The 144,179-nt window shown below is 45.3% G+C and overlaps 2 protein-coding genes across 2 annotated transcripts; both read left to right on the forward strand.

Annotated features, from left to right (window-relative positions):
• Window positions 1–8,298: 8,298 nt before the first annotated feature.
• DRC11 (dynein regulatory complex subunit 11) lies at window positions 8,299–113,619 on the forward strand (the record flags this gene model as incomplete). The annotated part of the gene is made up of 19 exons (XM_082001586.1): window positions 8,299–8,444; window positions 13,142–13,466; window positions 17,080–17,193; window positions 19,393–19,581; window positions 20,306–20,377; window positions 32,119–32,303; window positions 55,986–56,070; window positions 63,691–63,816; window positions 68,502–68,577; window positions 74,700–74,806; window positions 75,020–75,115; window positions 82,098–82,159; window positions 84,965–85,047; window positions 87,980–88,087; window positions 91,380–91,579; window positions 100,248–100,331; window positions 104,365–104,542; window positions 107,836–108,074; window positions 112,483–113,619. The coding sequence occupies 19 exons, from the start codon at window positions 8,299–8,301 to the stop codon at window positions 112,594–112,596; spliced, it is 2,589 nt and encodes an 862-aa protein (XP_081857712.1). The 3' UTR covers window positions 112,597–113,619.
• Window positions 113,620–126,286: 12,667 nt separating this feature from the next.
• Window positions 126,287–138,942, forward strand: ASB18 (ankyrin repeat and SOCS box containing 18). Its single transcript, XM_082001748.1, has 5 exons — window positions 126,287–127,434; window positions 128,206–128,473; window positions 136,061–136,559; window positions 136,932–137,045; window positions 137,425–138,942. Exons 1-5 carry the CDS (start codon window positions 127,194–127,196, stop codon window positions 137,608–137,610), a joined length of 1,308 nt encoding a protein of 435 aa, XP_081857874.1. The 5' UTR covers window positions 126,287–127,193; the 3' UTR covers window positions 137,611–138,942.
• Window positions 138,943–144,179: the final 5,237 nt, after the last annotated feature.

Genomic DNA, 144,179 nt, shown 5'->3' on the forward strand with positions numbered 1-144,179 from the left:
GTTTGGCAAAAAAAGCGATGTACAAATGCCCACGTTAACAGGAATGAAAATGTGAGGTTCCCATCCAGGCTGTGAAGACAAAGTTAATGTATCAGATAAGAACAAAACACAAGTTACTTACTGCTTTGGAGACCCCCTTGACTTGCAGATGGATGAGAATCGGGCACTGAAAGGAAGTACACAAATTTCTGGTGTAAGCCACGCCAGCGTGAAGAACCACTTTCATATTAATGTGGTTAGTTACAAGCTAATTTTACGCAGTTTTCTGACAAACACCCCTCCCCAAAGAAAAAGCAACAGGCACTCAAGCTCGCTTACTCCTAAAAAAACCCCACCGACCCAATACACCAGAGGAAATCATGCAGTGGGCATAGCCATCGTATAGCTCAAAAAAAAAATACGCCTTCGATGTTTTTTATTATGGTCTTGATCCTTAAGGGTTCACATTTTTAAGCTTTTCCTCCAAAACCACGGGGGCTAGGAACTTTATTTTGTAAACTTGATAGCCAAGAGTCTCACCTAATTACACGAGCTGGGGCTTCAAGGATGGTGGGGGGGAGGAGGAAACAAAGGAACGCAGACATCCAGAGAATTATGGCAAAAAAATACGATTGCTGGCAAAACCCTCATTGTCCCAAACTTCTTGATTTTTCCCTTCCCTACCCGCTCTGCAGAGGAGTGTGTTTTTCCCCACCCTCCCAAAATATGATGTGCTGTAACCCTGTCTCACTAGCCTTGAATTTTCCCCTTTTAAAAAAGAAGCCTTTTAACGTTCCGCAACGGGTGCTTCTCACTCTGTACACAGGCCATAAATTAAAACAATTCTTTTTAAAAACTCCAGCTTCGCTGCCAGCTAGACATCATTTACAAGGAAGCAAAACAGCTGTATCGCCCTCAAAACCAACCTTCTACCAAACCAGAGCTCAGAAATTACGGGTGTGATTTTACAGGCTGCATCACAACGTGCTGCATTTCCCTTGTTGCCGATTATTTAGGTGTGGGTTTTTTTTTTAATGTATTAAATAAGAACAAAACACAAGTTACTTACTGCTTTGGAGTAAAGCAAGTCTCCCTTGACTTGCAGATGGATGAGAATCGGGCACTGAAAGGAAGCACACAAATTTCTGGGGTAAGCCACGCCAGTGTGAAGAACCACTTTCATATTAACACGGTTAGTTATAAGCTAATTTCACACCATTTTCTGACACACACACCCCCAAAGACATGCACCCCTTCTCTCTTTTTTCTTTTTCCTTTTTTTTTAAAGCAAAAAAAAGAGAAATCCTGCTGGGAGTCATGAATAGGTGGGATGGAGAGCGATGTCCCCAGCCTTGGCGTACATACGTTGCTCGGGTTTGGGGATGCAACTGATGGAGGAAACAACGCACGAGGCCGGTTTACCAGCTGTCATGAGGGGAAAAAAAAAAAACCAAACTGTTTTTTAAGCGGTAGGGGAATGCAAAAACCACTAAAAAGATGCTTTGAGAGGTACTTGGGGAAAGGAATTTAAAAAAGAAAAAAAAATAAGGAGACATGTGAATGCAACTGGGACAAGCCCTTGGGAAGATAAGGGAGAAAAAGGGAGAAAAGGGGAAAATAAGGAGAAATCGAGAAATAAAGGGAGATAAAGGGAAATAACTCACTCTTCCCAGCACCGCTCCTGCAGCAGTGCCGGGGAGGGGCTCGCCCCCCCGCCCCGTCTCCGCGGTAACGGCGGGGCCCGCGCAGGCCTCCCGGTTGCCCGGGCCGCGGCCGAGCCGCCGCCAGCCGGGTGAGGGCAGGCCGGGCCGGGGAGGCTCCGCGGCGGCCTGCGGGGACCACTGCCGGGTGGCCGCGGCGGGCGGGTCGGCCCCGCGGCGGAGGAGCGGCCCAGCGGCGCCTCAGCATGGCTCAGGCGTGAGTAGCGCGGGGCACGGGGGCGGCGAAAACCCCCTTTAAGAGAATAAAAAACCCCCCCACAGTCCACCACCCCTCCACGTACCCGCAGAGGAAACCGTACGAAGGAGGTAGGAGCGGTTCCGCCGGTGCGAGGCCCGGGCGCCCCTTCCCGCCGGGCCAGGCCGCGCCGTCGGCCCCGCGCTCCCCGAGGGGTCGGGCCCACGGGGGTCCGCCGAGGAGGGAGGGCTGCAGCCCCACAAAGGCATCAGCTCGCCTCAGCGGCCCTTAGGCCAATATTAACATTATTCCTCCTCAGACACCAGGCCCTTTTCTGCTTGCAAAAACTACTTTTTCCTCTCTACAGACCCGCAATGAGGAAAAGGCCTCAAGTTGCGTCAGGGGAGGTTTAGACTGGATATTAGGAAAAATTTCTTTACTGAGAGAGTGGTCAAGCATTGGAACAGGCTGCCCAGGGAGGTGGTGGAGTCACCATCACTGGAAGTGTTCAAAAAACGTGTGGATGTGGCACTTCAGGACATGGTTTAGTGGGCATGGTGGTGTTGGGTTGACGATTGGACCTGATGATCTTGAAGGTCTTTTCCAACCTTAATGATACTATGAACACTTGCACATACTGTTCGTTGGGGTCTTTTTCTGTAATGAACGCCTCATGCTTTCAGCGCAACACAAAGCTTTAAGAGCTCATTTGCAATAACAAGACAGTGATGATGGCACTGGATCAAAGTGCCTGCAAGGAGCTGTACTCGTTTCTCCAGAAATATTACTTAGATACCAAGCCCCTATATTAAGAAAGCATTATTACTGCTGCACTACAACGTTGGGAACCTAACCGCGAGCATCTTTCATGACATTATCCCTCTGTAGTTGGCTGCTTGCTGCCTCCAGGTCCAGCAGAATGAAACCCTGAGCACAGCCAACCCAGTTTGGGGCAGCTCTTGTTCTGAGCTGGCTGGGGCTTGCTTAAGTTCAATAAATAATAGTACATTGAGGAAGAAAGAAAAAGAAACCACCCTCGGGCAGTATTTGCTGCCTGCGGCTGCTTCTCTCTTGCAGGTTCAAGCTCTGACCCGGTCAAACCTGACCGTACCCAAACTGCTGCCCCAGCAGACTGTGAGCACAGCCTCTGCTGGCTTCTTACCTGTGGTCTTCTCTTCCTCTGGCATCAGTGGTAGCAGCCTCAAAGCCTCTGTTTCTTTTGCTCAGTGCCATCTTTCGGAACTCCAACTCTTTGCCAGATCAAACCCCTCAGACTCTAAAACACAGAATCATCAAAAAAGAGTTTGGGTTGGAAGGGACCTTTCGAGGCCATCTAGTCCAACCCCCCTGCCATAAGCAGGGACATCTTCAACTAGAGCAGGTTGCTCAGAGCCCTGTCCAACCTGACCTGGAATGTTTCCAGGGATGGGGCATCTACCACCTCTCTGGGCAACCTGGGCCAGGGTTTCACCACGCTCCTTGGGAAAAATATCCTCCTTACATCCTTCCAGCCTCAGAACTAGAGCAGCTCTCCTTGTCACCTCCATGTTGGGCTTCCCCTAGCCCAGCCTCCTGCCTCAACGCATTTTGCAGTTCCAGCGAGACACCACCACCAACTCTACTGCTTGACAGCCAGGCAGCTTCTTTTTCCTTGCTCCTTGGCTCCAGAGAGAAGGGTGAGCTGAGAGGAATAAAGAAAAACATCACCAAGGGCACAGCAGAGACTGTCTGGGGGGTCTGTCCAACGACATGGACCCAGCACAGCCTCCAGCAGCCATAAGTTGGAGGAAGGCTTGATTAGGTCCCTGGCTATTCCGGTGCAGGGCCTGGCTTGTAACAGCAAGCCTCGTGCTGGGTATGGTGACTCAGTTAAGGGAAGTGCACAAAGTAGTGGATAGTTATCTAAATTGCATTCTTTAAATGAAAAAAACAAAACATAAAACCCAAAAATCACAAAAGTAGCATTTGACCTCTTCTCAAGAGAGTTATCTCAGAATCTGTCATTCCTACTGAGTGTCTGAATCATGGCTTCTCTTATGTAAGGTAGTTTAACACAAAAGGAGTTGAGTATAGTTGGAAAATACTTGCGCTTCAACTGTTTGGCTTAACTCAGTTTAATTTTAATAGAGACAGGATTCTTTAGCATTTCCTATAGCGTTGCCAGCATTGAACACCAAATCCCTGTAAACATGATACACATCTCCACACCACATGACAAAAATATTTAAGTTCTGTTTCCAGACGTAGTGATGCTGGTAAGGGACTCCAATTTGATGCTGATGCTACTTGGCTCACTTAAATATAATCCCTCTATAGCTGTGCGCAGCATGGCATTTATAGCTAGGCTAATCCAGTCCTTTGTAAACACAAGTCTGAACATACACCAGTTCATCACCCACTGCATCTATAGAGCTTCTGTTAAGCAACAGGCTGAGTAGTTTTGTTTACTGTATTCTACACCACAGTCAGCGTAGCACGTTTTTTGGACAGTTTGTGCTTTTCTTTATTGCCTCAGCAACTGGATTCAGGTTATCACCCGAGAATCTCTGCATTCCTTTTTAAAAATAAGTAATTTTTTTAAAACACAGAAAAAATACATATCAAAAATGTTTCCAAACCATCAGGAAAATAAAAAGTACTAAATTCTTACCTAAATATACATGGCCATAAAGGTTTAATTTCACGATGACCTTAAAAGGTCCCTTCCAACGCAAAGATTCTATGGTTTTTAAACGGTTGGGACTAACTGTGCTGGCAAATCCATAAAAATTTTATCTTAATGTTTACTGTTCACAGTAAACCTTATGCATTCCTCCCCAGCACACAGCTGAGTTGTAATCAATGCCAGTAGCTACAAAACAGGAGCATGCTTTCCTTTTGGCCTAGGCTATCTTGTTTTGCAAGGTACAGCTCAGTTGGTTCCTGAGCCTGAAGTTACTGAGGCTAGCGTTACCTGATTGTACGCAGTGTGGTTCTCCTGGCTGCATACCATAGATCATGCCAACTTAAAAGTATTTTAAAAGCCATGTGACAAAAATGGCTTACAACAGACTGACCTGAAGGCTGTGAAGTCAAGAGCTAATAATGCATGGGGTTTATGAGAAAGAGCTTTGGGCAAAAATATTTTAGGGGGCACAACCTTACTTGGCTGGGAAAGCAGATGGCTGCCTATCTTGCCAAATCGCATGGAAGGCAGACTCCAGCCTACAAAGAGGTAGGCGCATCAGTAAGTCACAGCCGAGCCTGTAATACCAATTTTTCAATACTGTACAGTCACATCCTGTGTACTGTATAGAAATGCTACATGGCACATAGCTTTTTTTTTTTTTTTTTTTTGAGCTTGAAGTAAACAGCTGCTTTTTAGACATCTGGAAGAACAGCTGCTACACACAGAGAGAGAAATCGCATGCTTCTCATGCGGCCAGTCGGACGTGCTGGGCATACAGAGCATGTGCGCAGGGCAGTTGTCTTGCACGCACCGCAAGTCAGAGCGCTCAGACTGGCAACTTCTGCAGCACGGGGTCACACCGCACTCAATTTATGTGGTTGGTATTTCAGTACTTCCAGTCAGTTTATGAGGTGTGTTTCACCATCCTCAAGGCCCTGTGATTTTAACGGAGGTGTGGTCTAAAGCTCACGGAAGCGTCTTATTCCACTGCTTTAATAAGCCTTTGATTGGGATAGAGACAGGACACTCAGCACTCAGCTCTATTCTCTTAGGGTTAGTAAGTTCCAGCAGCCAGCCAAAAGAAAAGTCAGCATGTTCAGGCATGCTTGACACTTTCTAAGGACAGTGGTGGTGCCCACGAGAGAGCGTACTCATTACGTTTACTGTAGGGTTGATTAGGAAGCGCTGGACGTATTGCACTTCCTAAAGTACTCAAACCCCAGCATTTGCATACAGATGTACATTTTGTTCCAGACATTGAACAGGAGATTTACATAGATGTTTTTGCATTTATGTTTTCCTGCTGCGTTTCCTCCTCTTTTATGAATTTGTTTACCATTTACTTGACCTGTAGGATCTTGACCAGTAATTCCTTAACTTCCCCTAACAGCCCTAGTCCAGACACGTTCAAAGCAGAGTCGGTGCGCTGCTACCATTTGTACCAGGTTTTAATCAGCTACAAGACATTTGCCACTGCCACCAAGGAGCTTTCAACAATCAAAAAGCCTTAAAATTTAATTGTACGTCACAAATAGAACTTCTGTTAAGTCAGCGGTTAAGTATTACTCTCAGACAAAATCTTTAGCATCTCACCTTCTGCTTCTGACAGAAACAACCGAAGGCGAGCTATGTATTTCATATTGCAACCCCAAAGCTCAGTTAAAGAACATTTTGGTTTTGCAACCCTAATTTAAGAAAACATCAGTGCAACTTTTAATCCCCGCTTCTCTCCCCTGCTTTACGTGGCTGCATTACGATGCAGTTTCTTATGTTGTAATCACATCCTATTTTCTTCCCACGGGGCCCCAGCCTCATTCAGCGATTGGGCTGTTGTTGAACATTTACTTTTTATCCCCTCATTCAGCATGTGGCCCCAGGCCATATTCTTCAAATTCCATCCAAACGCCACAATTATTAGCTTCCTCCTGGGCATTCCTAGCATGTTCTCTCTTATACATCTCCCAAGCATTCACAGATTCATCTTTACCCCTCTTTCCACCCCTGGTGAGCATTAGCATGTCATCCTGCTTATGTTAAAGCAGGAAAACAGAGACAGAATTAAAATGACCACAACTAAGACTCAAAGCTGCAACTCCCTCCCATGTCTCCCTTGAGCAGGGGATCTTGCACGTTACTCACGTGTTGTCTCCTTTGGGAAAAAGCATCGTCCGTGGAAATATCCCAGCAGCATCTGTGCCAGAAAACAGTGAAAAAGAGGCTACAGTTTTCAAGAAACTGGGTAGACTGTTAACTTTTTGCTTAAAGCCTCCTGATCCTAGCAGAAGCAGAGCTGCACTCAGACACAGCATTTGCCCTTTACACATGCAACTGTAGGCAGCTGGACAGGCGATTGCTCTTCCCTTTTCTGAGGAAGAAAACAAACAAAAAAAAAAAAGGAGAAAAGAAAGTTATGCACATAGGACGGTTAATGCTGCAATAAACTTTATTCTCACACCCAGTAAAGTGTGGTATAGGCAAACACTGCTTGGAGCTTGAGGAGGTAGGGTCTTCTCCGCTCTGGCCTGTATCTAGCTACCTGTGCCTCACCAAAGAGCTTGCTACAGTTTCTTGCTGCAGCAGTACTACAAAGTTAATGGATATAAGTTACCAAAGCTCTCCTTCCCCGTCCTTTCACGCTTCCTTGGCCAGGAGGAATACCGCTTGCAGAAAGGAGGCTGCTGTTCTCCTCCCAGCCTCAGAGCAAAGGGCAGCTTCCAGCCCAGGCACTAGCTGCAGCCTGACAGATAAAAAGATGGCCCCTGAGGCATGCTATAGCAAAGTTCAGCCTAGAATAACGTCTCCCCCACTTTAATTGCTTTGCAATGTCATCCTGTAAGAAAACTGCCATTTTTCCGATCAGCCTTTGTGAATTTGGCTAGAGCAGGTGCTCAGACCTGCTGAGGTACAGTGTTGCCACCTCTGCTTATGGAAGCAGGCTGCTTCCTCACCTTCCCTGCAGTGTCCCGTTACATTTATGCCACAAAAATCTTTTACTTCCTATTCACTTTCTGTCATAGTACCAAAGAGTGCAGCTGGAGATAACAGAAGCATAGAGCTGTTCACATTAACAGTGCCAGCAAGGCTGTGTGTTTTCTTCCCCAGTCACAACCAAAGCCTACCAAGGTTTATCCTTTATTTTCCCCATCTGCTTCAAACTCTGTAAAACATCACAGCTAGAGCAAGCATGCTTAAGGGAAGTCAGCTGGCAGCATTACATTTACCACCTGAGCTGAGAAGTTCAACATAATTGTAAGGTTAATCTTATTTTAGGAGCAAGACAGACCTGACCAAGCTCAGAACCACAAGTCAGCCCTGCTCCAGACTGCAGGCTAAAGGCTTTTAAAACAGGAATCGATTCAGATGACCTTTCAGTCAATTTGGTTGTCATAACGCCACACGGATCCCCGTTTCTGTCTGTACCTCTCCACCCCAAAAATGTTTTGTCTCTAGCAAGGCAAAAGAAAAGAGGGGGCTGTTCATATAATACATTTAGCCCAGCAATCTCCATGCAATACCTGAGCAGGTTGTAGCGAGGGAACAGGTAAACTGCTGACCCAAATAAGCCAGCAATCATTTCAAGTTTGGCAATTTTTAGAAAGACAGAAGGAAAAAAAGAAAAGCAGCAGCTTTTGTGCAAGCCCCTTATCCTCTCGGGGCCTCACTTTCCCCTCCCAACCTTTGTCTCTTGTTTCTTTATTTTACAGAGGCTGCAGGGCAGGGTTTCCCTCCCCTGTGTTTGCCCAGGGCTTAGCACAATGGCTGACCTGTCAAGCCCCAAGTATCTAGAGGAGACCCTGAGGACTGGGCCCTGCACGCACTTCCTCGTGTCGCTAGACCTCTGCTTCAGTCACCTCTCGTTTGCTCCCGGGACTGTTGGTTTGTTCTGCGTGGTGGTGAATGCGTGCTGGGCTCCATGTGCTCGCAGGAGCCCTGCTCCAGCGCACCGATGCCCGCTGCAGCCCAGCTCCACACCCCATTGCTCTCACAAGCCCCGACGGTGCTTTCACCGTTCCCTGTTACATGGCCCAAGATAGCCTCATCTTCTGAGAGAGAAGAAATGCAGGTAGCTTGCAGTGGCAGCATAGATGCTTCAGAAATGTTTTAAAACGCACACAATTCAGGACTCGTTTAATCAAATAAGTGCTTCCGTATTAGGTGAAGAGAGCTGGGCCAAGTCAGAGTCAAATATTTTCATTTCCATCTCTTTACATGTGCCCATCCACCAGAAAAAAAACCAGTAGAGTCCATGGAGTACTACGCTCTGCATTTACACAGTTGGCATATGAAAGTGTGAGGTATTCCTGTCCGCAGAGAACAGCGCAGAAAAAACAGACATCAAAGAAGCCTGGGTTCAGCCCATATACAAATCCAGAGACAGACACAGCTTGGACTGCAAACTGTGCCATGTCCTGCAATAACAGAAAGTGTTCCCTTTGGCAGCTAAGTAAAAACACCAAGACACTTCGGTGGGGGGGGGGGGAAGAAAAGAACAACCACACAAAGGTAACCTCACTGATGCCAGATTCCACTCCTGGCTCAAGAGTGGTCTGAGGGACAGTTTGTATGCTCAGCACAAATCTTTCCAAGAAGGGCACGCTTAAGTCTCCAAACCCGTTCAACGCAAGTAAGCAAGCTAACCTCAGCTGTACTCAAAACCAACACATTTTTCTAAGCGTAAAATGACATGGGTCAAGCAAACATGCAGAATTAGAGGGCCCTGGAATATTAAAATGAGGCAATGCATAATTTGTCAGGATTTTAAACATCTCCTTATAACTTGAGCAGAAAAACATATTTCTAAGCTTCACTCCAAATAATCAAATCAGGCTTGTTTTGAGCAATAAGTGAGCTTCAAACTAGAAGTCACACTATGGCAAAAGAGTCATCTTAAGCACTTGTTTTAGACTCTGTTTCTACTTTGTGGGAGAGAAGAGAAGGGAGGGAAAGCCTTGACCTTCCCTACAAGCTGGAAGCTGCCAGAAAGCACTCTGGGTGTTTTGGAGTTAAGTCACATTATGTGGTTTTTAGCTCATCCCATTACAGCATTGCTTATTTTTACCATAACACTCCTATTTTGTAGTTGCTATGACAATTTGCAGCATTATTTATACTGCTATACACATGAAGAGATCAAGAGACAGACTTCTTTTCTGGGATTTAATAATCTTATACCTTTGAGTAGGAAAATTATGCCGAGTCCTGCCAGTTACCTGTGCTAGTAGGTTAGTTAGATGCTGTAAATCCAATCTAATTCTGATGCAATATTGTCCTCAGGCATAGATCCAGCTCACAGCCTACCCATTACAGAATGGGAACAAGTCTACAAGATGAACCAGTAACAGTAAAAAAAAAGCCAGCATGCTCAAGGCTGTGTTCTACTCCCCCTTCAGCGCGTGGAAGCAATTTTGAGAGAATTTACACCTTAATGCAGAGAGAGACTGAGCAAATAGGCAAAAATTCAAATAGGGCTTTAAGAGGCGCACGCTATCTGATTAAGAGGCAAGGAGAGTCAGTCCTGTCCTTTGCTTTTAACACACAATCTTGAGGATGTGTTACACCTTCTGCCTGCTCTTGAACACGTTTGTCACCAAAGCTGAAGGGCTCCTCGGGGATACAGCAGCTCTGCAAAGTCCCCCAGAAAGGGCTATAAACACCAAGCGTATCTGATCTTTCAAACTAGTCCAGAAGTGCTCCCATTTGGATGCTGGTAAAACCCAAAATAATTATTTTAATCCCGTTTTGGGGAGGGGAAACAAAGGGCTGTGCATGTGTCCTCTTAGGGTTTTAGCTGGTTGGTTTTTGTTTGGTTCCCACCCCACCCCCCCCGCCCTCAGAGTGAACCAAAAAACCATTCAAATCTCATTTCTGCTGGCACTGTCCAATTATCAAGTATCTGCTGTTCCCCATCACGTGCCTAACGAACTGAAGCACTAGGCCCAGGTCCCCCAAGGTGTCAGTCGCCCTGACCGCAACAGGTACACAGGAGCTATCAGCTTATCACAGCTGAAAATTTAGCAGTTCCTCATCAGTCTTTACCTTCAATATTTCATTCCCCAGTAGGCCTGTCCCTTCTTTTGCCCTCATTTACATAGAACATCACTGCTGCAAAAGCTACAAACATACCATAACATCCATAGTCTTTAACGTCTGAGCCACAGTGACATGCCGGCAATCATCTTAACGCTTATCTGATAAACTAATGCTTCATAGATGCAATTATGTTCCCTCTATATTGCCTTACGTTAACGTACTCTGAAAGGCTAAAGCACTCTGTCCCACTCCTCCCTCAAAAAGTCATTCAAAATATTAAAAGAAACGCGATATTAGCTGGCTCAGCAGGAGGAACCACTTGGCATTCCTCAGTCAGAGGAAGGAGAAAGGGAGGTTTTATTGTAAATTGAGTTGGTTTGCATTGCGGTACAATCTGTTGTCTCCATGCAACAGCCCGCATTTGAAACGCTCTAGCCCGAGGATACCCACTGTTCATAAATCAGCAGTATGGTTGTGGGGACAACCTACAGGGCTAGGCTTCCTCTAAGATTTATAACCTCCCCGCTATCAAATGGTCTGTGAGTAGGCACAGCTGAGTACAATACTGCGTTGTTTCCTCCTGTGCTGGAAAACCCCGTGAACCTCACACCAGTGTACGTTCTTCCATGTCCCAACTTCAGAGGAAGCGTACAAAACTGCCATCAATCAACCAGCAGAGCTCTTGGGTCAAAGCTAATGCCGGTCTTGTTTGTGCCAATCTTCTCTACTCTGCTGGTTTTATTTTGTTTATCTCCTGCACCTGGGTTAATTGCTGCAACGGAGTGATTTGGGTGGTGCAATGGGATGTCAATGAAGTTGGAAAAAAGGAAGGGGAAAGACCTAGGTGGGCTGCAGAGACATTAGGAAAAGCAAGACCAGCTGCATCCTGCAGAAACCCAGGTCAGCTGAAAAGTAGAATATGCACTTTCAAAAGTTAACGGTACAAATTCAATAGCAGGGTTCAGATTGTTGGTGGTTTTGCTGACTTCTGCAAGGGAGTCCCAGCAGCCCCGTCAGCATCCTGGACACGCAGCACACACCCCACTCTCAGGGCACTTGTGGGCTGGAGTTCGTCCTGTCCACCCCCCTGGTTCCTCTTGCAGCACAAGCCTCGGGTCATTCTGTACTCCAAGATTGGGAATGATAAGATCATCTGACAGAGCTCCAATTTAGACATTTATTATCAAGCACAAGCAACATTAGCAGCTGCCCAGCTTTCTTGTCAGAATTAATAAACAAGCACTCCCTCAATGCTGCTCAGAACAGCAAGAGGGCTGCTCTGAAAGCTCATCTAGTGGTGAGTGGCCTTTTACTGTCTTCATGCTTCTTTGAGAGGCTCTAGGAAGAGCAAGCAATAGCAAGGTTAAGCACATGGATGGGTCTAGACTGCACTACTGAGGCCAATGGCCTTTTTTTCTCAGGCTAAGAAACAGAAGTCGGCTTTCCCCGTTACCTTAGCCCACTGTTTTCCCCTGCTCCTGCAAACCTGACAATGTGAACCAAGAAACTGTTTTTCTCCCAGCATAACGGAGTCTCAGTGCAAAAGAAGTTTCATAGGTCTGCTGGTAGAGAAGCATTTTTTCGAAGTCGTAAGATTTTTTTTGACACCTATCGCTCTCAAGAGAAAGTCTCCACCTGGCAAAGAGAAGTTACAAAATAGAAAAGGACGTAAAAGGGTCTTTCACTACCACAGATGTTAGCACCTCGCAGTGACTAACTTGCTGTTTGAGCTCTTCTCTGATTAAAAGCCTCATTGCCCAGAGACCATTTCTTGCTCCTTTAGGATGATTTCCCATGACATTCTGCACTTTTACGATGAAAAGCCACTGACAGCCAGTCCATGCTCACATCAGAGCTCCACCTATTTCTACCAAAACTACCAAAGTAAACAGCATTATCACTTCTGGAAATGAAACTGGCCTTAGGTAACATCTTCCACACCACAGAGTCCTCTAGCTACTGGACCAGACGTTTAGCAATTGCTTCGAGAGCAACAGTTGCTAACATAGAAATAATTTAATTTATTTTCCTCACCTCACATTTAAAATAGCGCCCACAGCTACGCTCTCGCACCAATGTAGTCCTACAATTAGCTCCGAGCAGCCACTTCAGAAAGGCAGAAAAGGAACACACGCTTTAGAAACATCAATCAGACTTCATCCCAAACACAGAGAGACCTTCACCCATCATAAGGGCTTTGGGGGGAGACACCTTTCCTATTAAACCATCTTTGCAATTAGCACAACTGAATTAAACTTGTAGCACTATTGGGGGTCATAGCTTCAAGCATTTAAAGGATACTTTGAGCATGTTAAGGATGAAATTGAAAAGTTTTTAACTTTTAAGCTTTCATTATAATAGAACAGCATTTTAAGATTCCTATTTTTAAAATAAAAAGAGAAACATTTGCTAATGGTTTTTAAAATAGTTAGAATCTCTTTATAAATATACTGGCTCACATTTCCAGGCTTGCTTTTTTGAGAAATCCACACTCATAGAGCCCTGGCATCATTGTGTGCTAACTCTTGCTTTCATGTCAGGTTAACATAGTCTTCTCTTTTCAATCAGCACTTACAATAAGATGTGGACAGATGCCCAGAAAGACCTCGACATACAGCTCCAGAGAGAAAGAGAGGAGTTCCTCCAGCCAGAGAAGGACAGAGTGAAAGTATTCAAGATGTTAGCCGCTTCCTACATCAAATACATGCAAATCTTCCGTAACTTGGAGACGGCCCACGACCAACTCATTCACCAGCAGAAACGGACAGTGATTCGGCAAGTGCTGGATGGCGTGACTGGCCGGATCCTGGAGATGAAAAAAGAGATGGTGGGGCTGGAGAACTCGGAGTTTCAGTACATTGATAATATCCTGGAAGATCTAAAGCTTCTCCCGGTAGGTTTACCTCTCTTACGAGCACGTTCACAGGAACTTTGCCCACCCTGTAGTTTAAGGACAGTCAGATTTACTTGCAGTCTGTCAAGTTCTGTGAAGTGATTTGGCTTCCTGGATGTTCACTGGTATACCGGGTCATCAGTAATTACGGCATTTCTATTAAAGATCAGAGTATATTTAATCTATGATAAGCATCGTATATTGGAACAAGATTTTAAAAGCCGATCTACTTGATCGGTGTGTTGCATTTCCACTTCTCCATAGCAGCACAGGCTCTGTGGTTCTTTCACTCGCACATGTCCTAACATGAAGTCATACTCGCTTAGACAGCTTCACTGTTCATGGCAGGAGTTCAACTCTGCATGACTTTAATGTGGGATTAGCTAGAAGATGGGCAACTGGTAAGCAAGGTACAGTCCACTTCAGTGTGCCCTTTGCATCACTGTGAATCAGCCTGGCCTCAGGCCTCTTCCAGAGATCACAGGTAATGATAAAAGTTGCATAGTCCAGTCTACTAGTTTGTAGTACAACAGTCTACTAAAGTGAGGAATCTGAGGCAAGTCTCATATTGTAAAGGAGGCAGGAGCTGGGAGCATATTCAACATCCAGGGTTCAGGATTTGCCGATGTAACAGCAGCCACCTAAACCAGATGAATGTGACCATAAGACAAAGTCTTGAAGCTGTGCTCTAAAAGCAGTCTGAAAAATTAGCTGCAAAAAGCCAGTTACTTCTCTCGCAGACAGCTCCACCTGTTGTCAAATTCAGGTACCGCTGCTTTTCTAAAGAAAAAGTTTGCGCTTGAATTACTGCTGTTTTCAGGGTCCTAGTTAGAACGTCAGATAAATTGCCTAATAACATTATAGTATTATTTGGACATTTGCAAATATGTTTCTGTTTGCAGTCGCTTGTGTATTTCACTCTGCAAATTTAGGATAGTCATTACCATGAATTTTCACCAGCTCTTTACCTTCTACGTTAGTCATAGCAGAGCACTATTTCAAACTATGAGGAGCCATACTGGAGAGTATAAACACACCTCCAGGGCAACTGATCCTTCAAATCATGTTGTGAAATCATTAAGCGCTGCTATTCTTATCACTTCTCAGTAAATCCACTTGCAGCAACAAGTTGGCAAGTCTGAAAAGTCATGTTTGACATGAATAAAAACAAACAAGTATAAATTCAAATTCCGCACCACGCCTTCATTTTAAGAAGGCACAACATACGTACCCACTACCAAGAAAAAGCACCGAAGAGGTTTCAGGCTTTTTCCAAAGCAAACTTTACTTTCCATAATAGACAGGAATACGTATTTATATTTGGGGTGGTGGTTTGTGTTTGGTTTTGGGGTTGGTTTTTGGGGGTTTGGGGGAGGTGTTTGGTTGATTTTTTTAATAAAATAATCACACATTCTTGGTTCCAAAACAAAACTACTGGCCAGTACTTGGCAAGTAACTTCTGTTGCTTAAAGAATCTGCCCACAAAGAATATGTCTAGTCCTTCTTTTCACCGTATTATCATGAGCTAAAATCCAGCATGATTGTAGGCAGAGAACACAACAGAGCAGTCTCATTTTATATCTTATACAATGATATTGCCTACTTTTTACTATGTTGCTGCAAGGCCAAGCTTCCTCCTTCTTTAGTTCCGGGCCTCATCTTCTTGTACAGTTCCCTTCCAACACTCAATCACTCCATTTCCTGGGGTAATTGTAAAGCTATTTGGATACAAAAATCCCATGTGGAGCCGGGAGTGGCTAAAAAGCTGCAAATTTGACTTGAGGATAAATATCACAAACCTAACTTTTCAATACTGGGCCCCAAAAAGAGATTATGAAGAGAAGTATTCTTCCTACTCCCCACCCCTCCCAGCCTCAATATTATGGCTTTCATTTCATCTTTGCCATCAGTCACAGTCCAGAATCACTTGTAATTAAAGCCCAGGTTAATCATCAGAGATACTCGTCACCCCTACACCGACTCACACTGCTACCTGACTGTGTAAAAGCCCTCTCATTCTATGCAAGAGTGTCCAGACAAACCACTTGATTTCTTATACCTAAAGACAACCAGATTTGTAATGCATCCTAGTGCGATTTGCACTCTTAAAGTACAACATATAATCATTTCCATCAACAGTCAAGGATGTTAGAAGGTCCAAACAAGGAGCTTAACAAGACAAATATTTGGAAACTTTAGCAGACCAGACCTCTGCTTGATAAAACCGCTAGGGATAAACACAGCCTTACTTGGAAGCTTTCTTATGCTGCCGTAATAGAGATGTCCCAGTCTGCATGATGTTTGAGTGAGGGAAAAAGTAATGAAATTTGTAATTTGGTGGTTCACAGGGGCTGTTTTCATTGGCCACAGCCTTCCCTGCAAATTCTTGCTCTAAGGATTGGAAAGTCTTAGAGCTCACAAGCAGCACATTTACCACACCCCTGTATCAGCGCAGGAGTGGTCCTTGTTCTTTCCAGCCAGTACTTTTCTCCTCCGTGTCAGTCCATACCAGAGGTGGCACTGAGGCTGCAAAGGATCAAGTCAAAGGTCTCTGTGAGCAGGTCAAAGCCCACCAGTTTCCATACCAGCCAGAAAAGAAAGCACCGATAGTACAGCATCGAGTCTTGTGCCTATCTTAGGCTCCTTGGGCAAAAGGACCAAGTGTCCACACATACCTGGGGACAAATTATTGCAAAACTTGACTACGCAACTCCTCATGAATAGCACGACAGGGTAACTACTGCCTGTCTCCCCCACATCTTCTTCTATCCTTCTGGGTAAATAGTTTGCTTGAGGAGATATTCTCAGTGTTCCCGATATAGTAGATAGGGAACATGGCACCAGTATGAACCAAACCTATGAAGACACATTCCCGCCGCCAGAAAAATATACTTGCCAGTAATTATTCTTGAAGAATTATCTTCAGTCTTCAATATGACCCAAAGAACAGGTTACGTCACTCCACAGCATCTTAATTTTGGGGGAGTTTTTTTGTTTGCATATGTCTTTTTATTTCTCAACAAGAGTAAAATTCTACAGGAGAATTGGTAGAAATGTGACTCAGTTCCATCTCTTTAATGATGGAAACAAGTAAAGACAGCCACTTCTAACCACGCCTGATTTTGAGAATTGACTGAGATATCACAGTCACGGACAGTGACAGTTTGTCTGCAGGTGGAAGTGCCTGTAGACAAACAGAATTGTGCTCTGGTTCCTTGTAATGGTTAAAAAAAAATGCAAGAGAACAGATCTATTTTTCATGTTGATTAAAAAAAGAGGTGGGATGATCATACAACCAGAGGTATTTAATTTAGTGGATATCATGTTTAAATTTCCGGTAACCCTGCCAAATATTTTAACAGTTTGATAATATAATTGAGCCATCATAAAAAGAAAGATTTCTAGGCTCCCCTGGTTCAGAAACTGGGTTGATTTATTTGTTTTTCTTGAATTAGGCCTTAAGTAATTGCAAAGTAATAGCTCAGCAGCTGTTACAGAGGTCAAATTCCCCAATCTCAGTCCAATTTAATTGCTTTGTAAAGGTGTTCAGTGAATACATAATGTCATCTTAATGCAGTTCTAAAAAGCATCTCATGAGTATTTCTTCCTCTAGGAAGACATAGAAGTACCTATCCCAAGGTATTTCATTAAAGAAAAGCTGGAAGTCCTGCAGCAGAGGGAGAAAATGCTTGATCAGATTTTGCTTAATGCTGGATTGCAAACACTGGTAAGTGTACCACATACCTACACAATAACACGCTTAACTTTTTTAGTTTATAGCCACACGTGTCTGAACACACGAGCCACTGAAGTGAAAAGTACTTTTATAGCAGTTAGGAAGTAAAAGTCTGCTTACAGATAAGGCACAAAGAGAAAGTAACATTAAATTTTCCTGTCTAACAATATCCAGCCACATCTTGGGTCTGGTGAAGACTGAAATGAATCGACTCTGCTTTATGCGTATGAGAGAGTCACAGAAAGGGCAGTGCTTCATCCAAGTTTAGTAGGTGCTTTTTTTGTCTAGCTACCTCTCATCACATAATTAGTCCTACTGAAATCAAGCTGGGCTTAAGTTTTACTGAATCAGGATTCCTGACTGGAATGGGCAAAACTCGGAGTTCAGGTCAGCACAACTGTTAGCCTTCAGTTGTTTACAACCTCTGAACAATGACTGCAGTCTCTTCTGTGCAGATACAGAGCTGCAGCTGCTAGGAGGAGTAGAAAATTGAGTTTTGGCAGAGCAAAAGTCATTATGGAGAAGTACATGAGTGCTCCAGTGAAGACTGTTCTGTATTTGATATACTTTTGACCTTTTGTAAATGGCACTTTGCCTACAAACAGTTGTTGCTAACCCCTTGAAATAAACAACTGTGCCTACATGTCTGGATGACTTAGATTCATAGATGTTTTAGCCATAAGAGACAGTCCTGATCAGTCCACTTAGTCAAACTGCTGCACTGCCCCAGCCATTGAATTCTCCACCAGTAATTGTGCTGTTGGGTGAAGTCCGCGTGTTGATCCCATAAAGCAACGGAGGGACGGTTCCCAGGGAAAGAAGCAGCGCCAGTCAGACAGAGGCAGTCCGCAGAGACTGAGCGCAGGCTCCTCGCTAGATTACTTTAATGGGCAGCTGCAGTCCTCTTGGCCTCCACAGTAAATCTCTGGGTAAATTCTCTGCTCTTCTAGTCGTCTGGTGTTGGTCTGTGGAGATCCTCTGCTTTGGCACATTACATCTTGAAGCCTTTTTGATTCCCACAGTTCTGCTCTCACCCCTTTTCAGTGTGGTATCTGTAACAGATGAACCTATCTGGTGTGCAGCCAGCTCACCTGGGAGCACCAGGCTCTCGCATGTTGGACACTGGCAGGGCCCAGGTCTCCCTTTGCCAGGATGCCACAAGAGAGGCGCCAGCATTCAATAAACATGAATAAAATAATCTCACACATGATGAGTCCAGTGCCCTGTGTTGCACTTCCAGTTCAATCACTGCTGGCATTCCTAGAGGCTTGTCAGCACTTCTGTGTGCATCATAGCAAGCCATGTGCACTCAGGAAATCCTGAATGCTGTGTAACAGACCTTTAGTATTCTTCAGTATCCATGGCAGTGCTGTTACAAACAGTCTAATACATTGAAAAGAGTGGAGGGAGTCTGTTCTGCAGATCATTTGTCCTCTGCAATTCTGTTATAGAAAACCCTGCTGAAAATGTAGTATAGCAAGCTCCACACAATATATAGAGGAGCATCAAATGTGAACTGTCTCCAATAGGGGGATTAACATCAAGAAAGGACAGGAATTCAGTTTTTCCATGGGGAGCATGAGGGATTAGCAATAGTTCTGAGGAGCGAGAAGAGAGAGTCCCTCTCCAGCTGCACTGTTCTGTCACGTTTTTCCCCAAGCCTCTTCTCTTTGGGCTGGGCTGACCAGGCCTGGGCTGGCCCAGAACAGCCTGTCCTTCCATTCAGCAAGAGAGCTGGAGTCCCAGCAGCACATACAGAAACCCATCCCTACAGGAAAGTAAAAGGAAGGCATTCGATAGCCTAAGAAATTCTCCTTTTAATAGGACAAAGCCCTATGGTTCTTCCTGTCTTTTTTTCTCAAATGGATAAAGTTCAGCAGGATGCATAAGCCACAAGAGCCATTCGTGCTTCCCCCCTATAGCATCAGGCTTTCCTTGTCACGCATCAACACATCAGGTTCACTGTTCTCCTAAAGGTCCTCAGAAAACCACATCTCTCAAGATATCAAACTCCCACAATATTGCAAGATGGCACTGAGACCGGAGTCCCTGCTGCTTATGACAGGGATTTTTTTGGTCTTAAGTTTCCACAAGAAGTTCATTGGTTGTTTTGTTTGCCAACAAAATTAACAAGACACATAACTCTTAATACCCTGCTTTGTCTGTTCTTTTTTGGCTGTGCTGTTGAAGAAACCTGTCAAGGCCTTGACTTTTGAAGAAGCCATTAAAATGATCCAGGTTGCGGAACGGGCTCGCCAAGGCCGTTGTCGAGCAGCATTCATGAAGCAAATTTACCTTGAAGAGAAGAGAGAAAGACAAGCTAAACTTCAGGTCCAGATGGGTCCAAATCCAGATGATGCTGCCACTTGCATTCAAAAAGTAAGATTTCCAATTTAACAACAGTTCTGGCAGAACCAAATGACAGTGTGTTGTTCAGAAGAACAGCGGTAGACAGAAATACAGCTCATGGGATGGGAAGCATTCCGAAACGATCGCTTTCAGGGTGCCTAGCAAGGTGAAATACATCATTTAAACCACTTGACAAAATGAGACAGGATCCTAGATGTGAGATCAGTGGAAACAGTCCTGCACTAGCAATACACGATGACTTTATAACCTACATGTTGTTTTTCCATTCTTGGTTTTTATGACCCCGGTTGCTCTTTCTGGCATCCCCTCAGAATCCAGTGCATCTCAGGGAATTCATGCCTTTTCCTGTGATCTCCAGGGGAAGAATTCATTCCACATCTTGAAAAGATGAGAAAGGGAGATCACTGCTAAATTCCAGAAAAAGTCCTTACACATGAATAATTCAGACAATTCAGTCTGATAAGACCAGGAGCTCAGTCTAAATCTTAAGTCCGAACAGTTTTTGAAACCCTGATGTTGTTGTGTTTAGAAGCTAGCGTAAGTGTAAGGGATAACAAACCTCAGAATTTGTTTTAAAAAAAAAAAAAAAGCAGATGGCAACCTGTTAAAGAGTAATAGTTTCAATTGTATATTGTGCCTTTCCTTCCTCTATTTGTTTTTTCCTGTGTCTGCCACAGTAAAGGAAGCTGTAACAAGGCCCATTTATCTCATTAGAGTTTTGTTTACAATTCAGGTTTGGCATGGATATATCCAGCGCAAGAAAACAGAGAAAATGAGAGAAGAGGAAATGATATTTCTGGGGATGGTGAGTAGTGCTGCCTAGAGAATATAAAATGCCACACTCTGTCTGTTCTTCAGACTTTTGTAATTTAGCAGAAGATGAGAAATTAATTTCTAAGATTCTTCCTATTTTAAAAGGAGTCTCTAAGGAATACAGAACTAAACTGAAATGATAAATGACACAGAAATAGCACAATTTGTCTTATGCTGCATGCTTTCGTGCTATACATACATAGTCCAATGTATGTGGCAGATGTGGAAACAAGCGGTGTAGAATTTGCCCGAGGTTCTAGGGAACTTGACCCAGGCATGACAGAACAAGGAAATTTTATTAGTCAATTCTTCATTCATAGTTCCAAGATGCTTGAGCTGCCTTATTCCTGAACTAAAGATAAAGCAGCAGAGTTGTCTTCTCCCACCCCTTTGCAAGCCAGTATATATCTATGTCAAGAGTAGGGAAAAGGGACAGTAAAACTGCCATATTAACACATCAATATTTCCATAAGTCCATACAGAAATCAGAAAAATATGCCTCACCTCTACCACAAAAGTACAGGGAAATGAACAGCTGTCCATGGTCAGTTATTTTGTGTGGGATGAAAGAAAAAAATGAAAGCACCCCTTCCAAAAGAAGGAACCTTTTCCTCCCACTATCAGGGAAGGTACATCTCTTCCCACCAAGATCTTCCTAGCAAGTACCTGAGAAGGAGGAGAAACTCTTTACAGAGAACATTTTCTTTGGCCACTACCAATCCTTTGGGTGCTTTCACTAGGCACTAACGGGTGTCAAGTCTCACTGCTTTCCAACTCCAGCTACAGTAGCGCAGCCCTTGTACCAAGTTCTAGTAAAGCTCCTTCACAGCACCACATTACAGAAACGTTCATCGCTGCTCCGTGTTTGGTAGGTTTATTTATACCTTTGCGTTCTACAGTTCTTAAATGATTAATTTAGAATCATAGAATCACTAACATTGGAAAAGACCTCTAAGATCATCAAGTCCAACCGTCAACCCAACACCACCATGCCCACTAAACCATGTCCCGGAGTGCCACGTCTACACAACGCCTCCAGGGATGATGACTCCACCACCTCCCTGGGCAGCCTGTTCCAACGCTTGACCACTCTTTCAGTAAAGAAATTTATCCTAATATCCAATCTAAACTTCTCCTGGCACAACTTGAGGCCATTTCCAATTTAGAAACTAATAATTTAATTTTGAATTAAAACATGCTTTCTGCTTCTTAGAGATGATTTGGATGATTTTCCTACCCAGCGATGGAATTGCCCTTAGCTACATTATACGTTTATGAAAACTAGTTGTGCCTATAGCATACATTTGACAAATATGTATCATCAGTTAAGAATGACCTTAAAATCTTACCATTAAGTAACACGTACATGTACTTAAGTTTTGCTATGTTAAATACAGATATCACCTTATGGGATGTTGCCTTTAATATCTGCTGATCATTAACAGCAAATGTAGCCAGCATCGCTAAACAGAGCTTTGGGTGCCAACTCTGCCTCCGTTTAAGACAAAGAAAATTGCCAGAGATTTTAGCTACTGCAGACTTAAAATGGTGAATGTTTGGGATGTACTGCAAATAAATTAGAAATTATACCTTTTGCAAAACAAGGGTTCATTTGCTATCAAGTCTTAAAACTAGAGTCTTAGGAAGGAAATTTAAGTCTAGCATCAGTTATTGGAAGGTTCACAGCCAAGCACTCTTGTCATGGTGGCCAATAGTAGGAGTAACTGATAACTAGGATCTAAATAGCGTAGTTTATGGGGAGGAAATCTATATGATCATAGGGATGAAGGGAATTAAAACCAAACACATACAGTGTATTTGTTTCCTGACCTACATTTAGGAGCAAGAGAATTGATGTTTGCAACTCTGCACTCAGATTCATTACTCTTTACCAAGCATATAATCAAAGGATGTGGGGAAAAAATGGATACCTCCAAATAAAATAATAAAAAAAAAATCTGTTCATCTTTCTCATGTTTTTATATTCCCCATTTGTGTTTCCCTTTTACTTTTTATGCCGCATTCCCTTCCACAGTCTCCAAAGGAAGTGAGTGGCAAGCAGGCATTGGTTCACACTGATAGATAGGCAGTGAGCTCCAAAGGTCAAGTCCCTTTGATGTATGATCACGTCAGCCCTCTAAAAAATGACCACAGATCTTCATGTGTAAATATGTTGAATTTGCTTTTCTAATGCTGCACGACTTAGATAAATTAGAAGACCTAGCCATCCGTTACTCCAAGTCCATCCCCAAGGAGACTTCACTTTTACTGCAGTAAATATCATTTCTCTTACAATTATAGCTATTTTTAAAATGTCTATGTTATTTTCACATATAAAGACCGCGTTACAAAGAGAGCTAGTCCCTTTGAAGTTCTGAATAATGATTTTTTTGGAAAAATTTAGTGGTCTTGGCCTAAAAAAATACATGCAAAGACCAGGAATTGTCCAGTCTTCTAGTTAGTTCAGTGTTATTTTCTTTACTCTCTACTTACTTCAGAAAAATTTATGTATCTTTTCTGGAATTTGATTCTGTTTCATCTTTTGCTTGATGACAGAGTAGAAGCCTATGTTCCAGAGATTTTTCTTGGCTCAAAAGTAAAGCCTCATTATTATTATTATTTGTTAAAGCCTAATTGCAGAAACAGCATGATTCCCTCAGCACATGTTTTTCTAAATCTCCGATAAATCACAATTTGCAATACTGGTTTAATTTGTAAAGAGAAGCAAGCCTCACTAAGAGCACATACATCTTGATAACTGTATCCTGACCCATTTCCTGATCTTCCTCACATTGCTGCCACAATGCTGTTTACTACCAGCTCCAGCATGACCACCACAACCAATGTTCCAGGCATAGGTCTGTGCTTAAGCCACACTGACATTGCAAAAAAACCCACATTAAATTGTCTTGAACACATGTGCATGCTGTCCAGACAAACCTGTATTTCCTTGCTCTGACTATTTTACTGTTACAGCCCCATTCTAACGTGCTATTTTTCCAGCTTTTAAACTGGTGCGTAATTCCACTTGTCTGTTTCTGGCATTTATAAGTTCCCTGTCATTAAACACCACAGTTAGAGGTTGCTGGGATTGTTTCATTTAGCTACGGTGCACACTAGCTATCAGCCTAGTGTAGCTGGATGTGTGAACTGGTTTTTGGCAACTGCTTTGTCTCAGGGTGGTGCAAAACAGCCCAAGCCTAATAATGGATCTACACTCAGCGCTCTCGCTAACAGACTCTTCTAACAGGGTAAGCCCTGCAGGAAGTTATACTTATAATCTCAGAACACAGGCTACTGGAAAGAGGAAAAGCTGTTTTTAACATGTAAAGTTAGAATAAACAGTTTGCAATCAGGCTGATTTATGGAAAGGTAGAAGGAGCCCGGGAACATGGAATACAAAGAGACAAGACAAAATCCATCGCGATTTAGGGGCTCAGCCTACTGTTGCAACTTTGAGGCAGGAATACTCCGAAAGCCTGGACATCCCCGTGCTCATGTTTTCACTCAGCGAGCACAAGGAATCAATCCCATTGGAGCCAAGTGCTCTGCACGCTTAAACAATTCATGGGACTGAGCCCTGCATGCTTTGGACATGCATACACATAGACACCTTCTTGTCTCAGATAAATCTCACACCGCTCTATTCTGTAATTTCAGCCCTTACCAAAGCGTTAGTGGCACAACACGTGCTGATGTACGATTTTTCTCACACAGTGTTTCCACCATTCTTCCTCCTTCTGTATTCTTTTTGCATGAAAGGATCTATGTGGTCTCAAATAAAAACACTGTTCTCTCCTTCTTACCTCTTTTAAACATACCCTAATTTAGGCATGTTGTCTTAGATAACGCTTTTATTTATATCTGAGAAAACATTCTGCCAAACATTCCTTGTTCTTTGAATTCCTGATAAATATAATTCATTTCATCCAGTCAGGGAAAAAAATTAGCATTTCCCAGAATAGCCTTCTGTGTAAACATTAGACTATGACTAAATAAATATAATACGGGATTTAACAAATTGAAAACTCCGTAAGTAAGTGAAATTCAAAATATTTCTTCAGTCTTGAAAGTGAGTGGTCCAGTAGTGGTACACACCAGGTCTGTTTTTATCAAGCGTAAGATTAAAATTACTTTTGTTTTACTTGCAACCCAGGTGACGTTTAGATGTCAGCACAAAGTTATATGTCATTTCACCAGGCATACATACACATTTAAAACTGATAACTAATCTGTCTTGTTTTCAATAGACATTTTAAACCTGCTTATTTTTGAAATGGAAAGATGCTGGGAAGCAAGAAGCCCGCTAAATAATTTGGCTTTCCTTGGCTGGAGTCACACTAACAATGAAATCACTGCCTTTCAGAGTCCAAAACACATTTAGCATTTTCAGTAGAAGTTTGACAGCATGCCCAGGTATAATATCAGAAATAAACATAACCAAAATTAGATAAACTTACATGGTCATGAATAGAAATGTTTTCTCCACTTTCTAGTAAGATGAAAGAAAATTTTAAGTGCTGCATGTCAATATTCTTTTATATACATATATAATATACATCTATAAAACAGCCATTTTCAATATTTTTCTAACAAGGCCTCTTACTACAAGTGCTTTGTTTGAATGCATATGACAATTACTTTAATTGGCAAAGCCATTGAAGTGAATCATATAGTAGGGAAGCTTTAATGAATGCAATATATTTTGCTTAGTTGTTCCTTTTTTGGTGCCTAGTTTAGGAATTCAACCATATGATTGATGTGGCTATCACCATTTGTGTACTGTGGAACCTATACAAATACAATCTTCATAAGACCAGAGAGGTCTTTAAAATACATTCTTCCTGCAGCCAGACAAAATATACTGAGGAAATTAGAAAGCAAGACCATAGCTAACTCCAATATCAAACTTACAAAGATAATTTGGATCACCATTTAAAATTCAGTAGCATAACAGTCACGATTAAAGAAGGGGAGCTCAGTTGCTTAGGTGGGGATTTCCTTTAGTCTATTAGCAAGGAGTTACTTGTCTGTGTAGTCCAAATGTAAAAAAAAAAAATAAACTCACTTTCACTATTCATGAAAATAAGTTACTATTAAAAATACTTTACTTAGGAAATAACGCCCTTCAGAGAAACAAACCATACTACTTCTGAAAATGAGCAACCTACAGCAAAATGCTACACAACTACTACATCTGTCAAAAGATTACAATTACGGACAATACTCTCTGTAGCAGAACATTTACTGAGGAAGTCCCATAAAACCATTCAGTGTGTGTTTCAGCTGTGCTGTTTCAGGTCTAAGAAAAGAAGCTGTCCTAAATTAAGTACCCAGCAATAAAAGCCGCAGTAAATCTACCTTTCAGGCATAATATGAATGTTAGCCTTAAAACGTGAAGTAAAATGAAAAGTATTTATTTCAATGAAATGAAGACTGTCTTTCCTTGTAAGTGTAGTCGTAATGGAACAATCGAAGAGCAGTTAGTTCCACAGCATGGGGCCTCCTATATGTAGAACTGTAGCCTTAAGCATGTTCAGTCAGCCTGCACACCTCTAAGTGTTTTATAATGAACAATAAAGCAGTCTGTGTTGGAAGGAGCTGTTGAGCTGACTAAGCAGAAAGGCAGGCTTTTCAAGCTAGGGAAGAGGGATCTATGCAGTTGGGTTCCTAAGTCGAAAAGGGAAATCGTACAGAGGCTTTCATCACATCAGCTCACCTGGGAGGTGCGGGGAACTTCTTCCTTCCTTCCTTCCACTGGTGGGTTGTCCACTTTCATAAAACCTAAATTCTCTTTGGGAAAGCTAGAGGAAGGAGGCGTAAAGAACAGAAGAATGAAACAGCACTCTCTCATCAGCATACTTGTGACTGATGAGTTGGAATAAAATTTTCTTTTAGACAAATGTCCATTTTGCCTTATTAATTTAAACTAGGATTTTAAAGACAAAGCCCATCAAACATTAGATAAGCATTTTAAGTTAATGGACCGTGTAGTCCTATTTCCCCCACAAACTCAGGACTCTTCATATTATGTCCTATTTTTACAGCAACATCAATTATTAATATGTATACTTTTGCTGACAGAGGACCACACTAAAAATGTGAGTTTCGTTATCCAGTTCTGGGTCATTAACCATGAAAAGCTTGTAAATATAATGGTTTATTCACATGGGAAGCCTTCATTAAGATGCATTATTCTACAACTGATGTGGCAGCATTGCATTATTAAGTTCACTGTCTCCATCTAATATTTGTAATTTGTTTCTAAATGAGTTGCTGTTTGTAGGGCAAGTTAACAAATTTGAATTTCACATGGCCAAAGAAATTTCTTAAAGATGGGAAAATGCTTCTTCCCCCAAGGAAAAGCTATTTATTAGTGTCTTCCTGTAGAATGCCTCCCTTTGATTCAGAAGCAGAAACATTAGAGGAGCTGAGAGAAGTGAGGTTAGAAATAAATTGGCTTTTGTCTTCCTTAACATGCACATTAAGTAGAGAGGACTATCAAAGCACTCATCATATTGTCTCAGTATAAATCTTTAGAGCTCCAGAACAAGCATGTGGACACATGAAAAGTTGACCTGCAAATACTGCAAGACACAGGTCAGCAGGAAGACATTCCTGCTGGAGCTGTTTGAAACCAACCTCTCACACCGACCATCTGTCTTGGTACTCCTGCCATTACACTACCTATTTTCTCTTGCATCCTCAGATGGCCAAAGCCTTTTTAGACATACTTTCTTCTGAAGTCTGCTCCTTAACAAGGGAACACAAACTCCACCAGGGTTGTTATACAGACTCTGTCTCCATTTGAAGACCCAAGAGTGCTTGAAGATGAATTTAAGTTCCCAGGTTTTGCAGTTGCCTCCTCACTACTGCAGCAGGGTTAGGAACAGGTTGAACTCTGAAGCTGGTGAGGTTTAAGATGACACATACTTTTGTAATTAGGATAAGAACACTGTGGTCAAAAGAAAGCGAGCTTAACATAGAGGCTTTCTTCAATTGCAAAGCAAGAAGGTGGAAGCAGTGTTCCCCAATTCATATCACCTATGCTATTCATAGCCTTTTAAGGTGCTGTAGTAGTCTAAAACATTCCATACCATCCATTAAGTGCCCGAGGACTCAGTTTTCTTTCCTCAGTTTGTCTTTTACTTGACAAAAGAAAAGCATTTTCTGTGAAAACGCATCATAAACACACAACAAATGATAGGGAACTGGCAGCTAAAACAATAGTACAATTGCATTATCTGGACATTTTGCTATACCTCTTCGGCTCCTCCTGCTGCTGAAGTATCTATCTTTAGGGTAAGTTGCTAAATTCCGCACTCAACTTTTATCTAGTTCATCTTCTTTTTCCCTACCCATACTCTACCAACTGATTGCTTTCCTTGGTTGTTGACGCCCTTAAATACACTTGGATCAGTTCTTACAGGCCAGGGAAGCAGTTTTTAAGATAGTCTTCATTTTACTTGTTAGCTCACGTACACCTAAGTTCTTTTGACATTTCCTCATCCTTGTTTTCCTCAAGTTCAATTTTTTTTTTTTAGCATAGCTGCATTGGTTTCAAAGAGAACAGAGAGTCAGGCCAGCTGTACATTCACCTGTACTGTTTTACTTAAAACCAAATAACCATGATTTCCTCCCTGCCATTCAGCGCTTGCCTCCTCCTTCTCTTCCCCCAGAACAGGAGCCAGCCTTCAGTTCCTGACACGTGTCAGCCTCCTGGTCTTCACTCATAAACAGGGCATGCTGCGTATGTTCCGCATTAGACGGCCACGAATCCTTCAGGAGTCATTTATCACAGCCAGCTCTGCTCTTCATTTCATGCTCTCCCTCACCCATCTGAGCTGGAACGTGTTATTGCCAATGCTTTTTGCACTACAGGAGGAGCCCCTGGTTTGGCAACCGTCTGTCCACCACTAGGTCAGCTTCAAAGGATGTCATTTGTTATTAATTTATCTCTCTGCTACTCATCACAACAGCTTGCCTGGCGGCACCGACTCCTGCTCAGATCAAGTGTCTTTTCATACCTGCCATGTCATCCTATCTCATTGGCTCCCCTCCAACACCTACCCTCCTCCCCAGCTTATCTGGCCGTCTAGGTCTGAGCCAGCTTCGCTTGCCCAGCGATGGAAGCAATCAAGCAACAGCGCATTTCACATCAGCAACTGCCTTTCCCTCTATGTAACTAAACCATTTTCCATGTACCTTAATGGAGAAAATGTTAATAACAAGAAATCAACAGGACTGGAAGAAAAGACGGTCAAATGAGCATATCGTCTCGCCAGCTTTCCCTTTCATTCCTTTCTTTAGTGGGTTATGGAAGGTGGGTAGCTGGATTCTTGTTGGTAGACGTGGTTCGTGTTTCTTTTGTTTTCTTGTAATAAAACAGTCTTTGGAAAGGAAAATGAAAAAAATATGAAGGGCAAATACAACAGAGCTTCTTTTCATAATCTGTTCTACAAGGTTATGTCGGTACTCTCGCCTTAGGGCTTTGAGGGCAGCCCAAACTAGTACCAGCAGATATATCGATAACTGTATGGTGCCCAGACAGGTAGCTGCACAAATACTTACTCAGGGCTTGGCTGGGTTTTGCAGACCAGAGCACATTCTGTAGCCCTGTTGCTACCAACATCCGAGCCAGCTGGTTTAGAGCTACCTGGACTGTGTCCACACCAGCTTCATGACTCTGGACTCAAGTGTGGATATGGCCCGTATTAATTCACTTAGAGATAAGAATCTCCTACTTCTGGTCTTGCTCACATGGGCATGTTCTTGCCAGTTCAAACAGTTCTTGCCTCGTCTGGCTTTGGTGCTGATGAAAGATACTCTAATAGTAAATTTGCAGTGATGAGTAGCTGGTCAAAGGCTCCCTCAGGACTCAGCGGAGAGCGATTCAGAGCAGGAGGTGAATGGAGGAAAGGTTCAGAGGTGGCAAAAAGGAGCTCACCTATCTATGCTGCTGCATGGGCCATCCTGCTCTCCACATTGTTCTGGTCCCACACTCACCCACCACTTCCCTTGCTATGGCTCCGGCCCTCAGCTGTCTCCTTGGCTGTCTGATTCACCTTGTTTATACTGAGAGATAATTAACCTGAGGAGGTGGGAAGAGGAGAAAAGACAAAAGGGATTATTTTCTACTTCTGAGAGAGCTGAACTGGTTCACCGCAGGGTCAGACAAGTCCCAGAGCCTGTGCAGAAGGGAGGGACCACACATCCAGCAGTTAGGGCAGAGGGGGAGCTGCCCCTTCCCAGCAGCTGTTTATCTGGTGAGACATCTCACAACATTTCACCCTTAAAGATTCAGATACATCCTGCAGAGGAGCCCATTTTTCTGCATTGGCTGTGGATTAGCCTCACTAAAGCTCCTTGATCCCCTCACACCAAGTTGCTTTGGCTTGAACATGGATTTTGTTGCTTCCCAAGGAAGACAGGAGAGAAGCCTTCTGCCCACCCAGCAGGACATCTTCAGCGCTCACCACAACTACCTTTGCTCATGGAAATACCCGTTCAGTCCCTTTCTTGTGCTCCCAAATCTCTTTCCCTTATCCCGTTTTTTCCTTTTCCCTTATCCCGTTTTTTCCTCACGTATCTTCAGCAGGAAGCGCTGGAAAGCATATTTCTAAAATGAAACAGCCCTTCCCCAGCTTCCCCTGGTGAGCAACTAGAAAACCCAGTAGGTCGTCCTCGGTGCATAATGCAGTGTCTGCTCGGACTGCTGCAGCAGTGTGCAAAGACATGGAAGCGTCACGTTGGCTCTAGCCGGCTCATCTCTTCGGTAGCAGCCCGGCTACTAGTGCCTCTAGGCAGTAGTACTCTGATGGGAACTTCTCAGAAGAGCAGTCCCTGGAGCATTACTGTAGCAAAGTAAAAGTTGAGTGGGAAACTGCCCGAGGGAAGTGGATCTTGTTTCTAGATTTCAATCTGGCAAGCAAGCCTCATGGGTCCTCCTTTGGTTTCCAAATGAGCCCTGAGAAAGCATCATCACATCTGGCTATTTTGAGGTTCATTTAATATCGGTGAGGCAGACAATGGTGAAATGCAGGTGGAATACAAATAGTGTTAATATTCACTGTGCCATACCTAAAAGTAGGTGCTGGTGAAGGCAAAGATCGGAAACACTTGACTTCTATGGAAACTGAAACATGAGTGAAGGTAACATCTCAGGGTGAAAGGCAACATTTTGGGTCCTACATTCAGGAAGGGAGCATGTGCCTTCCAAAACCGTGCTGCTCTTGTTTCCTCTTGAATATTTTCTCACTGGTGGCCTTGACCAATTCCTTTTGCATAGTGCGAGACACACGTTGCAGATGCAGGGAAGGCAGTAAATTGCTTTCCTGAACAGGGCGTCTGCGCTTACTTTGGCTAGTACGCAATCCCACTGTGTACTTTCCGAAACCAAAATTTGCTTGGCACTTGTTAGTGATTTTTGGAACCTGCTCGAAGCACAGAAAAAACACCAAACAATACATCTTAAATATAAGCTGGCCAAACCTTTGATAGAAGCCTTTTTGTCTTTGCAGGAGGCCTCTGGAGCACACTAGAAAATACATCACACCAGAGCAAGGAGAATGTATTACTAAATTAGTCTGAGATGTGCCAATTTAAGGACAATTTCTATACATTCTGAAGGTGGAAGGCCAGAGCAGAATAGTATAGGTTTTTTCATGCAAACAAATAGTCCTAGGCTTTTGTTCACATATGCTGCCACCTATATGTCAGATAGTCCCTAACTTCAAGGAGTAAAACACACCGTATTACAAACCAGATTATCATATTTTCCCCACTTTTCCATTCTTAACTTTGACATACACTATCAAACAATATGATCAGTACTTCCCCAGTACGTGGAAAATATTTTGTTCTAGAACTGCAGAAAAACCAAAGCTAATTTACAAGTTAATTTTTAAAATATACTTTTCTCTGCACTTACAAGGTAGTAATAGCTCGTAAAACACTGGGAATATCTTAACTCTATCAACCATTGCAATCTAAAAAATGCAAAGTTTCAGACCACCCGCACAGATGGTATTTTTCATGCTTCTGTATTTGCATACCAGAAAGACTTTCATTTTTCTCTCTCAAAGTACACATGTAAAATCAATCACAAAGCAGAAATCATGGTAAGACTTTAAACTGGCTTAGAAGTCCTTCTTGCCAAGGTTATCAAATCATGGGAAACTTGGGGAGCTATGATTTTCATTACAGTGTTTGGGGGTTTGTTTATGGGGTTTTTTTTGTTGTTGTTGTTCCTCAAGGGAAGTTGATTTCCTAAAGGAATATGACCAGCTGCAACAAAATACCAGGAAACCACTGACCAAGCAGTGCATATAAAAATTTAAGTGAACAAATTAAAAACAATACTGGCTAATTAAAAAGTACCAATGGGAAGTCCAAGCATTTGAAAATTCAATTAAAAAATCTCTGGCACCCTTCTGACATGGATAAAGTTGGCATTTGCAGAACAGCAGCTTTCTCACCTGTCTCATTGAGATCCCAGGATCCCACGCTGGAAGGGTTGTTTTTGTACATTGCAGTGCTGTTAATTAATGCTGAAACACTAACAATAGACCATTGTGTGCATCCAGGCACTTTTTATGAGCACGGGGGTTTTTTCCCCAGCTTCCCGCAAATAAAGTATGGCTTAAGCTCAGATTCACTGTCAAACTGGCATTCCAGTTTATATTAAGTTTCTTTTAATTCATACCTTTTTTTTTCTCCTCTTGTCGTTTTCAGAGCCTACCTCCTCACTTAAAGGCAACTAGTATTTCACAGATGCGTGCTAGGCAAATAAATGCCCCGCAAGGTGAGGTCCAGGAGAGACGCGAGGAGGTATTCAAAGACAAGCTGCGAGAAACGGAGGGGCTCGACATCAGGGAAACTCTCCAGGATCAGATTGGCCAGTGTTTCATCGAGTGCCGGTGAGCAGAGATCAACACTTGCCCCTTAACAAGTCCATTGCCCCAGGGAGCCTGATTTTGCACTTACAGATTACAAAATCCATCTTAGGGTGGTGATCCCAGTCCCGGCTGCAGAACTAGTTCTGCAGGTCCCGAACGGCAGGACTCCTGACTGGGGAAACCAAAATAGTGCGCATCACTCCTCGCACAGTCCAGCAGGGATCAGAGGTGCACCTTGAAAGACTGACAGCAGATCAGGTCCGCAGACATCAAAGCGGGGACACATTCAGACTGCACGTTAGCTTGGGCTCAGGCTTTGTAATTAGGAGAAGCATACTTAAAGTTTAGGAACTCTGACTTTTTTCCCCTGTCTGAATACGTAAGGTTTAAGAGAGAGAACGCAGTCTTCCGTGAGATAGAAGTATAATTATTTGCTATAGCAAATCACATCACGTCACTGGTACTGCAATCCAGGTGCCTGCTGCCGGTATTATCCAGCAGCCGATATGAGTCTGAAGTACTTTTGTACTTGAAGCCTGACCTTCAAGACACTCCTCCAAACGTAACTTTACTTAAGTACTGCTGCTGATCTCAGTGAAACTTCACGTCTCAGTAGAGTTAAGCACATACTTACGCATTTTCAAACCGAGCACTGACACCTATAGTTCTCTCAGGAAGTTTACGTTAGCTGAAGAAGTTCCAAGACTGACAATTTTAATATGGCAATACTGTAAGCCTTGTACTAAGGAATACAGGATGGTTTTATGATTTAGGTAATTTTTTCCAGGTTTTACCCCATCCGGTGGGTTAGTAGGTAAAAGTAAATTGGGAAGCGGCCCCCGCAAGGATTTAGCAGAAGGGTTTCGGCTGCCCTGCCTAAAACTGCTCTGCAAAAACACTTCCAGTATTTCTGTGTCTTGAGCTGCTCAATGATGTTACAGGGCTCATATTAGTCTTGTAGACTAATGTCATGTCCATTAATCACATTCAGCTTTCCCCCCCCCCGACAGTGTACCATACCTACCTTCAGCATGCAGTTTCCAGTTGGAAACACAAATGCATTCTGATGAAAACCTGCTTTATTTATTAAAAAATAAATTTATTCCTTGATTACTTTAATCGGGTTTTGGTAGATATACAGCAGTGCAGTGTTTGCCTTTTTTTTTAACAATCAAAAATAGTACTCTCGCAGGCCTGTCGTAATCTATTTATCTTCTTTCTTTTACTTTTGCCTCTTAAAGACACGCGAGACTTTAATATATTTTTTACCCCACCTAGCACTCCTTTAGAAAAGGCTGCTAGTTTTACAAACCTCAGTTATTACAAAGCACTCCCCCGTTCCCTAAATCAACCCTGTTCCTAGGGCCCAGTCTGCACACTTCTTGAGCTGCCATTTCCTGCCGCTCCCCACAACTCCCAGCATGTTCTGAGGTACAGAAAGATCTTATTTCCTTTGCTTAATATCACTCATCTAATAGTAGTTCTCTAACATGGGTCAGTCGTGTCCAATTAACTTGGCTCTAGAGCTCAAGAACTAGCTGAAATACTCTGTGAACGAGTAACAGGTTTCTTTAGGAGATTAACAGAGAACAGTCAATCTCCTAGAGAATAAGGCTGAGCCATAAACCTCTTTAAAGACAGTTATGAGATATTATTAAAAGTAAAATCCATTCCACTGAGACACCTAACAGCAGAGCCAACCAAGAGCCTAACCACTTCAAAGGATCATTTGGAGGAAGCCAAAGCTATCGTTCAATCAAGGGAGGTGGAGAGGAATGGCTCTATGAGCAGTTCATCAAAATCCTTGCTACCTAATGTATAAGCGACGTCAGTTTCACAGGTCTATGAAATACTCTGAAGATGTAAGGTGGAGTGTAAGTGCTGAGCTTTCTTATTCAGTAGCCCTTACAAGTGAAATGGGACCCCATTGTTACATTTATATCCCAGATATGCCCAGGGGCCCAACTTTCGGTGAGACTGCAAGGCTACAGGCAGGCATAGTCAGTATCCCAGCATATAAATATGTGATTAAACAAGTTATAAAGAGTTCTTTAACTAACCTTTAAGTTGTCTGGTCTGATCAAGTCAGATTCAGTAGTCTTGAATCTCGTCTAGACTTGAAAATTAACAAAGATTAAAGCAGAGAAATGTAAGCACCACATTAACGGATCTTGGATAGCTTTATGGCTATGCTGTTTCTGAGCAAGTGATTCCATTAAGTAAGACTAAGATATACCCACACACAGAGTTAATCTATGACACCACTGCTTACAAACAAGCCTTTAGGAAGTCACGTTGTTCTGCTGAAGCTGAGATAGACTGAGAGAACAGCTCCCCTCCAGCCTTGTAGTAGAATCACAGAGCAAGCTGCTTCTCTACCCACCCATCTGAACCTGATCTAATATTCAAAAAATTAACCAGAGCAGTCTGAAGATAAACTAGATCGTTTTGGTAGAGCATAAAGAGATGCTACATGTGCAGCTATATGGCGTGCCCGAGTAGGAGGTCACCTCTGACAGCAGAGGGGCAGCGACACACCCTGCGCAGGCAGAGCCAGTGCGTTCCATCATGTTCCTGTTCCTCTCTTAAATTAAATTAACTGTCCAGCATCATCTCTAAAAAAATCAGTAAGGCACACCGCAGCCAAGACTAGACAGATCTCAGAGCTATTCTAGTGATTTAGCAATGTGGTAGATAAAAAGCTACCCCCACTGAAGGCAGTGGGAGAGGTGCTATCAGCTTCAGCAAAGGCTGGACATCACCCAATATTTTAGTTCATTTGAATCTGGCTGAGTGATGCAGTGATTCAGGGGACTGAGAGGAGTCAGACACAGCTGCCTACCATCCTGCTCTTCACAGGAGGCCTCTATTTAAGTGACCAAAATAATCTTCTCTGCAGACATATTCACTTGCGTCCAAAATAGGTTAAGCAAAAAAAAAAAATCAGTAAATTTCTACACATGGAGAGCATGTGTGTCACACAGAGCCAAGCTTTCCATGTGGTACATGCCAGAGACGCTGCAGAACTAGCAGGAGCTGTGTCCTGCTCCTGCCTTGACTGCTGAACAGTGGGCCAGATCTGAAACATCAAAGTTTATGTTAATTATTACCTGCCAGGATATATTTTGGCTCTCCACTAAGCCAGTCTACAAGATCAACAGCTAAATGTAGCTTATAAATTATTCTTTAACTAGCCTTTTTGACAGAGCTTACCATTTTCCATAGTCTATTAAATAAACAGATAGCTAAAGGGGAACAAAGGTTCTTTTGAATAAATTTTGCTGTAGTACTCCAAACTTCCATATTTTATCCCTCAATTGGAAAAGGATGTGATAGGAAATACAATTAGCAGGTATTATCTTTCAGTACAGATGCTATTAGATTACAAAACCAATGAGTACATATTAAGTTTCTCCACCTGTAAGAACTACTATAAATACTTACCACTTTCATTTGCACAAGGGAACAGCCATAGCTTCAGTCATTTCAAGACTGCTTCTTACGAAGGTAGGTTCTAAAAGAGCAAAATAAAGCAAAACCCAAAGGAACAAATGAAAGTGTTCTCTTCTCCCACTGCAGAGAAGACAAGGTATTTTTGATATAACACTGTGCACTTTGCAGCCTTACCATCCATCATTCTGTTCATCTGTATTGACTTCTATGGAGCTGTTTTTATTTGGCTTACAAATTATTCACATAAAGCTTTCTACACCTGGCCTTATCCCTATGCACCATACTAAAAGAGAAGATGTTTTTTTGAAAACTCTTTTAAAAGAGCATCATGCAGTATACGTGCAGACCTCCCTTTTTTTCAAAGATAGCTATACAATTCATAGAGCAGAACTACAAACGTTCCAAAATTAACAGTTGCTATGATTATATACATCTGAGTCTGGATTTTAATCGCTTGTCTCCCACAGATTCCACCCATTACATTAATAGCAGAATTTCATATTAAAATATAGCAATTTCATAGCTGGGGTTTTAGTTTCAATTTCCTGTAGTATTCCAGACCGGAAACATTTTTCTTTAATTTCTCATTTAAGGTTTTGCACTGCGTAGAGAAAAACTGTCATCATAGTCTTCTCTACGCTTTACCCTATCTACATACCAACAGTTCCCAGATCACTGATCTTCCCTGGAGTCGTCCCTAAAGTAAATTATAAAAAAAAAAAAAGGGGGGGGGAGTGGGGAGAAGAGAAAGATCTCCTTATTATACAGAGAAGTATAGTAGTATCTTTGTCTAAGAAGTCTTCTCCGACAGAAATCAATACGAAGGATAAGAAATCAAGATGAGGTTTTTATTACCAGAGATAGCCTCAAGAATCACAGGGGAGAGCTTCATACACAGGCTTTGCTGTAATGTATCTTATGCCCTCTAGCTGTAACAAATTATGCTGTGAATTTCTTGGAGGATTTATATGCTGCTGCTCAGTGCTCTGGGGAGCGGTTCATCAGTGGCATTGCTGACCTAATAACAGGGGCTCTAAGTAATAGCGACTTTTATGCACGTTATGTGTTGTTCCCACAGATTTGGGGATTGGTTTTCTGGAGGAAGGAGGAGGCGAGGGGTAAATGTGCTTTCATAATAGGTTTACACTTTACTGATTAGCTTTGAATGATCTTCTTGCTCTGCCTGCTGACTTGAGTACTGTCAGAAAAAGAATTGGACAAGCTTCACGGCGAGTGAATGAGAACTCCTTCTGAAGCGGCGGGTCCCTGCGCTTTATTTATTCATTTTGAACATTCCTGACAGCCAGCCCAGACTTTGATGCAGAGGAAAGGAGAAAGAAATAGGAAGTGATGGTGTTCTATTTCTCTTTTTCACAAGACTGTTTTGTGGAGCTGAGTTTACTGCCAATACGCCTGTTCACCGGGCTCCCTAGGTAGCAGGGGGTGGGGAAGGAGAAGGCAGGAGGAAGATGAATGGAGAGAGAGGTTTTGCACTGAAACTTCACAGAATAGGGAAAGTATTCATTTGTGTCAGGCGCTGCCCGTATCGCATTTCACACTCCATACACACTGCTTTTTATGAAGTTAACGTTAACGTGCGTGCAAGCTGCCAGGCAATCCATCAGCAACTGAAGCTTTGCCAACAGGACAGAGACAGATGACACCTCAGCCGTGCCAAGCAGTGGCATCCCCTCCCCGTATCTCTTCAACTCTGCTTCAGAGGGATTGTTGCTCTAAGTCCAGCCGGATTCGTGTTGTTTTTGAGTCCCGTCTGGCCCATGGTACATGCCCTCGGCCTGCCAAAAGCGCTTTTCAAGTAACCAAGGAGTATGGAGTGCAGTTTACTACACGATAGGGCAACAGTTTGCGAAACAGCTGATAGGAAAATTGTTTAATAACCAGCTTTAGTGTAATGAACTTCTATGGCAGACAGTTCTCTAAAAGACCAAGCTCCAGTCTGGAAGTCCTTGGAACACAACTAGAGACATCCCCAGCCCCCTTAATCACAGTCCTCTTTCCATACAATGCCCCGTTGCTCTGGAAAATGCATTCCCTTCTTCCCTGCCATGGCATTTCTTTCGTAGGAACCTACCAAAAAATGCCTCTCTGGTATCTGGTACTTTATATTCAGCACAGACAGGAGTTACTGCCCACTGGAGCTATTCATAGATAGGTGATGAACCACTCTTCCACCTAATCCATATTGTCACTACTTGTTTTCCCTGTCGTTATTAAAGGATTGTCACACACTCACAAGCAACATTCTACTCCGGAGCAAAAATTACCAGCCAGAAGCAGTTACGAGCTCAACGTAAAGATCAGGCTATTCTGCAGATGAGGTTGAATAAGAGGTTGTCTGCCAATTCCACCAGATGAGGATGAGCTGAACTAAATTAGAAAGAGGTCTATATCTGCAGCACAGTTTTCTCCTGTCCTTACTTTTCTCTGTAGTTGAGTATATCATCTCCTGTCTTCTTGTACTTTGTGCATTGAAAGCCTATGCGAACTGAAACAAAACAAGTAGAAGCTCCTTCTGCATCACTGCAGCCAGTCCAGGTTGATACCTTTTCTGAGTCTTTTAATTTTCCTTGGGAGAGTGAAGACAAGCCCTAAATTGTGGAAATGAAGCTCTGAAAGGACGGCACAGGCTTGAGTGTCGTCCTCTGCCCAAATACTTTGTCTTCCTGCAAAACTACAGAAACATTAGTAGATACAGTGGGCACCTTTGACAAATGTTGGCTAATTACTGAAAGTTTTGCCTTGTTCTTTCATCAGACCTGCTGCAAACAAGGGAGGAGGCTCAGGAAAAACTAGAGAGTAGTATTAAAAAAAAAAAAAAAACCACAAACCAGAGAAAGCCAAAATATCTTTTCCAGGAAGGAGATATTCCTGTTGCTCTCTACATCAACTGCCACAGAATAGTTGACAAATTTCATGTTGAGACAATGTCTTTTACAAAGCCTCTGAGAAAGGGATAGAAGAGACAACGTCCATTTTCTCTAGCAATAGTTTCACCTCTGTTTTCTGACAGAGGTAACAACTTCAGATTTTGCAAAGACAGTAATCTGTATCATAATAATTAGTGCTGATACAAAATGCTCTCTCTATGCCTTTCTCCCGTGCCAAAAGGCCATTCTGTAGGAACAGCTTCCATTTAACATCAATCTTCCTGAACACAGCTCAGCCTGCTCCCAGATGTTTGACTGTACCTCATATAGACAGTCAAAGCCAGCTTCAGAAGCCACCAGGAGCAACACAGTCGTGACCACATATAGCTCTGGCAGCAAAACCTGTCCAGGACCCTGCATAAATATTCTGGCAGCTAGACCATGCTGAGCTCCTCGCTGCAAGCAGCCGTGCTGCCGAGTCTGAGCCGGTTAGAGTACATCTGTGGGAACTAAAATCCTGCCTTTGGGCTCCTGGGTGAGGAGACTTTAAGACTGATTAATTAACATAATTAGGAGCTGTAAACATTAATGGGTAATGTTCAAGCCTTTCCTAACACATTCTTTAAAGCTTCCACTGAGCAGTTATCTATTGACTAATTTTGGCAGACTTCTTTAGGGCTGGAGGCAGCAAGGGAGTAGAATGCAAATGCAGCACTGGCTTACCAGAGGAATATCAGAGCAAACAGCCCACTGGATTTCTTTGAACAGAGGGAAAATAAGTTATCATAAACAAGAAGATTGTGTATGGCAGGGGAGAGTGGAGCTCACAGTTCTGCAACCTGTTTTCCCATTGATTGGATTCAACTATCTAGCTTTGACAGCCATTTAAAAAAAAAAAAAAAACCCCAAACCTTCAGTCCTCCTTTCCTTTCTTATGGGAACACCACATTGTCCTCTTTTTAAAAGTGTCAACTCCTCCAATTCCAAAGGGGGGACAAACTGCTATTAGGTCCATCTGCAGTTAATCTACTTTATTGGGTGTCCATGGATTTACAGGAGGCAGGGGACACCTCTGGAAGCTTCTGTGCAGTGGCAGAAGTTGCCTACTTCAGTGTATGCTAAAAATTTACGAGCGCGTTGACATTAATGGAGGTGGCTTGATGGCTTTTGGGGGGATCAGCCGGAAGCCCCTGGATTCATATATTTCTCATACTTGGCAAAACACAGATAAATCTTGGTGGCGGGTATCTGAAACAGTAAGACCAGTTGAACCCTGGTGTCACGCCTCCAGAGAGACATTGATAACTTTGCTAGTTCTGCTTTCTAAATCACCACAAACCCTGAAATATGTTGCCTTTCCAGTTTTGTAAGGCTCCTTGAATTTACACTTCAATTTATGATTGCTGCCTCTATGCAGTGATTAAAAACACATGCAAAGGACTCCACTACACCCATCCTTAAATTTTGCTTACTGAATGTCAAGTTTGAAATAATTAAGCAACACAAAGAAGATTCTTAAAACATCTCAGGTGGAAATCAAGGTTCCCAAGGGGTTTTCAACATAACTCATCCTCATGAGCTTATCATTTAATCACCAAGTGCAGCAAAGCTGCACATAAGCACACCTTCACCAGCTTTCCAAACTCTTCCATATTCATTCAGATATGTTGAATCACAAAGGTGTTAATGATGTTCTCAGAATCCTTTCCTGATAGTTTGCTTACTGGCTCCCTATTACTGAAAACGGCATCAGGTGCTGATGTTATTTAACACAGCTAAGTCCTCATTCTAAGCAGACTCCCATCAACTTCCGGGGAGCTCATGGAAGATGACACTGTTTCTGAGGAAGTTCATCAAAATCAGGGCTTTTTCAAGGGCATTAGACAGGCAGAAGCACATACTCTTGCTTCCCAAGGACTTGCTCTCCAAGCGGTTCACCACCAGTGCAACATCAGGGAAAACTATTTCAGTAGCATGGTACTTAGGGCTTTTCTGCTGAAAAGCTCAATTATAGACTTTCTGCCTGTGATGGGGCTTTTCCTCACCGTCTTACAGGAATGCTCAGAACTTCGAGCATCTGCAAGCACATACTCGCCTTTTCATCAGGTGTGATTTGCATTGCACACCTCTTGCCATGCTTGCATATAAATTATGCATTAGCAACGTTAAAAGCTCATTCAGATCTGAACAGTCGCACATTAGCAAAGCCATAACGACCATCGTTCTTCTTCAGACCCGTCTCTCCTCTTCCACTTTTCTCCTCAACCTGCTTGCTTCTAAATCACTTTGTCCAGAAAGACTTAACCTTTCCTCCACCCCATTTAGTCCCAGATTCTGTCTCTGCCGTTTTTAACCGTAAAGCTCTAAACGCTCTGGTGACAGCAGAGCAATGGCAAAATTGTCCAGAGCCTATGAGCTCAGCCTGTGGAGGTACGATTTTTACAGGGACAAAGAAGTTTCTTTTCTAGAGAGCAAGATGAAATTCCTTCTTCTAAATCTTGGTAGTAAAAGGATGGGTCCAATCAGAAATTTTCGCTTTTTAGTATAAGGAAAATTATGGCTTTAACTAGTTTCCATCTTGAAAAAACCCGAAACATTTGAGCCAGTATTTTCAGACCTATATATTGTCAATTGAATACCCAACATCTAAACTTCCAGTCCAAATGGTTAACAGCTTGACAAATCTGCGATCAACTGAGAAACAGAGTATTGTAGTAGATGGTGTCAGGCAGTGAGAGCAGGGATGTGCTAAAACCAGAACTGGAAAGTTAGCACAGCTGTTTTGGTGTTGTCAAGCCCTGCCTAGCACACTGCAGAGAGTGCAGAGCTGTTCACCCAAGACAAGAACCCAGATAAGGTTAATCATCAGGTTGGAAGACGAGAGGGATGAGAGCAGGCAGATGCTTGAGCACACACGAGAGCTATGTCCCATGAGGCCCCAAGTAAAACACTAGTGACAGATGAAGCAGGTTTTACACCACTTTTGTCCCCCGGCGCTGCCAATGAGCAAAATGAGCTTTTGAACCCCATTTTCAGTGCATAATTATTCCAAATATTGCATAGATATCCATATATCCATAGCCTTCTAATTAGACCCGGTTCCAGCAAGTTAGGCAGTGCAGTGTGGAGGCAGCCAGAGGCATGGTTCTGCACATACAAACAGGACGCCTCTTTATTCTCCCTTTCTCATTCCCAAGAGCACAGTATTGCAGAGGAATAAAATAGATGCAACGAGCAAGGCCAAAGAAATCAGCCTCAGCACATGTGTTTGGTGGTACAGCCACTGTTTAGCAAGAAGAAATTAGAGGACCAAAACCAGAGTCATAGCACAAGGGCAAACTGATCTTTGTCCTATCCTGCTAGTCGCTTCTAGCCCTGTTCTTACAGGCGTGCCCATCCTGAGCACTATTCCGTAGGATGCGTTCCTGGCTTCATTGGCTTTTTGTTTTTTGATTTTGCAGCGCTACCAGAAGTGACACAGGCCATTACAACAAATCTAGGTTAGATTCCCTTTTCTACCTTCCTCAAACGGTTGAAAGCGGCCCACAGATACCCACAGTCCATTGACCTTGAGTCTAAACCTCCCGCTTAGCATTAAAGCTCCTAAAAATATTCACTCCTTTATATGTCTAGCAGTCTGGAATCAGCTGAAGTAAATAGCATTACTCTGAGTTGGTTCCATTTGCAAACAAGAAAAAAAAATCCTGTAACTAATTAATTCTTTTCCTAAAGCACTCATACCCATCTATAGTAATACTTAGGAATTAAAAGTCTGAAAATGCTAAGTGTTACCGACATAATGCAACAAACCCCCCACTGATATGCTCAAGGACACTTCCCAAACATTAGATTTATTTGTTGTCATAGATACTCACACAGACACAAACATCAGTTACATTCAGGGACTCACACTTGCCAGCAGCTTATTATAATAAAGCTCTACATGTTTTAAAGACTGGATTGGGCTTTTCCTGGAAAATGCTGCAGTAGTGTGCCCAGCTCGAAGGAATGTGTTAGGTTACAGTTCTCCTACACCACATTTTCTTTATTCCTTTCTCAAGCAGAGTCCTAAAGCAGCAGACAGGATTTCTGAAGGCAGGAACAGACAAATGGGGTGTTTAACACTGATGAATGGGGCCTGATTTTCACCTCAGAGCTGGTTTCTGTTCCAGTAATCCAGCTCGATACCTACCTCGGCCCAGCAGGGTCTACTCTTCCATCTGATCTATTCTTGGTTTCACCAGCATAGCATAGTCCTAATCAATGAGGAAGGAAGAAGGGAGTGAATCCCAAGGGGAATAAGAAGAGACCCAGCCCAAGTATTTTTTCACTCTACTGTGATAGGGAGAGGTATCTTCAGCAAATTTATACAGAGCAGCTGGAAGAACCAACTTTCCCACATCCTCATTTCCAACAGCAAAGAGAATGAAGATATGCTAGGATACAGAAATAAGAAACAGGCAGAGAAAGAAGAATCAGGAGTCCCACTGGTGCCTGATGGAAAGACAGAGGCACTGAAGAGCCAGTGGCTGGCAGAGGAAAGGTGTTAGAGAGATATTCTGGGAAGAGAAAGACTAAGGAAAAGCTTAGAAGTAAGGAGAATAAAAATGAACACGAAGCACAGAGCAGTAGCTCTCAAGCTACAGCCCTTGCTCCATGGAACAATCTCTTTGGAGAAGCAAGCAGAGGAGGTAGAAAAGATATTTTCAGCCTGTAGACATTCAGCTCTGTAGAATGCAAAGAAAAGCGGCAAGTGGGGAAAAAAGAAACTTGGCATGGACTGACACAAGCAGAAACAGTCACGAGGCGCTGGAGAGGCAGAATCAGAAGAGGGATGAAAGAGGCATATAACTGGGGAAAAAAAACCCTAAGTTACCAATTTGAAGAAGAGGGACAGTTAGAACCAAAGCATGATAGAAAGTATTAAGTGTGTCCAATGCAAAGACAAAAGAGCAGTCCTCAAACGTGTATGCCAGCAAGCAAGCTCAGGTGGATTAAAAAAAAGGCTCGTTCGTCAGAAAGTCAGATTTGACTATGGAGACTATGAAGGCATGCAAGTTATGGCTGGGAACGTGGCTGTGAATGACAGCCTGTTATTCTTTCTCACAAGAGAAGAGAGGGATATATTTAATTCTGAAATACAGTTGTCCCACTGCTTTCACTGGCAGTGGAGAAAATGCCACTTTTTTGGGAGTTTACGTAGTGGGAACTATAGCGGCAGAATGTCCGATAGAATAGAAAGCCGATTCAGGGCTTTGCAGCTTCAGTATGCCATCATGTTTCTTTAACAAACTGTTGACAAGTTACTTAAGTGATGAATTTCAAGTGAATTTCTACACCCAGAAAACTTGCATCATCTAGTATAGAAAACCCAGACTTACACTGGAAATCAATGTAATTATCTACCATGCCGCTGAGAGCGCTTCCCCTCCAGTCTCATTTCCCTTTGCCTCGGGAAAAAAACAGCTTGGACAAAACCAGCTCATCTCTTTTCGAGTCAAGTATCAAATACACAGTTAGGCTCAGCTGCCTTAAGGTACCACTAAGGTTGAGAGCACAGCTTCAGTGAAACTAGGTTCTTCGTTGGTTAATAGAACATCCAGAGTTATTTAAATAGAATGAGTTTATGCCCTTCAATTTGAGGCATAAAGTCAAATTCCAGTAGAGTTAAGCAGAAATGATGGGGAATTGAAGAGGGAGGACGACACAGGCAGCAGAAGCAGGTTGTCCCATCAATCTCTAGATCTCCATAGTGGACTAGCTGGTACGGTCTCCAGGTGACAGCAGTACACTGACTGCAATGCCAGGATTGGCAAGCATGTCAAGGACACACAAGGCAAAGCACCTTTTTTCCGTTGAGCTGATTATCTCCCTTGAGAGCACCAAACTCCCCCTTTTGCTAGGTGGCCAGTGTGCTGCATGGTTTGGCAAGCATCTAGGTAAACTCTTCCCAGTGCAAACTTTAGCATTAAAGTTGGTCCATCCAAATCCTACACTTGGATTGAATCTTGACTCGACACTGAAAAGGTTTGAAGGTAGTATTTCTGTGGGCAGAACAAGACCTTGCCCGAAACCTGAGTCTCATCCACTTCTTCCAGAGTCAATATGTTTCAGTTTTACTGAGAATTTCAGCCCAGGGGAGATTAGTCAGACTCCATCAAGCAGGTTGTTTTTATTATCCAGGTCAGAGTCCGGGACTTTTAAGTCATGCTGCATTTCAGTGCTGTGCAGATAAAACAGAAAATCTGATTATTTATAGTAATTTACTTTAAACACACCCAGCTATTAGCATCACAAACTAGCTATGTTTTGTCTGCTGTTGTCAAGCATCCTTAGGACTTATGCAAGTATTAAGAGTTAGCATCCTAGGCTGAATAAGAGACATTTAACAGTGCATAAGGGGGCTTTCTAGTTCTCATTAGGCTCTACAAAATAACCATATCGACATAGTACCATGCAGTTAGATACCGCACCAAATATAATATCGTTTGACTTGGGCAAAGAGCATAGAACCATAAAGAGCTGGTTCAATATTTACCGAGATATTTATGTAATACCAGGAAAACTGCATTACCCTTCACTAAAATATGTTCAAATACTCCCCTCTGTCTTTTTAGAGCGTCTTACTGACGCAGTAATCCTTCGGTGGCTTGGAAAGGAAGTTTACCCTCGTGTTTTGTATTCCCCATCACACAAGGAGACTGGCTCTTTCCTGCAAGATTTTTCTGGAAAGCGTCTAATCCAGCAACCAATTTTGAAGATACTGGCTTAAAACATGGCTGTTAAGTTAAAGGCTGCAGTCTGTGTAGCTGCAGGAGTCCTCCAAATATTCCAAGTCAAAATACAATTGCTCCGAGGGAGCAAATTCCAGAGCCGGAGCTCTGCCATCTTTCGTATTGCATACATGTGCTTCCCATCATTGGCTCAGCTCTGATAGCTGCTGCAGAGGGGGTAATGCTATGCCCAAAATATCGTTTCACCTTCATTCTCTTCTGGGAAATCATGTATAATGCATGGGTTTATTCTTTATGTCTTGCAAGGTTTGCAGTTGCGGGAGGCCGGGAACTCGCGGGAGCAGCTGATTGTAGCCTCTCCCATGCATGTGCCTGTATTTCATTCCTGTCCAAACCTAATCTTTACATTCTTTGCCCGGGGGAGCTCTGCTCTTCTATAATAAGGCCATTCCAGACAACTGATCCTCTATATAGGCCCGTGAAGCAATACATTTAGATCTTCAGTACTAAAAAAAAAAAAAATATTACAAAAAAAAGCCCTAAGATATAGCTGGGTAAACCTGCCCTTCAAGTCTCAACCTTCAGACTGCACTTCTCGCACCACCTTACCCGTTATGCCACTTTGGTAGAAGGACATCACTGATTTTGGGCACTTTGCTTCTACCAAGAGTGGGCTGCAGGTCCAGCTCCAAATTCCCAGAGGACATCCCCATGCCGTCCCCAGGTCTCCAGCCAGGCATCTGCCTCTTCTCCACAGTACCAGCAACTCTCTGCAGCGCTGGCCCCGTCTACCAAAGAGGTGCTTAAAAAGCACATTAATTAAGCCACGATGTAAATAACAATAATAAAAAGCTCCATTTTGTGCTTATAATTGATTAAATTCAAGTGCGTCCAACCAAGTGGTACGTGCAGAAGAATTCAATCATTTAGATAGGCAGTGCCAGAGTCCCACAAAAGGCATTCCATTCTTTGTCGGTCCCCAAGATTATCCACATTTTCAGCCAGTTTAAGGGGACTACAGCTCATACACCAGAGACACACCAAACAGGTACAGAAATACAACACTCCCATTTTTCTTTCAGAAAACTAAAAGGGGAGGGTTAATGAACTTGGCATCTCAAGGCATTACAATGTGTTTCTCAAACTGCAGAGACAACTACAGAAAAAACTGGGGGTTTTGAGTTAACGCTGTTGATAAGTGGATGCTCTTAATACCATCCTAGCACTGGCTTCTAACTGAGCTCATCTGGAATAATTTCTCCTTGTCTTTTCCTCACACTTTTTTTAATTGCCAAATTAAAAAAGAGATTCTAAATTACTTTTCTTGCTACTGAGCTATTTGTTATTATCATTGACTAGGAGTCTATAAACATATCTAACTTTACATACGGATTCTCTGCAAGATTATTCAGTATCAGTCTCTTTTTTTTTTTCCCCCGGTTTTATACTCTGTGTACACCTGATTGTGATTTATTCAAATAAGGCTGCACAAGCCAATTCGGATGAACATTGAAAAATCAAGCACTGTGACTGCTTTCATATGCATGAAATTGCCTCAGATTTATCATTAAATAGTTCATTTAAACACTCATGCAAACCACAGAAAACCAGATCTCTTTAAGTGGACAAGAATGTCAGCAGCAGTGAAATAGAAAGCAGCATATTTGGTGGCCTTCTTTAAAACTTAAGAACGTAGTATTTACTATTTTCAGCTTCTCATTCCCCACTGAAGTTTTTCTGCTGCATCACAAGTGCTTTTCAAGGAAGCGCAGTCTTAGCTACAAGTAGTGCCATTAGCACAGCACTACGGTATCCGTCTTAAATGAAGTAGCAAGCTGCTCTCCCAGGCAGTAACGCGATGCCTGACAGATGCTGATTACACATTGTCCTTCGCAAACGTTTAAAGTCAAATCCTGGGCAGGCAGCAGGTCAGAGGCACAGTGATCCATGAACGGGAGAGCCGTCACGTAGTAGTTGAAGAGGACAGTACAATCATTTTAATCCAGGGAAGCAAAAAATGAGGCAAGTTAAAGTTACACCAGACTGGACTGTATTTCTGCATTGATACCATAGACATGAGGCAGACAAAGATCTAGCTACTGAAGTGGGTCTGATGCCACCTTCAATATCACCTCAGATTTACCCAGCTTCAACACACCATGAAAGAACGCAAGCAGCTGCAAACCGGAATCACATCGTTTTACCACAAAGGGCTACGTATTACTCTTACGTGCCGTGCTGTATTTATGCCAGTATTTAAATAAGGGTAGATCAAAGCACAAGGCTTCTCTGCTCATTTTCAGGCCCATAGTCCCCAATTTTCCAGACACATATAAAGGGTGCATATGCTGCATAGCACGTGCAGGGAGTTTGACTTCACATGCCCCAAGTGCGTTGAATTTATTATGCATGCTCACAACTCTCCATCCAGCATATGAGCAATAGGTTCAGGGATAGCACAGTCATTTTGGAGAGTTTTTAATCAGCTAATACCCTTGAAATACTTCAAGTACCTTTCGCAGTCAGGTGGTGGCAGAAGAAATACAGCATATGCAAAAGCATTTCAGAACAAGGAGGAGGGCAAAGTCCTGAGAGAGCTGACACAGGGGCTTGAGTGCAAGTGGCACTTTTCCAGGTGGGTGACCTGTCCAGGGCATCGCTTCTCAGCCCTCTCCGCAAAGGGATATCTTCAGGCTCAAGTGACGGGCCATGGCAAAGCAATTTAAGGCAGCCATACACAGTTTACAGCCTTCTTTCCCTTCCATAGGGATATGCTTTGTTTCGCTAACACCTTGACTTCTAAGAAGCAAAAGCTGATTGCTCAACTTTCTCATAAACAAATCTGATAAGACAAAATGCTCTCTGTACTCCATTTCACTCCAAATCCCAAAGAAACTTGTGATGTTGGAGTCAAGTTATTTCTTTTGGCTGGCCTTGCTACAAAAATCGCATGCTTTATTTTCCTCTTTACAGAATTCATATTGTGTTAATAAAGTACTGTTGATTCCCTCTGGCTGACTCTGCAGGAAAGCTGTTCTTGCAAAGCTTCTAGTCTGAGTTAAAGTAATCTTGCTTAAAACTGGCCATAATTGTTTCAGTCTCTTAAGTTTAATACTAAGCACAGGAAATATTGCCAATTTGAGTCAGGATTTGGCATTCTGTGAAGGCAGGATAAGCTGACCAAAGGTAAGGAATTCAGTAAACGCAAGGGGAATTTGACCTGGCGTCTCTTTGAGCCAGCTTCCGTATTTTTGACCTTGCTCTAAAGAGAATGGATAGAGAGAAGAAAACCAACACAGACGAGAGTTCAGTGAGAGCTGGGAGCTCCGGAGTACTCATTACTCCATCAGCCAAGTCCCCCAGATGTAATGCTGGGCCCTGAGGGGAGTTCTTCCTCCGCAGGAAGGATTGCTCAACCCACTCTCCTTACAGCCGGGTTGACAGGACCGCATTCCTCGAAAGGCTGTAGACAGTCAACAGGAAGCTGACACTGGAAATAAGCCTTGGGACAGTCTGACTTTGAAAAAGAGGGAGCAGCCCTTCACTCTGAGACAGGCCCTGGAGGAAAATAGCCTGCTTCATGGCTCTGGTAAACATGGGATGATGAACAAATCCAAAATAGAAGGACAGACACTAAAAAAAAACGTAGACCCAAGAAGCAAAACATAGGTGCGGTGTTGGATATCAATATCTGTTCTGTGGCTTTCAGAGAAACAAAAAGACACACGATTTCTGGTTCTCTCAGGCCAGTTTCGTATAAGCAGGATTCTACCCCAACACAAGTACGTACAGTCAATTTGATGAGTTCCTCGCCAAGAAGGCGTAACAACTGGTAGGCCTGGCAAGGCCAACAGCAGAAATACCGCTGAGACTGCGGTGTGACACCATGACATGCCCTGCTGCTAGCTCAGAAACCATTCCTTCCAAGGGCAGGGATGGAACATCCAGGTGTCCACGGGGCCACCAGGAGATGCCTTCACTGTTACTGCAGAGCGCCTTACACCAGGCTTACCAGCAGGTCTGCCCAAGACTGTTCTGCATGGCAGGGATCAAGCCAGAAAACCCTAAATAACCTTATAGAAATCTCCTTTCCAGTCCTCTTAGTCTTATTTCCATTTCCATGTTGTGGTGGTAAATTTAATACTCATCTTCTCTAGGTTTGTCTAAGCTTTCAGTATGGTTTGGATGTTATTAACTCTTGCAAAAGAGTTCAGTTACTTAGGTCAGGATGTGACTTCTTCCAGGCCCAAGTTAATTCAGATTTGAGCTCCAAGAAAAATTTTTGCAATCTTTTCTTAGGGGTAGAGAGGAACATGCAACATCAGCAGTACCAGAACATTTTTCAAGTGCTGATATTGCCAAATTTTTGTTCTGATTTCTTCCTTTTTTTTTTAAATTTAAGCTATTATTGGAACTGTAAAATAAACCTTTTTGTTTCTCCTTGGCCTTATTCATGCCCATATCACCTTTTATTTCTATTCAAAGACTTAACAGTAATTTGAAGTGCTACCTTCCCATGCCCCCAGTTCATTTCAAGGAAAAAACCTTGAGCTTGCCATTTTAAACCAGGAATAATTTTTCTCAGAATTTTGAAGTAAATAATAGGTCAAAAAATCCTTTTCCCTCGTAGTTTAGAGCAGAAGGCAGGATAACCAGGAGTCCTGGTGGAGAGAGCTCATGCCCAAGTCTGTCTGAAGGGGAACAGAGATTCCCTTTTTTCCAGTACACTAATGACCTATTGCTATCTGTAAAAGACCACAAGGATCCTTGAAAAGGTGAAATAACTTAATGACAAAGCAGAACAGACTAGTTCACTGTAAGAACTCAAGACACTCAAGAACAACTGTACTGGGTCAGCTAAAGGTCTGCCTTTCCTGGCCAATACTATTATATGTAATAAAACCATCAGAGAGAATTACCACATTCAGGTTTGTCCCCTCCAACAACTGTTCCCAACTATTACTTGGCTTTGGAGCTTAATTCTACCGTTTCAGATCTAAGGCGGGCACTGGGCACCCAAAAGACCATCTATTGTTTCCAATTATGGTAGTTACCATAATAAAGGATATCACCTTTCCCCACAAACCTTTCACACTCATTCCTCCACTGGAATGTTTCTTCTTGCACATCATTGGCCTCACAACATTTGATCTTAAATTTTTAAAGCCAAATATTTATCCAGAACAATAAAGCCTCCAATCCTCCAAACACTTCTCCCTGCTAGTCACTCCGCTGAATTACTTCCATGCATAACAATCACATACACAAGCAAACACTTGGAGGATCAGTACCTTAGATAAAACATAAGTTGTAATATATCTGTGTCCAAACCCATTAAAGATGATGAGAAGCCTGTGGAAATTAATCTTGCTTTACAAGTAATTCTATATTTGCGTAGGTTATTTTTCCTGGAAGTGATTTTCAAAGAGAAAAAGAAAGCACACACACACACAAAAGGAAAGAAAATGCCACAGCAAAGTCACCTAAAATAAACGCACACTGCTGTTTAAGTAGTTTGAGAGAACCCATACCAGGTGGGATTACAGAAAAAAGCAAGAGCTACAACACAACGAGGGGTTTATTTCTTTAAAGGGTTCCCCCCGCCCGTTGTTTTTGTCCCTTTTCTGCGCAGAACGCTGCTGTCCCTCCGCCTAGAGCGGACAGCCATCATTCATGCCTTTTCTTCTGCACACAGCCCACATCCTTTCTAACCCTGAAAAGGAGTTAAATGCTCTTTTTCCTCCAAAGAACAATTTTTTATTTTTCCTGACAAGGCCTTTTATGCAATTAGCTAGAGAAGTCATGGCCAAAAAGAAAGAATAAGACATGTAAAATCATGTCTGAGAACAGACTAGGTAGTAACTTGTTGAGTCTATTACCAGACAAAAATGTTTAAATCAATAGTGTGTTCTCATAAATCAACAGCCATATTTAGCCTTAACTACAACCATCCCCAAGCAATGTGGAAGAGAGAAGACACTTAAGAGAAAATGGTGATGCTCCTGAAATGAGGAGGGGAGGAAGCAAGAGATGAGATGAGCACAATGCAGGGTCATCACCCAGACAAGGAATTTATTTTCTAGATCAGAATTGAGGTGCCGCGGCATTCGGGCCTGAGCAGAGACTGCCAATCACACCAAGTCCGGGGGCGATTTGGAGATGTTAAAGAACCATTCGAACCTAGTTAAAGCTAAGGCATTTATGTGCCTTGTGTGCTAAAACAAAATTGAGCCCAGAAGAGCCAGAACTCTATGCTACACGATCACAGGCAAAAAGGTTTGCATTGGAGACCATAAAAGATCATTCTTTTTCAATTACACTTGACAGATCTGAGTTATTATAAGAGGAATAAGTTTGGAAAAGGGGAGAGCAGTAACAGCGAACCAAAGAACAAAATGTAACTCGAGAAACAGCCCAAGAATGTCATCAGATCCTTTTCTTTCTTAGCTGGGAGTGGAAGATCGTCTCTTTTCCCTCCTCCATCTTTGTTCATCCGCTTACTCTTCCGGCTGAGCTGGTTTGATTCAGATTTAGGGCCCTCATTCATTCCAACTAAATGGCTTCTCTGTAAAGCTCTTTACTCGCCCCATACTATGGCTCCCGTTGACAGGATTTCACTGCTTTCCAGAAAAGTAATGGATTTCTCACATACCATAGTTTCTAAAGGTCCCTTCTCCCCAGCCCTTCAGCAATGCCCTCTGCAGCACAGAAACATTTAGTAGTTCTGTTAAAGCAGTGGCTCTGACCCAAAGAAAGATATTTTGCCTCCTGTGAACTGTTTGGCGCTCATCGGTTTGATTTGCAGCAGTGCAAGCAAGGCTCCCAAGCACAGTTTGTTCAGTCGCCTGTGAACACGCAGCAGGGAGCAGGTCAACCCCAAGAACCATCCTCAGCTCCTTGCAGCAAGCTTTGGGGTCTTTAGTCTATACCAAGTGGCCATACTTTACAAAATTTTGTTTGTTCTTTGAGGCAGTTTTACTAGAACTGCATCCTCCACATGAAATCCGATGGTTACGATAGAATTTGCTTCTGCTTTTGCCTGCAGCCCTTAACACTTTGTCAACACTCCCACTGAAGCAGTCGTGTTGAAAATAAGAGTTGCCTCTTCCAGTTCTGGCATTTGCACATTTTTATGAGATGCTGGAAAAGCACAATTGGATAATTCTTTTTTTCCCCTGCAAACGTTGAGACAATAATAAGTAACAGATTCATTGAGTTTTGACTTGCCTCAAAACCAGGTGTTTCTGACATGTACCATGTTTCTCAAATATATTACACACCCCAATACTCTTCCTACCAAGAACTTAAGCTTTTACAGTCTCCTCATCAACATGCACCAACTTTCAGACTTTCCTGACCACCAGTTTAGTTTATGCATAGTGCTGCCTTTTCAGTGACATGCAGAGAAAGCATCAGGGTGTCTGAACTATGTGGCTAACCTGTCAGCTAGATATAGCAACTGACACGCAGAGAAAGTATCAAAGTACTACAAATATCAAAAACAAATGCTGGGCAGATTAGAGGAAACATAGACCAAGTAGTTGTCTTTTTTTACCCAACCAAGAGAGCAATCTAACAAACACCACTCTGAAATTCACACTCGGTGATCTCCAATGGGCTAAAGCCTTACAGTGACTGTAGTTGCAACTCAACTTTTAGAGTCAATGAACAATGCAGGTGCAAGTATAATGCTCTTCTACTCCCCAGCTTGGTTTTCAGACTAGTTGCTGACTATGGGAGCCTCTGCAGCTCTACCTTCTGTACGTCTTGGTTTACAGCATGGTTTACAGCATTAGTGCCACATAGGTGGAACTAAGAAGGATTTCCACCATGAAGCTCTCCCTCTACGCTTCCAGCAAAGCAAAACAGCACACTAGGGTTGAGTTTGGAGCAAGTTCCTACCTCTGGATTAATTTTCTTTCAGCATTATTGCCTTAGAACTGCCTCTCATCACGAATACTTCATTGTTTCTAGGAAGTTTCAAAAGGAGAGGGCAGTTACTTGAACAATTATTATTGTGAAGCAAGCTCAAAATCGTTCTACATGTTTGGGAGATCCTCCTAATTCAAGAGCCGTTCACTGTTTGATGTGGGACAGGCCTGGTGGGACTCTCTTGAGCCATAGATGACGTGCAGCTTGCCTGATGGAACAAAGATATAGGAATATCCTTGGCTGTTCATAGAGTGCATGCTGGCTGCTCATTCTATCCTGGTGTTTTGTCATTAACAACGACTGTAAAACAAGCTTATACAGAACAGTTTAGGTCCAGTGGAATCCAAATTAGCAGCTTATGACAAATGCATGAGATAACCCATTGAGATGGTTCTGACTAGAATACTGCCAAAAAGTGAATGGAGAATGAAAATTGAGATTCATTTCATTTAAAATAGACTTTTGACCAGTAAGATCAATGGCTGCATTTTTCTGTGCAGATTTACAGACCAAATGAATCCCTGGTTTAACCTCTGAACTCAGAGGGTTCCACAAAGACAGGAATTTGTCTATAAGGGTCATGCATGTGCATGCTTCCCAGGCATTACAAGATTGAAGTTGCAGTCATTTAAACCTAGAAGAGAAAGAGGAAAAACCACAAGAGGTCAGATAAGGAAATGAGACTTAATAGTACTGCTCCCTGGCTATCATCGGACAGCGATTGATATGCTAATCAACAGTACACAGGAAAGGATGAAGTCCAGAAAGAAAAAACAGATGTCCCTGAAGAATTACCATGACTGAAACGTATGGTAGCTGTCTGCTCTCAGGGTCAATGGTGACCATGGGAACTTACATTCTGCATTGCCCTCAACTGAAGACCCAGTCCTTGGGCAGCTGACTGGTTAGTAAAGAGCTGCCACTTTTCTTCCACTTGTGTGAAAAGATCGGCATTGCCTTCTCCTCACTTCAAATTATTTTGCAACATAAGCACTTGCTGTAGCTGCTACAAAAAGAGGAGATGAGCCACCTCATCCCAAGCAGCTACACCAGCTGTGAGCAGAAGAATCACGCAGAAAATACAGATTATAAACAAACCGGAACCCGCTTCCAAATTTGAAAATTTGATAACATTTCTACAGCACTCGGAGATACGCTCATCATACACACCCCAAGGGTAAATACTTCCGTCTCCAAGAGCTGTAAATGATTTAAAAGCAAAAAAGCTAATGCAAATACCGAATGTAACACTAATAAATATTGAAAGCTGGCACTGATAACATATTCAGTGGGCGGTGGACTCCAAACTGATTCTTCACCCGCAGTGCATATTGCCTTTCCTTCCTCCCAGCTGGCATTAGTCAAGTAGCAACAGCCTTAATACCAGATTTTGAGAAGTTTGTTGCTGTAAGCCAGGCTTGTAGCAGCATTTAAAACAAGATTGCATTTAACATAAAATCGAGCTATTTTCTGGCTCTTTGTAAAAAATGAAACATGATCTAACATTAAATAAACTAGATGATGCAGGTTTGAGGCCAAAATCCCATTCTTCCTACATTTAAAAAAAAAAAAGGGGGGGGGGGAGGAATACACTAACAATGACATCCCTTTGTTCATGCAAACTGGTTTCTGAGAATGCAGTGAGCAAAGTTTTGCATCTGTTTGCATATAGAACTAGTAATTGTTGAACAGGCAAGTCAGAGATACAATCACAGTAGAAAGTTTGTTTATTCTTTTGTAATGTGTGTTACATTAATACTAGCTAGGATCAGGTAGTACTATAGGAACACAACTGATGCTTGTTCCAAGGGTCTCAGTTTAAAATTGAGTCTACTGCTTAGCAGTAAGTCTAGGAAAATTCCTTAAGGTACCAGTTGTTTTAAAAAAATATTTAAAGCTGTTTTTATGAATCACGTTGACCTTTCTCAGCTATTTTTTTCTCAAAGGAAATTTCATTTCATTTAGAGGAAACATTACCATTCTGTTTGAAAGTAGCACAAGGGTTTTTCTGAAGTGTCAGAATTTTCTTTGGAGTGGAACAATCTTCCCAGTATTACCAAACAAGCAAAAAGTTTGCTTTGGATTCTATCTTACTGATAGAATCCAAAAAGCCACAAAAGTGAAAGAAGTAGAACATACTTATCGATATAAATGGCCTTTAGATTGTAATTATTACCTCTGTCTTTCAATCTCATTCTGAAAGGCCTGGAAGCACCCGATCTTATCCACGAAACCTTACCACAAAGCCCCTCATAGCCCCCTCCGTAGCTTCCACCACCACCTAGTTGTGCCAGCACGTTGGAAACTTTTAAGGGCAAGATCCTCACACAAAAATACAATCTGGAATTTGTAGGTCAAAAACTGATTTAAATAAAATGAATTTTTTAAAAAGGTAGACTTTGAAAGCAGAGAGCAGAGCTGTAAACATAAACACTTTAAGCTAAGTCTCTCAGCTGTGATGTGCAGTCCTGAGAAATTCCCTGAGGACTTTCAGTGTTTGCTGGGACAAGAGACGTGGGTTAGTCACCGTTAATGAAGTAACTGGACAAGAAGCCACTGTCATAGGAGGGAATACAGCACTCTGTTTTTGAACAGGAGGTGAGGGAGGGCATGCTTCCCCACCATCTAGCATCTTTGTCAACCAGATGAAAAATTATGGATTTTAATTCCTTTTCTATCTTTTGTTTCTCACACAGGCATATCATAGGCAAGTTTCCTGACTATCCTACTGAAGAGGCAGGAGGTTCAATCGCTCTTCTTTCTCAAAAAACTCCAGAGCAGGTACTGTCACTCCTCTAATGCACCTCATTAATGGGGTTGGGGAAGGAATCCACCACAAAACATGTCTGTTTATTTAAGTTATTTTCATAACAACAGTCCCCAACAAGCAGGAGCCTTGTTGTTAAAGAGCTTTTTGCTGCAAGTGAAAAGATTGTTTTCTTCCAAGGTAAGCCACAGCACTCATGTACCAGAATTTATTCCCTTTCAGGATGTGCAACCACTTAGTCATGGCAAAAGGTGCTCAGGCATGCAAGTTACACACAGATAAATGTCTGAAGGAGCTAAGAGGAAAGAGCTGAGCTGCAAAGAGTTGCTCTCCTGTTGCAAAAATCCATGTAGTTAGACTGGCAGTAGCTACTAGTAGAAATATATATTAAACAGTTTAAAGAGCCTTGGTTTAAAATAGGCACCCAAAGCTACCCCCCGAGGCTGAAATTGGTTCCAGTGTGTTTGCAATTCAGTATCAGCACAGTCTAGCAATAATTAGTTTAGTTTAAGCAGAGAAGAGTTTCTTATGCAGGCAGGCCTAAGCCTTGATTTACTGCCAAGGATCCATTAAGCAAGCTTGAACAAGGGACACATTCAAGTAGAGGAAGTATCATGGTTTATCTTATGTATTCTTGTAGTGAACTCAGATGTTTTTCCTGTAAATATCCTTCTTCTGACTTCACTGGCTAATAGAAGTAGCTGATAATCTCTTCCTCTGATCATCTAGGTGTCAGAGAGAAAGTGATTAAGGCCAGTTGAAGCAGCGAAGGCAGCAGTTGGCACTCAGAGCCAATTCCACCCTCCACAACCATCTTAGCAGGATGAGGAGCCTGTTGAGGGAAATTATAAACAGGAAGCCCTGCACATAGGACCAGGATTTGGCCCCTGAGTGAACTGGGAGGACTGTCAAAACCTGTCCTCTGCGGTCCTTAGAACTCCCATGCTGAGACAGTCTGTTGTGTTCATTAGCTGTCTTCAACTGATAATCTAACACAGGTATGGTAAAACAATATTTTGGATTCAGTCCTTCCTGGAATCATAGGGAAAAGCCTGGGGCATGCTAACAGCATCTGTGTGGTTTGAGGGGATGTAAATACAGACCAGCTCAGCATAAAGCCCAAGGCTCAAACCATTAGTTACTCTGCTTACAACAATATGCAAGAAAACCCCTACAAACAGGTCTCTGTGCCTCACTAAAACTGAGCTCAGAGCATACTCCTGGTTTTAGCCAAGTTCAGAGTACACTAAGGTCAACCCCACTAGCCTCTGTATCTAAACCACTCTGTTGTTCAGTCCCAGAGTGAAGGGGACCCATCAGTTAAGTTTTCAACTTGTAAAGTAGAAACACATGCCGGAGTCAAGAAGGCTTTTTGGCTGCTCTGAGCAGGAGGGGAGCCACCCAGCAAGTATGGTGTATTACTGGAGAAGGCTTCAGGGGACTTTAGGCTAATTGGACCTGCTACCAACAAGGATAAACATATTTCAGGAAGATGTTACAAGAAATTACACTAAGCAAAACTGGATAAGGTGGTAGATTCTGGAGAAATACATTCTTCCTGTCCTACTCCAAGCTTCGAATTCCCACTTTCAGCTATTTTTCTGTCTTTCCTGGGCACCTGCTTTCTCTTTGCATTTAAAAAAAAAAAAAAAAAAGGAAGCCAAAAGTCCAGGGAGATTGTTTTACCACCTGTTTTTCCCTGCATAAAAGAAAAATACCTGGAAGAAAAAATTGCAACTATTCTCCCCAGCAAATTTTCACTAACAATTATCTGATTTTCAAAGATTTTTGGGCCTATTTGTTCTCCCTTTTTAGCCAGCACAATTGAGAGCAGAATGTGTGTCGCATAACCTTAACAGATATGCAGAATGCAGTCAGCAACAGAAGGTTCAGTACATTCCTGATTTTACCTGAATGTCAGACAAGTAAAACATTTTTGTTCAACTGAGTCAGCTGCATATTAAAAATCCCCAAGGCAACTGGTTTTGTTCCACACTGGTCTACTGGGCAACATAGTAAATGAAATCCTGGCCCCATTGAAGTTAATGGGAGTTTTGTCCTTGACTTCAGGGGAGACAAGATTTCACCTCTTGTATATATTAGCTTCTGTGAATGGGTTGGTTACTCCCAAGTTAAACTCCATGAAAAATCAGGACCGAACTGTATTTAAAAAGCCAGCATTTTATAAGACTTAGGTAAAGACACTTTGGGGAAAATAAAATACAAATTAATCACTTCACGAACCATTGCTGCATTATTATGCATTCTATATTTCTTTACCCTTTGACAACTCTAACCTTACTTGACTTTGTAATGTAGCTGGCCTTCTGCACAATCTGGTTTCATGGCATTTTACAAACACCTTTCAAAAAGATACGCCAGAGAGATCCCGATGCAAAGCACTTGGTGGTTTAGTCAGGAAGATATGTACTGTCACTTGCCTACAAAAGTACAAAAGAAGCTTTTCTCTGCTTTACACACTCTTCAAGAGAAATGTAAGATTCTGAGACATCAGTATAATCTCCCTGCATCTGTTCCAGATATCTATCCCTAATAGGTTTTTTTTTTTATGCTTTTCTCCAAAGATAATCATCAGATGTGACAATTTTTAGCTTTGCCCTTCTACCGCTGCCAACAAAATTATGATTTCTTCCTGTAGTTCATTAAGTCTCATCACCATGAAAATAAGCCAAGAGAGTCGCCATTTAGCAGACACATTCCCCCCTCTCCCAACTCCCCCTCATTTCCAATATTAAATGGTTTAACAGAAAAACAAAAAAGATACTTACTGACATTCTGGTAGCATGTTCGATTGCTGCATGGAGGACAAAGTCATCTCCACGTTATTGTAATCGCAGTATCTGATGCAGCCGCATCTAGAGAAGGGGTGAGAAAAAGTACATGTTAGATGCTGTGCAAACATATGCTCCTGATCCTCGCTTGGCACTCTGTGCAATACTATGCTGCTAATTAGCATTCATTATCACCAACAGCTAAAGATCCCCATGAATCCCAATAATCCGTTTGATTGGGAATGGTAGTGCAAAAGATCTCCCAGTAGTTAGTTAATATTAAATTAATATCCCTGACTATTTCCCAAGTACAGACAGTAAAATGCAGTCAGGTACTGCAATGTTCACACACACCCCCCCCCGCCGTGTAGTAGGTTGCTTACTTTTACAAAATAAATAGATCACAAACAGCTTTAAAGCATCAGAGAAGGATTCAAGAGGCTGTGTAGAGTTATGCTTCCCTAGTATCCAACATTTTACAAATATGCTTTTTTCTTGACAGAAAATATACCAACTGTATTTTTCAGTAATAGAAATAGATGCCTACAGTTATGCTCACCTTTATTTCCTCTGTTCCACACTATTCCAGATGCTCCTTTTAGAAGTTATCACGCTGGATTTTCACAAGTGCTAAACACACAGTGCCATCAGCTGGAGCTGGGCACCTCAAAGCCTTAAAAAATAGGCTGATTGTTTCAAGTTAACCATGCAGGAGGACAGAAATGGTACTCTGTCTCTTGGAATCCTCCAGACAAGTATTCAGTGCAGTGAAGCCCTTCAGCAGGTAGACTCCCATCTGGCAGCTCTCCACTGCCTAGGAACATGATCTCTGTTGGCTGAAGTCAGTCTAGGCTGTCTGCCTACAGGCACACAATATAGAACCATAGAATCTTTGGGCTGGAAGGGACCTTTAAGGCCATCTAGTCCAACCCCCCTGCAGTGAGCAGGGATATCTTCAACTCGAGCAGGTTGCTCAGAGCCCCACCCAGCCTGACCTGGGGATGTTTCCAGAGATGGGGCATCTACATCTCTGGGCAACCTGTGCCAGGGCTTCAGCACCCTCAATTGTTTTCACCTCTACCATCCACCTTTCCTAAAAAACCTACACCAAAGCAAAGCTAACAGATTTTTCATAAAGACGTTCGATGGAGACTAACATTTTGAAGTGCTTGCCAGAAAACAAACACAAGAGCAAGTGAGCTTAACTAGTGAGTTAAACTACATTTGGGCAACATCGGCCGAAAGGAAAAATACTGGAGCACATAGCAATCACGGACTGAAGTGCCTGACTATTAAAGCCAACTGTACAATTTTGCAAGATCCCATAAAGCTAAAGTCCCACCCAACATTTTGAATTCATTCTGGCAAGAAACAGATCATTGGGGTTATTTTTAACAGCTTAAGCTTTGCTTGCAGATGCACACCCAAAAGTAAACAACGCTCAGAAATGCCTTCCCAGGAGGACACTACATCATTGGATCATGGATTTGCCTGTGAGAGGGAATGAATCCAGAACATTGGCCCTCAGCTAGCTCAATGGGACAGAGTCTCAGCCCTACCATGATGAAAATAACATCTCTTCCAGTTGACAAAAAGTAATATCACCTTGCAGAAATAATCAGCCTATGGAAAGAGTTGTAATTAAATGTCCTCAAGCTAGGAGGGCAGGATAAGGGGAAGCACGTTTACAGCATGCTGCACGTTACATACAAGTGATGCAAACGGGCAGCCTGATGTTCGGCACGCTACTCTGGGACATGGGGATGGCATCTCCTCCCATCTCAAACAGTCCTGTTTTCTTGAAGAAATCTCTTTTTTTGTCCTAGATTTCAAAATACCTTCTTCCTGTAGAGTTAATACTCAAAGAGAGCACATTTTCTCTCCAGGAACACTAGGCTATGTGCGTATAAAGCGTTTCTGTTCAAAATGGTTTAAGAGCCAGAATTAAAATGCTCCGGAGCTGTCTCTCACCCCCCACAGTGGAGACCCAGCATTCCCAAACGCATTTCATTTATGCCCACAACACTAATAAAGACAAGAAGTTCAAGTAAGGTCTTCTTTCAAGGCATGAGGGAAAGACTTATTCTTGAGGAAGAACATTTACCTCAAGCATCAGCTTGCCTGAGCCAACACTGAGCTTTCTACAGCTGAGCAACATAGAACATGAGTGAGTCCTACTGGCAGCTGGGGATTTTCATGTCCTTGGCTCATAAACCAGCAGCAGGCATTTCCATTCATAGGCTGCACTCTGTTTTAGTGCCCCTCTCTTTCCCAAAAAGGGGGATTTGCACTGCAAGAGGTTGGAAACACACTTGAACTGATGTATGAATAGAAAAGTCAATTCAACTTTTGCAGGATATCAGTTTAGAGGAAAATGTCTTTTCAGCCTCAGAAGATGACGTTACTGGAGAAGAGTAATCACTAGCACAACAGGAGTCCTACAGCAAGACTTAAAAAAAATGAGACTAAAATTCATCTGTTCTTACTGATGCATATTCTCTTCCCCAACATTGAGAGTTTTCTAAGCACTTTCAGCATCATTTCAAAAAGAAGCAACCTAGCAAAGAAAAGGGCAGTCCAAGGTAAATTAGGAAGACATCTACTTTTATTTCCACTATGAAGTTTTCTTCAGGGGAAAAAACTGTATTATAATGTGGGTGAATTTCTTAGTAACTCAAACTAACCTTCACTTGCCCTTCCCTTTCTTTCCTCCTCTTTTGTCAGATTTTTTCAGGCATCTTCTTGCAGCTGGAGGGAAAATTGTTCAGTATAGAAGAGTACAAGCCATTCAAGGTTAGATACACAGCCAGCTTCACCCCAGCTCCCAATCCTCTGCAATTATGGAGCTGCTCAGAGCAGAGGTGGAGAAGCTGTGCTGGAGGAGTACAGAGAAGGTGCATCTGACATGGAAAAGAAAAAGTTATGTTTGCTCTGTCATCCTCTTTTGGGAAGCAGAGAGCCACTTCAGACAAGTCAGGCTCTGCATGCTGGTGGCATTGTCAAAACTGCATGGCTTATGGAGCCTTTCACCAAAACTACTTGGCATCTCAGATGTTGCCAAGGCATCCAGAAGAGAGACTGTACGGGTGTTATTTGGGTGTACGCAACTTCTGCCTGCAGTCGCTATGCGTGTTTCCAGAACCTGGCTTCTTCTGGTACTGTACGTTTCAGCCAGTGCTAGCTACAGGCACCAATTTTCTCTGCTCCCCATAAGAGCAGTTAGTTGAAGACTTGCACCGTAGCTCATAGTGCAGTTCTAAAAGGAGTAAACAAATTTTTTTCTTGCCACCTCACAAAACTGATGGAAGGCAAGACAGAAGGATCAGGACAGTTCAACAATTACAGTCCCGTTATAGCAGGTTCATGAAAACAGAAAGTCTACATAACCCCTTTCAGTATCGTTCATCTGTATAAAAACATGAAAGCAAATCATTCCAATCTGAGTCTAGATATACTTAAAATGTCACTGGCAGAACTCAAAAACACTGCTTCAAATTAAAACCTTTTATCAATCACATGTGAATTTACAGGTATCCTGCTGGATAAACCCACACCTGCGACGCTGGGAACTGTTACGGTTACCCATTGGTAGGCAGAGGTGGAGGTGACAAGGCTGGATTTTTGGCAGGGTACTAGCACTACAGTAAAGGATATACTTCGAGTAGCTCTGTTGGTTTTGGATACAAAAGGCCTGCTGGGACACCAAAAACCCATTTTGAACTCTTGTCAATCTGTTAATCTATCCGAGGGAATGAAATGCTTCGCTCCTTATCACTGCAAGATATGACTGAACAGTGCTTGGGGTTTAAATTACCATATTTAATTAAATGTAAGATACTGAAATGCTCAAGGAAATCTGCTAATGAAATTTCACTGGCTGCAAAGTATAGCCCCCATCATCATATCCCTTCCACTCTCCGGTCTTCAACACATTAAAAGGCATTCTTTAGAAAACAAATGTTTACTGTTAGAGGAAACACATCTTACAATTGAAAGTTTTTTATTTTCTACTCTTTCGTGGTACTGCCAGTACTAATGGTCCATTAAACTTCAGTGGCCATAGATGTTCTGATTTACATTCGTCAGTAGATGATCTTACAAAAAGAAAACAATGAAAGGTGCCTGGGAACAAAAGAACAGTAGAAACAGCAAATCTCACCCTCTGCCTTTTTCAGATAAGGTATAAATCTCCAGGAACTGAAATTGTGGAAAATGATGTAGCTGTACCCAGTTACCAGCTGCTACTGGCCTATAGGGATAAAGATGCTGGGCGATCCATGTGTATCCGTCAGAGTTTGTCGCGGTATCTCTATCCAATCTCTCTCACCCACTAGAACAATTTCAGTCTTTAGCCACACATTGAAATTAGACATGCCTCAGGGCAATCTCTCAAAATCCATCTCCATAAAACCAATCTGCCTACGACAAATTCATAATCCGAGTCCAAGTCCAGAGGGAACTTTAAGTTGTATGTCATTAGGATATTGTGCTTCTGGGTGGTTTCAGGAATTGGTCTCGCCCCATAAAAGCCCTCGCAGTTTGGGACAGAAATCATGTCTTCTGCAATGATGTTTTGGGATAGTCAGCACCTATGTTAAAGTTTGCAGGTGGGAGTGTCGTCAGCATAAATTAGAAGGACTTTTCTGTAACAGTCAGCTACTCTGGAGTTCATAGATTGCTGCCAGACAATATATTGGATATCATGTGTCCCCGGTACTGGAAAGCTGAAAGCAGGGAAGGAAAGACAAACACCGGTTCATAACTCCTACAAGCATGTATCTAACACACCTTGGACGTGAAAATACTTGACCAGCTCTTCACCTTCCTTTCTCTCTCCTTCAGGTCGCTGCAGAACTGGCTGCCAAAAAGGAGATGGCTTTGCAGAAAAAATCCCAAAAAGGGAAAAAAGAAAAAGACGACGGGAAGGACAAAATGAAAGGAAAAAAGCCACAGAAAACTGGAAAGAAAGTAAGATTTCCTAGAATAAAAATAGCTAGCAGTTTGTGGAAACAGAGCCAAAGTCCAGCCTATTCAGCCGTGTGTGAGCAGAGGCTATTACTTTATATTAGACTGGTCACCAAGGCTTCAGAAGGCGCAGGAACTGCCTCAGGCCAGTCCCTATCAGCCTTTCAATTACCTTGGTTCTAGGAAACTGAATCTTACCTCTTGTATTTCAGGAGTGACAATTTGCACGGCCACAGCTCAGCTCAGTGGGAAGAGCTGATATAGGTGCAGACCACCAGAGACCTAGATGAAGGGAAGAACAACACTTTATGCCTTTGGCATTGTTGCCAAGACAGTGTACATGCACTTTTCAAAGCACTGTTGCTTTTTTTTTTGTGCAGATTAACAAAATAGTGCTTGGCTATCTAACAACCAAGCATTTCCACTTTTGGTGTTGGATACAGAGAAGTTAGTTACTGCCACCCCTTCACACAAGAACTAGGAAACAAGAACCTTAGCCTCAGTCAATAACCTGAATCAGAGCTTGCAAGCATTTCAAACTAATTTATAGGTACAGTTCTGTGTAGGCCAGCTATGTCTTTTGTGCTGCAAGCCAACATTCTGTAAGCCTGTAAATAGCAATCATGCATTTTCAGCCCACATTCTTTGGGTATGAACTCTTTTTTGCTTCAAGTCACAGTGGACACCACTTAACATGAAATATTCCCCAAAATCTTTGATATGCTAAGGTATGGTTTCACAGAAGGTATGCTTCCAAATTAGTTCAGGAGCAACTTCACAGAGGAAAACACCTGTGAAACAGACCAAAGGGCATCTACAAAAAGAGAGCTATGCAACAAAAATTGTAGGCTTTTGCTGAAGCAGCAACTTTTCTATTTCTCATTTACTTTACAGTATAAACAAAGTTGAAACAATATATTTTTTTTTAATACGGGTCATTAATCTCTCACCAAGTATGTGGAGGAGAAGGGTGAGTTTTCTGGGGCAAAGCTTACTCTTCCTTGCAAGTTTTACACAAATTAATTTTAAGTCCTAACCCTAGAACAGCCATATAACAAAAAAGATGCTTTTCTTGGACAATATCCATTAATCTGGCCAAAGCTCTCATAACAGCTAGCAGGAACCTAAACTACATGAACTTAGGAAGCATCAGTCCAACTAGTTGGAAGGTGGATGTCTTAAGTGTTAGCTTGTAACTTAGCATCTTTACTGGTTGAAAATAGTATCTATTTGGATCATACAAAACAAAGTTTGAGGGTTTCGAGGTGTTTTTCTCCCTTTATAAATGAAGATGCACAGCAGGCTGAAGGAGCAGCATACATAAAAATGTGCTTTCCAAGCTCTTTAAGCCTGATCTTGCATTGCCAACTGGGAAGGGTAGTGCTGCTCCTCTGCAAACAGGAAATTTTTTAAGTTCTGGTCACACACTATCACAGGGTGCACTGTCACAGCGTTAGTGAAGGCACGAGGCTGCAGGCAGCGGACAGTGATTACTGGTACCACCTCATTGTATTGTAGTGGCAGAGCAGAGCCAGCCTTGGGGAGCAACAGGAGAGAAAGTGCAATGCCTGCAGACCTAAGCCAAGGTTGGTTGTTGTCCATAAGACTTCTGGTGACTTGTGCTAGTGCCAAGTTCAGCTCTGTGGGACCACTTCATGGTGTAACCCCTTCAGCCAGCACATACACTGCAGAACTCGACATGAAAGATCAGATAATGTACAAAGGCAATAGCTTAGAAAAGCTTTCAGAATTAGAGACTTTAAAGACCAATGTTGTCATCCACAGTTAGAGAACCCTGTAGCATCTCAGACCAGTTCCTGCGGGGAGCATTCATGAGGGTGTCCTCTAACAGTTTTGCCCTTGTCCTTGCTCCTTCCCGACTCAGCTCTCCCAGGACGACCCTCTGTGATGCCTCTGCTCTTGCACAGGCAATGGAAAAAGACTGAAGTGTCTGGAACAGGCTAAGTCAAAGTGAGATGTTAATGTTCAGGCACGCTGAAATGCCAAACCCAACCCAAACTTCTGAAACTGGATAGCAACTCACTCAATCTGCTTAAAAACCTGACTTCCACTGGATAAGTCTGATTCTTTGATGGTTTTGCACATTTCACTAGATAAGAAACAACAATACCAAAATTAATATCAATCCACTTACAGCATCCACAAAGTTGTTTTGAAACAGGGTGAAATACCAATATAGAACTCTGGGGGCTTTATAACTTGATGTCATTCTCATCTCTTCAGCCATCAAAAGTCCTGTCAGGTAAAACTCTGAGCCATTATATCAGGTTCTCTATGGTTCATTGAGAAAGAACAAAGGGAACATTCTCTCTAAGGTTATAATACTGATGGGAAAAAAAATAGTATCTAAGACCAGTTGAGAAGTATTTGGAAAAGTTCTAACAGCAGGACTCTTATTAAAATAAGTATAGGCTATAAGTCATAGTGATGCAGGCAGAAAAAAAGCCCTGCTCCTAACTTCAGTTCTTAAAGAAAACAAGAGTTTGATCCCAGAAGGAAATTTAAATATTTCTGGAAAGCCCGATAGCAATCTTTAAAAAGGCATATTTAATATCAAAGTAGCTTCATTTTCTTTTCTAAGGTGCTGATTTGATTTCCCATTGGGCACCTAAGGGGTAAAAAAAAAAAAAAAAAACAACCACCAAAAATAGCTTCAGCACCATACGATCCCTCTTTTCAATAGCAAAATACATGTTAGACCAGTCTGGACTGCTTCGCCCAGTAACGTGCTGCAACCTGTCTGTCTCGTCGAACACGAGCAAGGCTGCGCATCCCTCTGTTTCACCCAGAAACGTTTTAACAGCGAGACACATTTTGCGCTTGGTGAAACCTGTTCACAAAACCCGTAGCAGAAGTGCACAATGGAATCAATTCAGAATTTTCCCTGGTGTTGAATGAGAATCACCCGGCGTGGGCTTAGGCTTTGGAAAGCTTCAGAAATATATTTAAGCTGTTGTTTCCCTGTCTCTGCTTAGATTGAAATATATATTGTTGGTTCGAGGTGCCTTAGCACTTAAAGCAGAACAAGCAGGGAATCCATCAACTGATCGTAGGAAGAAAAAAAATATACATGAACTGCCTTCAAAGCAAAAGAACTTCTTTATATTACCTCGACTCTTATGCTGTTAATAGAGGCGAGAGGGAATACAGAACAGCATTCTGCAACTGTCCTTCAGACACCCAGTGGCTTTGATTAAAATCAATGAAACTCACACAACAATATTATTTACATCAGTGTATAAAATCATTGAAGCTAGTAATTAAAATGATTTATTGGCTTATTTGTAACAATAGAAGAAACGTTAATATGTCCTATGCTATTAAAAGGCTAAAAATAAATAGCCCATTTTTACGCTGGGGGGTGGGGGGAGGTTGACTCTTTTTTAAAAAAAATTAGCAATTATCATTATTTCCTCTTAGAACATCATGATTTAATCATTTTCTATAAAATGTCATGGGAGAATGTTAAAAGGAATGTAGTCTGCCTACTGTAAAAGATCCAAGGATGAATCTCAAAATACCACACCCTGCAAAATCTGACAATACATTAGAGTAACTGTGAATTTGAGCTCTGGGTGTCAAATCTTCACTCGGTTATGCTTTACCAAAATGGTTCTTGATACCAAATCTTTCAAATATATCTATGGAGCATAGGGTAGAAGTGATAAATGTATTTAGGTTTTGCATGTCCTTCTGGGCCCAAACTTTAATTACTGTAATAACACTTTAATTGAAAACAGATACTCGATAATTCACATGACCTGGCTGAAACTGTATCTGCTGATAGCAGGTATGCAATGGCATCTAATTACAGAGGTATATTCAGGGGGGTTGTTTCATTTTACGTTATTCCATTTAAGTTATTTCATTTTATGATACTCCACACTTCATATCTTACTGATAACCAGTGGTTTACAGACTGCACATTGGTTAGCAAAGCCCGATACAAATTGGGCTCTCTCATGTAAATCCGCATTCACCTCCTCCCCAGATAGTGATCTGATTTCCCACCAATAACTATTACCTGACTAACATGTTAAGGACTTACGACTAATACAACATGAAGAAACTTTAGTTTTCTGACAAGTTTTTCCATCAGAAATACTGGTTCAATGAAATTCAACTATTTCAGGAACATGTCAGTGTCATTTACTTTAGACAGGAAAAGGACAAAATGTTTTGATAAAGTCAAAACAAAAATATTTTGTTTTGCAAGATACACCAAGATCACTATCTTTCTTTCTGATTACAAATTAAAATGAGGTTTCAACCTCTTGGAACTACCCACAGGTTAGGAATTCCTTTATGGGGGGACAGGGGCACAACCATAGAGTAAAAGTAACTGAAAAAAAACCAGCAAGATAGTTTCATTTACTTGTTGCAAGTCTCCTACCTACGTTACATGTTCAAACAAGCTTATGATTAATTCTTGTAACTTCAGTAGTTCAACTGATGAACTGACACCCCTCTCTTCACTCAAGAAGAAGAAACTGCCTTATAGCCTGCCAGGAAGATTTTACTTGATGAAACAACTCTGTCTTATTCCTCAAATTAAAACAAATCTTTAAAAATCCAATGAAAATTATGACACTCACATACTTGCAAAGTTTCTACATACTAACATTCTGATTTTTCTCTTTACACCACTACCACCCTCCACCATCTAGGAAGAGGAGGAAGGCTGGAAAATGGCTCCCAGTAATTTCCTTTCAATAATGGAGGAAGGAAACAGTCAATACAAAGGTCAGTAGAAAAAGATAACAATTACAGCCAGAATGTTCTTCTAATTCAGCTTAATCTGAATGTCACTTCTATAAGGTCAAGCTGGGCAGCTGCCCAGACTATGGAGCTTTATAGAAATGAGGACATTAGGTAAAATGGTATTTAGGAAGGGAGCCTCTCGGTACCCTCAAGTCTTAGGAGCCTCTCAAAAAAAAAAAAAAAAATTGAGCTAATCATACAGGAAGGTACATTTCTATGAGTGGAAGTGGCCAAACTAGAACCAAAGTGCTTTCATGTACATGCAGGGGCTTTCTTGGATTTTCTGAGGGCAATAAAAGTGACATCTGAGTAGCAGAGAATTCAAAAGCACTATACCAGTGATCAGCATCAGTGTTTTCATGTTGCTGTGACTCTTCATCCTGTCTTCCTCTCAATTCATGAAAAGTGTCTGTGGATTCACTCATCTACACAGTCTACAGATAATGAAATTATTTTTTATTATATGTTTTAATAGGAGGGTCATCTTTTCAAGCAGGCGCATGAGAAATGCTGCTGGACTATGAATATCCTTGCTTCAGTCAAAGTGTGTGCAACTTAACATAACTCAAACTTACAGCTAGGAGACAGGCTGTTTTTCCACTTTGAGAAAGCATCCAAAAGTAGGGGTTTTTCAAATTTTAAAAATGGTTTTCACAAGAGGACATATTGCTCTTTGCCATCTCTCTTCTACCCTCTCCCCTACGCTTGATGCCTTTGTCTGCTATCTCCTAACTACTTGTCTTCAGTGTGCTCCCTAGATACACAAGCGAGTTAGCAATCACTCGTGCTGGGCCTGCAAGTGAGCAACGGAAGCTGTGCACTTGTCCGAAATGGAAAGAAGCACCCGTCTTCTGAACTAGAAGGGAGCAGCACAGCAGGACTCCGGACGTCAGACGAGCCAAACCGAAGCCCTCTGTTGCAAAAGTGTGCCCAGTCAAAGCCTTCAGGGGTTATTTTTGCTCTATTTCATGCAGATTCTATTCTCAAACAATTATTAAAAATATCTTTCCTGCTCCCCAGACTGCAGAGTTAGTGGCTTGCTAAAATTCCTAATGTGAAAAGTCTCCCTTATTCTCTCCTGCTGCAGAGTTTACTGGCATCAAGTTTTCTGCCCGGTTTGGGCTGGCCAGAGAGAAACAATGTACTTGCTAAATACACATCAGTACAGTTTTGCCTGACTTCCGACTTCAAACTATTAGGATTTTCTTGCGCATTATAAATGATAAAGCAGTTTTATGGCTAAAGGGAAGTTCTTTAGCCCCAGACTCTACTCTTGAATGCTACATCAGAACCCCGTGGAAGTCAGCAGGAGTTTTAGATCATTTAGATAAAGATCAAGTTCATCTGTGCTCCTTCCCTTGACAGACTAAGAGCATTACTTGGGCTTTATCTATGAACTCAGGACAAAATGGCACCTTGCAACCAGAGACCAGTGTTTCCCATCCAGCAAGTCCCAAGAGCAATAAAGGAGCAGCATAGAGGCCCTACCTGTTGCAAAGTAGTAGCAAGAGGGCAGGAGGGTTTCACGTCGCTACATAAGCTCGGCAATATGCTCATCCAGCACTCTGCTAACGAGAAGGAGGTATAGTAGCTGTGCTTTCCAGCACTGCTTGGATCCCCTGCTGAGGCTTTACAATAGTCTTCGATACGATGCTGAACGGTGAATTCACAAAGTCCTTGTATTTGTGCAAATAACTCTCCTCCAGGCTGTAGGAAACATCTCTGGCCATAACCTCACACAGAGGCTTTGGACAGTGCTTCCCAACATGGCAGTGAATGCCAGCATCAGGAATAAAAACACTGCAGAGGTCAATCAGTTAGGAATAGACACTCCCAAATTTCACAACTATCTCCAGTAATAACAAGTCAGGGGGGTTGTGAGAGGGTGGACAAACATGTCCCCCAAAACTGTATCTAAATACCAGTACTGCCCATCCTAACAAGATACCTGCTTTGAGCTCTGCAAGTATACAAGATATTGGGGTTACTTATACTAACTTTTTACATGAAACTGAGCGCTGAATTGGGGGTGTTGTGTTCCTCTATATCTCCCAAGACCTCCCAAGGGCAACTCAGCAGCCTGTTAACTGTCTGTGGAGCCTATGTTCCTATTCAGGCACCTGAACTGGATGACTGAAGCCAGTCAGTGTAAGCACCTCCATCTTCCCAGTATGTACTGGCAGCACTTGCAGGTACGCCACAATCACGTGCTCAGGTAGGTCAGTGCATCCTGACAGAGCTACTGCCATAGCTCTAAAGGCACGTAAGAAACCATTTTCTGCCCAGAGCACGACCAGAAACCCTCAGAGTGGAAGGAGCTCTCTTGCAAGCTTCAAAGAATAGCTGCAGTTCTGTCTCATGCACAGTGAGAGTCTATAGCTGTTCAGTTAAACTTCAGGTGTTCGGTGGTTTTTTCCTCCTAGTGAACCAAGTCTATTTGGCATCATACTTATTTTTAGTAAACAGCTGTTAATTCCTCCACACAGCACAGTCCCCTGCCTCATTCACAAGCACTCAGTGCTTTTTATTGCAGGATGCTGCAATACTTTATCACAATACTATGTGGCGGTTCTTCAGAATAATCTTATTTTTAATCTGGCCATGGATAAGGCTCTTTTTTCCAAGGCCTCCAGAATCAAATCTAGAACATCTTTCCAACTAGAACAGTGTAAGCAGTTTCTTGTATTTTTAATTTTAGCCTGCTTTCATTTCAGTAGCAGAACTGTTTACAAAAAAAAGAGGTTTGAGTTTGTTCTTTCCACACTGGGAACTTTTCTCTATTCTTATGTAGAAATAGCTCAGTTACTATCACAGTTTGCACAGATGTTCCGATTTATTAGTGCATAAATCTTGAAGACATCATTGAAGTAAGGGAGCTTGATTAAGAAAGGTTTCTATCGGATGCCTACAATAGAATAATTTAACAACCCATACGAGTTTGTCTAAAGTTTACCTAAATGATAGCTGACCAAACATTTTTGTTTTGTCACACGCACAGACTCCCTCACAGTTCAGAAAGGCTTCCCATCCCCTCAAACTGGTTGCTCTGTTCTTAGGCTACTTAAGTATTTAAAAATATGTACATCACTTTTCAGAGGTCTAAGCATTTCAGTTACAGATTTTTCCACACCAATTATTCTCCCTCACTACCCCCCATCAGGCTAGAACTACTACCTAAACTTCACTGGAATTCATGAAGGCTTTTATTCTCCTAAAACTGTATCTGGCAGTTTTGCTAGTTTCTAAGCTGTATTTGCCAAGCTCTATCCAAAACACTTATTTTATATGCTGTTGTTGGAAACAGCCAGTTTGTGTTGACATCTGCTTGTACACTGAAATAGCAAGAGTTCATGTGGAGCAAATGTAAGCAGTCTGAATCATTACCTCCATCGGCCTGGGTTTTATTTTTGCAGTACCCTGTACTGAGGCAGCAACGTGCTATTTCCCACCTTTATACAGATTGCCAGTTGATATTTGACTTGCTCGGTGTTGCAGAGGATATTTGAATTCAACCCAAATACCCAACGGCCCAAACTTTAAGGTGTGGTGATATTACGTGTTTTGAACCAGGCATCAAAAGATTCAAATCCTTTTACCAGGAGGTTGAAAGTAGTCTTTTCAAGAAAAGCTTCATGCTTCAGATAAACATATTTCAACTATTAGTCACACGCTGTTCTCTGAAATTCAGGGGTATTGGAATTCCTCTCTAGTCCGTAGAGTGAAAGCTAATACCACTGTGATGGTGTTATTAGCAGTCACATTAGTAGACTGGGCTGTCTTTTGACTCCTGAGCTAGAGAAGTATGCATATAAAATAATCCAAAGATAAGCATGCACTATTTTAGAAGAGGTGATATAAATCGCACTGCACACACACGCGCAAGAATAGTTCCCGGAGCTAGATGACCCTGTCTGGAACAAAATACCAGGCTCTTTTGACCAGCCAGTGAACACATAACATCCTTAGCCTCCTGACCTTACTTTAAAAATAAGTTTGAAATATTTTGTTGATCTATAAAAGAACAACATAGCATCTAACACCTATGAGTTATTGATCTCTCTTCTAAAATTAGGGACCTCTAACCTAGTGGCTAATACAGCACTCGGAAGAGTCGCTGCCAGGTAATATCAAAGGCAGCTGCCTAAGCTGTGGGGACTGTCACTGGTTTGCGTGCCGTGGATATTAACCACTAACGAGTTTATAAAATGACAATAAACAATTACCAAAAAACCAGAATAAAAGTCTATGGGTCCCTCTATGAAAAATAAATGTCTAAAACCTAGTACTCCTGTGAAAACATAGCACTTGCAACCTGCTGACCCGGTCAGGAAAGTGTTTAAAACTTCACATAACTCCCATGTAACATTCCCCTTTCCCCAAGGCTGAAATTCCAGGCTGGTAACCCTGGAGGAGGTATCTTTCAACTAGGGCAAATCAGCTTTCCCTCTTGAAATATTACTTGACATCTGTCACGCCATCTGATGACCCGCAAGTAATTTAAAGAAATTAATGTCTATACCTTTGAGTTTCTTTCCTCATTACCAAAAAATCCACTGTCCTTCTCCATCTCTACCATTTTCAGTTATGAAATGAAATTAAGACTACTCACCTGCAAAAAACTATTCCCTCTGCGTAAAGCCACAAATACTCCGCATGGAATTGGACTGAAAATTCGTAGGGGAGGGAAATAGCAGCCAGTATTATATTAACTGGACTAAAACATGCATGATCTCCTATGGGTACCGTGAAAACCTTCCCGAATTTATAGCGGCTTCAAAAGGGCAGTGGGTACAGCAAGAGTACCTTGTACAAAACAGATTCTAAAGGAGCCTATGTCTTAAAGTGGAAAGCTGTCATTTTAAATCATCTGGAAATTGAATTAGCACGTACTGCTGGAGATTAGCTGTTATTTATAAAGATACTGTTGGGGCTTGAAATGCAAGGAAATGAAAGATATTAATTGTCCTCCTTTAAACCAGCTCAAAAAAATGTAGAAAGAAGAGAGGCGTTTCCCTTAAAAAGGTACCTTTTGCTAACAGCGGAGAATTCAGATACGCACCAAGCTTGCCAGACTTCATTTCATTGGCTTTCTAATGACCAAATTGCAGTTTGCCTCAACAGAAAGAACGAACTGCACCTCAGGATCATTAGCTCCTTTATCATAAGCTGGGGGTTTTGATCATCAGTTTGCACAAGCTTGCTTCGTTCCTGGAGTTAGGTCTCCTTGTTCCTTGTCCTTTGCACAAGGCTAAGAAACAGAGGTGCTATATCAGGTGGGCCTGAGCCTTTTTTTGGAAAATACTTTGACTGCCTCTCAATTACTGCATCAAGCTTAAAACTCCGCAGAGTTAAAACTCTGTGTGGCCATACATCACTTACGGGTTTGGAAGCAGGTTATTGCTCTGTTAAACTCACTGTCCCCTCACACTCCCAATTTCCACGTTCTCCGTGCAGGCTTTTATGCCTATTCCCGTGCTCCTGGCCCGTACTTCAGCCTCGTGTGAATTACTACAAAGGCGAACTCACAAGGTTGCAGCAGCTTTAACTTTGCATCAGATAGCTGAACGGGGGAGAACAAGGAATTTTCCTGGTTGAAATTAAACGCCTGCCTTCGGTCGCCAAGCCTACATTGTGCTAGCCAAGGGGCATGCATAGAGAGCACGCTCCTCAGGACAGGAGTCACCTTTGCAGCTTCTTGGTAAAGATTTAAGCACTGTGCTGTTAAGCAGAGGGAAGAAGAATGCCAACGTCGGGCACGATATGGTTCGGCCAATACTGTACTACCTGCTCTTGAAGATGAGCAACACTGCAGGCATTCAGCTTTGCAACCAGAAAATGACAACCTCCATATCCCATTATCCTTCCAATACCCGATTCCAGTTTACAGCCCAAGGCAAAAAAAGAAGTTAACCTCAAGATTTACAGATCCTAACACAAGGCTCTGAACTTTATAGGGGTCCCTGGAGTCCGTTGCTTTCATAGAGCTAATAATTTAATAAAAGCTGCTTACAACTACTTATTTTTTGCCTCCGGAAGTAGTTGGAGAAACCAATGTCTTCTTGTATCTTCACCCCCCCCTCTTTTTTCTTTCTTTTGGATAACAGACATTTGGCAGAACAGAGACAAGGGATGGGATTTTCTCCAGGATCATGACCCAGAGCTGATCAAGGAAGAGAAACGGGAAGAAGTGGAGGAAGAGATCAGAGTGCAGGTGTGCTTACAACAGTAAGAGGACGCTAACAATGTGTATTGCCTGGGTACATTTCTCTACAGCTGTAAGAACTGGCCCTGGCATAGACCTTATCTCCTTCCAGAGTCCCTACTATCTGTTCTTTGCTTTAACACTACTGTAGCTGAACGTTTGTCTGAGGTGTGGTGGCAGAACAGAAGACTTAAAAAGATTCAACTGTGTTTGTCTGGATAGGTTGATAAATTGATGCAACAGAAACTGGAGAATCTCAAATTGGCTGTGGATGGAGAGAAGAGTGACAAACAGAAAAAGGGAAGAAAAAGTGAAAAGGTAAGAACAGCAAGTTGGGAGAACTCAGGGTAAATGTCAGTTCTCTGCCAGATACAGTGGTATTCAGTGCTAGCCCTAGTCTCACAGATACCAATATCAAAATGTCTACTCTGAACTTTTACTGAATCTTATGTCAGTGGCATTTAAAAAAATATATTCACCTGTGGCTTTTTTCAGGGCCTTTTCCTTTAGCTATTATTATTCCTTATCCTTTATAAATATTGCTTAGGACAAGTTAAACTATTCCAACGGTAAATCATTACAAGGTAGATCAGATTTTCAAGAGGGATACACACCCTCTTGAAATCCTCTGATCTAAAACAGGAAAATCCGATCAGTCCCTCTCTAAGGTGGCGGGTCTTCCAAGGCAAGCATAGATCTGGATGCCACTAAGTTTTCCAGCTGCTGGCTGTTTTCATTCTAAATGAGGACTGCTTAATACAGTTCAAAACTGTACACCCAAAAAATTCTTTTTGAATGTTTTGGTGTAACCGTTCTTTTACCTATAACAACACTTAGATCACATACAGCCAGGTACACGTTAATTATGTTACTACTTACTATTGAAGTGCTTGGGAACTTGCAATTAAGCCGAGTTTATTTAAGCATATAAAATTGCTTAAAGACATACATTATTTTTAATGTGTGTTACCCCGGGAAACACAGCACATATCATGTTCAGATCTCGTTTCACTGTATTGTCATACGCAGAATTCCACAGCTCATGGTTCCCCAAATTCCTTACCCAAGCCTTTAAACTATAGATCATGTCAGTGCAAAACAACTCCAAGCTTACAGACCCCACCATTCAATCAGCAGATCCACTTAAAAACCTCAGGGCAAGTAGCCAACCCTAATGTCATGTTGTATTTCATTTCTGTAAGCCTTTTAGCATGCAAATACTTGCTGTTGCTGTATTTCGACTCAAATTATCTTTTTAAAAAAGAAAAGCACTCTTCACCTGACAAACATGTAGGGGCAGTTTAATAATGGAAGGCTGGAGCAACTCTGAAAACTGATACCAACTGGATTGCTAAATCCATTTCAAAAATAGCAAGGCTTAAGATACACAGACAAAACATTGCACCAATCTTCCCAAAGGTGTCGTGGGCAGCTGTATTTAGATCAGCTGGTCAAAACTGCTTCCAAGTGTCACACTGGAATTATAAAGCTTTAAGTTAAGGGTTGGGTTTGTTGGGGTTTTTTCCCCCCCTTCAATATAGTGTTGGAATGGTGTTGGGTGGAGGGAGGTTATTTAACTTTTGTTTTCCCAAGTTGTGCCAGTAGCCTGAGAGAATTGGGGGGGGGGGGGGGGGGGGGGCCGGGGGAATAAGTACTAATTAAATAGTACAAGTTCCCTAAAGATTTTATCTGGGGAAAAGAAACCAAGACACCAAAACAGTTCTATTGTAGGTGTGGGGAATGGAAGGAGGTATCCAGTTTTAGTCAAAACACATCTTCCCTGTGCAAAACTATTTCAAGTGTCCAATCAGCACTGGCAAAGGCTTTTTCCAGTTAGTATTTGCATAAATATCTCAGTCCATAAACTAACACAGCATGTGCATACCTGTACACGCAGGCTTCAGATCTGCTTTATGAAAATCTGACCTATATAACAAGAATAATGTGAGCTGGAAAGTTTTAAAAAGCAACTTATTAATGTGTTATTCAGCAAAAATCCTCTAGTTTTTCCAGGCATGTGTTACCACATCCTAGGTCCAGTACATCTCCTCCCTCCCCCAGCTACACAATGTGAAATAACAGTGGGTTTGGGTTCTCACTGTAGCCATGAACACCTCTGGAGCATAATGCAAACCTTTTGGGTTTTTTTCTCCCCTCCAAAAAAGGGATATTCTGCAAAGAAAAGCCTTCTCAGTAGGATTCAACACTCTTCAGAGAAATCAAACTGCTTTCTGTATTCTGTCAGTAGAGAATGGGCAGCAAGGGTAAATTCTTTAAGTAAACTCTTAGAAGTGGAGTTTTCTGTCTAGGGGCAGTTACCCCAAATTCACAGTGCCATGTTTGGCCATCCCCTCTGTTGCAAGGAGGGATTTCTTTGACTTTCTTTGCAGGAAGACATCACAGTAGAACTAGGACTTTTTTTGTTGCCAGGGAACAGTCACTACCCAGCAACATGCAGGGTAGATGCCTTTTTCAAGTGCACCTTGATTTAAAACTTAAATTATTTCCTGTGGATCAGGCAGATTTTTTTTTTTTTTTAAGTTTGAAATCCTGTTTGGAAGTCCCTTTTGTGGGGAACTCAGCAAGAATATTTTGGTATTAGACTCTAACAGAGAGTATAAGGAAGCTAATTGCTCCTCCCAGTCAGCCTTTCAGATGGCTCAGGTCTTAGGTAAACAAAATTTAACAGCTCCTGGCATATGTGTAAGGCCACTCCTTCCTTTTCATGCACTATACTTTCTAGGCTGAACTTTATCACAGGCTCCCAAACCTTCAAATACCACTTAATACTGAAAGCTGACACTTAACCCTATCAAGAATTGCTCTTTCTGCCCCCGAGATAAAAAAAGTCCGTTTGCCACCTTTGTGGAAGAATCATTTTGGGTGGAAGGACAAATTGCTTTTCTCATTATAAATGGGTCTCCAGACCGTATGGCTGGTCTGGAAATACCTCAACTGGTTAGACTGCACCAAGTAGGCAACAAGCCACACGGCTATCATTTGAGGCACAGATCTCAATATGCCTGTATCTGTGTTGGAAGCATCTCACTCCACAGACTGTCCCGCTATTATTAGTCCTTACAGTCCAGCATCAATGGCATATAGAGCACAAGTGTCCTTGTCAAGGGACACGCTGTGCTGGACTCCAATTGCTCCACATCGCTCCTGATCTGATGACTTTCACAGAAGATGGGATGAGGCTACAACAGAAACAAAGGAATGTGGTTCAGCTCTGCTGCAAATTGCATTTTTCTTCACTCCACACAGTGGCAACTTGCCCAGCCATGGTTCAGCAAACTGGGATTGTAAGCACCTGTGTAAAGACAGGCTGAGGAAAGATTTGAAGGAAGAGTGCCTCCTGCTGAGGGATATGACATTGATGACTAGGAAGGCTTGCAAAGAGATGTCAGGAGGTCTAAGTCCCCACCCAGCCTAGAGGAGCCTGTTCTAAAGCACCTGAAGTAAAAGAGAAAGAGCTAGCATTTTCCAAAGTATTCGATTTCTGAAGAGTTTGTGGCATCCCTGTACCAGCACAAACTTTTCTTAGTGAAATGATGTTCTCCCGAGTCCACTTCGTTCTGCTGACAGCCCAAGCTTCCGATTTGGGTGGCTCAACACAACCCACCAGCTTTATAAGTGCTTCTTCTAGATGGATGCCATGAACCTAACCACTGTACCCAGAGGGCTTATCAGCCAAGGCTGTTTCTCTTGGGAATCTACAAGTACACCACTGCAGACCTGGCTTCACACCCACCATAAGAGCCAACTCTCCGCAGTTACTGACCTGGAAGTTACATTTGAGTGCTTATCAGTCTACTTTTTATCAAGCCCATTGTGCTGCTTTTCCTGCTTTACCTCCCTAAGGATTTGTTTCCAATCCAGCTGCAGGTAAAGCAGCCCGTTGTAAGTGAACACACCCACACATACACAAAAGGCATGGCCAGATTTCAGAAACAACAGAAAGATGAAACATGGGAAGCTATGGAAAGTCACTTCTGATACAGGCCTTGCTAGCGTCTCAACACAGCTTTGGATATCCCTTTTTGATGCAGCTAGGCACAAGCAAAACAAACCACAAGAGGTTAACCATAGCAGCAGCTGTGACAAGAGTTTTGACCTCAGCCAGTAGACTTGATAAGAGCAAAGCCATAGTGAATAAGACCAAAAGACATGCTGGGTCAGAAGTGAAGAAAGGCTGAGTTTGAGGGCAGCAATTCACAACCCTTGTTGTATTTCCTGTAGCTGATTGAGAGATCAGCACCCAGAGCTCCCAGCCAGCTGTGGGGGCTGTAACCTCTTTGGATGCTGTAGCTAGACCCAACAGGGATTACAGATCAGAGCTCCTCATTTAGCAAGAGCTTAACAGTCACTGGAAACATCCTTGTCTAAGGACATTTTCAGTACAAGTATCAGAAGCTGCTCTCTATTATCTTGGCATTGTCAGCAAAGACTTTGCAACCCATGGTGAGTGCACACATGGTGCCAATCTGCACTGGCTCAGCCTCCCATCCAACCATCATACATAATCCCAAGAATCCACTAAAACACTTCATAGACTGCTGCTTATATACTGTTGTTTCTCTTAAACCACAGGAGTGGTACTCCTCTCGCTACTTTTCTGCAAAGTTCATTTTTGTTTTGCTCTCGAGTTACTTTATTGGTGAAGCTCGAGAACAATACCAGTTGGCCAAGAAATTCAGCATATGCTTAATGTCTTCACATAGGTGGAAGTGAGCTTTCCTTCCCAGTCAGACCCCATGATACGTGGTTTCTAGCTTGTTGGAAGAAAGGCTAAAAGGTTACTTGGTGGTAGTAGCTGCTAGATGCAGAAAGCTAACGGCAGCAGGACTTGTATGATCACAGCCAAAGGGTGACACAGATCCTGCAGTTCCAATGTAGAATAGTTCCCTCAATGAGACATTTTGGCTACCCTCTCCCTTCTGGTGCCAGAGACACTCTGCTCTGGAATCTGCTCTCAAATCAGGTCCACGTTTGCTCGTAGCAAGCTCTGAGCTACTCAAAACATTTTCATCAGCCCACACTGTAAGACAATATACCATGCTGAGCATGGAAGGTAGTCTTCTGTCATCTGCCAACTAATAGCTAATGCAGCTCGCTACATGTGACTTATCAAAGATGAAAATAACCGAGTAAATGGATAGCTACACAGAAGCTAGACTGACATTTCAGCGATAGAAACAAGGAGATTTCCATTATAAACGATGAGCATGTTCACATTCATTAAACATTATCATTTTCTAAATAAAAGTTCCCCATAAGACATTTTGGAGGAAAGCCATTGTCTACAATTCGTATTTCCCCTTATCGCATCTCAGTGCCAAATTTCCCATAAATGCTGATGTTAATTAGGAAAACACATTTTTCCCCTGCATAGTTCATTTTTGTTTTGCTCTCGAGTTACTTTATTGGTGAGGCTGCCTTGAGAACAATAGCAGTCGGCCAATAAATTCAACATATGCTTAGTGTCTTTACATAGGTAAAAATGAGCTTTGCTTCCCAGTCAGACCCCATGATATGTAATGTCTAGCTTGTTGGAAGAAAGGTTAAAGAGACAAAGCTGGAGGAACACCAGAAATAAACCGCTGACAGTCTCAGTATTTCCTCGGTTGTTAAAACAGCATGGCATATGCTTTGTTCTTCCCATTCCTTTTCTTTAAAGCAAAACCCCACTGGCACATTCTGACAAGTGGCAAGCATATTTATGTAAAGAAACCTTAGGTGTAGTTCTGCAGAAACAGAGTTGTTTGCATTATTCTAATCCAAAACTTAAAACCATCACCTTTTCCCAGTTAGCTTATCTATATCCTTCTGGGTTTAATGTACAGTTTCATCTAGATTATCTTTGTGGTGTTGTAAACCCTAACATGCGATTGAGCGACGGGGTTATTTACATTACAACTGTCCTGGAAAACTCACAGTTGATATATTTCTGAACACTGCTGATCCATTCTAGTAAAAAAGCCCAGCGTTTTCCAGATAATTGGATAGGATTTTTTTTAAACTCAACAACATAGCCTCTAGAGCTCTGCAGAAGTATTTGCTATTAAAAACAATAAACGACTATTCCCAGGAAAGCAAATGTAAACTTTTGGAAAGAATAAGCTGTCCTGATCAACTAAGCATTTAAACACACGCCTAGATTTAAGCTATTGAAGAAGTGCCACGCTGCATAAATGCGTCCGTGTGAATAGTTCCGCTGAAGTCATTGTACAGTGCTTTGCACAACTTGAGTATGGACACCAGTGGTGGGCACTAACATGGATTAACAATGCCCTCTCCATCACTAATTATCCCTAAGCTTTTTTATGGCTTGTGAGCTGTAATTAATGGAGGGGCTTGACATTACTGATTCACATTTGTCTTATTTATGTTTTCTGTGAGGTTTTTTGCAGTATGTAAAGAAACTAGTCACACAAGTCAAAATCTTCCCATAGTCAAAATATGGTGAAAATATCAAGAGAAGAGCAGGTCACGTTTTTGTGACCTCTTCAAGCTTCTTCCCCGAGGTGTTAGGAGAGAGAAGACAGTCTAATGGTTTGGAGGCTAGCTGGAGACTCAGGAGGGTTGGTTTCAAGTCCTGGTCTAGCTGTAAACACCCTGCATGACCCTCAGGGAAGCTGCTTATCTATTTTACACCAATGTGGAAAAAAAAAAAAGGCATGAACAGCTTGGAGCAGCTACTTGGACCCCACACCCTATTCCTTCCTGCTTCCTTCTTGGGTAAGGGCCATTCCCACTCAAACCAAGAGTAGTGCTCCAAAAAGGAGGGAGAGAAGAGTTTTCTCTGGGAGCAAACGACCCCGGGATTCTTTTGTATGCAATCCGCGCTGGAAGGAGCGGGACTGATCGCTTTGAAGTACAGTGCTCTGGGCACTCACCGGGGAGGTGGCAGATGCAGGTCAAGTGCCCTGAGCAGCTATATTCTAGAAGGAAGCAGCAGCCACCAGGTTACTTCATGCTGAGTCCGGTTCAAGAGCACCTGCATGCTGGTAGGCTGGACACAGCTCCCCGGCCCAGGATGCTTCACCTCTCCTGTGCCTTGGTGAGGCACTTACAAATGGGAACCTCTCCTGGGCCTTTATAAATGGGAACATGACTTCCTTCCCTTGGGGCATTCAGGGATGCCATTTTTTGCTTCGGGTTCTTCAGTAATGAGGGCCACATTCACAGAAACATTTGCTGTTCTGGCCCTCGCTTTCCTTCACTACATTCAAATATGTATATACACTCTATCTCTGTATTTAGGTCACTAATTCCTGCTTGTTTTTGTGGTCCTCAGAAAAAGATGACAACCACAAGGAAAAAGATAGCAGAGATGGAGGAAGATCTAACTCCTGACAGGTAAAGAAAGGACCTGTTTATCGGAGATTCAGACAATGAGAGACTGCATCCTCTTTGTGTTAGATATGCTGTCAACCATTCAACCATTTTATTTTTTAATCACACAAGGAACATCTCAACGTTGCTACGCTTACCAGCATCAGGAGCCCTACAACAAATAAAACCTCTTTATTAACAGCTATAAACATCCATAAAAAGCCTACATAGTAAAATAAAAATCTTTCACAAGCTTGAAGCACATATACTTTGGTGAAAACCTTCTTCGCGTTCCCAGTGAACACCACAATCTTCCTCCTGCCTCTCCCCGACTCGTGGCTTCACAGCACCACAAATAAGAGGGCAACAAATGGTACACAGCACAGCCCTTGTTTTTCCCCCCCCATCTTTGACAACGCATACAAATTGAGGTCCCCATTCTGCAACAACACACCACTAGGGCTAGCCTCCATTAACTTCAGTCAGGTTAATTCCGGTATGCAAAGCTAAGCATGTGACATTTAGGCAGAGTATTAGCCCTATTTGCCTCTTCCCCATTCTCTCCGCAGGTGCAGAAGCACCTGGCAGTTTTGTTGACTGTCAGATTTTCTGTCCCAGCTAAAGCCTGATAAGGGAGGCTGCAGACAGGCCCCTGTACTCTATAAATCACCCTTCATGTCTGAGGTATAACATACACATCATAAATCAGTCTTATTTATCAATAACAGTCCTGGCAGACCTGGCAATTTCTTGTGTACTCCTTGCTCTTTTAAGCACCCTTATTTAATTTGGAGGATTTCTTCTTTTGACATTACATTTGCAGTGAGCTCATGATGCATTTGCTAATAACCCGGCCATTTTTCACCTGTACACGTAATACAGACACCTGTGCAGACAAAGCACCGCTGGGACCTGCTGTGCTGAGCGGGAACCAACCCAGCTCCCAAGACAGCCGGGCTGGAGAATAGAATGAAGACAAACACACTCAACCACTGCAGGAGGAAGCACATGGGATTGACCCCACATAAACCCCATAAACCAGATATGCACAGCAAGACCTGGACTAGATCGTTTGGGTGCTAGCAGTACACAATTAGTCAGTGATCTCTTTTCCTGTTTTAAAATAATGGAAAAAAACAACCTCTCCAAGCAAGTATTTAAAATAAATGTGTCATGGATTCTAACAGAGCATGACCTGTCTTACAAGAACAGTACCAAAGTCTAACAAAGATGCCTATATTCTGTACTTTTAAAATTACTCTTGCACATACCTGCTTCTTATGTATAAACTTAATACAACCTACAGCCATTTAAGAACACAAGCTTTTTATAGTAGCTAGCTTTTAATCAGAGTTTATGTGGCATTTTGGCTCCGTTGATTTGTTCTTCCCTGCTGAGCAGGGAAGGAGGACCTATTTCAGAAATAACCAAGAAAAGCTCAAGTTCATCTCTGTTTTGGCATGGCGGAGGGGGCACAGGGGGGCTCTAGTCAACAGAGACTGATCACATCGCACTTACTTGGAGGAGACTCCGGGCATGCATCATTAAGCTTGCACAGTAAAAATAATAAGACAGGAAAAGTAGAAGTCATGCTCCCAACAGAACTGTCAGGTTAGTCCCGTTCTACCTTCTGCTTGTTTTATGATGCATACTCAACATAAAATGGCTGAGAATGAAAGCAGAAGCCAGAGTGGCAAAATCAACGTTGTTGAAGGTGCATTAAATTTTGTATTTTCTTATTACTACTCCTATATTAATTGTGCCAGTAACACTGCATAAACATAAAACTTCTCAGCTGAAATGGAAAAAAGGCTGCAGATCTCAAATTATATATATGGTTTTACTAGCCAGCTGAGAGTTGCTATTAAATATTTTTATTGTAGCAATACCAGAATATCCCAATCAAGACAGGTGACAGACAAAAAAAGCTCAGAGATATTGAAGGGAGAGGATGTGAAAAGTGCACAAACAGCAAAAGACCTCGAAAGGTTCAAATCAGTATTGTTTATATGAATGATATAACAAGAATTTCCAACACACTTATGCATTTTATGTAATCTTTGAAGCAGTATCAATCCGTAGGACCGAGTGCCAAAAGTGTCATTGAAATCGGCACCTAGTCTCTCTTTTGGAGTTCTAAGCAAAACATTCACACCAACAGCAAACTGAATACAAACCTAAGTATATTAAATCCTCAGTTACTAGGAGCTATTTCCAACCCATAACGGAGGTAGGAAGAAGCCATTCCACTGGAGAAGTTCGGCCGGTTTCCCCTATCTGTTTTTTTCCCCCCAACCCTCCTTTGGCCAGCGTCACCCTAACATTGCAGTAGATGGACCGCTGGTTGCTTTGATCTAGTCATTCCCAGTATATTCCCCGACGAGATGAGGCTATCTATTGCAAACAGAATAAATTCCAGGAAGAATTAATGAATTACTACTAATTGGAGAGCTACGTGAATAGGTATAGTGGTGTTAGGATTGCTATTATTATACAATTTAAAAATAATTTCCCAGTAATTGGTATTAATGAGCGAGTCTATTACACAAGTCATAATTGATCTTGCATCACCTGGAAATGGGTCATGGAATCGGTGCGAGAGGGAGCCATGTGGCGTGTGAGGTAGTAAAAGAGATGCCCTGCCGTAAGGCAGAAAACAGTACTTATTGATTTCATACCGATGGAGCTAATCACCTTTACCTCTGAGCTACAAAACAAATTTATAAAGCTGAGGAAGCATAAATAACTCTGAAGGTAGTTCAGTTATTGAAGGACTGAGCTTTTACTTACAATTCTCTAGAATTTCTGAGTGATGTCTCTTGCCTATAGGACCATCGATTCTCTGTACAGAGAACTAGTGGAAGAAGGATTACTAATAAAAGCCAAGACTGTGAATCTCTCCGATTATGTTGGTAAGGTACACATTTTACAGCTAATATGGTGTTTAATCTAATCAAACTTCCAGCCATTCAATGTTCACTGACCCCTGTTTGCAGTCAAGAGTGAGTTTAAGAGTAATCTCACTTTCAGGACTTTCAAGCTTGAGTATCTAAAGCCATGTATGCAAATCCAGCCTGTTTTTGCAGGGTGCTTAGTACCTTTCACTTCTGCTGCTGAAACCAGGAGCCGTTTGTAAAGCTGGTGCTTGGCTCTGAGCACTAACGCCTAGAAGCCGTGAACATTCTTGGATGTCACAAGCCCCTCTGAGGTAGAGACCAGGTCACCCTTTCAGGAGCACTGGCCAGGCATTAGCGAGACACCGCAAATCTAACAGACTAGGGGTCATAATCCATCCAGAATATTTCCCAGAAAACAGCAAAAGCCATACCTTTGCATTTGCTTATTCAGCAGAGATGACTTCACCTTCACCCTTACCTCGGCCTCCCTGACTGCCCCTGAACTTTCAGCATTGCTTTGAGGCGTGTCTGACCCTTCATTCAAATAAGATGTGTCTCTGCCTAGTTCTGCATTTCACAGTCCTCTTGCCCAGTTCCTGTTACCTGCAGCTGCAGACGCGCTTGCCCATGCTCTACGCAGAGGAAAAACAAATACTCACAGGCTGCACAGGGGTCTGACACCATCTCCAAAAGCATTTGGTGACAAACATTAAGTCACAGCAACCTTAGCAGCAAAAAAAAAAAAAAAACCCCAAAAAAACCAAAAAAAACCCCACCACACATACCACACACAAAACGCCCACAAAATTCAGTTGTTTCAAAGGCCACCATTGTTTGAATTTGCAGACATCCAGAAGCCACATACTGTAATGACAGCCAATGGCATTGTATCTGAGCCGGCAAAGCTGGATTCTCGTACATCACCTCTAAATGCCATGTTTATATAAACTCTTAGAAACACCAGTTACTGCCTTCAGAGTCTTTGCCCCCTCTGAAGGCTGCGTTAACAAGCGTTCCATCCATTTTATGCTCATCAAAGATCACAAAGTAATGGAAGATCTTCATTATTCCTTTGTTCACCCAGCCAGTACCATCAAGGTCACTTCTGTCCAACAAACATTCCCTACCACAGATGTTTTGAAAGCACATCTTAACCAGTGGATAATAATTAACAGCTGGTAACATCAAGCCTGGAAATAGATGGCTTTGGGCCATCTTCCCTTGACCCCTGAAGTTTGAAGATTTGGCTCCTCTGCAGCCTAGAGCAACAGAAGGGCTGCTCCACATTACCCTAGCAATATTCACCTGCCAGCAGCAGAAAACACTAGCCACAGAAGTGCAGAGCCCCAAAATATTCACCTGGCTGCCTACGCACCTGCCAGGTCCCTCAGATGTCCCAGTACAGACGCTGGCCCATGCAGACCCGGCAGCAAGGAGGTGGCCTGGACTGTCAAATCCAGCTCTTCCCAACTCAGTGCTCGATCATGCTTCTTGAGCTGCCAGAACAAGATACAGAGGGTATTTAAAGTTGGCCTAGGATTTGGACCTAACTTTTGTTTTTTAAATACCAAAAAAACTTCCTTTAAGATTCCAAGGACATAAAGCCTGCAGAAAAATAAGTCCTCATCTGCTCAGCTCTGACAGGGCTGAAGTCTAAGGAAGGTCACTCACTCCTAGTTCCTGGGGAAAGGACAAAGAGTGGAACTGTGCTACACAGCGAGTAAAGGCACTGAAATGTCCCCCCTCTATGACAAACCGACATCACTGAACTAATTTTCTTGGTGACCTTATCTAAATTAGTCAGAGAATATCCACTGTGATTTATGTTCAGTTGCAATTAAACCCTTTGATGCCTTCTAATTAAATCTGTGAAGATTAATTCCTATCCAGTTTTTTTGATTTCTCCTTAAATAAAAGATAAAACCTGAAATGAATTTTATTCTTCAGAGGGGAGGGGGCAGTTACACCAGGGCTTATCTGCCTTTTTGCCCCCAAATTATAACTCCACTTTTTCTCAACTATTGCTAATTCACCTCTGCTCCAGAGAGCTCTAGTGCTCTCCCTTTTCACCTCCAATAAAACATAATAAACTAGTATTTTTCAATAACATTCACCATAACGTGTATTTTATGCTACAAAATCATCACTGACTACATTCTCACAACTAGTTTTCCTGCTTGTGGCCCATCCTTCTGGATCTTTGTTCTCCAGCATGTCTGGTATATGGACTTGGACAGGGCAAGCAATGCGATTACGGCTCTGTAACAAGAGCCGAGGCAAGATTCAAGATTAGATTGTTTCAGTTCATGGCAGGCATTTTTAGTTCTCTCGGGTTGTTTTGTGGAGGTTTGGTGGTGGTTTTTGTTGTGGTTTTTTTGGGGAGTTTTTTTGGTGGTTTTTTTTAACAAAAAGGTGAACTGCAAAGCAAAGAGCCCCACCAAATTAGGTGACACACTGAAATGTCTAGCATAGCGAGAAGCTGAGATGTGATGCAGCCAGGGGAAACGCCTGTTAAAAATATCTTTTCCCCTCCTCTTTGAAATCCTTTTGATAGAGCATGGTTCACTGGGATTCCAGCCCTGCAGAATCCCAAATCTAGAAAATCCTTTGCCAGCACTGTGATTTATGGTGCTACTAATGAGTCTTCTCCACAAAGTTTCTTTAAAAGGTTACTTGAGACCGACTGCTCTGCTGAACACTTTCCACAGTCTGGAAGGGAAAGTCCACCCTGTGTTTAACTTCATTCTCCTTTGCAGTTCACCTTTCAAATTTCTCAGGGCCACATTCCACAACGATACTGCCCTGTCTGAGTCCCCGTCCCTTGACAGTGCTGGGTTTGCCGAGAGCACGTTATATTGGTATTCTATGGTAGTTTTTCGTTACTTGAGTTATGCATTTTGTAACAATGCAGTGTCACATTTATTAAGCCCATGCTTCCTCCCTACAGGCGAGTACAACTATCTGGGGACCACACTTCGTCAGGTAGATAGAGAGCCAATGCCCTCTCTCGCAGATGTCAGACAGCTAATAGCGCTGTATGGAATATTGCCATTAGGTAAGAGCACCGCAAAAATTACTGGCAGGGCAGAACACAATGGCTTTGCTTCCTGTCAGTAACATGCATTTTTACTGGCTTTGACAGGGCTTGATTAATCGTAATCTAAAGCATTTTGCAGTATAATTGTTTTTCAATTAAGCCTTCTGAGCAAAGACCGTATCATTTTAATAGTGCATAAAGGAGCTTGCACATGCTATTGTCAGGTATTGCATTTCCATACCATCTCTGTTTGCATGTTAACAGTTTGTGAATGGCAGCACATAAAAGGAAATCACTTGGGAAAGATAATAGCTAAAACAAGCTCCAGTGATCAAAATTAATCAAGTTAAGGGAAGGGCTAAGGTTGCAATTTACCTTTTACAAGCTGGCTAATGTTACTCAGTACTAAACAATGCAATCATTTAAGGAATTAGTCTGGATACATTTTGTACATCAGAAAGAACACTTTTAAATACCCTTGCAGTTTTAATGCCAGACTTAGCCAGTACCTAACAAGGGTTTGCTGGGTCGGGTTGTTTGCTTTTAATGTAAAATCTATCCCATATTTTACTTGGGACTGGCATTAAGCCAAACTCTAGTGATTGCAAGAAGCGCCCGTCTCAAGGGCCTCTACTCATACTTCATTTGCATCCTTTTCCATTCCTGATTGGATCTGGGGGAGATTTTAACTAGGCATATCCTCCCCCAGGCTGTGTCATTGTCTGCTCATCCACTTTATGGGGCAAAATAGCTGAGCAGTCTCCCTGCCTCCCATTCTGGCAAACGGAGCAAAGCTGACACAGAGCTGCTGCTTTTCCCTTGCGCTTGCGCGCCGTCCAGAAAGGCCGATGCTCGGGCTGTTCTCTGCGTACGTAGAGACATTTCTTGTCTCCTCAGGCATTTCTTGGCTCCCCCCGCCCCGAAGCGGGCTCGATGTGTTGTAGAAAGCTTGGTGCACTAGCCCACAAGTCTGCTTCATTTGGGTTTCAGGAAGAGAAGAGCACTCGTTCTGCCCCATAGCTCAGTCTGAAGAGTCAGGTTAAACAGAATGCTGGCAGCATCCCTGCCTTCAGCCTAGATGGGGCTCTTCCCACCCAAGACACTGTCAGCTGGTTTTAGCTAAACCCTCAGGGGCTGGCTTCAAGTTTGACCACAATCAGCTGAGAGCGAGCTCAGCAGTTATCCCTGTCTGCACTGAGGTATTTCACATCTTGGATAACTCCTCCAAGGTTATGTTTTAACACCACCTAATCTAGGGAAATCAAGCCCTAAGACACCCCCCAAGGCAAGAAGGAAGAGAACTCATAAGTTGTCCGCCATTTATACAGTTGGCTAAAAATCTAAGGAGAAGACATCCTGGACTATTTAAACAAACAGAATGTATTTGCAATAGCAGTTTGAAAACCACCTTGGATTAAAAAAAAAAAAAAGATACTGCATGAGCCAAAAAAAGGCACAGGAATGCTTTCTCCTTTTGGGTGATATGTTATGGATGACATTTTATTTAATTGGCCTCAGAACTAGTTAATCATTATGTAATTGTGTATGTGTAGAAGGGAGAGTTTTTCTCAAAATGGTCGGTCACCTGATGGCAAGGAAAGCTCCAGCTTAAATAGCATTGAGAAAATTATAAGCAGCTGAAAGGAGAAATAATAGTAGAAGATATACTTCATCTTTAACCACAGAGGAGTCCGCCGCTCCCCTCATAATAAATCTATGTGTAATAGTAATAGATTGGTATGAAATGACCAAATATTAATAAAGCCTGGGTGGCTGACAACTTCACTACATCCTGCACAGCGCTGAAATAATGGCATTCATCTTAGCACTCAGTCTCTTGTCATTTATTTGGGATGTTAAACCATTAGGACACAGATAGGCAGCCCAATTGGATTTGGTTTTAAATACCATTCCTACTTAGCTGTCCTCCTTAACCCAGAGAACTTTTCCAGGCTAAGCCGTAGGCTCCCTCCACTACCCATCACTTTCGGGGCTGGTTTCCCCCAAGTCCCATAGTCCAATATACACCAGTCTCAAAGACCTTCAGAAGTAGTGGATGCTCACACAGATTTGAAGATCTGGCTTTGTAACAACCACCACTACTGACACAGGACGTTTTTAGACGTCGAGGCAGTGATGTTACTGGATTACCAGTGGGTATGGATAACACATTTGGCCTTCCCTGCTACTTCCATCTCCAGAGGTTCACCTGCACCCAATTCATACAGTGACAGAGCTGCAGCGAAGACAAGTTCTATCACCATCAGCTACCTAAATCTCTCTCTGGTTCATGTTTTCACAATGCAGGCGTTTCTGCTAGGCTTTCCCAGGTGATGGAGCGTATTTCTTACAGCCCAGAACGAGTTTACCTGGAGCAGCCATAGAGATGGCTTCAGAAATGCTGAGCAGTCATCACTGTTGGCAGAGCAAGCGAAACACAGCAACTCTGGCATTCGCTCACCCAAATAAAATGAAGGACCAAAAAAGAATCCTCCTTCTAGCAGATATATCATACCTGCTTTGATGTAGCTGCCATATTCCAGACTGGGGAACAACATTAGCTGCTCCGTGGATAAGCTAACACTACACTCAGCAGGCATGCCTAGAGAGCGTAACAGCAGCAAAGGATTTTTGTTTCTCCTCTTTGGAGGAGATTAAAAACAACACACATGGTAACGCCTGGTTTCAAAACCACTGACAAATGCAGCTCCATCAGATAGTCCCCTTAAGATTTTCTGTAAAGATGGGGAAGCTGGAAAGTGTCATTTCAGACAGCAGGAGGAAGGAATTCTGCTAGTCCTACGCGCAACATGAATCTACGCCCTCGTCCCATTGCAGAAAGCGAGAACCTGCTCTGACAACAAATGCGAAGCTAAAGCCAGAGGTACATGTCCAACTCTGCCTGACACCGAGGCAAGGCAGCCGTCCCTGTGCAGAGCACCAGGCTTGGCTGTACACACAGCCACCAGCAGCAGTTCCGCTTCAGAGCTTTTATCTTGTGCCCATCCTCAAAGATTACTCACGAAATACCATTCTTCTAGCTTGCGTAGATTTAGAGCTGAAGTTTGCCCGTCAGAAGGTACAGGTAAGGGCGACTGAGTTTTGCTACAAGCAGGGTTGTTAACTCAAATGTGCTACAGTCACAGCTCTGGTTATAGAGAACTGAACTCAAGAGCACTTGTGCCTTATTAAGGAAACAGTAAATTCACATTATAAATTATTTATGGTGAAGAAAAAAGGAAGAATCATTCCACTACCTTTATGGCAGACTTAGATGAAAGTAATAATAGTGCTGTATGACTTTTTGCAGGTTCCCAAACAGTCCATGAGAAGGCTCCTTTGGTGAAAGCTTTGTTACTAGCTGGACCTGCTGGTGTTGGAAAGAAAATGTTGGTCCATGCCATCTGCACAGAAACAGGAGCTAACCTCTTCAACTTATCTGCTTCCAACATTGCTGGGAAATACCCAGGCAAAAATGGCCTGCAAATGATGCTCCACATGGTTCTCAAGGTACTGTGTTTTGTCCACTCCTCTACAAAATTGGCTCAGTTCATCACATCTTTTGGGAAACAAATAGGGAACTGAATTGCAGTTCCTCCATGCAGAGGAACATACACACCAGTCATATGAGGGCAAAGCTGCCCAAGGTCCAAAGGACGGCCAACCCAGTTTAAAATTCCCTCCCCGCTTCCAAGTTTTCAAAACCATTTTTTGACAGCCAGTGCGTGCACTGCTGTGGAGGACTTAATGCCCCTTGAGAAAGCGCTCATAGTACCCATATTTTTCACATTAACATTTATGCAAGCTTTGTGTTACCTTGAATATGAAAAACATCATAGATAAAGAAAATTCTGTTCTCTGTTTATATGCACATCAGTCAGGAATGCTTGCCATGCAGCATTTAATGAAATACAAGACTGGGGGTGGTCAAAAATTTCCTCTCTGGGACTGTTGCTTTAAAACAGCTCGCTCTATACTGCTCTCTGTTTACCTATCAGCAAGCTTTTCAAAAGAGGGAATCCTAGTTCAGGATTACATTAACAGAAATGTATGAGAAGTCTGGAAATGAAAGAAGGCATATGAACTGTGAAGAACATATCCCAAATCCTTTTTAGAAAAAAAAAAAAAAAAAAGGACACCATCCTGGCAGGATTTCTTCTACATTTTAAGTCCTCAGCATTTCTGCTAAGGAAGGAAGCTGGTAAACATTTCCAGACAAAATACGCTCAGAAAGAAAAAACACAGCACATACACTAGAAAAAAGCCAAATACAATATTTTTCTAGTGCCAGAGGCCTACTAAAAGACTGAATTCAAATTGGCTTTCCCTGGGATTTATCAGATGTATTTTATTAAATCCAGCATTGTAGCAGGTTTTGTGACAGGTGCCTCCATCCCCAGAAAAGACAGGTTTCACGGTTAAAAGCAAAGCAATCCCCGAGGACCCTATTTCTTGCTGGTCAGAGCAGCGCCTAAGGAAAAGCGACGGTGCTGTGATCGTGCCCCTTTGATGCCGTAACGCTAACACCGGGTCTGGCGCTCCCTGACACGAGTTAGTGCCATTAGACTGAGCTAATACTCCCTTCTCCTCCCTCCGCTCTGCACATTTCACCCATCTCCACTCAGTTTCTCTGCCCTCATCAAGAGCAAAGCAGACATCTGGCTGCAGACACAGCACACACACACACCATCTTTTCCATCGTTTAGTCCCTGCTAGAGCACAAGACCTTTAAACGCAGGAGAAAGGAGGGCAGCCTTGTTACTCCTATAGAAGGTTCCAGCTGAAGACATTAAGGTTTTTTTGTATACATGCATCTATGTGATATATACAATAACTGGAACATACATAAAATGTGTATATCTATACACATTAGATACACAAAGTATATATACACATTATATATATATAGGTACATAAGCCTAGATACAAGTATATAAAAACCCTTAAATTTTTTTTACATTACTTACAAACAAATGGAAAGGTTATCCAACAACTCCCCCAAAGTTACAGGGAGCGGTCCAAGCTTACTTCTCTGCTGTAGCTCTTACAAAAGAAGCAATGACACTTCGGTGAACCTCCGTGAGGTACTGGCATGGAAGTTGCTCGCAGTCAATCATGTGGAATAAGGACTGTCCAGGCACTTATCAAAAGGTGACTTGTTCCAACTGCAACAGCAGTACCGCTTCAAACTCTGCTGGCTTAACCGGGGGCAAGCAGCACAGAGTGTCTCCTTCCAAGGGATACATCATCTGCACGCTCATTTCTGCGTCAACTCATATTGACATCACAGCAGCCCGCCCCCACATCACTCACATCAACTACATTCAACTTCCATTCCCAGTTCCTTTGGTTGTTTCACCTCACCTGCCACCTTCTGTCCCCATGGCCAAGTCACCAATTTGTCCAACCCACTGATGATTTCAACTCAGATTCTGTGGGTTCCGAGAGCCAGGGTGGGAGCAATCCTCCACCCACACCAGCTCTCACCTCTGCAGTTACAATCCCTTTTTTTTTTTTAAAGTCTTGACAGTGCCAGATATGTCTCACTTTCCCTGTGTCTGGGAACTCCCAAGCCCCTGCCACAGCCATCCATTCTCTTTGTCCTGCCATCGGTCGCTGCTTCTTTACAACATCCAGTGCTCCCATCCAGTATTGTAGCCCTGCACCCAGGATGGAGTAAACTCCATGCAGCAGCCCAAAAAGGTCCAGGCTATAGCCCACTGACAAGGCAGCAGCTTTGCAGGAAAGGGCTTGGGGTTCTTGAGGACAACAAGTTGAACATGAGTCAACAGCACAGCCATGCAGCAAAAAATCAGCCAAATACTGGCCTAGATCAGCAAGACTGGAGCCAACCTCTGAAAGCAATTAGTTATTCAGCACTTCTGAGACTACAGACAGACACTGTGTCCGGTACTGGGCTACCCTGTTATAGAACAGTATTACAAGCAAGCAAGTCCACTGCAGGGCCGTGAAGGTAAGGGGGCCGGTGCGCATGAGGCAAGCCGAACAAATCCAGTCGTTTCAGCCTAAGAGAAGGCTGGAGCAAGAGGGAGTCTAACTGCTGTTTCCAGGGGCTTCACAGGATAATGCAGAGAACAGAGCCAGGCTTTTCCCAGAGGTGCACAGCAACAGGACAAGAAGGAATGGACGCAAGTTGTAGCAAAGGAAATTTCTTGTATGTTAAGGGAAAAAGTTTCCCAAGGAATCAAAGGATAAGGGATCTTTCATATCCTGATTTGCAGGAATCTACCATTACCCAGGCTGAAGCAAACACAAGGGCAATACACATTGAAAACAAATTGCTTGACAAGAGGAAGCCAAACACTGGTATTTACCCAAAAAAAGTTTATTTTTCACCATGGTAAAAAAAAAAAAGTCTTATGGAAACATATTTAGATTATTGGAAGACTACAATATACAGTGGCATGTATAGCAGACAAGCCATGAAAGCAAACGGTACCTTGCAGCTGACATGCAGTATTTAATAGTCACAGCTCTCACAGTCTGCTAGCTGACATACCATAGTACACCTTGTTAAAGTGCCTTGCATGCAAATGATCACCAAAAGATTCACCACGTCTCCATAACCAGACACTTCTGGTCATGTTTTTTTTGCAAACAGCAGCTGTGGCTGTTGTCAGGCAAGCTTTCTACTCCAGCTTTCCAGGAGTGCCTTGATACAGAGTTAGTCCAGCAGAATACAGACCTTCCACTTACGATTTTAAGTGAATGACAGGAAACATGACAGTTCTTTTTCTGTTATCTCACAGTCCATGTAACCATCGTTAAACACCAAGGTTTAGTAAATAAGAATTAATGGTGCTCTGTGATAAAGGTGAAGTAACCTTGCACTTTTGATTACCTATCACATCTGCAAACAACAGAGTTCCTGTAATGAAAGGAAACTCTGGAGAGCATAAAATGACCATTAGGAAACTTTCCGCCCATAACCGAGTGTTGGCCGCTGGCAGTTGTTTCGTGGGAGACACCCTAAACAAGTGAATAGCATTGGAAAAAATGAAACTTTAATTTGTTTCAGATGCAAGAGCCAAATTCTTCCGCACCCCCCCCTTATTTCAGGGAGGAGACTTGCAAGAGACATACCAGCCCTGATCCAAAAGAGAGGCTTGTGTGTTACTCAATGCAGGCATTTTAAATGGCATACGGAGGAAATGACTTCTCATACCAGAACAGGAAAACACCGACATTTCAATCTGCCTATTCAAAGGAAATGCAAGGAAGATTAATATTGAATAGGAAAAATATTGAAAGAAGCTGCAAACACCAAGCCTGAGCGCTTGTGTTCTCCACAAAGACGCAGCAAAGCCTGCCAGGTCAGCTCTGCTGTGGAGTGAAAAGAGAGGATCTGTCTCTAATATAGAAGGGCTTCCCAGCAGTCCCCAAAACAAAAAACACGTCCTTCAAGCGTGAACCAGAACATATTGGAATATTTCAATTAAGCCACATTTTTCCATGTATTGAGCCAGCCTGAACGCAGCAGAGCTCTCAGCCAGCTTGTACCCACCGATGGCTTGGCTCTTCCGTCTTCCCGTCACGGCACAAAACGCTGCTGCAGTGCAACAGCTTATATAGAAGACGCAAAGAACGATAGCGAAGGACGCACAGAAACAAAAATCCAGAAAGGCTCGAGGAGGTAGAAGGCATAACCCTGTGCCGCAGAAGTGTAAAAATGCAGGTAGCTCATGAGGCTTAACTCCGAGGCAATAAAAGTGGCAAGCACAAGCCTTCCGTTAGCAACCATAAGGCAGCCATCAGGTTAATCACTACCAGAGCAAGGCAGCCCCTCTCGGGTCCTTTGCCAGGGCCGCAGCAGCACACAGAAAGCACATTGTACAAAAAGCCACACATGGGAAAGTGTTATTAGTGCAACACTGACCAGGCTAAAAGGTTGGGAAAGAGGTGGCCGGGAGGAAATACCAGCAGAGAAGTCGGGTACGTGTATCAACAGCTCAGTGTGTGCTGTGCAGCCGTCTTCGCTGAACAAGGAGTTGTACAGAGCAGCAAAGCTACAGGAATATTTCAACACCATCACTGCTAGGGGACTCTGTTATCAGGCTATTTAGCAAGTCAGAGGTGACTGAAAGCGTTATACCAAAGAAGGAATACGATGGAGTTTATTTAAGGTTAAATGCTATAACCCCAGCTTTTAGAAGCAACATCATTTTGAAGTCTGTCATTGATTTTTTTCCACTGAATCAGGTTCGTTTATTCGTAACAATACTGCTGTATTGTCCCTTCAGACAGGTCATTTTTCTGGCAGTCTGCAGAATCAGGAACAGTTTACCCTAGCACACCGACAGAAGTCTCTGTGTATTTAGCATTTTCATGCCACACAAGACTCTTCCATTATAGTTGAAATTTGGGAACAGTACAGTCAGCCTTTCCTCCCAGCATCCCAGAGCAATTCTTCTCTCTTGGTGCAGTTCAGCCTGCTAGAAGCCTAAACCCTTGAAGGGTTATTTCTGTGACAAAGCAGCTTTACGTTGTGTTACTCCAATATCTAAAAATTAAATGCATCCTGCTGGAGGACAGTATTTATAGTTATTTTCTGCCTAGCAAACCAGAACACAGCAGCAGCATCGCTGTAGCACTGGAATATTTGCCTGGTGAGGCTCCCACACATAAGGTCTAATTGCAGGTTTCAGCATCTTGCTGCTTTAGCTGCTTTGAAGCGTTTCCTTGAATATAAACTACAGACTATTGAGCAGTTTTCAGCAACGACTTGAGCTTCCAGAAGAATCTTAGTCTTGAGCTTTTTCAAAAAAATTCCATCAAAGCCTTCAAGTTTGGAGGAGCCTTGTGCACATGTGCCGTGCAAGAATCAAGTTTCTGTATTTTCCAAGGGTAGCAATTTACCTGTTCAACCCTGCCTCTCAGGTTTGAAAAGTTTAACCCAAGGCTTTCCAAAAATGCTGTTTGATCTTTGAATGTTGCCAGACCGCCTTTTTTTTTCCCCCCAGAATCATTTTTCCTGAAGAGCAACTCAAGCCTCTGTGACCCACCAGAGCATGGTTCACAGGCAGCTGCTGGCTCAGTGTGGTATTAGAAGGGTTAAGGAGCCATCTGCTGGCAGCTCCGACAAATTGTTGAATGCAGCAAAGCTAATTAATTTGTAATTGAAATTTTATTATGTACAGTGCATTTAATTATCCATGGATTCAAACTGTCCATGGGTAATTCAAATGAAGCACTTTTGTGGGGAGTGGTGGGGGGATATACAGCCTGCAATGTATCTGCCAACAATTTAAATTAGGTGCTGGTGGATTCTGTGTGTCTGACCTGTCTTTAAAAAAGAGAAACAGCTAGCCCCAAATAGAGAGAATATTTCTAAGAAACGCACAGAACTGAGCTTAGTCATTTTATTTCTACTTACTGGGTGGGGAAATGAAGGGGACCAAAAAAAAGACGACAGCTACAGGTGTGAAAATGGTGAGCACTCTTCCTTAATAGGTAAAATGAAGCTACAGCCCAGTTAAAACTTAAGGCTCCGTTTTAGAGGGCTGCTAAATACAGAAGCCATCTCCAAACCACACAGGGAGAATCTGCACATCCCCGATGGCAGTGGTCCCACCGAAAGGGCAGCCTGGTTCCCTTTGAAGTACACAAGCAGAGTTCAACCATTGCCAGCAGCTTTTATAGCCTCTGTAACCTTCCCCATCCTTACTCCCCCATCACATCACACTGCAGCGTCACAGACAGGTATGGAGAATATATTGCATATACACAATTGTATACGAGAATATATTGCAGCTACGCAGCTCCCCAGGCTTCATACCACTGCATTACCTCGCAAAGCAAAAATACCAGAAGATGGCTATTCTCCTTACAAAGCAAATGCACAGCACTTCTTCGGTCATAACCATGAGTGAAGCAGGAAGAAAGCACCACAACAACAACAGATTCCACGGCAACAGAGTCTGTCAGGGTAGTCATGCGTGGACATGCACACACAGTCCGTAAACTTGAGTAGACAGCATGCCACCAGCCCAACCTTCACTTGGGGGAAAGGCAGGCTTCAAGGGGAACACTCTCCCACTGCCTCACCTCCCTCCCGACATCCTCTCCAGGCACGCAAAGAGCGTGAGTAGAAAAAAAATGGTTGTTATCTCATGTTTCAGAAGGTAAAACTCACCGTCAGAAACATCAGAAGCCCCAGCTGATGATCCATTCGTTCGCGGTGCCAAGTTCAGTACGGGTCTCGCAGACGGAGTTTCCACATGTCACAATAGATTTCATTGCACCAAATGCAAACACAGTTCTTTCAGAAGCTGTAGGTTTCTTTTAGCAACTTCAACCTACATTTTCCTTTCCAAGTCTTAACTATACAAAAGAATATCAGTTATCCTGTCTCTGCTATATGACCATTCTACCAGATTATTCTTCTTTCACCACTTGTCTCCAAGCCTGTTTGCAGACATCCAGCAGCTAACTGAATTCACCTGCAAGAGCAAATCAAATCAGTAGGACTGACTTGCATTTTATGCAGGTGTCTGAGCCCTTGACTAGCAGGATACTCAGCAGAAAAACCCCAAGTCTAAGGCTGCTGCACAGCTCAGTTAGTGAAAGCCACATGCTTGCCCTCTCAAGTGTACCTTGAGGAGCATGTGCAGGCTTAGGAATATGCCAAACGTACCTCTGAAAATAGATAAATAGGACAGATTAAAAAAGCATTTGGCTTTAAAATGGCAGGTATTATCGCTGTACAGTTTTAATCTGCCATTTCAGTCCAACTTGCATACTCGATACACTGCTGGAGTGAGAAGTTACCCCTTAAGTTGTACATGCAGATAAACATTCACACAACTGCCTAGGTCCACACCTCAGTTTCTGCAGGATTTTCATATTATCTTTCATGGGACAAAGTCTTTTTTTTTTTTTAATTCTCATTATTAAGGCTAAACGTTTGAGTTCCTGCCTTCCAACAAAGGAAAAAGCTCAGTTTTCCTCAGCGAAGCCATTCTGAACTTGGAGGTACCACTTGACATATTCTGGGACTGATGAGTTACCGCAAATAAAGCATCACATGCCGAAGATGGCATTGTTTCCACTTCACCCCATCAGCAGCATAGCAGAGCAAACAAGTTTAACAGCCCTCACCTACTATTCTTTTCCCCTTATCGTCAGTCCATTTTTACTGTAGAGACACACACGCACACTTGGCGCTTTCGAAATGCTTCCATAAAAATGAACTGTGGTGCTTTGAAGAGAGATGTTCATTCTTGCCACACTGGCTGTCAGTCAAACACTGAGCTCATTGATATACACAACCGATCGATTTTGTAGGCTTCCTTCCTGGAAGCAGCAGATTCAGCTGGGGAAAGAAAAAAAAAAAGCAGGGCAGAAGAATGCAGTCTCTCTCTTTGCCCATTGACTCCTTGAGCCATCACTTCTGTTGCTGAGCAAACCAGCACAGATCTCAGAGCCACTGGAAAGTGATTAAAATTTGGCAGGAGAATGTCTAAACCACTGGCGTTTCTATAGCAATAGGGAGAGCGCAAGATGTGAAGAAGCCTGTAGCATTGCTGCCATCCTGCTGTGAACTAGAGGTATAGTGCCTCTGCCTTTGGAGCCAGAAAGCCCATTTGTACAGACCACCTCCCTCTTCAAATTTAGCGGCTTCCGTTTTCATTCTTGGGCTAACTGCAAAGTCAATGCTGTTTTGTAAGCCAGAGGATTGCACATCAGCCTATTAGGCTTAAAGATTAGTACCCTCGTTTCTCACGCAATAGCCACATCTTGCCCGTCTCCCCATCTGTACTGCCCTCGGAAAACCAGGGAGGCATCCTGCAGGCAGGGCAGCCAGCCTAAAGCCGCTGCTGGTCTGTCGTATGCCATTGAACTCCAAGTTCAGGCTTCCTTTTGCAGAACTGCAACTGAATTTTGAGTTGAGAAATGCAACGTAAGCAGAGCAGCCAAAACGATCCAGTTTGGGTTGCGTTCTTAATGTTAGATTCTTAACTAGAAATGGTTTCATTTGCCAAGACTGCTGAGCAGATCCGGTTGCTATCCGTGAGTGCTGAGCATTTCTGGGAAAAAATAAACCAGGCTAATTTTAACTGCTGAAATACAGGTTCAAAAGCATAACTGTAAGCACCCAGGTATGAAATTGTAGCCATTTTAATCAACTTCTTGCCTTCTCTCCCCCATTTTCTCTTAGGTGGCTAAACAATTGCAGCCTTCAGTCGTGTGGATTGGAGACACAGAAAAAATATTTGCTAAAGCAGTGCCGAAGGCTGAAGAGGTGAGTTGCTCCTTTTTTTGGTTCCAGTGCAGATAATTTTGCCTGTTGCATTACAGCCAACACAAAGGGACAAGTGTATTTCTTAGCTTAGCACATACCAGTGTGACCAGACCTGCCAAAGCTTGCTTGATAATAGCTTGTCTCACTAACATTTCTTTCTTTTAAGAGAGTCTTGTGACTTCTTAAGAGCCCCCAAGAGGTCGCATTTCTCTCCTCCACCTATACTTTATTTAAAAATAGTCCAGTCACTGCTCGTCAGTGCACTGAAAAGTAGAAGAGGATAATGGAGAATTTCAAAACACGAGGCAAGAAACTAAAAGTTAAGATGAGCTTAAATTGTTCAGCTCTATTAATTTGAGAAATTGGATGGAGCCAAAGTGAACAATAAAGTAACAAGGATAAGTTTCCACTGTGAAAACAAAGGAACCTATGTTAAATAGTTATGTTTACAGATTATTTTCTTTGGGCTCCCAGGAGTCCTATTGCCATTGCTTCCATCCCTTCCTCTCCTGTGTAGCTTCCCCACTAGACAGAAAATTAAAACACTGCCCAATGGGCACAGCAACTCAGCCACTGCAGCAGAGAGCAATTCACCTGAAATCCTGATTAGATTCATGCTGCTTGCAAAATATTTTCCTTTTACAGCTCCACGTGAAAAATTAAACCTTTTTTTCTTAAGGTGAGTCCTGTGTGTTTAGACCATGGGATGGACACAAGCCTGTATTTTCGAAGACCGATGAAGCGTCATCTTGGACGAAGCTGTCGCTTCCGAGGGCTGTATGACCTGATGGGTGCACAGTGATTGATGCCCTTTAGTCATCCCCACACCAAAAGGGAACCTTTCTCTCTGGCTCAAACCTTGACAGCAAGTGCAGATGGGGATTAAAAAAAATAAGACTAGGGGCCAAAGATTGCCTGGCATAATCATGATCTTAGTCTGCTTCGATAGCCACCAGCATGGAAAAATTTCTCACCCTGCCCACCTCTGATACCCTCAGGGATATCACCCCTGCCCCTGCTACCACATCCCGAGACCTGCAGGTATTTAACAAAAGGTCTCGTGTTTTTGGTGGGACTGGATGGCTCCAGGCTTGAAATCACTCATGTCCAAGATAGTTCACAGCATAATCAGTATTTGGAACCAGAGAGCATGAAACTGGAGGGACAGACAGTGGTAACTGGCAGTCTGGGAAGCCTTCCACTAAAATTTTGGAGAAGATGAGCTAAGCTCAGCCCTCAGAAGCCAAAGCGAGTGGAAGTCACTTTGGTCATCCCAGTGTAACATTTCTGGCACCATGACCAAGAACCTGGTAAAAAGCAGCCTCAAATTCTTCAAATACCCACTAGAAGAGTAGTCTCTCTCCAGTCCTCCCCAAAGGATGCAGAGTCAAATAGCAAATACATTACAGTAAAGCCAGTTGCTGAGGATGATGTGCAAAGCAGCTCAGCTACTCATAGTTAAACAAATAGGGGTCACCTTCACAATTCACCCCACTTTTCTCCAGCTCAGGTCTACACGATGGCTGAAATCATAGCTTGCCTCTTCAACAGCCCTTCTTGCTGCTGACACATTTCTTTCAAAGTGGAGGAGGTATTATTAGCTTTCAGGACACATCCCTGAAATGTGTGTGCTATGGACACACATTAGTTTCACAAGCATAATAGGAGCCGCTGACACACAACTGCCAGTCTGGCTTAGTGGGCTTAACGTGAGTGGAGTGTTTAGCTTGGTCTCCGATACTGGTTCAATCATTTAAAATTTTTAAATTCCTACAAGCTGAGCAATGAGCCCTGGTTGTAACCAACTCTAGATCAGTGGCAATCCATGAATATCATTTGTCACCCAAAAAGAAAAAAAAATGGCGTTCTAAATGCTAGGGATAACTTAGGACTTATTTCACAAGTAAGAGGTGAAATAAGAGTCAGACAACTCTCTGCATCTCCTGATAGAGTCAGTTTTTCCAGCAGAAAGATACTGCAAGCCCAGAAGACACCACGTCTCACTTGAAGCAAGTATTATCTTCTATCAGTCATGTCAGTGAGATGGGATTCCTCTACCCCCACACACCTCCAAACCCAAATTTGATAATTCTCATTTTTCTAGCAATATTGACATCTCAAAACATCTCGGAGAACACTTGTTCTTCCTTACAATGCATACAAAGAGGAGGAAAGCCTGAAGCTTATGAATAGCAACAGAAAATCAGAGGATAATTTAGCCAGAATAGAAATGTGTTAAAAACCAAGTAAACCCACATTTCGGTCATTGCTGTGACCAGATCTCCCTAGCAGAGCAAAGGTGGCAAGGTTGGCTAAAATTTCTAAGGTAACAACAGCTTGTTTAATCATCAGAGAAGCCAAGTTCATTACCAAAAACTTCCCAACAAGGGAATGGCAAAGTTTGGATAAGCGCTTGGGCTTTGAAGTTGTGCCCTCAAAGAGCGAACGCACTCTTTGGGCCTGGACAGAACGACATCCTTTCTTTTTAAGCAAGGGAAAAGCCAAGATTTCTCCTTTGCTCCAGGGCAGACCTACCGTGCTTTACAAGGCACGGTCTTTCGGAGCGAGCACAGGCATCCCGCTCTCCTGGGAGCCTTGGGTGCGTAGGCACAACAAGGAGGAGGTGAAAAGATAGCAGCTGGCCATAGGAATAGTTCATCCAAGAGCAAAAACATGATCTGGATGTATCATCCCGGCAAGAAACCTGTCCATGCTCCAAAGCGGGACCTAAGCCCCGGTGCCAAGACATGCTTAACTCCTTAGCGTGATTAAGCAATTGGCAAACTTAGGAAGATGCACAATATGGCCATGAGAATAAAAAGAACGAGAAAACAGACATATTGCAATTAAGACAAGTTTAGCTAGAAAATAACTGTATGACTCTACTCCCAAGACTTTGAGGATTTCTTACCGATTTCCCAATTTTCCCCTCCTCTGTAGCTTTCACTCCAAAGAACAGAGCTTTGTCTCCTTTCTGTCAGCTGTCTGCTACTGCAGGCAACAGAAAAACTGCATCACAAAGATTGTGCATGCAACGTAGATTCATAGGTGTTTATTATTGCCTTTCAACGGAGAAGGTTTGCAGGACATGGTTTCTTCCTTACTGGCATTAAGGGAGACTGGTCTGAAATTGAGGCTCAAGTTTCCCAGGGAGCTGCCTACTATAGAGGTAAAAAAAGTTACAGCGTGATCTAGAGCAAGACTTTCAAGTGAGTGTGGGTGACTTGGATGTTAAGTCTCAATGATTTCTGAAAAGAGGCTTCCAGATCATTAGACTTCTCTGAAGACAATACACTATCCTAACCCAGTTATTCACTTATAGCTTTATTAACAGTAGAGTAACGCCACAGCAATTTGATTAAACTTCTCCAACCGATATTCACTCAAACATTATCAAACGTAACTATCCAATAACAGGTTTTGCTCAATACTCATCAGTTCTATAAACAAATATTTAACATTTGTTCTGAAGCCAAATAGTAAATTATTGCAAAGAAATTAATCCCGAGTTCAAAGAGCTTGTGTTCTCAGGTTAGAGACTCAGCAAAAATTTGGGAGTGTATTTTTCCACATTTAAGCCATGGGTAGGAGTTGGTAGATCATAACCTCCAAGAGCTGAGAGGATTCCACACCAGGTCGCATACCCTGGCAGTTTTTCTATCCATTAAGGTTTGTCAGGTACACAGGTCCAAGCAATATTTCTCCTTCACCTGGAAATCAGGATTTCCATCTTTAAATGAGTTGTTTCCTTCCTGCTTTTCAATAACAGGACCAGCAAACTCAACAGTGAAAGACACTAGCACAAACCCATAAATACAGAAGCAGAAATCAAGTATTTACCTGACTTTCAAAAGACAGAGGCTTCCTACTTGGGTTGAACATCTAGTCTGCTTATACTAAATGCAACTAGACTACTAAATAAAAGCACAGAATCCTGTTTTATGTAGCATGTCTACATACAACTTCATTAACTCTAAACTGTCAGCATCAATAACAACTCTTTCCTCCTTGTATTTACATGTACCCACTGAAGATGAACCCAAAACGACTGGAAAAGGTCCTCCCCAAATTCCTTAAGGCTTTGAAAGCACAGGACAGAGTGCTGCTGGTGGGAACCACCAACCGTCCCTTCGACGCTAATCTTAAACCTTTCTGCAAAGTGTACCAAAAAATTATTCTGATTCCTAGGCCTGACTACGCTTCAAGATTTGGCAAGTATTTCAAGCAGTCTTGTTGATTACTACTGTTTAAAAATCAATGCTTATTGTCTGGTTATCCTCAAAACTGACTTTAATCTCAGCTCATACCCCAGGTATGGATTTCCAGTTAATTTCTGTATTGCCTAAATTTTCAGTTCCTGAAAGTTTAGGTAATACTCATAAAGGCTACCCCAAATACCAGATAATAAAAGTGGAAGTTGGGAGAAGGGTTTAAAACACAGTTGTTTAGCATGCACTGACTTCATCCCAAGCTGTTTTTTCACTCTAGGAAGGACAAGATCCTATTTCAATACACACTTTGTGTTTTAAGCTTTTCTTTTTACAGAAGGATTCTGAATTTCTGTTATTCCTGTCCAGTTTCCATACTCTAAACAAAACACTTTGGGCATCTCCATAAACAGAGCCATGCCTAGAAGATTGAGCTTTGTCACTATCGAGTTCCATTTTTGTACTTGCAGATCACAAGAGGCATTGTAGAAACATCCATGATTTTGCATGTCTAGTCTATCAACTAGCGATAGACAGGCCCTCCCAAAGTCTGACAAATTCATTGAGGACCCCATACGCCAAGAGTCAAGGACGTGTAACAAAAACCCTATCTTTTATTAGGCCAACTTACGTGGAGAGAAAAAAAACCAAACTTTCAGGCATGCAAATTTGTTTTCAGATTCAAATCACCTTGAAGTGATTTGATGATCATCGCAATAGCTCAGCATAAACTCGTAAGAAATGCTCCAAATTAAGCATAACAACGCTAATCAATTACTGCAAGAAAAATGGTAGTTTGTCCACATCCTTCAGAAGTGGCTAGTAGAAGGGCTTTTGTTCCCAGAAGTATAGTCTTTTTACCTGCGGTTTAATCACCAATATCATGCAGTTTAATACTCAGCAAAGTGTACTAAAAAGTCTGATGGGGCAACTCATAAGCAGAAGGGCCGTTTAGGTTCAGGCCAAAAAGAATGTGGGAAAAAGGTTTGGGGCTATTGAGAATGACACCAAGCACTTCAAGTTAGGACTCCCAAGGGTGTGTTTATTCTACCAGAGGCTCCTAGCATGAGCATCCCTATTGATCACCTTATCAAGGAAAATGGACTCCCTTCATGCCACCCATCTCCAATGGATCATGTCCCAGAAGAATACGGTAGTAAAGGAAACCACATTCAGTTCAGGCACCTCGCTACACAGTTGTACCTTGAGTACAATATTGCTCCACATAGTCACCTTATTACAAAAATCATGCAACTGTATTGTGAAGTCCAGTTTATACTGCCTTTCATGGAGGCAGCCAAGGTACTGAGATGATGCACATTTGGGCAAGCTCAAGACAGGTTTTGACTGCCTAGCACGTTGTAAATCTCTCCCACATGCAATAATTTCCATAGTGTGGATGGGAAGTGGTCCCTAAGCAAGCTAACGTGTTTCATGTTATGTTTATTGCTATATTGCTAATAGATAAGAGACATGAATAAGACCTAGAGAAAGGAGGTGATAGAAGCTGAATTTAGCTGTGTTCGCTTCTGGGGATTGAACCGTCACTTTCTGGGATTCTCACCACAAATTTGGAGGGGGGAGGGGGGAAAGGGCCAGCCAAAGGGATTTCAACTGCAAACCTAGGAATGCCCAGAAAAGTTAATTCTTGGCATCTTAAAGCCAATTAAACTCGTAGCTTTACTACTTTGACATTGTCCCATTTAAGACAGCACCAGGCTTGTTCTTTAGCTCCAGCCTTCCCTCAAGTTCAATGGAAATACGATCTTTACAGCACAGAGCACTCATCTTCCAATCTTGACAATTTTCAGTGCCCGACACCCAATCTGAGAACTGAAGAAACTCGTTTTGACAGAAAAGCTGTGACGTAACAAATATTCGTAGCCACAGTGCACAAGCTACCCATCTGCTACAATCCTTCCTTTTGCTACAAACCAGAATATTCCAATCTATGCACAACGGAAACAAACACACAATGAAATCCATTGAACTGTGTCCCAACATCCACGACCGTTGACTTTCCACCCATCTGAACATTCAAACATAGGATACTCAAACCACAAACCTGCACTGGTTTCTTGCTATCAACCACCCACCAAGTCAGTATCTCGTAAGACGCATGATCCTACCTGCAACAGAAGCTGTGGCACACAATATGTGGCTGTGCAGAAATATTGCTCACTGTTGTATGCATCAGTTCCTCTTTTATGAGTTAGTGATTCAGCCAGTAATTATTGAGCATAGTTATAATTCAAGTGGGAGATCACAGTACTACATTTTTCACTCTGGCAAACTAAGTTGTCAGTAGTTATGGGCACAAGTCCAGAGTATCGACATAGCAATCGGAGCAAGAGTAGGGCAGGTTTTCTCCATGCCGTAACTACCCCGACAGCCAGTACCATTGATTTTCCACCCATTTGAGCATTCAAACATAGGATACTCAAACCACAAATTGTCTGTCTCATTCAAGACCTTTCTTAATCTCTATGCGTAATGCTTCTTATTTTTTCCAAACGTTTTTGTACAAGGCTTTAAAGGAAAGCATGCCGAGGTGGCATGGAAGTTTTACTAAGTTTCTCCGAGACAGACTGTTACTTCGCAGAGGATAAAACAAAAACGTTTGTTACTTGTATTAAATCGGGGTTTTTGGAAGCAGTATCTCAGGCGCCTCACAAACTTGAAGAAAACCTTCATGTCACAGAGGTTCATGGCTAAAAGATACCGACAGGTTCACCATTTAACTAACGAGCAAAGTGCCAATCACAGACATTTACACCTGGCCTTCGCAACATGTGCCTGCATAGCTGGAAGCCTTTGGCTTCCAAACCAGACATTGAGTCCCCATAGCAGCCCTCGGTTCAGCAGGAGTAACCTGTGATCAGGGTCACGGAAAGAAAAACAGGCTGCTAATATAGGTACTTAACTCTACACACTCAAATGGGAACATTCTGGATAGGTTCTCTTTCTGTGTATACGCACAGGCATATTGAAGTAGTTCTTTCCATTTTTTATACACGTATCCACCTCACATGTGCCCTTAATGACTTTCTGAAAAGTACTGACTAGTAGCCAGCAAATGATCACTAATGGTTTAAGAACAGATGTGTGCCTAAAGGCCTCTAAGCTACAAACCTGTAGATGAAAGAAACAGCAAACAAGAAGGATTTGAATCTTGGCTTTCCAGACTGATATCCCTTATTTTCCTGTTTCAATTTCAAAATGCAAAGAAAATATTTCTCCTGCTTTCCTTATGCCAGTCTTTGGCATTCTCTCTTTTTTTGGGTCCTGATGAACAGTGTTATGGAAACACATCATCCTGCAGAACGGTGGAGCAATCACCGACTCGCTGAACATAAGCTGCCTCGCAAAGGTGTCTGACGGTTTCACCCAGGGACACATCATCCGGGCGGTGCAAGCTGTCTTGAGCGAGCTACGCCTCCTGCAGATGACCAGAAAGCCACTGAGGACTGCCGAGTTCGTGACTTCTCTGGCCAGACAGGACCCCGTGTACAAAGAGGAGGAAGAAACATTTAAGGTGACATTAAGAGCTATGTTAACTGGCTGTCTTTCATCATCCCCTGCCATGTCCTTGTCCAGGCACATTTGATCTAGACACCTGCTAATTCTGCTGATGGGTTGGCACACAGCTATTGGAATGATGAAGTGTGGCTCAACAGCACCGAACACCCATCTCTCCCATTTCGGGATGTTTGGCATCCCGGGCCGCTGGATGTGCCAGGCAAACGGTCGTTATTAGGGGCAGCAGCTCTGCACGGGCAAAACGCCTGGCACACTGCTTTGTTGAACCTACTGCCTGCACCCAGCTCATCTTGAACAGTGGCCTTGACACGCACAGGTAAATTCTGCATGTGCCATTAGTACAACGCGTTGGTCCTCTTTCTTTTGGAGCCGACATGGTCAGCAGGCCTGGCTATATCACCCTGAGAAGGCAAAAAAACCTGGACAGGGAGTGTCTTGCAGGCTGTTCCATATAGGGATCAAGTTCTAAGTCCTTATTTTAAATGATTTCAAACAAGACTACTCTTAGAAAAGAGTTTTCATTCCAGGGTTTTAAAAAAAAAATTAGTTTCTGCCTCAAACTCCAACCCAGCTCCCCACTCTCAGGGCTATAAAATCCTGAAGGCAAAACCTAGTGCATTTGAGGTGCGTTACATGTACCTCAAATATACATGGATCACCCTGCCAAACAACTTTTTTCCACACATAGCTCAGTAATAATTGCTCTTTCTTTCCCTAGACTAGGCATTATCTTTATGTAGTGGTTAATTCTGCTTTCACTGTATTGCTTTTGGTTTTCCTATTGGTGGGAACAGTTTATCAGGCTTAAGTACAGGTCTACAATTTACTTAGTATAGTGACTTCAGTGTAGCTTAGGGACAGCTGAATTGGACTTGAATTAGCTAGCTGAGTGCAACACTACAGCTTAGCAGCACTGACACCCCAGAAGAACAGCACAACACTTGACTAAGGCACTTCAAGCCTACTGAACGCTACCAAAACCCTTGGCCACCTAACAGGAAAACCCTGCTGCGTACCAAAGAGCCGCAGGCAGCCCACACCGGGGCTCCAAACAGGATAGGACTTCTGTACTGAAGCCAAGAGACCCCAGAAGAGCTTTCTCAGTCTTATAACCCCCCAACTTCTACCCAGACCCACTTATAAATCATCCAGTTCTCCTGGCTGAAAGGTTTGCTTTTCATTCTGCTCTTGGAATCCCCTCAGGTTTTGAATCCCCACAGCACCTCGCACAATAAACAGGATGCAGTTTCCAGCAACTTTGTCCAAGATATCTTCCACTGCTAACCTAATGACAGCGCATATTTCCCCCAGCCCTGTTGAATACTTTCCAATTTCCATTTAGAGCCATTTGGCTCACTCAGCATAGGCAGCATTTGTGATATTTGGCAAATTACTCTTTTTTTTCCTCATGCTTCCTATCTAAACCAATATCTTTCCTCAGGGAAAGGCTAATGGTTCAGTGTTGCAGCAAAGAAAAAAAAAAACCTGTCATTCCCAGCTCCAAGTAGTAAACCATTTGTACCTTGAAACACGAGAGCCAGTATTTAGTGCGAGTTTAACTTGAAAATATTATTCCACTTACTATAAATGTGCCTGTTTTGTACAGCACAAAGTACGCAGGCAGCACTTCGTTTTGAACACTGCTAAAACGATACTGTCCTCAGCGTCCCATGGCAATCATTTCCTTGCATTAATTACAGCCCTTAAAGTATTTCCTTTTATCTGTTTGAAATTTGTTTCCCTTAAATGTCATGGAACCTTGCCCCGGCACCTGTAGTACGGCACAGGGGAAGAGGATTGTCAAAATGGCCTCGTGCATTAATTAACTCCAGTATCTTCATCCCTTCTCGCACAGAAGCCCCTTTTCCCGAGCTGCTAATCATTGCCATCGCTGGACCTTTTACTGTTGCTTCGCTTTGTCCTTTTTGAAGCGGGGCAGCTAAAACGCAGTATTCAAAGTGAAGATTAGCACTGTGATGAATCTTTGATTTCTATTCACTGGAAACATGAATCTCCCTGTTTGACATTTATATTCTGCCAGCGTTCCGAAAGGAATATAAATAATGCAAAATTTGCGATAATGTGATTTCTTCATTCAATTTACTCAAATTTCTGCCCCAATTATACATCCACATTTTTGAAATTATAAATTATTGCACCAGTGCAATTGATACAAATCCTTACGCAGAAATAACGGTAGTCCGAGAGGAGCGAAGGGCAGTCCAAGTAGCACGCTAGTTCTGCCTGGCTGCGACCGGTACAAAATACTTAACAATATGTAAGAAAATCCATACTAAAGAACTGCAGACATCATTCCTCCAACAAGCAAAGAGTTTTTTTAACTCTGATCAGTCACTTGCTGTCAGTAACAGTTCAGATGCTAGCGCGTTAGTGATAAATCTACTTTTATCTTAACCGTATCTGAGGAGTTGGCTTCGTTAATCCCACATAGCAGTTCCGCTAGCTAAGGAGTCGAAAGCAGCCGTCATCCCGCGCAAACAGGCAGGTAATTTTACTGCCTTGAAATATATGCACAAAGAAATGGGAATAAGAGTAGACATCACGAGTCACACAGCTTCTGCTAGTGACTTCAGCAGTGCAGAAGAAGCAAGGAGGTGACCTCCCCAGGCTGCAGCCACCAAGCAGCACTTGCCATCCTACCAAGCTCCTGGCAAGGCATTGGCAGGGGTTTGTTATTCCTGCTGTTTCCCACTTAAGGTCTGGGGAACATCATACCCAGGACAACAAACCTGGGGGGAAAAACAGAATTTCTGTTGCCTGATGGCCTATCACGCATGGAAGGCCAGAGGCGTTGCTAGCTACTGCTGGGGAAGTCGGTTCCTCCCCAAGCCAACGTTCACAACCACCACCTTGTCTTTCTTATCCCACTCCTGTGAAGGACCAGAAACAGCCATCTCCATCTCCTCTCCCTGCCCCATGGTGTCCCAGCTGTGTTTGCTCTCCCCAACACAGGAACAGCTCGGCCCAAGACCATCTTTAGGACAGCAAAATCCAATTGCCCAGGCCACTGCACCGAAAACCCAGGGGTTCCTCCCAACCCCCTGCCGTGACACCATCTAGATGTGGGTGCATGAGGGGTTGCATGATGTTTTAATCGGTGCCGTCAGGGTTCTTGGAGGAGGGAAGCTCAGCTAATTTAGGCAACTAGAGCAGAGATCAGAGCATTATGGCTGCCCAGCAGCCAGCCGGGCATTTGACAGCTGTCAGACTTCATTTACCTGCTGACAGGATTTAATCTGCAAGGCAAGAGATCCAAATGGGGTGTCTGTCATCAGCCCCTTCTTGGCACCCAGAAGAAGCATGACACCAAGAAGGACCATCTGCAACCAGGAGAGGAACATCAAAGGGTTTTCTGCCCTATACACTTCCAGTACCTCTTCTCCCAGCTACCAGCTACTACTCTTGTGGCTGCCTGCCCGTAACACATACTGGGAAACTGGGCAAGGCAAATTCCTCAGGGTAGCCTTACCAGGCTGAAGCTAGAAGCAGCATTTTGGATGAATCCTATGGAAAAGACAGACTTTACAGCATTGGTAGGAAGGTTGAAGACTACCCCAGCGAAGGGCAGAGGAGACACAGTTGGGGCATTAAATAGTGGTCAGAGGAAAGACATTCAATTCCTGGGCAGGAATGGATCAAGAGGGAAGGCGTTTTATCCGTCATGTCAACAACCAGTGGCATTTTAATCTCTGGTGTAGGCAGGACTTCGCTGATAAAGGTTCCTGTACATACATACAGGGGAAAGACCAATTCCTACACACTCCTAACTTTAAAGCACTACCCTCTCCTTCATTTTACATTATTTTCACATGGCCTAGAACTGCCTTGTTGACATTACAGTCCAGGAGCTTGGCAAGTTTGCAGAGCGCCTATACCAAAAATCATTTACAAGTCACAGGACTGTGAACAGGCATCTGAAAGCAATAAACAGGTTTTTAACGTTCAGGGTTTGTTTTGCTTCTTAAGCTCTCGCATTGAAGTAAAAACTGTCTGGACCGAATTGCAGAGCCATGAGAAGTAAATGCTTTGCCTATTGCCAAGTTTCAGACCAGAGGGAGTTTTGACAAGAGCTATATACCTCAGAAATAGGGTTGATCATAGAAGTTCTAACATTTCCATAGCTATAGCAACACAAATGGCCCGGCTAAGTATTCCTGTTAATGAGACACACTTCAAGCAAGCAATTGCTATACTCCTTGTTATAATAATGTTCTCAAGAGATCTGAGGATTTCATTTCTGCTTCTCCACAAGCCAGCCAGGATTTTAAGATTTTTTTTTTTTTTAAGGATTGCTCCGTTGTACTAGTAAAAAATTTCTGAAGTGTTGGGTTTTTTTTTTTTTAAGTTTTAATAAAACATACACATGTTTTTTGATTCTCCAGGCGTGGTACGCCAAGACACCGCTGGGTAGAGCACGGATCAGAGCACTGGCAAACAGTGAGAAAGCAGGAAAAGGAAAAACAAAAGAAGGAAATAAAGGAAAAAGGAAAAACTAACTTCCTCAAGAGTTTTGCATCTGGCAGTGTCAGTCACAGCTCTGCTTCACTGAGAAGAGGAGACCTTAGGAAACCGGACACATCAGAATAACACACTCCAAGTTATAGCTATTCCAGGAAAGAGAATTCCTTCCGGAATTAATTTTTTAAAGTTTAAAAAAAAAAAATCAGATGAGACATCAATGTGACATGTAGCTCTCAGAGGATGAAGAGTTAATGACCACTGACTTGCTCAAGCATTATTTATTCTACGAGGTGTTAGAGGGCAGAGAGGTTCATTACTCAGGACTGTAACATACCATCAACTTTTAGGCTATACTCATTTATTTCAGCAAGTAACTCTCCTTAAAAATTGATGTCACATTAATGTCTTTCATTACTTTAATATCCTATATGCTTTATAAAACTAACTGCTTTATATATCTGTAAGTCTAATGTGTTACAGTTCTCAATAAAACTATTACAGCTATAAAGACTGCTTTTTAATTGGGATGGATTATAAGACACTTAATGCAATCTACCACAAGCTGAATATTTACGTAGCCGCATGAGGGCCAGCACCGTTTCAGCTCTTCACGGACCAACTCATATATATGGATGTTAACAGAAAACATTAGTGAGCAGAACAAAAGCAAAGCAGTCAGGTGGCGTTCATTTTGGTGGATGTCCTGAGAATCTATTTTGCTATGAAAAACAATGCCCAGTTACCTTGTTTGCACAAATAGCAATATATCTGTTGCTTAAAAAAAAAAAACAACAACATACATAGCAGAACAGCAGCTGTAGTGGCAATCTGGAGTAAGCCTGTTGAGCTTTCTAAAAGGTTGTCTCACACTGTTAAACCCAATCCACCCAGACCAGCTTCGTCTAAATCTGGTCAAGTTTAAGTAGCCTGTCGGTGAAAGTCTGCCCCATCACGTTCAGCCACCACGCGTCAAGCGGCACACAGGCGTAGCCTGCGGGATCACCGCGGCTGTTTATGTGCTTGAGCAGCACAACATGAAGCTCCGTGGCAGGAATGTCTTCCACACAGGACCCAAGACACTCGAAGGCAGAGATTTCCCAGGCTTGTGCTTTGATGTAGCATGTCCTACGCAGTAGGGTGCATTAGGGCTGATATCACAAAAAGCAAGTGCAGGGAACTAAACCTTCTCAGAAATGCAACGCCCCAAGTAGTCCGTGACAGCACTTGATAGCGTTTCAGTTGATCGGCAATCAATCTTGGTCGCTCACAAACCAGAAATTTTGGGGACAAGGTATTTGTAACCAGTGGTTAGAACACCCTAAAGCTTTGGGACATCCTACGTGGCACCAAAGAACATCAAGTTCTTCCTTTACATCAAGTACAGGATCTTCTACAGCCAATAGCCACAAATACCTGCTTTCACCTCTAACTGCCATGTACTTACGTTGACTTGACAAGTCGTTTGCCGTACCAGTTTAAGTGGAAACAAGACCCACCATCCCCAGGCAGCCAGAGGACCTCTCTATACCCTCACCGTGGACAGGCTGGGAGGTACAAGGAGGGCTGCATTGCTGTAGGAAGCTGCCCAGGTTTCCTCCAGCACAAACCAGGCCAACCTGCCTCTGGGGGAGGGCGGGCCAAGGACAGCACATCACACCGGCATGGCGCTCGGTTACGCTTCACCGAGCACAGCGCTGATCACTGCTTGCTAAGATCTTGCGGCTAGGTCTTCCACCTACAAAGGGAACGGTCACATTTTAAACATTTCTGCATCTTTGAACTATCCCAACCCCTTACTGCCCTGGCTTCCCCTACTAGGACAGGGTTATTTCATCAAAAATACCACAGAATCATTAAGGTTGGAAAAGACCTTTAAGATCATCAAGTCCAACCATCAACCCAACACCACCATGCCCGCTAAACCATGGATATGATGGCAAGTGACTTGTAGAAAACATGCTCTTACCCAAACGGTCGGTACCCAACATCTTTTAGGACAGGAACTCTGCAGAAAGACCAAAGTCCACCCAAAAACCTGCTTGAGCAGCTGCTCTGACAAAGCCTTCTGGGAAGGGGCTGGTATTGACCCCGACTGCTCCTAAGAAGAAATGCACTGGAAAAAGGTGCCCCTGGAAACAGCAAAGTCTGAACAAAAGCCCGGAAAGATTCCTATAGGCAACTAAAGGCACAGAAAATGGCTCAGGTGACCCTATCTTTGCGCACAGCGGAGGGAATGGGACGGCTCCGGTTAATAAAGTGAATTTTCTTCCCAAGGGAAGAATAGGCTGCCGTGCTGTCACAGCACATGGCGGGGAGCCACCCCAATTCGAGTTGTTTGTGCTCCTCTTCGGCTACATTTTGCTGGCTGGTACAGGGCTCCGCTGGATTTCAGCCTCCTAACCTTGAGGTTGCATCTAGAGCCCTGCCACAGGGATCCAAATGACAGAGGAGGAAACCCTTGCTAGATCTCCTCCATGCAGGACATTTCTGGTGCAGACAAGTCCTTCCCTCAGCAACCCAACTGCTGAAGCCTCGTCATGACCCACACAAGAGACCCCACAAGTACAGTTTAATCACGTGCAACAGAGCAGCTACAAACTTCAGCTTTCCTTATTTTTTTTTCTTTGCAGATGCTTGCTTGCAGCAAACTGCTGGCTTCACAAATTTGGCAGCACATCCCAATTTAAAAAAAAAAAAGTAGTCTTCAACTTAATGCTCGATGAAAAGAGCCAAACTCTCCAAAGAGGCTGCAGGGTTTGCGTTAAAAACCCTCATCTCTGCTCTCATCTGCAACAAAACTAATTTGGATAATTCTATCCTCAATCTTGCCGACAGTGGAATACTCCTCTCCACAACAGGTTTGACAGCAGAACGTGATGTGATGAAAAGACCGCATTTAGGTTGGACGTAAGCAAGCCCATTAACTAATATTTCAGCAGGTTCAATGCAATCTCAACAGCAAAGTAACACGCTGACTGGCAACATCCATCTCCAGGGCACGACTCCGACCCCACGCGGAAAGGATGCCTGAACCCCTCACCGTCCCAGGTGTGCTTGGCAGGGCAGAAGCCTGCTGTTTTTCTCCAGCATTCACTAGTTCATGGGGGGGAAAAAAAAAAGGCACTGGGGCAATTTATCCTTTAGGTGTAGCTTGCAACGCTGGCTGCTTTCAGCATAAACTGCATTTCTTCTCTCTTTTTCCCCATGGGGAGCCGGAAGCCACAGCTGGTGTGTCTACAAACAGCTCCGTGGGCGCAGGGGGGTGACCAAGAGGCAATAAAGCAAACAAACTCTGCCCTGTGTAGCTGCCAAGCCCTCGCCCTCCTTTAAAGAGTCCTCTTGGGCGGTGGGGAGGGCGGAACGAGGAGCAATTTTAATGCTATTCATAGCAGTTATTACAGAAAGCGCAGCTACGTGAAAACGAAGCTGTTGCCTCAGAGCCAACACACAGGAATTTCGGTATCAAGGGCTGAGTTACTCCGTTAAGCAGCGCTGGCCGGATCTCCATCGCCCGTCCCGCTGCGAGGGTCAACAGCGCTGTCGCAAGGAGCACGGCTAGAGATGTTCTACCAGGTTGGGCAGAGCATCTCTACCCAAACATCTCCCACCACGGGGCCAAAAAAAAACCCCAGAAAAAACCCAACTGTGGCTTTGCTAAGCCCAACCACAGAGCAATCCCAGAGCCTGATGAGGGAGGAAAATCCCCTCTGCCACGCCGTCCCCCGCGTGGTTTCCAGCAAGAGGTGAGTTTGGGGGGACAGCAGCGAGGGGAGCCAGGCTGCTTTGCCTCCTGGTGCGGTGGTGGGAGGTAATCCAGCAGCACCAGCAACGCTGAGAAAAGAAGCTGTCATGCTCATTTATATATGTAAGTGATATAGAGAATTATCGGCTAAATTATTTAAATGTCCCATTACTATTAAATTACTGGGCATTCATTGTAAGAACAGTCATAATACAGTAACTAATTTGGTATTAATGTGAACGTCAGCGTTTCATTGCAGTTATTTTGTACTTCATCATAAGATAATTTACCAATAAATTAATTGGCTTAATTGCTTCCTCCAAACCCAGGAGAACTACGTATGACACGACTTTTTTAAAAGCGGTCACACTCACTCCCCACCTTCCTGCTTTGACCGCAGCAAGCGGGAGCCCCGCTTCGCAACGCGCGGGGAGGAACAGCCAAGAAGGAAGGAGCAAAGCGTGACTTTGCTTTCTCAGAGGCAACGAAGTCTTGGCACATCCCCGCCCTGGGCATTTTGAAATCCAGCCCCCCCCGAGGCCACGTGCTGGGAGCGGGAGCCCAGGTTTCAGTGCCAGCTTTGCAGGGTCCTGGGTGGTGGGCAAGGAGCACAGTCCCAACACTCAGCCACCCCCCAAGGCAGGAGAAGCACCCGGGAACCATCCTCACCCACCTCCCTCTTCTGCCAACTCCCCAAAAACACCAATAACCCCCGCTCCCCATCAACTGGGCATCAGCCAAACCAGCCAGAGCCACGACTCGGAGGCTCCAGCTGACAGACCTTCTTTTCCAGTTGGAAATAAGTCCATAGCAACATGCCACGAGGCCAAAAAAAAAAAAAAAGCGCATCTCGCACGAGCTGTTTCGCCGATTTAGAGAGGGGGTCATCGGGAGCACCCCTGCCTTCCTGAAAGCGGGCTCCTGCGGTAGCGTTACGGACAGCACTGAAACTCGCCGGCGCCCGCAGCAACCCACTCGCAGCTCCCACCTCCCCCTTCCCTGGGGGCTTCGGAGAAGTTTCCTGCCGTTTTCTTCTCCAGGAGATGGAGGGGAAAAAAAAAAAAAAAAAAAAAGGAGGGTAAGGACAGCTATTTCCTCCAGTTTCTCTCTTTTTTTTTTTTAAATAAATTCACAAGGCTCTTTTGCAAAGCGCTGGGAACAGATTGCACCGGACGGAGCGCTTCGGCACGCGCTCCCCCACCAGTCAGGGAGAGATCAGCCCAACTGCAAAAGGCTGCTAAATCTTTATTTACGGCAATTCGCCCCGGTCCTGGGCAGCCTGCAGCACGCCAGGCCGGCCAAGGGTCCGACCCCAGGCGGGGGCAGCCCAAGGGAATACATCTCCATCCCGCACGCCCCGGCCGGGGACGAGCCCCCGTCGTAGCTTATTGTTTAAGTTGCCATCGGAATTAAAAAACAACCCAACGTTTCTCAGCAAAACCCCCCAAATCGGGTAACGCAAAGCGAAGCTGACTGTTCTATTAACTCCCATCCTGCATCAGCAATTTTCCAAAGTGCGGAAACATTATAATTGACTTTTCTGCTAGTAGCAAAATGTCATTTTTTTTCTTAATACTTCCTAAGTCACTAATGCATTTCAAAAGCCTCCAATGCCACTACCACAACAGGACTTACAAATTAGCACATTTTTTAGCTTTTCATTAAACACAATACCAAAACGAAAGTCTCGTCATATTAAGGTTTCTCTCCTCATTACTGAAAGTACCGCGACTTTGGAACTTCACGCGGCAAATTATAATGCGCTCAGCCTGGGTCCATTGTAAATCAGGGCTTCAAAAAGGGTGTCACGTAGTCAGGCCCTCTTTAAGCACTGAAAATATTGGAGTCTATTCGAAAACGCCTTATGTAGCCTCTCACTCGCCTTGCAAATCATCACAGCACCGGGTAGAGCTTCCTTTTTATTTTTTGCCTCATGGCATCAAGCCATTTCTATTCCGACCAGAAAAAGAGGATTGTTTCTTGCTGGGATTTAAGGAAAAAAAAAAAACACCCCTACACCTAAGATAACAAGCTGCACAAAACCCCCAAATCACTGGGGGCTGTCACTCAGCTTTGCGCAGCATCCGTGGGGCTGTCCGCTTCCAAAGAGGAGGGGGATTCTCCACCCGGACCCCCAGCTCGCTGCCCTGGGGTGCCCCCGGCCAACGACGCTTTTCGGAGGCCACCGCGGTGCCTCCGCGGCCCCGGCTGATGCCGCGGCTCCGCGCTGGGAGGCCGTTACCCGCGGGGCACTGCGGAAGAGGAGCCGTTCCTGGTTTCCCTCGGCCAAAGCACCCGAGGCAACTTCGGCGTCGCCGCCCACGGCTGGAGTCCCCCGTTCTTGGCGGAGGAGGGAAAATAAAAGGGGATGTGCCAGCACGGAAGCAGGGAGAGGCTCGCACCCCACTCCTGGAGCCCCCCGAAACAGGTGCTGTTTCCCAGAGGATGGGGAAAGGCCAACTCCACACCCTTTCCCATTTTCCCTAGTCTTCCGAAAAAAAGGCTAAACGCACCCCCCGCGCCCCTTCGAACAACGCCGAGGGCGCGCAGTTTCCCATAGGTGGGACACCCCTCTCCTTAGGGGTGCTCGTGCTTTAAGTTCCTCAAACTAGCAAGAACGTCATCGTCAAGCGGCCGACCACGCGCGCCTAGCGGCGAAGGGGAAGAGAAGCACGGAATAAGAGTGGTCACCTCTCGAGAGGGCAGCTGGAAGCCAGCAGCGAGGTAACGGGCGTTTCCCAAGGTCCTCTTCCAGCTCCCCCAGTGGAGGCTCCCACCCTGCCTCGGTTTCCCCAACAAGGAAATGGCAACCAGCAGCAAGACAAGGCAAGGGTTAATGCAAGCCCCGGGAAAAGGTCAACGGGCATCTCGCAGCACAGGTAACAGCGGCACCAAAGCCCAAAATAAGCAACAGAGGGCAAGGAACTGGAAGGAGGAGGACCTGCGGAGGAGAGCCAGATACCAACATCACAAAAAAAAGCAAACACAAAGAACTCACCTTCTCCTCTCTTGAAGGTCCACAGCTTCTGCACGCAGTTGGTGTAGCCACCAGGAAAGAAAAGGACTGCAAGCGCTGCTTTGCCCATCCTCACCCAAGACACCCTCCAAAGCCCACAGCCAACCACCAAAGCCTGAGGAGCTCAGGGGCTGAGGCTTTTATCCGGCTCAGGGGATCACCTGCAAATGGGAAACCCAGACCACCTGCTGCCCTCACAGGAGGAGACACTCCTCAGCTGGTTCTCCTCCACCATTTGCTCCAGCAGGCATCCAGGGTGAGGTCCCAGCACCCACCTCAGACAGCATCTCAGCTGGGTCTAGCACTGGGTTGAGCCCTTTCCAGAGGTTGCCTTCTGAAATTGCACTTTGGGAGCAAAAATCATTTTGATGCTAGTAGTTGAGCATACAGGTCCTAAGTGTGTGGGACAAGGGGGCATGAGGATCCCTGCAATGTCCTCGCTGCCCCGTTGACCCGCTCAGGAAAAGAAGGAAAGGCCCTGTGAGGAGTGGCCGTGTGTGGGGCAGGGACGGACGCGGGGAGGGGGTACAGGACCATGCTGTGGGTCTCCATCGCTCTCTGTCCAGCCCCTTGTCCTGGAGCTGCAGCAGGGTCTGATGGGAGAGGGTTGGTCTTGGTCTGGTTGAGGGTTTTCCCAGTTCTCCCAGATGAAAGCATTTCAGGTCTGGGATCAAACCAGCATCCTCCAGTCACCTCCAGGTGGCTTCCATCCACATTTCAGGACAACAAGCTCTTACAGAAGAGGACCAGAGGGCTGGCTTTCAACTCCAGGCACATTGTTATTTGTCCCAGCTCCGGGTATCCCGAGTCAAACAAGGAGAAGCCACCGCGCTTGCCCACACAAGGGCTCCTTAGTGGAGTGGGTCTTTTGCTTTCTAGGTAAAAATAACTCAAGATCAAACCCCAGGAAGAAAAAAAAGAAAGATGGAGGGGAAAAAGAATGGGCTGAAACAAGTGGAAAACCACCAAGAATCACAGAACCATTGAGGTTGGAAAGGACCTTCAAGATCATCAAGACCAACCATCAACCCAACACCCCCATGCCCACTAAACCACGTCCCGAAGAGCCACGTCCACACGTTTTTTGCACACTTCCAGTGATGGTGACTCCACCACCGCCCTGGGCAGCCTGTTCCAATGCTTGACCAAGAAAGACTATTGGGAGAGCAAGGGAAAACCAAGGCATCAGCCATTAAGACTGGATAGGGTGTGATGGGCCAGGCACCAGCGAAAGCTCAATGAGAGGTTAAGGCTCGGGTGCAATCCTGTCCTCAGGTGAGGAGCAGCTGGAGCGGTGAATAGACTGGGGGATTAGCAGGAGGCGATGGAAGCCGTGCAGATGAGCCCGTTGGCCAGCAAAGCCAATAGCCCAAACAGCACAAAGTTTGGCTAAGCTACAACCTAACGACTCTAATTGAAGGTACACTCAGAGGGCTCCCAAAAGCCCCCCAAAAGCCTCTCGTCTCTCACGGCAGCGCCCTTCGGGAGGGGGTGATGGGCAAGGAGAAATGCTGAAATGCATCAGTTCAGCCCAAAATTTGGGGTCTCGGCAGCATCGTTCCGAAGGCCGACGGCAGCCTGCGCCGGGGTGGCGGCCCGCCATCCCACCACCCATGTTAGCCTGAAAACCCCCAGCGAGGAGCAACCCCTCTTCTCCCGTTGGGGTGGGTTGGAGGGGCCATGTGTGTGGGCGCACCGTGATGCCACCTCACAGCCCAAAAACCTGCCCCGTCCTTACACCGTCTTCTCCAGCCCGCGCTGGAGACGCCCCATCCCTGAGCCCCTGGGGCGAGGTCCTGCCCTGAGCCAGCATCTCATTTCAGGCTTACAAAGTCGCCGCCAAGACAAAGCTCCCAATTTTGGGATCTCCCTGGTGACGTGCCCACCCTCCCCATCCCGACAGCCGACGCATCCCCCCTCCACCCGCTAACGAAGCCCCTCGTGGGGGCACGATGGCGGGGGCGGCCCAAAGCCCCCCGCCCCGTGCCCCCCAGCGTCGCCCACCCGAGCCACCCTCCAGCGGGGAAACCCTCGGCACCGCCGGCCGGAGGAAGGGCAGGGGACGCGGCGGCCGGGGCGACGCGCTGACAGCTCGCGCCGCCGGCGTGACGGATGGTCCAGGTGCCGCGGCCGGGGCCCCCCAGCACCGGCTGCCCCGTCCCGCGGCGGCGGCGACCTGTAATTTCCGGGGCGGCGTTTCCAGCCCGCACCCCGCGAGTGACGGGGAGCGACGGGAACGAAGGCAGAGCCGGGCAGGCGAGCCAGATGGGCCGTCTCGTTAAAGCGCAGCTGCGCCGGGAGGGGCCGCAGCCATAATGAATCGGGCCGAGCCCCCGCTAATTAATGCTGACAAGCCAAGTTCAGAGGTGTCCGCTGGAAAGGAATAAATCAATCCCCCAGAAATGGCTACGGCCAACGAGGGATGGTCGAGTTTGTTCCTCTGCATCCCAGAGGGCAAGCGATTATCTCCGTAACTTTCTACTTAGGGTGCGCTTGGGAAACTCGTCTTCCGACCCGTAAACACCTCCCTCCCACAAACATGTTACGCTTTCAGGCTTTTTTTTTGTGCTCGGGAGCAAACCAGCACGGCGTGAAACCCAGCGGAGGGCTTGCTGGCGCTGGGGGTGCCCACCAGCTCCTCCGTTTCTACCTGCCGGAGCGTTTCGGGATCTGCTGGTGGAGATCCGGCCGGGGACCGGGGTGAATCCGCCGCGGGTTGCATGCGTTTGGGGCAAAGCACCGGGGTTTTGGGCCCGAGGTGGCCGGCGCCGCACCCTCGCCCTATAATCATTTATAAAAGTCCCTTTGGAGGTGGTCAGCCCGCGAGCGGCGGCGGCGGCAGCGCCCATCCCGGGAGGGGGTCCTGCGTTACGGACCCCCCGAGGAGCCTCTCATCCCTTCCACCTTCCTCCTTCCCTTTCCTCCCCCTCCTTGGCAATCACACCTCTCTCCCCGCCCCGGACCGGGTGAACTGAAAATGAAAACGATGCTCTGGTGCCTTTCAACAGCCCCGTCCCCCGCGGCACCCAGCGGTTTGGAAACTTTAATGACAGGAACAAACTTTTTTTGGTTGTTTTTGTTGTTGGGTTTGTTTTTGGTTTTTTTCCTGAGATTGTGAGAGAAACTCGCTCGACTCTCGGGGTTTGTGTTCCGAGAGACGGTGTCGAGGCCGGTGGGCGAGTCCCCCAGGGCTCCTGCTCTCCTGCCCTTCCCCGTTGTACACAACCTTCACACGCGCCCCAAAAAAAACCCCACAAACCCCGTCCCTGCTTTTCAGGAGAGGGTTTGCTGTCACCGCCCCGAAACGAAGCTGGCCTTGGCGCGCCTCTTCGGCCACGTGCCTTCTGAGAGGGGCAGCGAGGGAAAGAGGGGGGGGAAAAACGCCGCGGGGAGGAGCTCAAGCCCCCCACGTCCCCCCATCGAAGGCGAACGGGGCTGAAATCTGCGTGTCGGCTCGTGGAGAGCCTTTTGCAGCCCAGAGGCACCGCAGCCCAGCGCCTGCCTTTGCCAAAGGGGCTCTAATATTTTAGGATAAAGTGGGAGGAAAAGAAAAAGAAAAAAAAGAGGGGAAAAAAAAAAACAAATGGGGGGAAAAAAAAAACCCCACAACTTTTATAGCCCAAATAACGCGGGGCGAGCGCGCCGGGGCGGCTGCTAATTAGCGAACGCCGTCAGCCGGTCTCGTACGGGAAGGGGTCCACGTGACGGAGGGTCAGCCCGGGCTGGTTTTGCAGGCTGGCACTCGGGGTGACATTTCACGAGCGCATTACTGCGGGGTTAAATAATTGGTAGGGCTCCCCTTCGCCTTCAGAAGAGGATGCGCACCGGGATTGAATTCCCGGGGGATAATTAACACAGCTGCAATTCACAGCCGGCGGGGGGGGGGAGAAGGGAAGCCTCGTATTTTTAGTTAAGCTAAGAGCTATAGGGTTTTTTATTCCTCTAACTGATGGAAAAAGGAAAGCGCCGCACGGTTACGAGAACTGGAAAGGGTATTTTTTTTTTTACGTTGAACTGAATGATTTACCTTTGACAAAGAAGGGCCACTATAAACCAGCGTAGCGCAGAATGCCTTTCCATATTATATAGAGCTGTTAAAGGGAAATGTTTTGGTGCTAAATATTATCTCATTTCCAATAAAAACCGGACAAAATCAATGCAGCCTCGGGACGGGTTTATATTTCACCGGGCGGCAGTTTTTCAAGGCAAGCCGGCCCGGCAGCAGCGGCTCGGGCAGCTCAGCGAGCGCGTCTGCGAATGGGGGTTTTTTTGGGGGGGGGTTGCAAAGGGCGACCCCCTCCCCTCGAAGCGCGGAGGGGCGCGTCTTCGCGGGCGTTGACCCCTTCCCTTCGGCCGCGTAACCGGCCAGCGCCGTCACACGGAGCGGGGAGGGGAGCGCTGCCCGTATAAAGGTTGGGGACGTTTTGGGGGCAGGTTGGCCGTTCGCGAGGTGGCCCCCGGCTCCGAGAGAGGAGATTAAATCCCGGGCCGGGTGTCCCGGGAGGACGAGCGAGCGTCACCCGGGACAGCCACCCGCACGCCGCCGTCCCTCCAAGGTAGGCTCGGGCAGCCGACGGCGTCTCCCGCGACGCGGCGGCCTCGCCCTCCTGCCTGCCCACCCCCGGCTGCGGCCGCGGGGTGCCGGAGGGGGACGCACGCACACGCAGCCCTCGTGGGGAGCTCCGCCGCTCGGCCGGCTCGTTTTAATTATTTTGGGGTGGTGAGAGGGGGTGGAAGCTTTAAATCAGTCACGTACTGCGACCCGCGCTTGAGAGCAGCTGGAGGAGGCAGTGCCGCGGGCTGCCAGCCCTCGGGCTCCTTCACCGCGCTTGAAATTTCCCTGGGAAAAAAAAAAAAATAATAATAATAATAATAATGCCATTCCCCGCTGCCGGAGGGCAGCTGTAAATCACGGCGGTGACGCCAGGCGCTCTCGGCACGGGCACATCTGGCCTCACCGGATTTTTTGAGGCAGCCTCATGGGTTTTTTTTGAAGCAGCAGGGCAAGTTATTAGGGGCTGAAATCTCCCCCGGCGTGAGGACTAAGTTGTTATGCGGCAGCTTGACTTGGGGAACAAGCTCGCGCTGAAGTCATTTTGCCGTTGCGTACCGTGCTCCTTCATGTGCCAGGAATGAGTTTTCCTCGTAACGCGAAGCCGGCGCAGACAATTTTAAGTTGTTATTAATAGATACACTTGATCCGAGGAAGTAAAATGCTTAATGTTTTGTTAAATGAGGTGTACTCTGCAAACAGTCGCACGCAGGAAGAAGGTTAAGACGCTACCCCCGCGTTAGAAATTGATGAGCGCGGTGCTACCGCTAATGAAGCGCTCGTCCTCGCCAGCGTTCGGGGCCTCCATTCTGTGTGGAAACAGCTCTACTGAAGTAAGGACGCATAAGGATGATCCCAGGCTTAACTAGTCGCAGGATCAGGCCCTCAGGTCCTCGATGCGCAGGGAGCGGGATGCTGGGAGGACAGGTGATGCACCCAAGGCCATGCAGCATGGCGGTGGCAGAGGAGAGGGCAGGGCTGTGGGGTGCCAGCCTTCCTCCACCACCCAAAATCGCCGCCCAAAGGCAACAAGTAGTTTACAAACAGTTGAAAAACCCCATTTTCCTTTGAAACCCGACTGGGGACCTCCCCCCCGCCTCACTCCTGGCCGGCCCCAAGAAGCTGCGCGGGCGTCCCGGCTGCCAGCTCCTCTTTGCGGCGACTCACACCCGCCCGCGCGGCCGCGTCCCCCTTCAGAAGACGGGGCTATCGTTTCGCCCCGACGTCACTTTCCCCTCATCGGTGGAAAAAGCACTTCCCTCGGCTTGGCAGGTGCTGGGGCTCGGGCGTTTATGTGTGCCCCTCAGCTACAAGAGGACTTTTCCTTTCTACTCTCGCCGGCCCCGGCTATTTTTAACGCCCCACCGCCGCGACGCTGTTCATCCTGTCGTTACCGTGACCCAAGAAGCGAGCGCTACATGCAAATGGAGGCTGATTAAAAGGACTGGCGAGAGGGGGTCACGGGCTATTTCAACACGCTCTCGCCAGCGGGTTAATGCCAGGCGCGCGCGCGCACCCACGCCCTTGGCAAAATTAGCCCACGCCCGACCGAGGAGGTCTAGGCTCCCTGCTAAATAAACCCGCCGGCGAGGGAGGGGGTCCGCGCCGCGGGATGCCCCCGGGGCGAGCGAAGGCACAGCGGGGGGGCGGGACAAGCTTCCTCCACACCAGCACGAAAATATTGCGGGGTCGCCGCTGAGCGGAGAGGGGAAGCGAGCCAGGGCTGCGGAAACGTGACCCGGGAACGAGTCCCTGGGGAAAACGATCCCAGGCTGCGCGGCTCCCTGCACCTCCAAACCTTCTCCCGCCCTGGCTGAGGGACCCCAGGGGATAACAAGGCTATTTCTCATAGCAAAGCCTTGCGCTAGGGAAATTCTGTTAACGCCGGAAGGGGAAAGGCTGGAGGTGGCAGAATAGCAGCAAGTGGTGAAAGAAGAGGGAAAAGACGGTGGGATTTGGGGTTCCAAACCATCGGGGCGGCTGCAGCCAGCCAGCCAGGTGGGAAGGCCAACCTTGAGTTCAGGGGGAGAAAGAAAATGGGAAAGATCACGAATTAGGTCCCAGTGCAGCCGCAGGTGGACAGGGACCTCAAGGCAGGGGGTCCTTCACACAAGGACCCCGAGTCAGACACCCCTGGCTCAGCACTGCCCCAGCCTGGGTGGACACACTGCGATTTTTTTTGGCGGCTTCACGCTCTTCCCACGGTCTCCAGGGCCAGACGGCCGGATGTGACCGCAGCCGTGCTGTGGAGACCCCAAAAACGGACCCTCAGACGACCCTCGCGGCGCGGCCAGGGCAGGCACAAGGATGCTCACGGTCACCCGCAGGACCCCAGCGAGGTCCCCACTGGCAGAGAGCTACGGAGACGGTCCCAAGCGCTTCCCCCAGCCCCAGGCTGACTCCGCGCAAAGGGAACCACGCAGCGTTCCGGCGGTCCCTCCACGTCTGGTTGCTTTGATATAGTTTAATGTCTTCCCGAGCCCCGCTTTGATCGTGTTTACTCCCCGGGGAGGTGGGGCGGGGGGTGTCGCGTCACCCGGAGCCCCCGAGTCACGAGATGCCGAGGTCTATTCTCGTCCCCGCCGCAGGCTTCTCCCATGACCTTGAGGAAAGGAGCCGCGAGCCACGGGGCAGCGGGAGCCAGGGACGCTCCGCTGGCACCCGTCCCCGCGCTTAAACGGCAGCCGAGGCACTGGCAGGGAGAGCGGCCGCCCCTGCCAAAACCCCGGGAGGATTTGTACCCCACTGGCCTTGGCCAACGGCTTTGTATCCCACCCCCCACCCCCGGGATGTGCCAGGCTGCGTCGCGTCAGCCACCGATGCAACGCCCGGGTTTTTCCGTATAGCAACCACGAGGTTGGGAACAGGTATGATTGCCCTCAAGAAAAAAAAATATACATTCTTCAGCAGAGGAAAAAAAAACCCCGACATTTTCTCAGAGCATGCAGATAAGGTTATATGGGGTTGGGCAGACAGGAGCTGGCTAAATTTCCGTTTTGTTTTTTTTCCCCACACACACCCCCTCCCCGAACACCAGGCACCGTTTTCCTCCCAGCCTCAACACCCACGTCCCAAACCACTCCCTGCAATTAATCCAGCAGCTTAATCCCAGAGGTGCTGCCACGGCACAGCCCAGCGACCGTCCGACCCTCGTCGTATCGCGTGCCCGCTATCATCTGACCCCGCCGGAGTTATAAATACGATGACAACAGAGCCTTAACTGGATTATAATTAGACAATGAGCCCAGGAGGGTGGAAACAATAAACTATAAAAGCCCGTCTCTCCCCCCAGCTAGGACCGACGCGCACGGGAAGCGCTGGAATGGGCGAGTTACCAGGGCCTGTAACAGAAAAGCTACAGATTTCCCCCAAATTGGATTCGGAGCATCCTCTAACGGCTCACACTCCCGCCGCCAAGTATTACACGGCCCTGGTCACGGGAGACCTGAGGAGCCTCGAGGTCCTGACCGACCGATACTACCAAGACATCAACCTGGTTTTTGAGATCAGTAAAAATGAGCTGGAGTGGCAGGTGAAAAGCCAAGCGTGTTACGGACTCTCAGGTACTTTTCCTTTCAAGGTCAGTCCAGAAAAATTAAAAAAAAAAAACAAACCAAACAAACAAACCACACCACAGGTATTTACTAACCTTAAATAGGAGGGGGTGCAGTGCATTTAAGTGCCTGGTGCCGCTTTTATAGAGTCTGTTCCTGAGGCGGGTTTCTGGCTAGCTGTCCTGCGGCCCTAGCCACAAGCGTTCAGCACTCCTTTTTATCATTTATTATTATTTATTTATTATTATATTCTTATTATTTACCTCCCCTGCACATGCTAACCCGCCGGAGGGGAAGGGAAGGGGAAGACGTGCGTATCCCGGCCGTTTCTCCAGGTGGGGATGGGGCGCTGGGTGACTGAGGCAGGTTTGCAGGGGGGCTCAGGAAGAGCAGCCTGGTCCTATCCGGCAGGAATTAGATGCTCCCAGGTACCCAGTGCCTCCCGACCCCAGCCGCTCACCGGGCATCTCCCGGTGGTCCCAGAGGTCCTGGATCCGCTGGGAAACGTCCTTCCCTTTGCTCCAGCCGAATCCCACTGGGTTGTTTTTTTTTGGCTTCCCTTCTTGCCAAGGCGCCGGGAGCAGCCCCCAGCCGTAACCAGGCTCCCCGAAAGCCCTCAAGCCGCCAGGGAGGCGACAGAGAAATGACAGAAGCGGCAGGTTGACGCGCTTTACGCGCCGGGCCGGCGGAGGGGGGGGACGGGGACGTCCCCAGGGCAAACCCGGCGGGGTCACACCCCCCCCCCTCCCCACCCCCGGCCCCTCTCCCTCCTCCCCGCAGGGCTGTGGTCGCTGGAGTACAAGCGGGAGCGGACCACCCCGCTGTGCCTGGCCGCCCGCCGCGGCCACGCCGCCTGCCTGCGCCACCTCCTGCGCCGACGGGCCGACCCCGACCTGGCGCCGGGCGGGCGCGGGCCCCTGCACGAAGCCTGCCGGGGGGGCCACGCCGACTGCGTCGCGCTGCTGCTGGAGCACCGGGCGGACCCCAACCTGCGGAGCGACGAGGGCCTGGCCCCGCTGCACCTCTGCACCAGCCGGGACTCCCTGGGGTAAGGACCAGGCGACCCCCCTCCCCGGCAGCATCCCCCCCACCCCACCCCATAACCTCTGCCTGCATCCCCTGCACGCGGACCCCAGCGCTTCTGCCGCTGTGGGGTGCAAAAAAGCGACGCCCCGGTGCCCGGCGAGGCTTCCCGCACGCCCGGCGTAGCCAAAACAGGGTTTTTGGTGCCGGGCGCGTTGCACGGCGCGGGTCCCCTTCCCACGGGCATGAGCAGCCCAGCGCAGCTCCGCACGCTTTTCCTCCCTCCTCTTTTCTGATATTTTCCTCTCTCCTGCACCCCAAGCCCAGAACGCTTTCCCCCAAGGAGATGCTCCGAACAGGTCCCACCACGGGGCACATCGGTCACCCCAACCTCCCGCGCTCCTCAGCCCGCGCCGACCCCCGCCGCAAAGGGACGTCGCTCCTCCTAAAAATCCTAAAATCCCAACACCATGGGCCGCGAGGAAGGGACCGGGGTGTGCGGGACAGGGAGCAATCCTCTCACCTCCTCGCCCCGCGGGGACCCGCCTTGGGTCGCAGGCAGGGCCCGGGCTCGGCCGCACGCCTCCGCTCCCTTCTCGCCTGCGACCAGCATCAGAGACGGGTTTAGAAGTTGCCTTGAAAAAAAAAAAAAAGCTCTTCAAGCACCGGCGTATGTCTCGGAAGGACTTTAAGTGCCCAAATCACTAGTCCCAAGGAATCAGGATTTTTTTTTTTTTTTTTTTTATATAAAGAGCTTGGCTCCTTGATAACCTGCCTAGGGCCGTAGTGAATTTCATCGCCTGCCAGCTTCAGGGAAAAGCCACCCCAGCGTCTATCCTCCCCGCTTTAAGCAGACAGCAAGCTTAACTAGAAGCAGGCGGTGAAGGCAAGGTTCCCTCTACGGATCCAACATACCATGGGCCAAGTGTCAGGGAAAGAGCTCTGCAAAAGAACGGCAGCCAGAGGGGAAAAGGTTTGCAGGTATAAATACCTCAAGGTCTCTGCAAGATGGCCAAAAATCAGATATTAATCAAGTTTTGGTTCAGCCAAAAGTCTAAGGGATTAATCAAACGCGTCCTTGGTGCGATGAGGGTACCAATGGGATGGGTAACGGGGGATGCTACAAGCAGCCCTCGTCATTAACGAGGAACTGGTGGTGGTTCCTTTACCCAGGCTCCCTTTTGACCTTAAAGTCTTCAATCTCCAAACCCCAAGCCATCCTAAAAAGCCCAGGAGGGTATTTTAGGCTTCACCGACTCACTCTACCTCCCATAGACATGGGGCACAGAAACCAACCATTGAGAGGACCCCATGGCCCACAGCGGTCCAGGTGTCCTGGTTTTGGCCAGGCGCTTCCCAGCTTGAGGAAAAGAAGAAAGAAAGAAAAAAAAGAAAAAAGTATATTAAAAATGAACCATTGTCACCTATTTACATGTTATTTCCCCCAGAAGGATGGAGGGGGATGGCAGGTGAGCCAGCCAGGAGCGACGTGGGGATCAAACGGACGCAACGTGGAAAGAGCCGAGTTATAAAGCCCCAATATTCAAGGGTTTATAATGGGAATGCTGAGAGACCCGTAACTACGCTACCTGGCGCTACGGGGGCTTCTGCAATAACTAAGCCAAGTCCCTTCAAAGATCAAAAATTAATAGACATTTCAGACAGGTTTTGAGGTTTCGACCACTGCTTTTCAATCGCAAAGACTTTGCTAAAGTTAGAGACTGAGGAGGTCAAGCTTTGGGTAACACAAACATTTCCTTTTTGATTAGGGGGAGACTACTTTACCTTGCCTTTTTTTTTATTTTTTTTTTTTTTTATTGAGTAGTAGATTTTAGGTCATCCTTAATTTTTTACTGACAATAAAGAGCAGGTCATTGACCTACATAGAGAGCTATTTTATTTTTCTCCCTCTCGATAACAATGGCCAGAACACCTATGTGTCGGGTTCTTCTGTATTCCCATATACTCGGCAATTCACCATGGGGGCAGGACTTAAAACCTTTGAGCCTCTCAGTGACTGGGATAAAAAAAAAATTATCTGGGCTTCCTTCCAGCCATTTGAGCTTCAGAATCCATGAGATTTCAACAAAAAGGATATCAGAGCTTTAATCTAGGAGCTTTTTGAAGAGATGGGAAAAAAAAAGTTCCAGTAAAGTTCAGTCTTACCTTCTTCACTTTAGGAGCTGTTCATGCCAACGTCGGCCTATTTAGTAGAGTTCCTCTCCTTGACCTCTTTTTTACAGCGGAGATAATTAACATGGTGGGGTAAGATGAGTCTCTAAATTCACTGCACTCTCTCCCTGGCGCTCTCCCGTTTCCCTCTAAAGCTGGGATGATTAAAGGAGCCTGTCTTTATTGGCACCCCGAAAAAAAAAATAAAATAAAAATAATTGAGGGGGAGAGGAAGAGTCTCAACTCTCCCGGCGGTGCCGGGGGGAAGAGCAGGTGCGGGGCGGGGGGAAGGCGCGGGTGGCCGCGCAGGGATGCGGCCCCCGCCTCCCATCGCGGTACCCGCGGCAGAAGGGGTGGCGAACGCTGCCACGTTTGTAGAGTCCTCCCTCCTCAGATCTGTGAGTGGGAAGAAGCTCTCTGAAGATCCCAGGTTTCCCGTTCAACCAGGGAGAGCCTACCTGGAGAGAAATCCCCCAGGGCTTGCCTTCCCCAGCCTTCCACCGCGGGAAGAGGGCTTAGTCAAGCCAAGGGATGAGAAAAGACGACGTCACCCCCGCCTCTGCGCAACTTGGGCTTATGGCCGAGCGATGCCCTTGCGTTGACTTCTTCGAGCTTTCTCTGCACCCCGGGAGCTGAAACCAGAGCTGCCTTCTGGCTCCCACCCTCCAGCTCTGAGGGGTGGGAGGTAAAACAGCGAGAGGAGCCGATGCGGGAGGAAACGCTGCGTCCAAGGGGCTCCACGCAAGAAATGACGGGGTAGGGAGCGAGCGCAAGAGCGGCCGGCTCGGGGAGGCAGGACGGGTTTTGCTTAGGGGATGTTAGAGGAGCATAGCTCATCATGGGAGGAATTAGCAGAAAACCGGAGCAAAGCAGGGAGGTAAGATGGCGAAAAAGGCGACATTATCAAGATGACAAGGCTCCCAGATGCCAGGGGGATGGGCGCTAACGGCCCCGGGGCAACCTCTGGCTATTCCAGCCTCAGCCCGGGCACGCTGCCCTTTCGGCTGCGGGAAGGAAGCATTACTACAGATAAGAGAGACCACGGACGTTAAAAGCCAGCGCTTAGCATGTGCTAAAGCTCACCCTCCGCTCCGTTTAGGGTTGTTAAAACACAAAGCTCCGAGCGTTGGGAGAGCATGGGGAGCCATCATTTCGGAAACTTGTCGTCCTCCCCCCAGCGCAGGGGAAAACCCGCTCGTTAATGGGTCCTGAGCAAGAACTGAAGAGCCCAAAAGCAGACACAGAGCACAACCCAAGGCCTGACCCTGCCCTTTGGAGAGGCTCCTCCCCAAGCCGGTGTCCCAAAATGAGGGCTCGTACCGACGGGTGCCAAGAGCTCGCGACGCTTCGGCCAAGAGAGGCCGCAGAGCACGATGCTCCCGGGCTGGCGTTTGCTGTCGCTTCCCACGTGTTGCCAAGGTTCACCGGTGGCCTTGTGGAACCCGAAGAGATTTTCCTCTTTTTCTTTAAAACAGGCTTCCTGTCTCCTTCTTTTAGGTAATTAATAAGAATAATCCTCGCTTTCAGAGCCAGGCTTGGGGAAGGCTGTTTTCTGAGCGGATCAATCCCGCAATAAATCACAGGCAGATCGGGAGATGGTAACTCTGATGCCATGAAAAACAGCCAAACGAAGGATGGGAAAGCCTCACTCCAGCTCCAGGAAGAAGGAGGAAAAAAAACCTCTACCAAACAGGATATTTTTCCTTAAAAAACCCAAAAAACCACAACTAAGGGTCTGAGTGGGTTTTTAGGACAGGAATTTTCCTCCAGCCTCCGCTGCCCCAACCTCCTGCTACTCCTGCTGGTTATTCATCACATCCCGTTTCAGGCTAAATCCCGCTTTCCCAACCTGGGCATTTTTCAGCCCAAAGCGAGCAGCACCCCGCCGGGATGCTGGGAGCCAGCCTGGCAGCAAGAGGGCAGGGGAAGGTGCCGGGCACATCCTGCCCCAAATCTACTGATGGGTGAAGAAGGAAAAATAAACCCCAACTCCTTTCACCCCTTTTATTTGAGCCAGGACCCCAGCACTAACGCCAGTTACCACAAATTAGCCTGATTTCGACCTAAGGAGCGACTTGCCTGAGCAAGGAGATGTTCAGGTGTGTCAGCCCACAGATGAGTTAGGAAGGGTTTGGAAGCGAGTTTAAACGAGTCAAAATTAGGCACAGCTGTGTGCGAGGGTGGCTCTTCGAGGGTATCGCTGCTGCCGCCGGTGAGCTGCTCGGCCAGGTTGATGGTCCCGGGCTGGATGGAAGAGAAACTGCCTTGCTTTGCCACCCCGTGCCTGAATTTCTGCTGAACCAAACCCCTGGCTTCTTGCGATATTCCCAGGAAATTGGAGAGGAGCCCTCAAAAAGCAGCAAGCGATCGCTCAGCCTTATTTAATGCCATTTTAGTCCCACCCGACGGCGAAAAAACAGGGTGTTAATAATAATAGTAATGAAAAACACGCAGCCAGAAACGCTGCTGAAGTATTAGAACACAGGAGCTCACCAGCAGCGGTGAGAGGCTAAAATAAGAGCCTAGAGCCAGCAAGCATGAAGGGCGTCTTCCCGGCGCCTGCCGATGCCCCGTACACCCAAACGGGAGGCACGTGCTCCTCGCGGGGGCCCCCCTTTTCCATTAACCGGAGGAGACCACCCCTTATTTATAGCCCCTTGCCAGCGTGCCCCTCTTTGCCGAGGGAGGAGCAGCCAGGGGGGAAAAATTCAATATAAACCGACTCGGGCTTATTAAAAGCCGTTGAGCTTGATAATAAATAAGAATAACCCTTCAGGAAAATAGCGGCTGGGAAGGGTGGCGTTTCCAGCCTGGTATTTCCAGAAGAATATTGGGGATGCCTAGCCGGAGGCCGGGAGGCACTGACCTCCCACCCGCTCTCGGCAAGGGAAAAGCCCGTGGCAGAGCGAGGGCGCTGGGCTGGGCGCAGCTCGTGGCTTCGCCAGGCAATCCGTGCTGTGCCCCCCTTCCCTGGGAATCCAGGGCAGGGGAATGTTCCCTCCCTCTCTTGCCTGTGCAGGCATAAATCTTCAGCCCGGGCTCTCTTGCCGAAATCGGCGCGGTGCTCATGCGCAGGGTCTCGAGGCACAGCCGCTTCCTTGCCAGCTTAAGTGTGACCTATAAAAAAAGGAACAAAAAGGGTTTTTCTCCTGGACTAGGCTGCTGCTTGTTTTGCAACCAAGTCAGAATTTTATTTTTATTTTTTTTCCTTTTCTCCCTGCAGAACCATCCCTTGGTTTGCCCAGAACACGTTATTTTAGGTGCCAGAGCTAAGCGTGATTAGGATTAAGCTAACCCGGAGAGGCCCCCAGATAGTCGTTATAATTAGGGCTACACATTCCCTGCTGTCAAGGATGGACAAGACCAGTAAACGCGACCGAGTCGCGGCGTGATTTGCGCCAGCATCAGACCCTCTCCAACAAAGTTTTACCGACCAGCAGCAGACGGCAAGTGCCAAAAAAACCCCTCCGCGCCACCAGCCCTCGCTCGAGGAAGGGATCCGGCACGTTTTAGAGTAAAAAGGGAACTGTAAAGCAAAGCTCTGAGGATTTGGGGGGCTGGCACGAGCCCACGCTCGACCCGCTCACCAGCAGCGGCGTTCCCGGCACCGCGCAGCAGCCGCCGCGGATGCCTCCGGCGAGCAGCGTTACACCTGCAGAGGCTGCAGCCGCAGCCCGTCCCCGCAGATCCCGCAGGATTTTTTTTTTTTTTTTTTTTTTCTGGGAAAACTCAGGCTTGATACGCAAGGGGAAAAGCGGCCCGAGGAGGTATTTGCAGATCCTGCACCTCCAAGGGCAGCGAAGGTCTCACCAGCGCCTACCAAATTGGGGGAAGTGATGCTGCAGGGGATTCCAGTAGCATTATTATTATTAGCATTATTATTATTATTTTCCCCACGTATGTTAGCATTCATCTGGGCCAGGGAAAACCAGCAATGCCCTGGCACCATCCTTCCTCCCTGAGGCTCCTCTTCTTCCCCATCGCTCCTGCTGGAGGGAGCAGGCTGGGACCGCGCTCCCCACAGCCCCCCCTCATTTCGCTTCCGTAGCCGCCTAAAACCCCGCTCAGGGCTCTGGGTGACACCTGAGCTAAAAGAAAAGTTTATTCGAGGAAAATAAAAGAGGCTGGGGGGGGGTTAAAGGCTGATACCCCTCCCCAGACTCCAGCCAGCCAGCGCCGAGGCTTCCTAAAGGGCCGCTCTCCCCCCCTCCCCAGCAGCACCTCTTGGGAAATGCGAGCTGGCCGCCTTTTCGAGGTCTCGCTTGGACTGCGTGGGGGTCTGGGGAGGGGAAGGTGTCCCACTCCTCCAAAAAACGTCGACTCCGTGCCGCAGCGGAGAGCTCAGCCCCATGCGCTAACCGGGCGGCCGGCAGCCCGGCCGGTGCCACGGAGCTGCGCCGGCCCCGGCAGCTCCCGGCGGGAGATGGAGCAGACACTTCGATTCCGATGGACTGGCTGATCACACCAGTTTACTCACATACACACCAAAAAAAAAAAAACACCCCAAAACCACCCAAAAAAAACTGCCCAGAGGCGTTACCGAGGGTTTCCCTCCGTTCTGTACCAGCTCAGTCCCACCCCAGTTTTAGGTGGAGGGCACGGTTTAGGATGTGTTCAGCTGGGAAGCTCTGTGGATGTCAGCCAAGGGGTGGGAGCGTACGGATTGTCACCATAACGCCCCAGGGCTACGCCAGCGCAGCGAGATGAAACTGCAGCCAGTGCTGATGGCACGAAGGGGCCCATCGCCCCGTGTGTCCGCATCACGGCCGGATGGATCCTTCACCCCTCACCGGCCAGAACGGGCCCAGCTGGCACGGCTAACGGTGGGCACTGCTCCCGGTGCTGCCTGACCACCAGCACAGCCGAGACAAGCGTCACCAGTCCCTGGTGGGTGTAGGGCCTGGTGGGTCAGGAATAGTCAAGGATGGTCAAGGTAGTCAAGGATGGTCAGGGATGACCGTTCATGAATGACGATGGTCAAGGTAGTCAAGGATGGTCAGGGGTGACCGTTCATGAATGACGATGGTCAAGGTAGTCAAGGATGGTCAGGGATGACCGTTCATGAATGACGATGGTCAAGGTAGTCAAGGATGGTCAGGGGTGACCGTTCATGAATGACGATGGTCAAGGTAGTCAAGGATGGTCAGGGATGACCGTTCATGAATGACGATGGTCAAGGGCAAGAGGGGGACGTTGCCCAAACCACCATCACCACCACTGAGGTGGGCACCAGGGCACAGGGTCACCCTCCCCACCCTCTGCTGCTCCCTCCCAAAATCCGCGCGTGCCACAACCCCTGTGGGAGCCCAGCATCATTCCGACCCCCATCTTCACCCCATGCCGCCTCCCACCCCATCATCCCCCGTGGCTCCCGCTCGAGCCCATGCCCCCCAAGCCCCACCCGGGTGGTGCACCCCCCAGCCTCCCCATCTCCTTGCAGATGCGCCAAACTCCTGCTGAGACACGGGGCCACCGTGGACCTGCCCAGCGAGGACGGGGGGGAGACGGCGCTACACGTGGCAGCCAGGCACTGCCTCTGCGACCACGCCCGCCTCTACCTGCGGCACGGGGCGCGCGTCGACGCGCGCAACGCGCGGGAGGAGACGGCCCTCGGCGTCCTCTGCGGGCAGGCGCCGGGCACCGGCGAGGCCTGCCTGCAGCTTTGCCGGCTGCTGGCTGCCCACGGCGCCGACGTCGATGCCCGGGATGAGGCGCGGAGGAGCCCCTTGCACAAGGCGTGCGAGGCCGCCAACGCCGGCCTGGCGCGCTTCCTCCTGCGGCGCGGGGCCGACGTCAACGCCATCGACTACAACGGCGTCTCCCCGCTGGGCCGCGCGCTGCGGAGCGCCGCCTTCAAGAGGGAGCTGCGGCCCCACCGCGCCGTCCAGCTGCTGCTCAACCACGGCTCCCAGAAGATATGGCCCCCCGCCTTCGTCGAGGTACCCGGCCCGAAACAGCCCCCCGCATCCCCTCGCGCCGCCGGGGTTTTCGCCGTCGGGGCCGGGGTGCTTTGGGAAATAAAAAGCTGGGGGGCGGGGAGGGGGGCTCGGGAGAATTTTACGCCAAACGATAAAATCTCACCCTGGCTTGTGAGGCGCGAGCCAAAAGGGTAAATCAGGAGCAAGGGGCGCACGCAGGTGAAGAAGTGCCGCAGCGAGGAGGGTCTTCGCTGGTGGAGAAAGACCCCTCCCAAAGCACGCGGGGACAAACCCCGCCGAGACGGGGCTGTCGCAGCCCGGCGGGGTGGGACGAGCCCCGGCTGCCGGACGCGGGTGCTCTGCCTGAGCCCCCCTCGCGTTGCCCACGAGCAGGTGCTGAAGGCCTGCGCGGCCGTGCCGGAGGTCGTCGAAGTCCTCTTCAATTCCTACAGGCAAATCCCCGTCTCCGAGAAGTGGGCCGAGGCCGTGCCGGAGGAGGTGTTTCAGGTGAGACGGGGCGGGCGGTTTGGCGAGGACGGTGGAGCCCCGGGGAGGGGGTTTTACCCACCCATTTCATTTTGGGTGGGGGAAAAAAAAGAAAAAAACTGGTCCTCGGAGCACCACCGCACACCCGACTCGTCCCGTCCACTAAGCTCGGGTTTAAAAGCTCGTCCTCGGCGCCCGCGCTGAGCCTGGGCTCCCTCACCCGCGGAACGACTCGTCCGGCCTTCGCTCGCCGGAGCGCAGGGACCCCTCGCCCGTGGCTTCGCGCCTCCTCCCCTCCCACCTTGGTCTCGAAAGGCTCGCTGGCTTTGCTGGGCTTTAGTCGGGGAAAGATCTCAAGCCGCGCTCAGGGGTCTTTTCTCTCCCCGTCTCCCTCCCGCAGCGGCACCGGCCGTTCTACGCGTCCTTCTTCCGGCTGGCGGGCGCCGTGCGGTGCCTGCAGCACCTGTGCCGCGCCGCCATTCGGGAGGAGCTGGGCAGCGGGTGCCATCGCCTCATCCCCTCGCTGCCCGTACCCCCGCCCTTGCGCGCTTACCTGCTGCTGGAGCCCGAAGGGGCCCTGCTCTGAGGGGCCGAGCGCCGCCGGCCGGCCCTCCCGTGGCCTCTTCTCCCCGGCCCTGGCGCGGCCGCGGCCGCCGGCCCCGCCGAGGAGCCGCTTTCCGCGGCGGGCGGTTATTTTTCAGGGGTTTATAACGGAACTAAAACGTGCTTTCGGCTGGAACTTCGTAGAGTTTTTTTTTTTTTTTTCCCCTCCTCCTCCCCCCCCCCCCCCAAATTGTGCTTTAAATAGATTATAGAGAGTAATAAAATAATTGTTGCGGCTACAAGCGTGCTGCAGGTACGAATAACGCTCATGATTGATAAAGGCTCGCTGCAAAGCGGCCGGGCTCCTCAGCTGGGCGAAGGCAAGCACACACGGCAGGTGACTAATACCAGCCCACGTGGGCATCAAATCCCTTTGGATAAATCTCCCCTGTGGAGCAGCACAAGCCAAGAAGGGGCACACCTTTATTTTATTTATTTTATTTTATTTTATTTTATTTTATTTTATTTTATTTTATTTTATTTTATTTTATTTTATTTAAATTTTATTTTTTTATTTTATTATTTTTTAATTTTATTTTTTATTTTATTATTTTTAGTTTTAGTTTGTTTTTTAATTTTATTATATTTTGTTTATTTATTTATTATTTATTTTTATTTTTATTTTAGTTTATTATTTTTATTTTATTTTATTTGTTTGTTTGTTTGTTTGTTATTATTTTATTTATTTTTATTTTCGTTTATTATTTTTATTGTATTATCATTTATTTATTTATGTATTTATGTATTTATTTATTTATTTGGTTGTTTTGTTTTGTTTTGTTTCCCACCCCACATTCCCCACCTTTGGCACCAGAGCCCTGCCCCACGCGGGAACGCCCCGGCGGCCCCAAGAAGTGGGACCAGAGGTGCGGCGTGGAATGCCGTTAGCGGGATGCGATACCCAGGGGCGTTAACGCAGATGCCTCAAAAAAAAAACCCCCAACCTATTTTTTGACATAGAAGCCCCCCAAGAAATATTTCACCCGGGTCCAAGGGATGCCACCAGCACCTCCTGTGCCCATCGCTGCTCCAAGCCTGGCACGCCAGAAAGCTGGGTGGCAACCCAAAGTGGAGGAGTTCGGGCTTTCTTTTTTCCCTGGTGACTCGGCGAAGGATACGGGGAGGAGCGAGGATGCGTTTTCCCGGCCCCTTGGGCTCCCCGAATGCATTTCTTTTGAGCCAACGCAAGCACGCGCGCGTGCCCCTCGAAGGAGCGGCTGTCCTTCCGCCAGCAGCGCGCCAAATCGTACCACTGCTTAATTACACTCACGATTTAAAAAATAAATAAATAATAAAAAAATAATAATAAAAAAAATATATTAAAAAAAAAAAACACCCCTCCACTATTCAGCCGTGGGTTATGCAGCTGACGTGCGCAGGATGGAGCCGTGGCGCAGGGAGCGTGGAAATGGGGAGGGAAAAGGGATTTCCCCCCCCTCTCTCAGCTTCCCTCAGCCTTTAAGTGGTGCAGGGGCACCGCCGAGCCCCCCAGCCCACCCCACATTCCCCACCTTTGGCACCAGAGCCCTGCCCCACGCGGGAACGCCCCACGGCAAAGCTCCGTGCCGAATCGCCGCCACACCTTGAGACCCGACACTTAGTGACTTTAGTGGCCGTTTTGCTTTAGGGGTTTGTTCCAGTGTTCAGGACGGGGGAGTGGAATTAAAGAGGATTTAGGGACAAACGCGTCCTGGCAGAGTCACTGGGTGTTTGAACCAGCCAAATCCAAATTTTGGCGAGTCTGTCGTCTTTTCTGCAGGCCCCGGGCGCGGGAAGAAATGGCCAAGTAAGTTTTACATCCGTATGGGGCGAGTTGGAGTGGAGATGGAGTCACACCGGGGGAGCCACCTCCTCCCTCCGAATCCGTGACCTCGGCTCCTTACCCCGCAACCATCGTCCGGGGGGGGGGAATACATCAAAAAAAAAAGGGGGTGGAATAATAAAAAGTAAAATAAAATAAAATAAAATAGAAATAAAATAAATAATAATAAATAAGATACATAAATAAAATAATAATTAAATAAATATTTAAAATAAAGTTAAATATATAAATAAATAAAAATAATTAAATTAAAATTAAAAATAATAAAATTAAAATGAAGTCAAGCAGAATAAATAAAGATAAATAAAAACCTAAACTAAACTAAACTGAAATGAAATGAAATGAAATAAAACACAGCAGGCCTGTGCCGGGGACGCTGGGAGGGGCAGAGGGCCGGAGGGGCGGCAGGGGGGCCGGGGAAGGAAGGAAGAGCCGTGGGAGGGGGGAAGAGCCCGCGGACACGCGTGGGCTGCCGCCCCGCGCGTTGGCTGCGCGACGCGGCCGCGGCCCGCAGGGGGCGCCCTAGGCCCGGCCGCCGCCGCGGGGTCGGCGTGGGGGAGCCGGCCGGCCGCCCACGCGGGAAAAGCGCGGGGGAGTGGGGGCCGGAGCGGGGACAGGGACACACAGGCGGCAAAAACACCCCGCCGAAAAAAAGGAAAAAAGGGGAAAAATTGTTTAAAAAATTACTTTTAGGGGGTGGGGGGGAGTTTCCCTCGGCTGAAGGCACTCTGCGGTGGGAGCGCCGCGGGCGCGGCTCGGGGCGGGATGACGATGCTCCGGGTGGGATGATGATGATGATGATGATGGGGGTGATGATGGTGATGATGATGATGATGCTCCGGGCGGGATGATGATGGTGATGCTCCGGGCTTGGTTGCTTGGCTTGATAAGTTTGGCGGGCGGGCAAGAGAGCGTTTGAGTACATATATTTTATATATATATATATATATAAAATTTTTTAATATTTTTTTTCCTCCTGCCGGCGCCTTGTTTTGATGCAGATGTTATGGGAAAGGACCATTTTTATTATTTTTTTTTCCCAGCAGCTAAAGACGGGAGGTCACATTAACTTATAATACGGAGACGCATAAAAATGCGATTACGCCTGCTAAACAGAACGCAGTAGGCTGCTAGTTAAGACAATGAGATTTCCAGGAAGCGATGCATAAATTCTTCCAAAAATGACACATTTTTCACGTTTCATTCCAATTAAATTACTGAGGCAGCTAACAGCACTGCGCGCACCATACATTTGGGTGAAATGAAGGCTTTTCTGGGGGTTTAGGGTGGGTTTTTGGGTGGGTTTGGGGTTTTTTTTGGTAAGTCTATCCGGATGCGGGTGTTTTGTGAAAGGCCGTTAATATTAAGCCGCTATTAAGGAAAAAATGTCAGAGACCTTCCCTCCTCGCCTTTTTCTCGTGGCGGGGCTGGTCCGTCTCGGTTTTCCACCCTGCAGCAATAAACCCGCCGCTGGTCCTGGCCGGCAGCGGCTGCAAAATAATTTCCAAAGAATAGGAATTTCCAAATAATAGGAATTACCCGCCCTGATGCACACACGTCCCTGTTTGCAAGGAGCCGGTTAAACAGCCGGGGCTGGGGAGAATTAAGGAAACACCCCCCAAAATTAAAAAAAAAAAACACCAAACACGAAAACCAAAAAACCCGCACCCTAACAACCCCGCTTTGGAAACCCGTCGGGTGTTTCTCCCAGGCCGGTCCCAGTGTCAGGATCGGGCCCTCCCCCCCCAACCCCGGGGGGCGGCTGCGGGGATGGGGGGGGGTGTCCCCGGTGGGAAGCCGGCTTTGCTCCCCACAATCTGCTCGGTGGCCGAAAAGGGGCTCATCGGGGTGATAATTAAGCCTCGAAGTACCCCCCGTAATGAAATAACATTTTATTTTAATTGGGGGGGGGGTAAAATTATTTTAGATTTTTTTGTCTTCTTTTTCAAAAAAGCCGAGCGAGGCATCGCGCGGGCTGCGCTGAGGCGGGTGATCCGCAAAGCGATAGAAATCAGAAATGAGATTTTTTTTTTTTTTTTTTTTTGAAGTCCTAATGAACCTGATTGCCTGAACATTTATAATCCCCCATGGCTTTAAATGAAATCAGATATAATCAGGAGCTCTGAGGACAGGGAGTGTTTACAGGCAGAGATTGGGAAGTGCTGCTGTATTAGTAAAGATGCTGTTCCTTCTATTGATGTCGAAAAATGATGGATAATGTGAGAATGGCAAATATACTATTTGTCTAATGGCTCTGCAATTAAATTCCCCTGTAAATGACCCATGCCTCATTTCATCCTAATCTATGGAATTTTGATTGAATTCGTCAGCTCTAATTGAAAAATACTGCACTTTAATGTCTGCAGTGCAGTTTCAGGACCGCGCTGGTTTTAATGAGACGGTGCCCCTCTGACCTGGGAATATTTTAGACTTTTATTCGGGATTTTTCAACTGGCGGATTTCTCAACTATCTTCCAAGAAAAGCCGCGAATGGGAGTGTGTGTGTGTGCCTGTGGTTTTCCAGTGCGAGAGATGCTCTCTCCGTACCGAGGCGTTTTATTAAGGTCTCCTTTAGTGCTCTTAAAATATTTGGACTCCGGTTATTTAAGTACGTATCAATTTAAAAGGGAGGGGAAAAAAAAAAAAAAAGCCGCCTGTTTCCCCTCATCCGAACGAATTTCGGGATATGAACCCGGATTACCTTACCGAAGCCAATTTTTCTTTTCTTTTTTTTTTTTTTTAACCCGCACGGCGTTATTTTTTTAAACCCTTTTACCCCTCCTTTTCCCTAACCCGAAAATCCCGACCTCCTTCAAGTTTGTAAAAAAAAAATACAAAAAAACCCAAACCACCAAAAAAACCCCCACAAAAACCAAAAGCAACCCACAGGGAGAAAAAAAAAAAATTAAAAAAAAAAGCAGCCCATCTGCCGTGCGTAGGGTGGAAGGAGTGGGGAGGGGACCCCGCCCCGGCCCCCCTCTCGGGGCCGAATTCCCAGCCCGAGGTGAGTTCGGTCGGGAACACGCGAGGGAGTTAATGGGATTAAGCGGCGAATGAGGGTTTGGAGTTGTTGCTTTGGGATTGTTTTGGGGGTTATTTTTTTTTCTTTTTTCTTTTTTTTCCCCCCTGCTTGGAAACCACGGCGCCCGCGGGCACGCGTGGGGCGGCTAGCTGGCATCCCGCGGCGGGCGCCCACCCGCGCACAGCCAGCACGCCCCACATCTTGCTTCCCCCCCCGCCAACATCCCTCTTCCTCCTGCAGCCCCAAAACCGCCGAAATAACCCCACAGCCACGCACAAAACTGCATCCCCACCCGAGCCCCTCGCCGCGGGAGTGACGGGGGCATCGGACGGATCACGCCTAATCCCCGCAACCTTAAGTACACGCTGATTTATTACCGTTTTGGGGGCGGGGAGGGGGTAGTTTTGCTCATGGTCTCCCCTCCTGCCCACCCCTGGAACAAAAATCACTTTAAAAGCACAGTAGGGCGAGAGGCTTTTTGGTGACGTTCCCCCGTGCAATTAGAATCTCCCCGGCGGAGGGTCTTGCAAGACCCCCCTCGAGTTTTGATAACGTCACTGGTTTTATCATCGGCCGCAAAATAAAGCTGCGCCCCCCCCCCCCGCCCCCCCTCGCGCCGAATACCCCCTCCCACCCACCACGCACCACGACCGCCCCCCAAACCGATGCCCGGTGGGGCACAAGCCCCCTGTGCTCCATAGAAACCCACGGCACGGCTGCCTACAAACGGGCCGGAGGGGCCGCCGCCCCTCCGCCAGGCACGCCGTGGGTCGAGCTGCCACCCCGGGTGGGAGGGATGCTCTGACCTCCGCCACCCCACGGACTCGCACCTTTCCAGGTTGACGTGCCTCCCGGTTTTCCTCTTCCTTCGTGGCTGCCCTGTTTTGCTCCGAAAAGCTGTACCTCCTCCCTACCCTGATTTTTTTTTGGGGGGGGGGGAGCCCACGGTTTATTTAGCACCTGCTCTCTCCCACCCAGCCACGAGGCCGCCGGAGTCACAGGCACCCCCCTAAAAATCTGCCCGGTTCGATAATACCTCCAACGTATCTGATGCTCCTTTCCTGGGAAGGGTTTTTGGGGCAAAACCTGCCAGAATCCACCTGCTCTTCAGCATCCCCCCACTCCGGGCGACGCGGGACCCTCCCTGAGCAGCACCTCGGTGCCACGGATTCGAGCTGGGACCACGCGGGACCAGGGCTGCACCCACGCGACGGCCCGGCCCAGGGGGAAAAGGGGCTTCCCCCCTCCTCCCCAAACAAAATACCCTCTGAAATACCAATTTCGACCATACACTCAGATTCAGACCCCCTGGGAAAGGCTCCTGCCGTGTCCCAGCGGCGGCAGGGGTCCCTCCGTGGGGCGTGGGGGGCGGCTGGCCGGGGACCCCTGCCCACCCTGCCTTGCCCCTCGCCTCCCTCCCGCCTGTTACACTTCCCAGGCACAATCACGTTCCGGTTGCTTCTCCGACAATCAGAGATCGCCAAACCTTTTTTTGTTGTTGTTGTTGTTGTTGGTTTTTTGTTGGGTTTTTTTCTTTTTTTTTTCTCCGGGAGAAAAATCAGCTAATTATGTGCCGAACAAAAAGCCTATTCTCGTCAGAAATAATACTCCCGTCTCGCAAAGGCACTTGTTTGTGGGCAAATTTTGAAGAGGGCTGACAATAAAAACAGCTGCAGGAGCTGGGTGTTGGTACACATTTCCATGCCCT

The sequence above is a fragment of the Phaethon aethereus genome (assembly GCF_964289735.1).
Source record: "Phaethon aethereus genome assembly, chromosome: 6".
Taxonomy (NCBI): Eukaryota; Metazoa; Chordata; class Aves; order Phaethontiformes; family Phaethontidae; genus Phaethon; species Phaethon aethereus.

What these genes read in the sequence shown, in the direction of transcription:
- ASB18 (XM_082001748.1), top strand. Translation starts at nt 127,194, where the DNA reads ATGGGCGAGTTACCAGGGCCTGTAACAGAAAAGCTACAGATTTCCCCC. An exon ending in ACCAGCCGGGACTCCCTGGG is followed by an intron (nt 128,474 to 136,060) that starts GTAAGGACCAGG and finishes ATCTCCTTGCAG; the next exon opens with ATGCGCCAAACTCCTGCTGA. An exon ending in TGCCGGAGGAGGTGTTTCAG is followed by an intron (nt 137,046 to 137,424) that starts GTGAGACGGGGC and finishes TCCCTCCCGCAG; the next exon opens with CGGCACCGGCCGTTCTACGC.